At 49.6% G+C, this 141726-nt stretch overlaps 3 protein-coding genes across 6 annotated transcripts in view; 2 read left to right on the top strand and 1 right to left on the bottom strand.

The window, feature by feature from the left end:
- Positions 1 to 36197: 36197 nt before the first annotated feature.
- On the top strand, positions 36198 to 68690 carry ADRB2 (adrenoceptor beta 2). The gene is made up of 2 exons (XM_017822946.1): positions 36198 to 37383; positions 64958 to 68690. The coding sequence occupies exons 1-2, from the start codon at positions 36213 to 36215 to the stop codon at positions 64990 to 64992; spliced, it is 1206 nt and encodes a 401-aa protein (XP_017678435.1). The 5' UTR covers positions 36198 to 36212; the 3' UTR covers positions 64993 to 68690.
- Positions 68691 to 95242: 26552 nt separating this feature from the next.
- Positions 95243 to 114022, bottom strand: SH3TC2 (SH3 domain and tetratricopeptide repeats 2). Of its 3 annotated transcripts, XM_017822857.1 has the most exons (18): positions 113884 to 114022; positions 109012 to 109131; positions 107770 to 107874; positions 107432 to 107559; positions 106880 to 106985; positions 106399 to 106542; positions 106071 to 106272; positions 105387 to 105460; positions 104407 to 104602; positions 103262 to 103398; positions 102386 to 102427; positions 100382 to 102085; positions 100094 to 100274; positions 98491 to 98641; positions 98004 to 98126; positions 97332 to 97482; positions 96573 to 96769; positions 95243 to 96218 (listed from the first exon to the last, which is right to left on the bottom strand). In XM_017822857.1, exons 1-18 carry the CDS (start codon positions 113933 to 113935, stop codon positions 96027 to 96029), a joined length of 4005 nt encoding a protein of 1334 aa, XP_017678346.1. In that variant the 5' UTR covers positions 113936 to 114022; the 3' UTR covers positions 95243 to 96026. The 3 variants fall into 3 exon arrangements, with proteins under 3 accessions (XP_017678346.1, XP_017678347.1, XP_017678345.1); XM_017822858.1 differs by lacking the exon at positions 109012 to 109131; XM_017822856.1 differs by lacking the exon at positions 113884 to 114022 and having other exon boundaries at positions 109012 to 109310.
- Positions 114023 to 125587: 11565 nt separating this feature from the next.
- Positions 125588 to 141726, top strand: part of ABLIM3 (actin binding LIM protein family member 3) — a 53314-nt gene continuing 37175 nt past the window's right edge. For both annotated transcript variants that reach the window (XM_017822980.1, XM_017822979.1), the window contains exon 1: positions 125588 to 125804. In XM_017822980.1, coding sequence (XP_017678469.1) covers positions 125792 to 125804 — 13 coding nt within the window. In that variant the 5' untranslated portion in view covers positions 125588 to 125791. The remainder of the gene's footprint in view (positions 125805 to 141726) is intronic.

Below are 141726 nucleotides of genomic sequence, written 5' to 3'. Positions count from 1 at the left end.
ATTTTTAATTACTCTTGGCATTTCAGTGCCAGCAGCCAACCTGCTGGAAAATGACCTCACCAGTGATCAGAGCAGAATGTCAGTCTGTCAAACCAGTTTGCCAGCCTGTCACTGGGAGGAGTTTTCTATCTGTAAATTTATCTGTCTCTTCAACATGAAATTTTTGGACACCATTAGTCTTCTTTCAAAAAATAAATAGGCTCTAATTTTATGCCTGCAATCAACTATGAGCATAAATTTTCCCCAGCAGTGTTTAATTTTCCATACATCCAGTATTTTCCCTAGTAATTGAGAATCAAAATTTCTTCACCAACAGCGTTTTTATGAAAGAAGCCTGATTGATTCCTTTAATTAGTTGGCAATCACGCAGCACTGTATTTAAAAATGTACAAATATCAAAGATTTGAGGATTCATACTGAGACAGTGGCATCTTTGATGATTTCAAATGTGGAAGTTTGTTTTGCTCACAGGTGAACTGGCTCAGTCCGTAGGGACAGTCTAACCCTTGTACAGCACAAGAAAATCTCTCCCTTTTTATGGGGACATCCAGTCTGGACCTGCAGCGAGTGCTGGAAGTGCCACTGCACCTCACTCCTGCTGACCCACATTGCAGAGAGTTGTCAGGGCTGGGCAGCACAGAGATGGGCTGGAGAGCCTGAACATAATCAGGACTATCCCAAGCCAGGGCTAACACCCCTTCTGTTTCATGAGAACCAAAGCAAATATTTTAAAAGTTAGTTATTTTTCCCAAGAGATTAATTGCCAGCCAAAAAATAGATTTTAAAGCTGTTTCTATTGCCAATATGAAGAGCTCTGTTTGTGTAGATATTGTGATGACACCTTAATAGGCTGTTGCTCATCTCTATGATCTGTGGGACTCAGTACACTCTGCTCTTCACATCATGGGCAATTTAGGGGAATTAGTCCTTAATTTGCTTCCATAAATGATGTTTTTTCCTTTTGAGTTGCATAATTTTGGATGTGATCCTCCACAGCAGAGGAGGCAGAGACCTTCTTCAGCAGCTTCCCAGGAGAGGAAGAGAGCCCTGGATGCTGCCCTGCCTACACCAGGACCCAGGAAAGCCAAACAGGCTGCTGCTGCTCCCGGCAGTGCTGTGGGGACAAGTGCAATAGCAGAGTCACTCTTCTCCCCAGCAAGAGCTATTTCTTCTCTCTCCCATCCCAGTGGGAACAGCCAGCCCACCTCCTCCATATCTCTGCTGAGTTCTGTTCATTCATTTTCTCCCCTTTCTTAGGAAGAAAAGGCCCAATCCTGACCAGTTCTCAGCTCATTCTTGGGCAGCTGATATCCAGTCCTGCCCATGCTGCAGAGGAGCTGTAAGCTTGGCTCTTGCAGTGGGGGGGGGAAGGGTGTGTTAGTGTTGAAACTATTTCTATTCCTTCATCAGTATCCAATTTATTTAAAAAATAAATAAAAAGTCCTGTGAGCCATAATGTATTGTTTAATCAGCAGAGAGCTAGTTAGCAAATGGAAATGGGTGGCTGAGCCAGTTGCAAAATTCTTGGAAATAGTTCAGTGATTGCATTGAAAGGAAAATACCCCGGGACAGATCTTCCCAGAGGGGGAATGCAATTGAGATTCTGCTCAGTTCTTTTTGAATAAATGAGGACTCTCTGGATGGGTACCTCCAACAAATAGTCAGAGAGGAGCTATAAGTAAAGGTATTAAGCCACCTTTCATATTGGAAGCTGGTTTCTCTTGGAAGCAATTTGGAAGCATCTCTAGGAAGCTACACCACAGGGAAGCTCAGAGATAAGGGCTCTGTGTGTGTGTGTGTAAGGGTCTTGTTGTCAGAGAATAACTTACACTCACTCCAGCCTGTTACATCACTACTTAATGCTTTCATTCTTAGCTCTGTTTATAGTCCATGATAACAAAATCCCAAAGGATTCAGAGGCACATTTTCAGGCACAAGTTCTGGAAGGAAGGAGCCCAACCCCAGCCCTCCAGTGCATCTGTGGACAGTTGCTCCCTGGATGATGCTCCCCTTGTGTCTGCAGGCCCAGCCTCTGCACCTCTGGGCCCTGCGGTTTGGAGTTTGCTTGGCTTCAGGTTTTCCTGGAGGCAGCCCAGGGATGGGCATAGGAAACCTCTCACCAGCATTGAAGGCAACCCTAGACACTAATGCCAGTGTCAGGAGAGCCTGATGGTTTCCAGGGACCACTGGAAATTCAGGAAACTGTTGCCAAATTGACTTTTGTGCTTGTTGGTCATCATCATCCCTTCCACAAGCTTTGTCCTAGTGACTGCTGAAAGCTGCAGCCTGTGAAAAGAACAGAGGAAGTGTCCCAAGATCTGGGCAGAAGTGTCTGCTTCGGCCCTTCCCTCCTTCCATCCTTGAGGAGCTGACAGGTAGAAAGACAACAGAGAGGAAAATATAAGCGCACCCTGTCCTGGCCAATTCCCAGCATGGCCAGAAGCCAGAGAATCATGACACATACCAGAGCTGGCAGAGGAGGGTGCAGCTGGCTGCTCACCCTGTAACAGCAGGTTGTGTGCTGACCTGGCAGGTGTGAAGGGATCAAGGTAGCGGTGGGATGAGTCCTTTCCCCAGCCCTTCTCATGGGGCAGGAGGAGAGAATCTGACACGTTGTTTTGTGTCAGAGCAGACTCTGTCAGCCTGAGGCCTCTCTGTGCTCTCAGGGACAACTCAGCAGAGTCCTGAGCTGAGGGACGTCCATGAGGAGCAGAGGGGTCTGAAAGCATGGGCAGAGATGAGAGTCTGGGGCAGGAGACCAGGCTTGGGATGGTTTGGCAGAGCTCTGCAGGAGGATTTTGGATATTCTGCACTGCAGCCAGAATTCAGCTTGTTCAGCACTCCAATCTCTATGGTATTTTGCAAGAGCAAAGAGGTAGATGCCAAGCTCGTGGTGTCTCCTGTGGTTGCTCGGGGTGGGGGACAAGAGAAAGCAAACAGTCACTAAATTTCTTCATAAGGATCTATTTTCTAGGCTCGGAGTGGAGAAGTTTTGCCAGGTGTACTGTCAGATGGGGCTGCCAGAACAGACTGCATCACCATCTCCATTTTTCTAACTCTGTGGCTGGAAGAAGGGGCAGCTGTTATTTGTTTCTCCTCCATGAATAGGATCAGGGGAAGAGCCTGGAAACAGTGGGACAAAGTGACCCTGTACATGGTGATATACATAGAGATGGATGAGTTATGTGTGAAGCATTAGAGGTGTTCCAAACATGTTTTCATATTCTGTATCCTGCTTTTCATGTCTTCAGCAGTAGGAAAAATGTTTTCTTTACATTTCTGCCTGGAAAAACAATTATGAATGTTAATTGCACTGACCAGGAGGTGGAACAGGAGTTGGCCAGGAAGGGCTTTTCTCTGCTCGTAAACAGGAAGACTCAACCTTTCCCACCATTCTCCATGTTTTAGAGATGAAACTGTTATGAGGATTTCCAGGAGCTGAAAATGGGGCTTCGGTGGGAAAACCAGCATAACGAAGAAATGAAAAAAGATAATAACAGAGCAAAGGCCCCGGCACTGTCACTGTCCAGGAGCAAACTCTGCTCCCAGACTGCTGGGGGGAGAAGCGAAGGGTGCAGGCGCCTCATTGGCTCTTTGGAAATTCTCCAGGATTTTCCTCAAACCTAACAATCTCTGCTGAGAGGCGTGGAAGCACCCAATACCCTCTCCCATCTCTAAATTACAGAGATCACCTGGACAGAAGTCTGAGTTATACGCAGAGCTCTGTGCCCCACTCAGTGTTTCTGTTTTTCTCAGCACAAAATCACTCCCAGAGCTGCTGTCTGTTCCAGGAGCATGGCAAGTGCAGTGACAGGTGGCTGTGTCTGCTGGGCACGTAGCAGTCATCAGTCAGAGGTGTTCTCGTGTGCCATCTGAACACAAGAATGTGGTGCAGCCTGGGCATTGAACCACTTGGGTTGCCTGTGCAATGGTTAGAAATACACATATAAAATATGAGGTTACCTGTGTCCAAAAATAAAGGCAAAGTTGCAGATTTGAGTGTCCTTTTTGTTGCATTTCAGATCACTTACCCTTGGCTCTTCCCAGGACGCAGGGAACTAGGGCAGGGTAATTTGATAACCACGCAAGTAATTTCCCCTCATTTTGCTTCACTATTCTCATATGGAAAAGGGGAAACAGTAAAATTAACTTCTTCTTGAGGGGATTGTGAAAATGAGCTGGCTGCTGGCTGCAGAAAACTGCAGGATCCTGAGCTGGCAGTGGCTAGATCGACCATGTGTTATTATTTTATATTGGATAAACAAAGTAATTTCCCAAGGGTCTTTAAGATAACATTGCCTTTTAGTGAGTGTTAATTGACTTTGCTGTAAGGCACCCAATTTGTGCCTGTTTCCCTTAATTAAAACCCCTTAATATTTGTGCCTGTATCCCTTAATAACTACATGGCCCAAATGTTCTCAGGACAAGGCAAATATTTTGAAAATTAAGTTTCCTCTATGTTCTGTTTGCCAAAAGTGGCGCCTTGTCCCCTGTGCAGTGATTCACCATATCCATTCTCCTTTCTCCCTCAGCAAAGTGGCAGTGCCAGCCACCGGCCCCTCTGACGTCTGGGATGTTCTCAGAAGCAGTTCTGTCCTCCAGCCTCTGCCAAACAGGAATTGCTGTTGAGGTGTCCCAGGCGGGATGTGCCAGGGACCTGTATCTCGTCCGGTGATAAGGCATTTCAGCAGGGGACAAGTAGTGAATGCTGGGCCATAACAGAAGTTTATAAATCAAATCCAGAGGTGGTGGAAGCCTGGAGAAGCAGATGAATCAGCAGAGCCCAAGGGAACAGGGTGCCATCTCCCTCTTCTAATTTCCCGAGCCCGCAGACACCATGTTGGGTCAAGGCCAAACTACGATGGAAACAGGTTTCCTGTAGCTGAGGATATTTGGCTCTTTCTATGTTCCACCTCCTGCCTGTAGTAGTCCCAAGCTTTTGGAGGATGTCCTGGAGCACACACTGTGGAGATAGTATCCAACTGCAGGAGAAGTCCCATGGCAAAGGGTTGTTTATGCAGTAGCTGAGGACATGCCCTCATTTGTAACTTTTGAGCAAGTGCAGATGGCTCCAAGTCCTGGGACTCCAACCAGTACTTTCTGAATAGGGAACAGAAGTGTCCTGGCACCAAAGAGAGCTGCCTGCCTGCAACTGGCAAGGAGGATCACTATGGAGCAACTGAGACTCATTGTGTGCTCTTGGGAGCCCCGGCAGAGACCTTTTTACTTTTCATGGGGCTTTTTCTTCTCTTCCTGGTGTTCTGAATTTTCTTTCCTTGGGAAACTCTATGAAGAGCCTGGTGCCAGCAATGCTTCCGCCAGCTTTAAACAGAGCTTGGTTGCTCCCCAGGATTGCTGAGAGGAAAAATGCAAGCTCCTTGCCTGCAGAGTTCCCTGGCACAGGCTGTACCCTGTGCTGAGACCCCCTCCGGCCCAGGAGTTCATCGCCGGCAATAACTGCGGAGTAGCTGCCCTGTGCTTGCCCAAAATCTCTACTCTTGGTTTATATTTGAGGCACAGCAAACTAGATTCACAGAAACATTAAGGTTGGAAAAAACCTCCAAGATCATCAAGTCCAACATGTGACTAATCCCCACTTTGTCAACCAGACCAGAGCACTGAGTGTCACATCCAGTCATTCCTTGAACACCTCCAGGGATGGTGAATCCACCATCTTCTTGGGAAGCCCCTTCCAATGCCTGACAACCCTTTCCATGGAAAAATTCTTCCTGATCCCAACCTGAACCTTCTTGGGCACAGCTGGAGTCCATTTCCTCTTGTCCTGTCCCTTGTTCCCTGGGAGCAGAGCCCAACCCCCACCAGGCTCCACCCTCCTGTCAGGGAGTTGGAGAGAGTGGGAAGGTCCCTCCTGACCCTTCTTTTCTCCAGACTGAGCCTCCCCAGCTCCCTCAGCCTCTCCTCACATGACTTACTTATTGCTCAGCCTTTTACTTTATTCCTTCATCCTCCCTCCAAAATCTCCTGTTGACTTCAGTGTCTGAGCAGCCTCATGAATACTCTGGAAAGCACAAAACATGCTCCATAAGACAACCTGGGCAGCCCTGGGGCTGTAGAGCTCTCTATCACATGCCCAAGCTGAGGAGTTAAATCAGTCTCAGGTGATCTGCAATGAGATTATGGTCTGAATGCGTTTCTGTGACGTCCCTGATGGATATACAGGAGTCAGCAAGGACTTGGCTCTTCAGGAAATTTCTGGAACTAGCAGTGCACTTCCAAGGCTTTTGCTAAATTCTTGACAATTTTGAGGGAAGTTAATTCATTATTGGAGCTAAAACTGTCAAGAGAGACTCACAAGGCCATAAAATGCCTGTCTGAGTATTTAACTGGAGCTTACAGTTTGTGCATGTTTTATCAGCAGCTGGGGGAAGAGCAAGTAAGGATTTCAGACTGGAAATACTGAGCAGGTACTTGGAGGCTCAGTGTCAAAGCTATTTCAGCAGGATAATTTCCTTACTGCTTCCCCTCCTGGGTTTGCTTTCAGACATGTGGGCTCATATTATATTCTAATCCTCAGTCTTCATTTTTTTTTTCTGTCCCAGAATTGCAAAGGTACAAGATTTAAGAGTGTGAGACTCAGTGTGCTTAAAAGGACTTGAGCTTGCCTGGAGAGTCAGACACATATGCAAAATTTTAAGGACTCACTGTGAAATCCCTTCTAATAAGGCCTCCTGCTAAGTCTATCTAAACCAGCAGGAGCTTTTCTATTGACTCTAATGGGCTTTGGAAAATGCTCTGTAACACAGCAGGGAGCTCTTGTCTACCAAAACATGCTCTCCTAAAGCAAAATCCATGCTCCTTCTTGGAGATTAGATATGTGAGCAATCCAGGTGGCCCTTGGTGGCCCTTAATTCATGGTGCTCACTGTTTCCCTCCTCCAGAGGGAGAGCAGACAAGTTGTGCTGGTAAAAGGCTGCTAAAGGTACTGGATTAGGGTTGCTCAGGTAAGGAGGTGATGCCACATGGGAGGAGAGATGCTTGATGGAAAAGAGGAAAGGGAAGGAGGCTGCCCAATGTTTTCCTAATTTTTGCTACCACTTCATTTGGATGAAAACCATCAGCTATACAAGGATAAAATCAAGACATTTTATGCCTGGCTGGTGTTCATTTGGGAAATGGTGAGAACTGGGCAGAGCTGGTGACTCCCTGTGTAGGGCTGCAGGTCCAGTGCTGAGGCCACGTGGAATAGCAACAGGCTGCTACTGGGGCTGGAGGGTACTGGCAAAGTGCCACACACTCTGTGTGCCGTGGGCTGGGCTGGTTTGTATCTCCATAGTTATGATTCCGTCGTCTGCCACTTGCTGATGTCAAAGCATCGTTTCCACCAGCATTAAAGAGTGTGAACTGCTTATGAAACACCCCTCCTTCCCATTTCCCCAGGAATAAACATCAGCAGTCACATAACTCCTGTTCTTTTGTGCCTTCTCGTGGCTGAGCTAATTTAAGAGGTCAAGTTGAGCACAGTAACTGTAGACACCTTCCCTGAGATGTGGACATGAGTCCAGGAGCCAGGCATTCAAGGTTATTTATAGATCGTGCCTAGGGAGAGGAGAGGGCAAGAGGTTTGTCTTAAAGGAAAATAGGCAGGGACAATCAGAAATATTTGGGAGACCTCTGCTTCCTTCAAATTCCAACCAACGCCAGGATGATTTTTTCCACTGGAGAAAGAAGTTACCAAAGAGGAGGTCTTCTTTTTAAGGTCTTTATCACACATACATCCAAAAAACTGTGGGGAGGTGAAGCGGGGGAAATACATTCTGATAATTTGTTTGTGAAGTACCTTAGATTGACACAAACTTCTCCCTGGAGTCTAATGTTCCCAGAGCTTATTATACAGCTGCCTGGCTATAAAATAATCAGGAGAGGCAACAAGAAGAATTTTTGGCTTCTGGCATGAGCACAGATGACACAGTTCAGCATCCCACTTCATGGGAGGATGAGAGGAGCAATCTGTTTGACCAGACAGAAAGCAGGAATTGTGAAAACCCTCACAATAATGCAGAGGAATTTCCACTTCAGATTTTTGGTTTTTTTTCCCCATACAGAAATTGGCAGCAGAGGTAGTGACTGATGGGAGAACAGTTCATGTGGGAAGCTGCACAGAAAGGATTTGAAAAGGCAGGGGTGAGTTACAATTGGAGGGAGAGAGCTTGAGAGAGAACACGTTGGTGAGTAGGAGAGAGTATCATCCAGGAGCAGGACTATAAAGAGCAGTGGCAAAGAGGGGAAGGAGCAGAGCCAGGACCAGATGAAAAATGTTCTCAATAGAAGGGTGGAAGATCAAGAGCCAAGGAAGGGATAGCTTGGAGGAATGCAGAGGGAGAAAAAAGTCATCTGACCCTGAGTCCCCTTGGACACTGCCACAACCAACAAGGATTGACTGGGAGTGGCAGCATCCAAAAGATGCAAAACGCAGACTCCATTCAAGTGAGTTCGTTGCAGTAAAGAGCAGCCCAGGGATCCACCATATTCCCAGGACTGGAAGGGAGGGCATGCAGTGAGACCTGCAGGGGGAAGGGCACTGCACTCCCTTGCAGGAAGACGCCAGGCAACCCACTAACAGCAAAAAAGGAAACGAGCCTTTTGCAAAAACAAAGTCATTGGGATTCGGGACTTCAAAGCTCCGCGTTACACCCAGCCCGTTTGTTGCTGCTTGTGGCTGGGAGCCAGGTCTGAGAATTAAGAAGGGAAAAACTGCATTATCCTGTTCTGCTAAAAACCTGTGTCAGTGCTGCAAAGCGAGCACCTGAGAAACTGGAGTCTGGAGAGAGGAGAAAGACTCAGAGAGTTGTGTCTCCAAATGCAGCAACATCTCTTAGGAACGTGAGTCCACTTTAAAAGCACACCTACATGACACTTTGTTTTCTGCATCACTGTTCAGCAAGTAATGAAGTCACCTAGATATCAGCATTTAGCACCCAAATCCATTAAAATTCTAATCTGTGAGCTCCCAGACTGCTGATGCCTCTCAGAAAATGGTACCTCACAGCCATTCTGTAGCGTCACTGGAGCTGAACGCAGGGCAGGATAGTTTGGAGAACAGTTGAAAAGCTACAGTGACAGAATGTGTTCATTGGGAGAGAAACTGGGAGTCCAGAGTTGGTTAAATATTAAAAAAAAAAAGTCTGACTCATGTTCACAAATGAATAAAATTAAACTGCTGACACTTTCCCAGGAGTCCCAAAGGGAGTCACGTGGAAACTGTTATGATAAGTTTATTAATGATGGCATAAAATATTAATTTTCTCAAAATATGTCCCTACAGAACGGCACTCAGGAACTGCTGCCTGCGGTGTTTTAAGAAAGGCTTTGACCAGCTTGTTCTGGTGTAAGGTGTTCCTGCCCATGGCAGGGGGTTTGAACGAGACGATCTTTAAGGTCCATTCCAACCCAAACTATTCTGTGATTCTATAGTTCTGTGAATCAACCAGTAGAGAAGCAAAGCACAGGTGAAGCTGGGGTTGTTTGCCATGGCCGTGCAGTTTGCCACATGCTCTTTCACAGCGGGCTATCAACACCCAGTTGATGTGCAGCAACTTGTGGAGATGCTGCGACTTGTCCCCGCACCCCAGGGTTCCCAAATCCTCGGTATGGGCTGTGCATGTGGGAGTAGTTAGAGATGTAACTGTTCCCAGCTACCTGTCCACCCCTGCTTGGTCTGGGACTGTGGAACCTGCTCTTTCAGCCCTGATTCATCACCTGGGCAGCAAGTGCAGCTCATCCAGTCCAGGTACCATGGCAACTCAGGCAGTGTGGGGCTGGCTCTGCCTCCCCGCTGAGGGCAGTTTTTGGCACCACAATATAAAAAAAAGATATAAAGCTATTGAAGAGCATACAAAGGAGGGCTACAAGGATGGTGAAAACCCAAAAAGCCCAGCCTCGAGTGCAGCCAAGGCTGGCAGCCTTCTCTGCCCACCCTTGCCCAAGTGGGATGTCTAAGTGGGGCTCAGGGAAGTCTCAGCTGGGGGATCTGACTCTCAGCCCTGCCAGTTTTAGGTGAAGAGGTTTCAATGTCTCCACGAGGTGCTCACACCTGCGGGTTCTCCAGGGGAGGTGGCAACCACTGAAATCAGCACAGCTAATGCTTGGAGAGCTCATGAGTCAGAGGTGTGAGTAAATGTGAGAACACTCTGTGAGCACAGCTCCTCTAATGGAAACACTCCCTCTTTCACACGCTTAGGAGGTGATACTATTTTTAATAAAATCTAAATGAACGGAATATGGTATGAGCAACAGCCAAGGAATTTATTTGCCCATGTGCTTCCTACCTTTCTCTCACACCTCTACTCTTCTGCAGCTTTGCTCATGGTACAGATCCAGGTGGAGTGGAGTGAATATAAGTAATTTTCTAAATGGGAATATATGGTTTTTTGCATGGTGTGGCTGCATTTGCACACTTTTCTCAACAAGTGAGGGAGGAGGGAAGAGTTGTGGGGGGAGTTGCAAGGAGAAAAGTAGGTGAATGTTTCTGAAGTAATAATGGCACCATCTGCTTCAGAGGGAAAGACTGTACAGATCTTAAATAAATATTCAGGTTCAGCACCCAAATCTGTCCCCCAGTTCTTAGCTCTCCTCCTGGAGAAGGAAGAAGACTGGATGCTCAGAGCAGGCAGCTGTGCTGTCTGTGTCACCAGCCTGCAGCTGGCATCTGTCACTGTGTCACACTAGCCCCCGCATCACCTCTGGTCCTGGGTGGAGGGGGCATTTATTTACACCCTGGGAAAATGGGACAAGGACACATGTCTTTAAATGGTACTGGACTTTAGAGGCAGATTATTATGGGATTAAGAGAGAACACTGCAAAAGAGAAGTGGAGTGGGTGCAAGAGGCGATGCAGAGTGTGGTAAATGACCTCCCTGGAAAAACGCTGGCTGTGGCAATGCATTAGCCACAGGCTCTGGAACATCCCAGGTTAAAAGCCAGCTCCAAAAGTGTGTTTGGGTTCCTAATGTCCCTGGTAGACAGGCTGTGTGTGCCCAGGCTGACCTGGGGTTCATATTTATGCAGCAGTGCAAATCCCCACAGGATTTGCCAGCTTCTGCAGTGTAATTCTTATATTATGAACTGCTCGGATGTGAAACTTTTCAAAATCAAGACCAAGGACTCTCCACACTAAATCCAGCCTAACAGAAACCAGTCAATGGTGCGAGAGCAGAAAGAAAGACCATGCATTGGTATCTGGGTGTAGCTGGATTTAGGGATTAGCTGAGATCAGCTCCTGCAGCTGACTCCAGGGCATCAGGGAGCTGCTTCTGTGAATGGTACCTGTGAGAACTGCCTAGGAGTAACTCAGCCAGACAGATTCACCATCCCTTGTCCAAAGTCCTTCTCCATTCTCTTGCAGCCACTTTAGGTACTGGAAGGTGCTATAACGACTCCCTGAAGACCTTATAGACATCTGGTCATGTGAAAGCTTCAGAGCTTTTCTCCCTTTACCCTCAAGTGTTTAATGAGCAAATAAATTCCCTGCCTTTGTTTGCTGAAAGGCAGATGTCAGTGGCTCTGACATCTCTTGCCATCATGGAGAGAGCATCACAAGGGAAACAACATGAAAGTTATCAGCTGCCATGAGGTGGAAAATCTCCTTCAACTCAGGCCAGAGGTGTTGGGGATTCTTGCTCAGCTGTCTGCTGAGGCAGTGAGCTCCTCTGTGCAGGGAAGTGTCTGCTTTCTCCACTGAGAAGAAAGCCAAAGAAACATAATAAATGGAAATAAATGGAAAGCCTCAAGCTGTTGACATATGAAGGAAAATGGAAGTGTCACAAATTAACCAGTGACCAATAGGACAACCATCTGCAAACAGAAGAAAGTTGTACACACCAACAAGAAAAGGAAAGCAATAAGGGGTATAGTTAAGACAAATAAAATGACTAATTGAAGGAAAGTGTAAGCTGAATGTCATGAAATAATTCCTAACAGGGAGCTGTGCAGGGCCCTGGAACAAGCTCGTAAGAAGAATGGAAATGTGATTTCCTGAGCTGTTCTACACTGAATCAAACACTCAGACTCTGAACCCACCATTGTCCTGACAACAGACCAGCCCCTGAGCCGGTTTTGTCTGAGCCTCTAGTCTTGTCACAGTTGTTTTAAAAGCAAAAAATATGTTAATGTCCACAAAACACAGTTAAATTTCCTCTCAGCCTTCACCACAGGAATCCTTCATTTCTTGGAACTCCTGGTCAGACACAGACCTTTGGTTCCATAAAACAGCAACAGAAAGATCTCTAACACTGATTGAATGCATTTGCCTTGAACCCTTCCTTCTCTTGAAGTTCAACAAAAAGCTAAACATCCTCAAATCATGATTTTATCTTTATTGTCCACCTGGGAAGGCACATTCATTCTCTGATTCATTTACTCCTGTGACCAGTGCCAACTTGAGCTCTGAAATTGCCTCTCTAGGAAGCTTCTGCCTGTCCGGGAGGGGTGGGTTGGTGTTTTCCAGCTCTGACAGTGCTGACTTCCACTTGCTGTTCCTTTCTCGATGTTCCCTGTGATGTTGGCAGTCTCACCCACCCTCAGTGACCACAGTGTGCCATAGGAATAGAAAAGCAAAGGAGGTGGTCTCTCAACAAAACTTGCTCTTGTGAAATTCTAAGAGGAAGAAAATAACAGAATTGGTGATAAACAAAGGCAGTTCAGCATGTGGAGTTTGTGTTGACCTTGAATTTTCTCCAGCCTCTTGAGAAGGGCTAAACTTTAAAAATTAATAAAAAAAAAGAAGGATACAGCTCTCAGGAAAACAGTTTGAGGATAGTGATCACCCCTGCCCAGCTCTGTGCAGTGTCACTGTTAGGTAAAGGGATGGTGTGGAGAAGCACTGGGAGCTGGTTAAAGGAAAACACCAACTGGACAGGCAGCAGCTTCCTAGAGAGGCAATTTCAGAGCTCAAACTGCCACAATCACACAGATTCCATCATATATGTATCAAAAGGGCCAAGATCAGAAAAAAATGGAGGAAATATAATGATGCTTGTGGTGCCTGAATTCTTGATATCAAGAGATAAACAACACCTGCTAATCTTTCCTTCCATCCTCATATAAACACAGGACTGCTCTGCAAGTCTGGGCTGGTTTCTGAAGCTTGTCAATAGTTCCCACCATCTCCTCAGTCTTGCAGAGCACACTGGGAGGAAACTTCCCTGAAAATTCAGCCCATCCTGGTCCTTACTTTCCTTGCTGTGCAGTCTCTGTCCCACATCACAGCTCTGGTCTGGTTGACAAGGTGGTGATCGGTCAAAGGTTGGACTGGGTGATCTTCGAGGTCTTTTCCAACCTCAGTGATTCTGTGATTCTGAAAGCTTTCTTGCTTTGAGATCTTGGGATGGGAAGGAGAAGATGGACTGTTTCCCTGAATGGAAATTCCTTCCCAGCTTGCTGAACACAGCTGTCTGTGGGATGTTTGAACTTCTGTGACGACTTTGGAGCAGTGGTAAAGGTTGACTGAGAAGTGTCTGAGAGGCACATGCAGAAGTGTCACTGTTTGTAGGACTGATTTACACAACACTGTGAATTTCCCAATGCTGCCAAGGTGGAAATACAAATCAGCAGAGACGAGGGAGGCTCTCTGGGGAAGGTGTGTGTGAGCACAGACACACACATGAGCCTTCAACAATTACCCAGGGAGAATTCCCACCATGCTCTGGTGGACTTTGCTCTGTTCACCACATGTGATAGAAAGAGGCAATTAATATTACTTAACATTTGGCTGTTTTTTCCAAATTTGATGTTGTTGACTCATTTGGTAGCTGCATAACTGCTTTGGAAAGGTTAAAGGTTTCCAACCAGTCAGTGTAGAAACAGAAAAAGATCACTGGCCCAATGCTGGACATGAACCTTCCTATGACCTTGATCTGTAGTTCCTGTCAGGTCTCTCAAACTGTTTTGCTGTTATTATTCTCCTTTTTAATGCAGAGTTAGTTTTTTATAACCTCAGAGTTTAAATTCGTTGTTTCTGATGTCACTGATATATGGCATAATGTTGTAAAATTTTACTCTGGTTTTGAATAGAAAAGGCATAACTTGAGGGTGTAAATGAGTCAGAGATTTCGTAGGTTACAAATGAGATGTGTTACACTGATGGAGCAGGAGATCCCTGACTGAGACTGGGAGGATGGGACAATTACATCCCTTTTTGGATGCTACTAATGTGATAGCATGTGCAAGACAGCTACAAAGACTTCAGGTGAAAGCAATTCACATTAGTAGAAAGTAGAGGTGAGTGGCATGTGACAAATGTCTGTTCAACATTTTGTCTCCTGGGTGTTAAAATATTCTTGGCACTCAACACCAGCGCTCAGCAGTTGACCCACCTCTGCCTGTGTGTCAGTGCCATGTCACCTTCCATCTGGGCATGGTTTTTCACTGCAGTGGGTGAGGGCTACACTGAGCTCACCAAAGAGCTGAGCCCTTGATAAATGAGAGGCTGTTATGCTTAAGTGGCCTTGAACTTTCTGTCCTCTTGGAACCTGTAGTTTGTCCCATCTTGATAGCCCAGAATAAACATAAAGCCCTTCATAAACACACTCGAAGAGCAAACAGCCCTTCAGCAGGAAGCAGGTTATCTGTCCAACTGATCTTTCAACAGGCTCTTCTGCCTAAACCAGTCAATTCTTTGGGCTTCCTCTTGGGAGCTGCCACAGTGCCTTGGCCGAGGATAACCTGCCTTCTCTCCTGGTGTCACAGGAATAGCACTTCCAGACAGGGCTCCCAGGTGATGAACTGTGGCTTTCTCCTTGCTCTTGTCCTAAATTCAGCTGTTAGAGAAGTATAACCGTATCTGTTGATCCATGAGTGTAAGGGGATCTGGGGAGAAGGGCCGTGTGCCCTGCAACAGGTCCCTGGAGGATGAGGCCAAGGCTGTGGGACACCACTGACTCAGGAATTCTCTGAAGCTGTTGCTTCAGTTCTTACCTCAGCTGGAGCTTGGCATCCAAATTTCACCTGCAGCAGGAGAAGTTGCTCAGCAAGAGAACAACCCAAAATTGCTGCAGGTGCAGGCACAGAGCTGGGCTCTGCAGGGACCCATCTCTGGTCTCACCTCAGAAATCTTCACTTGCTCTCTCTGAAACACTGTGGTTATTTCAAATTCCTTCTCCCCTGCTTTATTCCCAAGCCTCAGCTTTCCTGGTATTGTATCTGTACCTGGAAGTACTGTTCCTGGAAAGGCCTTGCTGGAATCATCAAGGGACTGATTTCCAGGTGTCACGTGGGCACCAATATCCAAGAAACAGCTGGCTGAACTATCTGTCCAGCTGCTCTGTTACCATAATTGTGTGTATCTTTTCAAAAACCACAGGCCCTGATCTACTGGCACTCAGTCATGAAAAGAAAAATAAATGCTCAATTTTTGGTCTGCTATTTTTGCCTTCAAATGCTTTTAGGTTTAATTCTGTGTCCTCGGCAAGATGTCAGTTCTTGTCTTCCACAGCTGAGGATCAGTACAGCATGTACATGACCCTCAAGAAAACATGGAGAGGGATCCCTGGGAGTCTTGCCCTGGCAGCCCGTGGTGGTGTGATCATTACCCACTGCCTCAGCGCGATGCCGAGCTTGGAGCAGGACCAGGCTGTGTCCAAGTGTGCTGCTGCTGAACTGCCCAGAGCATAAAACACGGTGTGCCAGCTGAGGGAAAACTGATAGAGCAGAGAGTTCACCAGGATAAACATCTCCCCGTTTCTCAGGGCCAGGAACAAACTTAAGTTGGCAGCACAGACCTGTGATGGTTGCAGGGTCTGAAGTAGGAGGTTATAGGATCTGTAATCTCATCAAGCATCCTAAAACTGCATTTAGCTTTTGAAACTGCAGTGTCATTTTAGCTTGGCCTTACCTTATCCCATTGGGCTCTCACTGGTCTCTGACAGTATCTTGAGAAGTCTACAGGGACTCATCATGTCCCAGCTAAGCCACAATTACATGACACAGCAGCAACAAGAGCAGCTCAGGGTATCCCTGTTTCTGATCCTACAGCTCACAGAGACAAGGGTCAGAGTGCCTGATGGCCTCCAAATTCCTGAATGTTCCAGCATCCTGGACACGCGCTGGAGTTCAGGAGAAGACTGCAGCCTGTGTTGAGTTATGGTCTATCCCTCAGTTTTCACTTGTTTCTATCAAGAAAAGATAAAAGTGGTGGTAGCAACACTCATGCTACAGTTTGATGAGCTACTGCAGCCCATCCTGGGAACTACATAAACCTTTAGTTGCTTTGCCTCTCTTCCTTCCTCTAAAAATGAATTAAAGTCACAGTGATGAACCTACTTTACCAATTCTGGACTCTGGCCAGAGCTTGAATATGTGACTGCTCAGTTATTTTCAGCTTGGAATCCCCTATCGTTTTCTATCATGGTTCCCCAGCCAAAACACTGTGTTTCAGGAGCAAGAGAAACACAAACATGAACTGGAAAAGGTCTACCTAATCTTGTCATCATCTGTTAACAGAGTGATGTGAACGGCTTGACATATGATACTTGTACACAGTATTTTATCCAAACTGTGGATTCCCGTGCTCCCAGATGCAGTTTATCAACTTCCCCGGGGAGTCCCTTGTGAGTTCATGCACACTTTCTGCTCTGAGCCACACCAGGATGTGTCTGAAATACTTCAGTTGTCTGTAGTAGCATAACCGGATTTTTATCAATGTAACTGAGACGAGATCCTGTCCAAGATGTTCTAATAAAAACAAGAGCCTGCCCTGGGAACAAAGAGCCTTGGAGAGGTTTTTTGCAGCTCATTCAGCACTGAAGAGCTGAAAACAAGAGAGTGCTGCTTTCATGGAGATGCTGACATTCCTCATGCCTTTCACACTGTAGCTGCAGGGCTACATGAGGCTCCTGATGTCTTTAGGGATGAAGGTTTTGCTTGCAGAAAAACTTTGGTACTAATGGACTCAGAAACTGCCTATGAAATACGTAGCAGGGGCAGGAGGTCAGTGAATAGTAGGGAAATGTGGATTTGTGGTCTGTACTGACACTCATGGCACTGCAACAACCAAGCACCTGCACATCACATGCTGCAATTTCTAGCATGTTTCAGTGTTGGCCATGCCAATTGTACTTTCTTTTATGCCCCTGGGTTGAGAGAGGTCTAGTTATGCAAATACTGGCTACACAGTACTTTATGGCTGATGGTGAATACCTCGCTGGTGAGCTACTCATGCTCTGAATGAAGTCCTCTCCCTTGGCTTCCTGAGTTGCAGCGAGTCCAGAGAAGGTCACCAAGTTGATTAGAGGGAGGCTGTGAGGAAAGGCTGGGAGAATTGTGATTGTTCAGCCTGGAAAAGAGAAAGCTTCAGGGTGACATAATTGTGGCCTTCCAATACCTGAAGTGAGCCTGCAAGAAAGATGGAGAGAGTGTCTGTTTACAAGGACCTGGGGTGACAGGATTAGGGGCTTCCCACTGACAGAGAGTTGGTTTAGATTGGATATTAGGAAGAAATTCTTCCCTGTGAGGGTAGTGAGGCCCTGGTACAGGTTGCCCAGAGAAGCTGTGGCTGCCCTATCCCTGGAAGTGTTCAAGGCCAGGTTGGACAGGGCTTTGAGTAACCTTTTCTAGTGGAAGTTGTCCCTGCCCATGGCAGGGGGTAGAACAAGATGATCTTTAAGATCCTTTCCAATCCAAACCATTCTATAATTCTGTGATGGTATTTTGTAACCATGTGAGCAGTAATAACCAGTTCAACAAAAATGAAGCTTCAATAGCAAACGTGAATGATGCAAAACCCAAGTAAGATGAAATACAGAGCAAAACACCCAAAAGCACAGAGCCCTTATGAATGTGTTTCCTCCTTCTAGATAAAGATTATCAAGCAAGTGCCATGGCACATATAGGGAGACACCAAATGTCAGGGTCTCATGTCCAGGGTCTCTGGAGGGGCTGTCCAGAGACAATTTTGCTTCCTTCAATAACAGATAGTTCTTCTCTGCAATTATACTAAATTAAAAGTGAAGTTTGGAGATCTTGTTATTTCTGGTGTGTCTGTGATTTGGATGCTACCTCTGGCTCAGGAAGACCTTCAGCTGCTGATTGCCAGAACTGGGAGTGCCTCTCAGGGAAGGGTTCGTGCAAGTTTTGTTCTGCTGCTCCTATTATCTCTCCCTGATCATCCTCACTTGGTCACAGCTGGAGCCAGAACACTGGTCAAGCTGGGCTTTTTCTCTGAGCAGTTCAGTCATTCTTGTGTTTCCCTAAGGGATGTTGAATTTCCCACAGGAGAAAATTGCTTTCTTAGTGAGACCGTACGGAGGTTGTTGGACAAGGCAGAGCCTGGGATTTTTTTCTTTTGGGGCAGACTATGTGTTGGGGACTAGGAGACACCATGCAGTAAGCAGTGAGGAAGCAGAGGGGACCTCAAGGATGAAAGGTCCGTTTCTGAAAATGAGAAGCTTTTCAAAGGTCCAGTGGCTTGCCCAGCTATAACTATTTTATCAGCTAATGCTGAGCTTCCGTGAAGTTTTCCCCACTGACACACTTGTCCAGCTCTCTTGAATTTCTGCTCCAAGAGCTGGCAATTTTCCCCTTAGGGATGAAAAAGATCAAGAGGATCATGAAGTGGCTGCAGGAGCAACAGCTTGTTTGCAGAGGGTCTGTGGCCCAGCTGTCCTCCCACTGCTCAGTGCCCCCAGGGCAGGAAGGACAAAAACTTCTGGGATTTGTCATCCAGTGTGTCAACAATCAAGTATTCACTTCTGCTGGTGTCAAACCTACTCAGTGGAAATTATGTCCCCATATTATGGTGGTTACCATGACAACAGAGATGCTGAGACCTCTCTCACTTGGCAGGTTGTCTCTAGCCCTTCATTTGACGTGTTGCAAAGTGTTTGTTCAGTGGTGAGGTGGAGACACACTGAGAGCTCCCCTGTACAAATCCCTTGGGAGATTTTTAGACAAAGGGAAGCCAGCTGAGCTCGGAGGGAAGGAAAAAATGATCCAGCATTGCAGTTACTGAGCTCCAAGCATGACCTTTATCCTGCTGTACATTTCTGTAGACTTGGTGGTCAGCCCTTGGTAACTTCTGCTGTGGGAAGACTGTGAAGTGACAGCTGAATAGGATATCCCAAGGGGCAGTTTGGTGATGCTGACCTACTCCACAGGCTGAAATGGCCCATCTCTGATCTTTGTGACTGTCCTGCCACACCCACTGTTCTTCTGCTTCTTGGAAAGCAGGTACCTTGTTATGGGAGCAGGGCAGGGGAGATGACGGTTTTATTGCTTGTAATGCTGAATACTGCATCCTGCTTCACACAGTAAAACGAGTTTGCTGTTTTCCAGAGCTGCTCTGTATGCTTTTGGGTTCATGGCAGTTCAGCCTTGTCAGGTCAAAAGCAGCTGAGTGCTTACGTGCAAAACTGTTTCACAGTGACAACACCAGCAGAAATTCAAGGAAATGGACTGACAGCCAAGGGAGATCAATATGAACTGTGCTGCCCGAGTGGGGAAACTGCAAGGAGTGAGTTAATGTCGCATGGGGGGTGATGGACAGAGAGGCTAGAAGGCTCATGAGCTGGGGGAAATGGTGTTACAGTGTCAGGGAAGAGAGCAGGGGGATCACTTGTACTCCAGGCCTCCAGTTACAGGTGTGTTGCAATGCTGGTGATGCTGATCTTGTGGATATTGGCTGACTTGGGAAAACACCCAGCAAATGATCAGAACTTGCAGTTTGGGGCTAGGCTGGACTGTGAATCCAGATATTTCCGGTGAGACTGTCTAGGTGATATGGTCATGAATATGAACCTGAGCCCATGTATACCCACTGCAGACAGCACACACATGTTGGCATTGCCTTGGTACCGTTTAATGTGAACACACAAATACACCTCATATTCTGATTGTAATTAGTGAGTTCTAATTCAGATCTAAACCAAAAAACTCCCAGGACAAATTTTATTTGGATGGTCTTTCTGCTCATTTTCCTTTTAATGCCAAAACTCACTGAATACTGCCCAATCTAATCTGAAATAATAATAAAAAAATTTTTTTTAAAATTTCTGCTTCATCTGTGCATTATTTGGTCTCCAGGACCTACAGAAGTTTCTGCTTTAAAGATGTGAAAGAATGTCTTCCTAGCATTTCCAAAGTACTTCATCCACTGCTGCACCAGACATAAAAGTGGTAACGTGGCAATGAAGTGTTCTGGTTCTGTTCCCAGCAGTGACACTGTTCTTAAGCAATCTACTCAAAACTATTCTTCTGATGCAGTTCTCCCACCTGGACAATGTGTTGAGAAGGCAGGAGGCTGTGATGATGAACTGACTCTCTTCAGAGGTTTCCCTGTGGAACCGGATCATTACATGACAGATTCCTGACGTCAGGAGGGTGTGAAAAGGCCTGGAATATCATAAAACATGGCCAGCATCTCTGACAAATGGCCAGATCCCACTGTCCTGCGCTGACACCAGCAAACAAACACAAATGCACAGGCTAATGCCTGGAAGAGCGTGTTACCCTGGGTATGGAGCAGTGCTCTCACTCTCTTCCTGCTGGGACTGGAATGGTGCCGAGTTGGCAGGATTTTGCTGCCTGGTTCAGCAGCTTCAAAGCCTGCTGGTATTTCCTTTGAGTCATCTGGGTAAAGAGGCTGATAAGGCTGGGCCAAGGCTCAGAGCACTGTCAGAGCCTCTCTGTGTCTGCCTGGAAGTGCAGATCCCTCCAGGGCACTGCCACTGAAAGTCCACCTGGGCATGAGTCAGGGCTGGAGCTTCAGCTCTTCTTCCTGCTGGGTATAAACATTTGCCTATTTGTCATGGCTCCTGTTGGGAAAAGCTCTGTAGGAAAGGTCCTGCCAGCAGGAACCAGTTGAAGAACAGATCTCATACACTGGATGGGGGCAAGGATGTTCCAAACACCATATCTCAAAGTTTTGCAAACTTTTTCAAATCCCTCTGTGATGTTTCATGCATCAAGACCATATTTGATGAGCCTTTCTGACCCTCTGAAGATGTAGGAGCCCTTTAATGACTTTTAAAGACAATTTAGTTGTCCTTGTCTGAACAAGTCAATGTACATGTGCAAAACACATGGATAAAACTTTTCAGTTGCATCCCTGTGCCTAATTGTGCTCTGATTTTGGTGGAATTTCATCTTTTTTTCAGCAGGAAACATGCTTTGTGCTCTGATAAATGCAGCAAGAATGGAGCCAGGACTTTCTATTTTAGCAAAGGGTTAGTTAGAAGAGATACAGGAAAGCTGGAAGAGTGACAGTCTCCAAAGGGCTCATGTAAAAAGCTGGATGGGGTCATTTCCACCAGTCACTTCCAACTTTCCCTGTGATTCCCCAAAGTTCTCCCAAGACAAACAAAACCCTGAGCCTTTGCTGAGGCTTTCCCAATTCTCCCTCTGACACCAGAACTCTCTTTAGTGGAGACAAATTCCCCAAAGCTGTTTGCAGTAACTGCTGCCTAATGACTATCATGCTGCTGGTTCCTCACAGATTACTTCAAGATGCTGAGAGATCCTGCATGTCTAATCTAATTGGCTTCACTTTGGATGCCTGTGAGAGATGAAGTTGAACCAAATAAATGTAAATGAAAACAAACCTCTCATGTGCTGCTGAGGAGCCCTGCTTGTCATGTAAAGGTCAACTGCTGTCAGGCCACTGCTAAATTATAGCATTTTCTTTCTTCTCCAGTCTGGGAGAGATGCTGAACCAACAGGGCAGAGCTGCAGTTGGCAGAGGTGCAGATTAGACATGGGGCTGGAGTGGGATGTAACTTTCTCACTGCTCCAGGCCACATGGCAGTGGGAGAAAACCTTCCTTAAGGGCACACACAGAGCATCTGGGAAACGGGATTTGCTCTGCTACCGATTTCCTGCGTGTCGCTGAGCAACTCACTTAATCTTTCCCATATTTCATCTTCTCTTGGATTGAAAAAATAGTACTGGTACTGTTTCTCTGCTTCTGCAGGGAGCAGTAAGGACAAGGGCCTTGAGAGGTGGCTTGTATGCTTTGGCCCATAGGGTCTTCTGAGTCCTGTAGATAGAAATAAATTCAAATTCATGTGTCAAATGTTTAACATTGGTGCCAAGCAAAGAGATAGAGCTTGGAGAGGTCATGACAAAATTATGTATCACACTGAACTGTGCCAGAAATTCCCTTTAGTTTTATTTCCACAGTGAGAGGCTCTGTTTACGTCAGCATGTACAGACTCTAAAGAATCTTCCGACTTTCTGCACCAGGCTGGGAAGCCTGCAACAAAATCCTGGGATGAGGCTAATATTGTCCAGTGTCTTGGCCAAATGTACTGTACAAATCTCAGAGTTTTCTGCACGTTCAAAGCATCTCAGACTAGTTTAAAATGTCCAAAACTGAGGACATGTGGAAATGGGCACTATGCTACGGACAATCTCCTATAGTATCAGTGGAACCTCCATTCTCCACGAGGAGTTCATAATGTATTCCCAGATGTTGCCAACAAATAACAGAGGGGAAAACCTCCAGAAGCTCCTTGTTTGTGGTTTCAGTCTTAATAACCCTGTTGTAGCTGCTGTCATAAGCACTGATCCCTGTTCTCACCCTTCCTTAGTCTGGTAGAAGAAAAGCAGAAGTATGATATGTAAAGGTCCTTGACACTGAACTGACACTTTATTTTCTTATAATCTGAGTAGTTACAAAGTCTTATGTTGCTAATCTTCTGATCTTCCTTCAGTTGAAAAGAAACTTGTCAGCAGAAAGAATATTCTCTGGAGGCACATAAAGAAGGATGTCAAAGAGGCATTCATGTAGGTGAATAAACTTTTACCTCCACAGACAATATGTAAGTTTTTTCATGTGCACTGCACACCTGAAACAGGAGAAAACTATCTTTGTCCGTGCTTTGTTCACGAAGTTGCTTCCATCTCCTTTAAAATGGGCTTTGGGCAGAGGAGGTGAACACTAATAATCTTCATCCACTTGTTAGTCAGACATGGTCTTATCAGAACCAGGCATAAGTAAATGCTTCTTAATCTTGCCTTTACATGGAAAATAAACCTATTCTTGCCATCTAGAATAGACTTATTTTAGTGCTGCAGTTTTAACCTTTCTCTGGTTTGTGTTTAAAGTAGGAAGCATCCAGTTTTTATGGATTTACCTTTCAGATTATGAAATATTACTCCTGGCTCTTAGAAACCCATTCAGTTTTGCTTTTCCTACTGCAAACAAGAAGTGATATCATCCCTGCCATAATTGAGCGGTTTTTTCTTTTACATTAAGTGCTTCATCTTCTGGAAAAGTAAAGACATCTGAAAGGTCCTTCCCTTACATTTCTCAATGCACAGCTGTCCTCATTACCTATAACCACAGAGCCCAGTTAGCATTTCCATGTGATACTCCAAGTTATAACTCTCAAATATGGTAATATTTAAAATGCAAGGAGCAATTTCTCAGTACACTGCACAGCCACAAGCTCATTTCAGTGCTTACAAATGCACTTCACTGGATGCAGAATATAGATTTCATGTTGTTTTCTTATTAAAACAGTTTTGGACTCTCGACCTTAATACCCTATATGGTCAGATATGAAGACAATTCACTACTAGGAGCACTGCCAGCTGATGTCCTAATCATTCCTCTGTTGCAGTGTATTCCATCCCTTGAAGATGGAGTACAGTATGGAAATCCAAAAGGATGAGTTGAATTTCAGTACCTCTACCCTGAGGATTTTCAAAATCCAGCTCTGAATTATTCTGAGTGTAGAGCCAAGTAGAGCTCCACTGTGATGTGGGATTTTAAGAATATCCCTTGGAGACTAACTAGAAAGATATCTTTTCATGCTGTATGATAGGAATAATAATTTAGGTGCTCACTGGGCACTAAGATATTAAACTAATTATTAGACAACCCTGGCTTGTCAACAATGCAAAAATTTCCTCTAATTGCACATTTCTTCTTTCCTCTCATTCCACCTTTTCCTCTGTCTGCATCTATGGGGACATTTATTCCCCCAGTTCCATCCCTGTGTGCTCATGCTCCCTCCATTCCACTCCATCACAGTGTGCAGGAAAATGAACCTTTAATCTGAGAGGAAGAAACTCCTTCAAAAACAATAGGGAAAGAAGTGTTCCTATCGTGGGAGTAGGTGAAAATATTTCTTCAGCAGCCATTTAGTTTCTTTCCTCTTTCATTGTCTACTCCACTAGCATGTTTTAAAATTAACTACAATATTCAGTAGCCTGTTGACAGCATGTCAGCAAGACTCTAGAAGGGACTCAGTAGAGAGTCTCTGGTCCATGCTAAGGCCAGTTTTACAAGGGCTTCCCTTCTCTCCTGAAGCACTGCAGGGATAATAAAAGATCTTTCCTCCCTACCCTGTTACTACAGACAGTGCATTAAAATTTTACTTCACATCAGCAGTTCTGAGTCATCTCCACACACAGAGGCTTTCCTTGTTGTGTGGAGGAGGTTCATTAACACACACAGCAGCTACTCCTATGCAGCCACCCAGGCTGAGGTGCTTAACACCCTCAACCATTCCATTTGCCTCTTCAGATCAAATGACTGGAGCTCTACACTAATGTTCACCCTCAGGTGGATTCCTCATTTTCCTAAATCTTGTCTCTTTACGCTCCAGATCCTGGCTGCTCCAAAAGCCATTGCTTCCATGAAAGGCCCTTTATGGTACCTGACTGCCATTTTTAGTTCTTTGATGTCCTGAACTATAAGACCAAAATGGGTTTTAGTCAATATCTCACAGCATGGGGCAAAAAGAGGTGCAGAGACCAGATGCAAAGGGGTGACGTTAATTTGGGTTCAGGCAGATACATATTTGCTTACAATAAGGCATTAGATGTGAAGAAGTGGATGAGTGAACCAGGAAAGCCCAGAACATGCAGAGAATCCACTACCTAGAAGGCAGCTTTTGAGACCACTGGAATGGGATTCCACCCATTCCCCTGCTACATAAAGGATGGCAGAGGTTCCTTCCAGTCCTTTTCCTGCTCCTGCCCCATAGCTCTCCCAGCTCCCTGGCTGTGTTAGCCTGTGCATCCATATCATCTGTAAAGTAACCACTGGTGGCACAAGAGCAGGAAACTGGGGATTAATGGGAACATTTCCTGTAAAGGGGATAACCAAGTGCACATGGCACAGAGAACCCTCCTGCAGCCAGAGCTGCTAATGAGATGTTTCCCCTGTGGTTGTTGAAGGGCTCATAACCAAGTTCCTGTCCTATTCTGTTTCCCAGCACTGGTTATGATGTCTGTCTCACAGAGGGAATTGCTTACATTAAGCACTGAGATGTGAAGAAGTGTATGAGTAAACTGGAAAAGTCCAGAACATGCAGGGAACTCCCTGCTTACAAGGCAGCTTTTGAGACCACCAGGATTTTAACTGTTCCTCTGCTACATAAAGGATGGTAGAGATGCTTTATAATTATAACTGCTTTATATATATATATATAAGTCTGTACATCCTTTATACCAGGAATATTTTGTTTCTTGCCCTCCCCGGTGGCTGCCCTTTTCACACTGGGCACTGAGCATGTTGAGTCCTCCTCTCCAGACCCTGCACAAATTCTGAAGGATTTGATCTTCAGAGAAGCAGTGACCAGGCATGAAAGAGCCAGGAGCTGGGTCTCACAGGGCTGATCCAGATGCCTTCATTCCTCCCCACACATCAAAGCTCCTGTGAACTGGGGTCTCCCACATCTCCCACAAAAACTGCTGACTTCATTCAAAATGACAATAATAACATAGACTATGATGATTGTTTAATTAATGAGCTTTAAATCTCTGGGGGAAAAGAAAGGATCGGTGACTTGGCTGGTGACAGGAGTGATGGAGCCAGGGCCCATGACCTCCTGGTCCCACACTTGGTCTGAAGGAGGAGGTTGTTATCCTTGGCACCAGAGGCCAGTGAGACACAGCCACTCTGTGTGCTCTGAGCTGCTTTACCTGCTCCAGTAAACCATCCACATCCACCCTGGCTGGGAAATGCCACTGCTGAACCCAAGTTGCTAGCAGGTAAAGGACAGGAGTGCTGTTTGTTTTAGTTCAGCTTATTTAAAGCCTTATAATTGCTTTTCATATGGCTATATTCACTATTATTTATTTTGGACTTCAAGCAGGATTTTCCCTTTTAAAACTGCACCCACTTGAACTCAGCAGCTGCTTTAACTCATGCAATAGGAATGAACTGATATTTACAAGGAAAGGGAATGCATACCTTCCTATTAGATGTTTCTTTTTACTAGGGTCTATCAACCACAGTCTATCAACTGCCCTAAACCTCTAAATCTGGAAAGGAACACAGCTTTTTTTCCAGATGAAAAGTCTGGGATACGTTGCACAGCACAGTTAGAGCTGGTGCAGCGACATCAGACATGGCCAGACACCGGATCTCCTCCACATCTCTGCTGTGCCTGTAAAATCACCCATGATCTTTTAACCTTAGCCAATCTTTTGGAAGCTGTTAAAGTTGGTATGGAAACTAAAGGAGTGAATTAATCTCAAAAGGAAAGCTTCAGCTCAGTCACCTCTTGGTTTTTCGTGGGAGAAAGCCCAGTGCTACATTCAATTGCTGGTGGCAACATCTCCTGATCCATCTGAATCTGCAGCTGAGTGTCCAAGCCACCCACAAACACTGTGCCCCCAGCCCTAACGAGGACACTGTGCTTGGATCGCTGTGATCTCCTCAGTCTCTTTCTTTCAGCTGTGCAAGAGCAGTTCAGGAGATGAAACTAAGGATCTGCTGCAAATATCTGGTGAGAAACAAGGGGTTTGTAAACAGCTGACAGACAAAAATTCCTGCTTCTTGTTCCCTGAAGTGCACAGCCCTGTGTTGTCAGCTCTGGGATGGAGATGCTGCTGCTGTACCACACTTCAGACTTGAGAAGCTGAAGCAGCTGCTGCAAAGGCAGTAAAGGGATGCACACCTTCCCTGTGTGCTCTCAGTAGGCAGGGACTGCGCTCCCACAGAGAGCTGGGAAATCCCTGGGGTCATGCCCCACCACCCTCCTGGCTAATCCTTCGCGGAGGGAGCCTCTTGCTTCCACAGGGATGCGCACAGGTCTCTCCCTGTGAGTGCTGTACCCACAGAACTCATGCATCCCTCTGGTTTCCTGTGGTTACATCACAAATAAAACTGTGATGATTAATGAATTCATCACTGACAGGGACAACAGGGACAACGGGGACTATGGGGAGCTGAGGTGACTTACAGAGAGGTTAAAAACTGGAATGAAAGGCCCTTGTGCTCCTGCTGGGAAACAGATGGGTTCCTCCTAAGTGACGGAGATGGACAAGGCCAACACAGCACACCAGCTCTCTGCTGGCACTGGGGTATGCTGGAGGAAAGCACACAGGTCCTTTAGCTGCCATATCACCAAGACTGTTCTGTTTTAAGGATGAAGTTGATTTGTTTCCATCTGCATTTATAGAACCCAAAAAAATAATGTACCTTTCCATGAACTTCATGTGTGCTGCTCTTCTGTGGCTGGGCAGCAGAGCTGCCAGGCACAGGTAAGAGCCTTCAACTCCTGACTCAGAGGGATCTGGCAGTGTTGGGGAGAAGAGCTCAGAGTGATTTTCAGGATAACAAGCACCTCAGTAGAGGAGTCCAGGTGGGCTCCTAGAAACCCCATGGATGAAACTGAGGTGACCTAGAGTGAGGAATTCTGCCTCATGCCAATGGCATTTCTGTCTCTTCCCCTCCCTAATTCTCAACCTATGTTTACATCTATCTTTGCATTTTGGAAATGCAGGATGTCCTTTGTTGCCCCACCTACTCCTCCAGGTCTCTGGGACACCTTTCCCTACTTTCCACTTCCATCAGAAGGTTGGTTACACAAGTGATTATGAAACCAAATGGATTTGACCTTTGAAGTGGGAAATCAATGGCTGGGCAGGGCTCAGTTCACTGCAGAAATATTTATAGGCACACCAGGAACGTTGTATTAATTTCTTTCACTCTGGGCAGAAGGCAGGGAGCCAGCACATGTTATGCTCCACTCACACATTAAGATCTTCATTATGACTCTTGGTTTACCTGCCCTGGCCTTCTGCTGTGCCCTGAGGAGCAGCTCAGCTGCAGTATGGAAGTCAGAGATTTTTTTGGGAAAGAAGGTTCTAGAACTGGAAACCCAAGTGCAGAAAACTCCTCCCAGGGCCCTCTAGTGTCCCCAGGGACTCAAAGAGCTGGACACAGGTGACTGTGCAAGAGAAGTGCAGGCACAGGGATTGGTTTCCTGGAGAAATTCTCTGCTTTCTGTGCTGACTGCCAGGGCTAGATCATCTCTGTACCAGCATCTCCAGGGATGCAATCAAAAAGTCCTCACACATCAGGCTGGGTGTGTGTGCGTGTGTGTGCGTGTGTGTGTGTGTGTGTGAGGCAAAAAGCTGAGCCTTTGATACTTTGCTGGTGAACTGAGGGAGAACATTCCTGTTCTCTGGAGAACAGGGAAGAATTCTGGAGGATACGAGGTTCTCAAAATGTTGAGTCTGTGCCTCCATTGGAAAGATTACTAGCGAGAGCAGGATAGAAAAGCCTGGCTTGCAGGTTCTCTGTTTATCTGGTCAGACATGCAACCATTTTTTATCCCAAGTGTTCTGCCATGAGCTGGCGGAAGGGGTGAATTTGAGCTTGCCAAGGCTAATTTTAGTAAGAGACAGCCTTACACCGTTTCCCTCAGGGCTAGCAACACAAAAAAAATTTAAAAACAAAATCAGCCACAGATTAAAATCACCCAATTACCATCCTATAGCAAATAAAAATAGTAGCCAGAGATGTAATCGCATGTGCTATTAAAATGCAGTAACATACAAAGCATCATTCACAGATACCATCTCCGAGGTGAATGCCACATACAATAGCCCATCTAAAAGCAATTACTGACATTGTTTAAGGAGTTAAACACTGTTTGTCTGACATTCCAAAGCAGTCTAGGGTGGGTAAAGAGCCTGGATGATGAGGAAACACAGTGCCTTTCATTTTCATGGGTTTCTCTGCACTAAACCGTAGTTCTAAAGAGCAGAAGAAATGAGAATGGTATAGAGTTGGTGGGATACCCGATACGAACTGGAAATGTGCTGCACAGTTCTCCCCGAGGGGGCATTATTTAAACAGGGTTCACATCAAAATGTCGGGATCAGGCTGAGAGGGGGCAAAAGATGTGTGAACTATGGAGACTGAATTCTGCCTGTCGTACACCTCACCTCGATACCTTAGTGCTTACTATCCATCTTGAGACTAGGCACGGTCCTCCATTAGGAATATTGGCTGATGGTAACCAGTAAAATAAATATCTTTTTATGTTCTGGAGGTGTTTTTTGTCCAGGACTGTCAGTTTAATCATTTTCCTAAAACACATTTACTTCTAAACGATCTTTCTGCTCCCCAAAACCTCGCATAACACAACTACTGACTTTCTTTCAGGACATCACTTCACTTCAAGGCTAACAGCAAAATCTCTACGACAATTACCATTGCAAATGTCCATTTTCTGTGTAAAACAGGAAGACTGATGGCTACAGCCAGGCTGAAGCATTACGAAGAAATGAGACAAGCCTGACTTAACCTAAGCCACTTTCGAATTGTGATTGTCTTTTTCCAGCAATGTATTTAGGGTAAGGATGAGTGGCCCTATATGTTGTAACCACAGAGAACAACAACTATTTTAGCATTATCCTGTGAAGTTTGCTCCAAAAAAACTGACAGACATTACTGGATGTCCTCTTTAAGTATCTGGAGAAATAAGGATTAACTGATTCTGACTTAGTAAGGGAAAACAGAAAATTAAGGATACAAGGACTGCAAAGGTCCATGTGATCTAGGAAGCAAATGGCAAGCACTGGAGTATTTTCTCCATGTGCATATTGACACTCCAGCTCTGGAGCCACCAATGCACTCACTCAAGGGCTCAGACCTTGCTGCTTTGCAGGGATTGCACTGCACATGTTGGTGTAGCTGCTTTTCAACCATGCCAAGGGCCATGCCCAGTGGAAATGGTGATTGAAAAAAATTAACCCCACCCCTGGGTTTGGTCCAGATGAAGCACATCCCTGCAGCACCCACCACGGCCATGTCACCCTGCAGCAAATCCTCCTCCAGCTCTCAAACCATCTCTTGGAGCTGAGGGAAAACTCGCTCTGAGCAGCCGCCACACAAAGCTATTTTGGGTTTGATATGCGGCAGATTTGATAAGAAAGCTCTCAGGAAAAAACAAATTTCCTCTTGGACTCGGTAGAACTGGGCACATATTCCGGCACATAGAGTTCCTTTTCCTATAAGCTCATGAAGTAGCCTTCTAAAATTAGGAATGAGGTGGAGGACTGTCCCCATTGCAAATCGGGATCTGTATCCTCAAGAGCAGGTCAGTAGACCCTCATTGATGGAGAAGTGGAGAGTTCAAAACACTCTGTGCTTCTCATGTTCTTCCCTGGTGTGCCTCCTTTATCCATACCTATTATTTACACAAGTCAGAGCTTTACACTGGGTCTGTCACAAATTGCCTCCTGCCTAATAATACTGAGCATGATCTGAGGACCTCAGGACACCTTGCAAGAACAAAGGCAGGGAAGAGGTTACAAATTAAAAGGCACCTTTAGTTTGGCCACAACTCAGTGCATTTGTCTTTGAATCAGACTTTGCCTCACACTATGAGTATGCAGTTCAGTGTGACTCCAGCCCAGGGTCCCATGAAATCATGGCTACATTTGTGCCTTATCAGCTCTGTGGCCCCAGGTGCCCGTTGCACCTGACTAGTGTCCCCTCTGATCTGCTGGGTGGAGGTAATGGAGCAGAAGACACCTCGGTGCTGAAGCCTGGAGCACTCAAAAATCCTCCACCGTGTGGCAAATTCCCCTGCTTCAGCCTCACACCTCGGCTCTGCACCATGCGAGGAAACAAGATCCTGGGGAGAGGGCAAGAAAAGACTGCTGGGCTCAGAGGTCATTGCCAGGGATAAACCAACAGTGATCTCCTCTGCTTGCGAAAACAATGTTCCATTATGGGAAAAACAGTAATAAGAAGAAAAAGGTCTTGATAGGAATCTTTTTATCTCTGGCTGTTATTCCGATGCTCTCTTCTGTTTCCTCTGCTGCCCCCATGTTGTGTCATTTTGTAACCTGTATTCACCATCAGTGTTGATTTACAGGAGAGCAGTTCACTATTTGGCCCAGAGACAATGAATCTCTGGTGTTCAGCTGTTCCAGCCAGTGTCATGTTCCATATAAAGTGCCTCAGTTTTCACCGGGGTCATTGCTTATGTTCAGCAGTTTCCTTTTCCCTCGGTCTAGTCTGAAAAAAAACCTGCCTCCCTACAAGTGCTGGTACTCCAGAGGTTAATAGCTGTGATCTCCCACACTCAGCAGATGCTCTGGGAGATGTACAGAGAGGACCAGAGCATCCTCCTGCCTTGGTGCAGGGGGTTCTTCCTTGCTCACTTTCCCTTCCCACTTTCACAGCACCCTCACGAGGGATGATGGGGGGACGGTTGCATCTGTGGAAGCGTTAGGGATGCTCCTGACAGGTATTGTCTCAGGCATTTCACACCTACCTGCAGCTCTCAGAGTGGAGGAGATCCTCTTCACTGTCCCTTCCCCTGTGGGACACAGTATGGGCACAGTCTCTGGGGGTGGAGGGTAGAGGGTAGAGGTGGCAGCATCTCCCTCTTCAAAAGCATCAGGAGTGTTTCTGTCCCTTCTGCTGTCCCTCCTGATGCAGGTGAGTGTCAAAGAGAGACTACTCCTTACTGCTGCGGGCTCCTGGACTCCTCAGGACTCCTACCTGATCATGCAAAGAGCCCGAGGAGAGAAATAAGCAAAAAATCCCCCCCACTTTATCACTCAAACCCTGATTTCTCATTGCACCATTGCTCCAAACAAGCACAAAGGAGAGACTAACGAGGAGCTGTGAGTCAGAGGTGGCTCCCTCTCATGGCTTAGAGAGTAAAAGAGGAAAAGAAATCGGGAGCCAGGAGCTTGCACTCTGCTGCCACAGCTAAAATGCCCAGAGCCCCCTGACCCCTGCCAGGCTGCTCTGAAGCAGCATGAGGAAGCCAAAAGAATAATAGAATCACAGAATAGTTTGGAAGGGATAGTAAAGATCATCTCATTCCACTCCCCTGCCATGGGCAGGGACACCTTCTACTAGCCCAGGTTGCTCCAAGCCCTGTCCAACCTGGCCTTGAACACTCCCAGGGATAGTGCAGCCACAGGTTATCTAAGCAACTATGCTGGGACCTCACCACCCCCACAGGGAAGAATTTTTTCTGATATCTAATCTAAATCTACTCTTTCAGTTTAAAGCCATTCCCCCTTGTCCTGTCACTCCAGACCCGTGTAAATAGTCTCCATCTTCTTTGTGGGCTCCACTCAGGCACTGGAAGGCTGCAGTTAGGTCACCAGGGGAAGGCAGAGGTGATCCACAGAAAGTGTTCCCGTCCCTCCTCCTGCGGGCTGGTGAGCTGCCCCAGCACTGCTGAGTGCTGACAGCCACAGCTACACACAGGCAAAGGAATGCAGCAGTAAAAAGGGGGAAAATAGAGTGAATCCCTTCTGAGCAGGCAGTGCCAGGTTGTCTGAAGGGTGCCCAGCGTGGCTCAAGCCAGGGTGGGCAGCAGCCCACCTGCAGCAGGGGCTGGTGCGAGTCAGGCCACAGGACGAGGGACCTTTCCCTCCTTCAGGCTGCTGCTGACACCTTACGACCATCCCCACAGAGACACACCAGACAAACACTGTGAGTTATCAGTTCTCTGCAAGGAATTTTACGAATTCCCGTCCTGCCAAACACTGTGTTGGAGACTGTCACTTCCGAGCGCTTGCCAAGAGCCCGGTCTGGCCAGCTGCTTAATATCAGAGTGCTTTGTGCTTTCCAGCTTGTGATAAGCATCTGGGCAGGCGGGGTTAAGGGCAGCATCCTGCTAGTCACAGTCCTCGGCAAGGTCTTCCATGCCCAAAAGCCTGGCTGTTTTTTCCAATTATGTCAGCTGGGCTAATAAAAGTGATTACCTCCTTCTACCAACCCTGCTTTCTCATTGATCCCACAGGCTGTTCTTCAAATGTCACTCAGTGAGGAGGGAGCACACATCCAATTATGAAAAGTGAAAAGATCAGTGTGATGACAAAACAGCAGGGTCAGTGGTGCAGATGTGCTGAAAATGCTGAAAAGTTAAGAACTACTCAAGAGCACAGATAGTCATGCAAACCCCAAAAGAAACTCAGACTTCCGGTGATGAAATTTGTTTTCATGTGTGGCAAATTCCTGCCTTTATTTTGAATCTGTGACCACTTGTCCCACTTGTTGTGGGTAGAAATCAGCTCAAGACATGGGCCCACCCCAATACACCTCACATAGGTGAGAAAGAACTGCCAACACGTGCAAGAGCTTCAAAATCAAGGAAGAAAGATCAGCCTTTCTCCTCTTACTCCACCACAGCCTGTTAACCAGAGGTTGAGGTTTCTTTTGATACAGTACAACAAAGAAAATATATTTAGCTGTAAACTGGGCTGGCTGATTTCTGTACCCTGGGCCACAAAAACTGCCAGAGTCCTTCAGAGCTTCTGGAGAGAGATGCAGGACTGTTACCAGAGACCTGCAGGACACAGAGATGCCTTTGGTAAAGCACTTGTTATGAAGCAGAGAACTCAGTTTTGATTCTTCCAGAGCTGTTTTTTCCCACCAAGTCCCCAAACCTGCTTCTCCTCCTGTCAGAACTCAGGATGAATATATGTATGTCTGTTAGGATAGGGGACCTAATGCTTTCTGGATGCTTTGATTTAGTGTCTGAGTATTCCCATTTGTTAGGCTAACCCACAGAAACAGCACAGCAAACTCACTGGGTCACTACCAGACACTTACCTCGAGTTCTTTCTATAGCTTTCAGATCAGTTATTAAAATAGAAGGGGGAACAGGGAGCTGAGGATGATGCCTAATTCCCAAACCTTCTGCTTTTCCTTCCCCGTTCTGCTCCACACTCTCACTATGGCATCTCATCTGCACCTCTGCTTTTCCAGCAGCTTCTTGGTGTGCTACCCCTGAAAGGTGAATGCTGCTGGCCCTGAGCAGAGAGTGTGCAGAGACCTATGTTCATCAGAGCTGAGAATGGATATGACACCCAGCAAATGCTCTCGGAGCCTGTGTCTGCCTCTAGGCCACACACTCAGCTGGTGTGAGGTCTGTGAAAGTCAGTGGAGTTCTACAGATTAACACCAGTGGGTTACAGTTGTACCTTTGGTGTGTGGGGGAGAGGACAGCCCTATTTATCTCATTTATCCTTTGGGCAGAGAAAGCCCCTGGCAATAAGCTCAGGTCATTTGCACCAAACCAGTGGCTCCTCTCAGTGTTTTCCCAAAGGCTCTAGATGTTTGCAGTGGGAAGGGGTGCCCTGTGGATCCTCTGTTCAAGTCTCTGCCTTTTTAAAACCCCTGAAATGGTGGATGCAATACTAGTGTGTGGAAAGAGTGGGAAACCACTTGTTCAGGAAGGTCCCTGCCTAGATAGACACCTCATGCCACTGAAACTGCCTTTCATTTCCTGATTCCAGTACCTCATTTGCCCCTCTGTCTTAAAACACAAAACTTCCTCTCTGTACATGCAGCTCTTCTCTATAAATATCCCCAGTGCAGTTGGGGCTGGCAGGGTGAAGGCTGCTCCCCAGTGCAGCCCCACTGCCACAGCTGGCACCTGACCCTTGGCACCATGGTACCACCTTACCATGTGGGAAAAATGAGGTAGAATCATGAAAACCCATCAGACTCCAGCAGCTGATGTGTTTCAAATAGAATTCTACATTGGTAAGCGTTTAATTTGAAGGCAGGAGTCTGCCACTGCCTGTGCCGTGAGAGGGTCACAATTCTGTACCCAGCGAGGCATCGACCTGCAGCTGCTGCTGGTGCAGCTGGTGGCATTGGGGTAGATCTGGGCAAAAGCAACTCTTTCTTTACTACCTTTCCATGGCACAGGGCAATTCTAGAACCACAGGTTTCAGGCTTCGCTGTCTACTCCACAAGCACCCCAGGCCCAGCAGGCAGCATGATTTGTCTCTGGGAGGGCAGCACAAGGCTGGGCAGTGCCACTTCAGAGCCATGGGCAGAAATGAAACTCCAGTGGTGGTGTTATCTCCCATTAGGCTAAAAGGAAGTTTTAAGGATTCCTTAGTCCTTACTTAGCAAATTTGTTTGTTTTGGAGGGAAATACTTGTGATAGAGTCTGGGTCTGACCACATGCCTGGCTGCAGCAGTCACACAGCTCCCTGCCTTGTCAGTGCCCCCAGGACAATTGAGGGGTGTCTGTGCCTTTGATCAGCTCTGGGGTTTTGGGGGCTGGGTGGTGACTCCTGCACTTGGATGCACCCCACCATCCTGGGTGCCAGCTGGGGTGCTGAGCTGGGGGTGAAGCTGTAGTAACAGTGCTGTGCTGGGGGCTGTCAGGGATGGGGACACGGGCGACAACCTGGCATGAGGTGTCACCAGTGAAGATGGGGGTTTTCGGGAAAGCCAAACTCCAGTGCCCAGCCAGGGACAAAGCCTCCGTGAGCTTCAGCATCCTCAGGATTTTCCTGGTGCTGTGTGTCCTGGTGACACCACAGGAGCATGCAGAGTGTGTGGATGGGGTGAGAGGTGTGGGGACACTTTGGGGCAAGGAGTGTGGGGGCATCTGTGGTGCAGGGGGTGCAGGGACACTGCTGAGGAAGGGAGTGCTTGCTTGGCAGTGTAGGTGGGAGGCACGGGGACAGTGCACAGCAGGCTGCATGTGGGGGTGCCTGGGGGACACACGTGGCGGGGGAGAGCGTGAGGACACTGCGAGGGGAGGGATCACACCTGGAGCAGGGGGAGCCCACGGTGCGGGCATCACGCGAGAGGCGCGGTACACTGCAGGGATGCAGCACGCGTGGTCGAGGGGAGCGGCGACACGAGTGGGGCAGACGGAGGGGGAGCTCAGGGGGTGCGGGGGGGGCTCGGGGTGCGGGTGCCGGCTGCCATTGGCTGCGGCGGGCTGATGTCACGGGCGGGTGTCACTTTATAAGCTCCGCGGCGCCGAAAGGGCTGGGAGACGGGAGGGCGGGCGGTTGCCGCGCGCGGGACGGGACGGGACGGGACGGGACGGGACGGGACGAGACGAGACGAGGCAGACAGGACGGGACGGGAGCGGTCCCAGGTTCGCACGGCGGGAGCGTCCCCGCACCTGCTATCCCGTATGCCCGGCGCCCAGAGCAGCGCTGCCGCTGCGGAGCCCTAAGCAAAGCCGAGCCCCCCCCCGCCGCCCCCGGGGGGCTGCTGGCGGGCCATGGCGGTGGCAGGCACCGAGCTGCCCGGCGGCAACGTCAGCGCCAACCAGAGCGCCGCCGACCCCACGGTGTCGCGGGACGTGTGGATGGTGGGCATGGGGATCCTCATGTCGCTGATCGTGCTGGCCACCGTCTTCGGCAACGTGCTGGTAATCACTGCCATCGCCCGGTTCCAGCGCCTGCAGACTGTCACCAACTACTTCATCACCTCGCTGGCCTGCGCTGACCTGGTGATGGGGCTGGCCGTGGTGCCCTTCGGCGCCTGCCACATCATCATGGAGATGTGGCAGTTTGGGAACTTCTGGTGTGAGTTCTGGACTTCCTTGGATGTGCTCTGTGTCACGGCCAGCATTGAGACCCTCTGTGTCATTGCTGTGGACCGGTACTTCGCCATCACTTCCCCTTTCAAGTACCAGAGCCTGCTGACTAAGAGCAAGGCACGCATGGTCGTCCTCGTCGTGTGGGTGGTCTCAGCCCTCACCTCCTTCTTGCCCATCCAAATGCACTGGTACCGGGCAGACCATGCAGAGGCCATCCAGTGCTATGAGAAGGACACATGTTGTGACTTTTTCACCAACCAAGCCTATGCCATTGCCTCCTCCATCATCTCCTTCTACGTGCCACTCATCATCATGGTATTCGTGTATGCCAGGGTCTTCCAGGTGGCCAAGAAGCAGTTGCAGAAGATAGACAGGAGCGAGGGGAGGTTTCACACCCAGAACAAGGAGCAGGAGCAGAAAGGGGGAGCTGGGTACCGCCGTGCCTCCAAGTTCTTGAAGGAGCACAAGGCCCTCAAGACCTTGGGTATCATCATGGGCACCTTCACACTGTGCTGGTTGCCATTCTTCATTGTCAACATTGTGCACGTCATCCAGGACAACATCATTCCCAAGTACGTGTACATCCTCTTGAACTGGCTGGGCTATGTCAACTCTGCCTTCAACCCTTTGATCTACTGCCGGAGCCCAGACTTCAGGTACGCCTTCCAGGAGCTCCTGTGCTTCCGCAGGTCTGCCCTGAAGATGTATGCCAACGGCTACTCCAACAGCAACGGCAGGGGCGACTACAACGAGGAGGAAAACGGCTACCCCCTGGCACCGGATAAAACCTGTGACTTGCTCTGTGAAGAGGGTTCCTTCCCTCACCCCGAGGACTTTTTGCACTGCAAAGGTACTGTGCCTAGCGGGTAGGGTACTGTGGGCTCTGATGTGGCACACAGTGGTTGTACAAAGGAGTCTTTCTAAGGAAAATCAACTTCCTCCCTTAATAATAATAGTGATCCTCTTCTAGAGCTCCCCTAAAATCCAATGGCTGCGAGAAACCCCAAACTCAAGCCTTATGCAAGTGGGGGCTGGCTCCGGCTAGGGCAGGTGGGCTGCTGGCGGCCTCCCTGGTTAGGAGCACGACTGAGGGTCCCTTAAGTGGGGTCAGGGGGATTTGAGGCTGTGCAGAATGCGCGTTCTCGGAAGGAGTTTCTGGCCGCGGCCGGTGTTGAACTACCTCATGACCTTGCTGTGAGCAGCCGGTAGCTGCTGCGGGAGAGCCGTGCGGGGCGGCGGGAGCAGGGCTGGGGCTGGACCCCCCCTGCCCCGGCGGCAGCCCCGCTGAGGAGCCGGGCGCCTCGTGGGACTCCTCCTGATTCTCTTCTCTTAACCGAGTCGGTGGCCGTGGGAAGCATCCCCGGCCAGGTGGGCATCTCGGGCGGTGGTGCCAGTGCTGTCCAGCCCGGGGGACTGTGCGGAGGTGGCACTCTGCGGCAAAATAGCGGGGAAGGGATGCTGGGAGTGGGGCTGAGCGCGAGTCGCATGGGTGGGTCACGGCCGCGGCTGCGGTCGGCAGTGGGACAGTTTTATCAACGCCCAGAAACTGCGAATGCTTTTTTTGCCAAGCGCTATAGGACTTTCTGCTGAAATAATAATAGGAATAAATGGACTATTTGCCTAAAATGTGAGCCTGTGACTGTGGGACTCAGGAATGTTATACTGGGAAGTCGGGTGACATGCTGCTGCAACCACAGACCATCGTTCTGCATCCAACCAAAAGCTTTTAAAGCACCCAGTTTGTTTAACTACAAGTCTCACATGACAGTGAGCCCGAAGGGAGGGGAGGAGGGTTTTTATTTTCTATGGCATCCAGCTCAGCTCCGACCGTGGGACGGCTGCAGGTCTGTTGGGTTGGTTGTGGAGGTTTTTTTTCCCGTGTAACAGGCAGTGCCTTGGTGTCCCCGCGCTGCGGAGCTGGCGGCGGGCGGGCAGGGCTGGCGGGGCACGGCAGACACAGGCGGGCAGGTTTGGGCGGCAGGACAGGACCGCACTGCTATCGAGGTCTGGCTCTCTGGGAGTCCCTAGCTGGAGGGAAGCAGCATTTTGGGCTGGGGAAGGGGGGAATGGAGCTCCCCCCCATCTGCAATCGCGGTGCTGTGTGACAGGCTGGACCCGCGGGCCGGGAGGTTGTGCAAGCGCGGGATCCTTTTAGAAACACTCGGGAGAGGTGCGAGGAAACGGTGCCCACGGGTCCTGCCGGCGCTCCGTGGGACCGTGGTGTCCCGCGGGGGAACGCTCGGGCACCCCCCGTGTGTGGATCCCCCGCATTTCCACGCGCTTTCCCCGCACTACGGGGGTGTTCGTTGCGTTGCTACTTGAGCCGTGCCGTGGTCAGTGGGTGGGTCTGGGTGTCGCTGGGTCCGTGGCAGAACTAGCTTTGCAAAAGGAGCGGGGTGACCAGCCCGGAGCTGAGAGCCCCCAGGCTGGTACCCCCCGGTGCAGAAGGCAGAGGGGCTTTGGAGCAGCGCTGTGCGCTGTCCTGGGGAGGTTGGAGGCTGGGAGGGGGGTGGAGCAGGGTTTCTGGTTACCGACACCTTTTTGCAGTCCCCGTGTGGCCTTGGCTCTCTTGGCTGCTCTGAGAAGGACTTGCCCCAAGCACTGGTGCTGTCAGGGGCGACCCCAGGGAATGCTGGAGGGGAATCCCACCCCCCGTCCCCGAACGGCAGGGAGCAGGAAGGGGAGTCATTACTGATGGTCTCTGATGCTGCTGCAAGGTGTGGGGACAAGCTCCATGAGCTCTCACATCCCTCATGGTAAAACCCCACCTGGCTTGTACGGGGCTGGGGTCTGGAATCTCCTAGCGCTCCCTTCTTTTTTTTCCAAGAGTGGTACTGATCCTGCTTGAAAAGGGTGTTAGGAAGGAGGAACAGTTGTAAAAGCCCTCTTCTCCTCTGATTCAGCTCCACTTGCTGCCTTTGCAGCTCAGCACTACAGCAGAGGCAGGGAATTTGGCTGAGTCCTTCCCTCCTGCCTCTCTGCTTTGTTGCCTGCACCTGTCTGTGCCCTCACCTGCTGCCTTGGGAGGTATGTCAGCAGTGCCCCAAGCCCTCTGAGTGTGAGCCGCCAGTCAGGCAAAGGAAGGGTGTGATCTAGGTGTGGTGTGTGAGGCCCCAGGTCAGCTCCTCAGATAAACATTAACAGGCTGCCCGAGCAGGGGAGACCCAGCACAGGACCAGGACTGCCAGTCAGGTGCTGTTTGCTTCGTACTGCACAAGGACTGAAAGGTGACAGGCTGGTGTGATGTGGAGTCGGTGTAGGTACACACAGTGTAGGTACTCACACTGGAACTGGAGATGCACTTTACAACAGTGCAGGCCATGATTATTATGTAGCATTGAGGGGAAGTGACAATTAACCTCTTGATTGTAGAGATCAATATGTCCGTTCTGTCTCCTGCATTTTGAATCTTGCCAGTCACTTTTATTTTGCAATATCTGGGGGCAGTGTGGGTTGGCAAGTAGCAAGGGCACACAGGGAGGATGTGCCCCACAGTACTGAGGGGTTAGCCAGCCTCCAACAGGCTCAGTGGTCAAACTCTCACCAGCTTTGGGACAGGACCCTCTGGCACAAAGAAATCCCCTGTCCACATCTTGGGGTCTGTATTTTCACTGTTATTAATTATTGGCACTTCAGTAACACATGTTGTGGACCAGGACTTTGTTGTCCAAATAATCTCTCTATTTGTTTGGCTGCCTCTGTTTATACTTAAGATGTTGTGGCTCTGTGTAGCCAAAACTGAGAGATGAGCAAGTAACTGAATGTAAATCCACTCCAGCATCCAGAGCACCTGGATGTGTAAGGGATAGGGGATGTTGGGCTGTTTGCACTGGGCAGTTGACCTTGGTACTGCAAAGCTCAGCTACAGTGTTAGGAAACCTCAGGCTTGCAGTGGAGTCTGAGTGTTGAAGAACTGATTTCTCTCCTCTAAGGTAACATCATTAAAATATAAACTGTGCAGTTCTGGGGGCAGCTGGAACTGAAAGAGAGAAATATTGGAGGAAAAAATATTATGGCATAACCAAAACCAAACCTGACAAATCTTTCCTGTTTCATGGTTGGAAAAGGAAAGCTTTGGCCTGTTGAAATATTTTACACTACAAAGATAGTTTTATAGATACATGCTAGGCATTAAAAAATGGAGCACTGAAGTCAGAAGTGGCTGTTAAATTGGATTTTAGGGTACTTAGGATTTAAACTAGCAGAGAGTTGGCTCAGGTTAAATACATCTAATAAAACACACAGTGATAAACACCAAATTGTTATTGCAAACAGAGCAGGCTACCTGCTGTGCTGCTGGCTTGTACCTTGTTCCACTGCCACAAAGGTGGGTAGAGGATGAGAGGGATATTGCCCACCCATGTCAGTGGGGAAATGGGTGGGATATGACCCCCAGGTGTCTGTGCGTGCAGCTGACTCGAGTTTGGCATTATGTTCACTGCCTTTAGCCACTTTGGCCAAAGAGATTGTAATTGTTTTTAAAGTCTTAGTTGAGATGGAGATCACAAACACAGCTTTTGTGTTGTTACAAAATACTGCCCTCGCTGTAGGTCCTGCTTGTGATCTGGGCAGCTGCAGCTTTCACATCAGGAGCTGCCTTTGCTTCATCCTCCAAAACAGCCAGAGCATTGAAAGCTCCTGAGTTATGCTAGTCCTTTGCCTCTTGGGAGCATTCCTGGAGAGCTTTTGGTTTCTGGGTAGCCAGGCTTGGAAATATAACCTTCAGCTTGCTCTGGCACTAGGGAGATGTGGAAGTGCATGGGGAGCTGGCAGAGGGAACGGGGTCTGGGTGCAGATCTCCACCTGGAAATGAGACTCAAGCATCTTTTGAGGACTGGTTGTTCCCAAAGCGCCTCATGTTCTGAGTTGTTCAGCAATTCCCACTGGGCAGCATCACCTATGGGTGCATATCACATTGCTGTGGGGTGTCAGGGCTGTGCCTGCCTCAGCCTTGCCTCTGAAACTGTGTCCAGACTGTGCAACCTCCCCTGGGGTCAAGGTGAGGCCCCTGCTGAAGGATAGTGGTACAGCAGAGAGAGAGGGAAGAGACTTAAGTTACAAAATGCACCAAAATGTTTGAAAATAGGCCAAGGATTAATAGAGTAGAAAGGAGAGCCCTGCTTCTCCAGAGAGGGAGCAGATGTGTGAGCAGTCGTGCTCTTCAGCTCTCCCACGTCACAGCTGCTGGGCTTTGCAAAGGGCCCATTTAAGAGTTTATTTACTATAAGGGACATGCTTTTGTCATCGAGGGGAAGGTATTGTCAGAGCTGGCTGGCAGTAAACAGCAGGCTGCAGTCTATCTCCCAGCATCTCTTGCCCTTCCGGTATAGAATCGTGGAATCTTTTAGATTGGAAAAGACCTTTAAGGTCAAGTACAACTGTTAACCTGGCACTGCCATCGATCCAGCCTGTCCAGATCCATCTGCAGAGCCTTCCTACCCTCCAGCAAATCAACACTTCTCCCAAATTAGCATCATCTGTAACCTTACTGGGGGTGCATTTGATCCTCTTGTGCAGATCATCAATAAAGATATTAAACAGCACTGGCCCAAAACTGAGCCCTGGGAAACACCACTGGTTACTGGCCCCTAGCTGGATTCAGCTCTATTCCCCACCACCCTCTAGGCCCAGCCATCCAGTCATTAAAACAGTTTCTTCAGGAGAATGATGTGGGAAGTAGGTGTTAAAGGCTTAACTAAAGTCCAGGTAGACATCATTCACAGTCTTTCCCTCATCTACTAAGTAGGTCACCTTGATACAGGACATCAGGTCCCTGTCTTCCAGGTCAAGGTGTTGGGTGCTTGGAGCACAACTGGTCTGATTAATAAAGACTGAGACCAAGAAGGCATTAAGTACCTCAGCCTTTTCCTCATCCTTTGTCACTGTGTTTTCCAAATAAAGTATGGAAATTCTCCTTAGCCCTCCTTCTATTGCTTATATAAAAATATTTTTAATTATCTTTTATGGCAGCAGCCAGATTAAGCTCTAGTTGTGCTCTAGTCCTTCTAACTTTTCTCCCTGCATCACCTCACAACATCCTTGTTGTTGCCTGAGTTGCCTGCCCTTTTTCCAGAGGTCCCAAACTCTCCCTTTTCCCCTGAGTTTCAGCCAAAACTCTCGGTTCTGCCAGGCTCGTTCTCTTCCCTGACGGCTCGTCCGGCACATGGGGACAGTCTGCTCCTGCACCTTTAATTACAGCTCCTGCTGCCAGGAGTCTCAAACACCCACACTGTCTGAGGGAAGGGCTTTGTCCCTCCCTTTGCCAGTCCTCTGCCTCCGAGTGTTTATTTTCACTGTATGATGAATCCATTTCCCAAGGAGATGGGTTTATGAGCACATTCATTCCTCTGGCAGGAGGGAGGATGGCCTGTCTTGCATGTTCCCTTCTCTGCTCTCTGTCAGTGGATACAAAGTGCCATCCTCAAAGTAGCAGGGAAACAAAGGTTTCCTGACCTACTGTGGCACTGCCTGGCTGTGTCCCTGGGCTGTGAGGATTGAAGGGGAAGCTGGGGAAGGTGTACACTGGTCTTCTCATCAGCATTACCCCAGTCTTCCCCTCCCCAGATGCCTTTGCAGGGGCATCCAGCCCTGGTGAAGCACCTCATACCTTGGCTGACCCACACTGTTTGCTAACTTGTGCCTGCACTTCAGGTGTGCAATGCGTGTGGTACCCAGAGCGGTTCTGCAGGTTCAGGTGAGCAAGAGCTGTTGTGAAAAGCTGTCCTGGCCTTGGTTGTTGTTCTCAGCAGAGAAGCAGTGTGACTCCAGGCTCCCTGAGATCAGTGTTTTGCAAGATTATGGTTCCTTTCATCACTGTTTTTACACTTTGCTTGGTTTCTCAGTTCCACAGTAGGACCACAGCCACTTTGGCATCTCCTCCCTGTGCAGCGGTCTCTTCCAGTGTGAAAGCTTGGCTTTCTCTGAGCAGCCCCAGCATTTCTTCCCCTTGTTATACTTTTATTGGAGCTATTTTGAAAGCAAACATTAGTACTAATCTTTCTTCCTGGGGGCAAAGAGAACATTTTGCAATGAACACACACCCTGGGCTGTGAGGATGCTGCCATTTGGCAGCTGAGGTAGATACACCCTCTTGCATTTCTGTGGGTCACCAGCGACATGGGGCACCCAGGGGAACCTGTAGATGCTTTTTGTCACATTCCAGAGTAGGGCAGCAATGTTCCACCCAGCACTGACTCTTGGGAGATGCACTACAGCTGTTCCTCAAGGGCTCCAGCTGCAGCTGGTGGCACGGGCAGGTCCTGTGGCACCACCGCTCCCTCTAGCAGCCTCGGCCAGAGGACTGAAGCTTGTATTTGCCTGGCACAGAACAAAGTACAGCCAGCTGGGCTGGGAGCACAGTCACTTCTCCAGTGGCACAGCCTGGGTCTAGACAGAGCAGTGCATGCTGGAAACTGGGGTTTACACAACTCAAAAGTAAAGTGGTAAGTGGTAAGCTTTGTAAGAGCAGAACACAACCCTGATTCCCCTGGATCTGGCAGTGGGTGTTCGCTGGAATTGCTTTGTGTAAAGGTGATGAATCAAGCAGAGTATTTTAGTGGGTACCGGGCTTTTATAAACTTTCTTCATCATGAAAAAAGTGGATTTGCTACTTCTCTGTGCATGCAATTTCAGTTTTTTCCCATTTTCTCACCCTCCCAATGGCAGGAGCATACAATTGAATTTCTGTGCAATATTGCCAGTGCCAGTGAGAGTGGACTGGGAAATATTTAATTGTTTACTGTCGTTGGTAAGGTCATTTTTGCACAAGTTCATTATAGACAGATGTATATGTGTGTATATATATCTCCATTATCTATATACAGCAATATATAGATCTGTATATAAACAAGGAAATGTAAAGGTGTTTTGCTGTGCTAGATACATACATAGATGAAGATCTGTATGTTTAAAACTTGGAGTATTTATTGCACGTCCTATCGATGTTGTGTTTAAATAAAGAGTAATTATGGTATGCTTGTAGTCAAGTGTCCTTGCTTAAAGCTGTTTTGCTGGCTCCATTTCCCCCATACTCTCCAAGACTCTTCCAGTGAATCATTCAGGGCTCATTAAAAAAAAACAGCACCTCAAGATGTGGGTGCTGGCAGGGAGGCAAACAGTGTGGACAAGAATTTCGTTAATTTATTCAGTGCTTTGAGCACTGGAAATGGTGAAGGACCTGTGGGTGCTCAAAACCTCGCTGTAAAAGGGCTTATCTGGTTTTCACATCTTATGCCGGGATCTGCAAACAGAGTTTTAGAAGTCCACCTGCTTTCCTGTCTGTTTGGATTGGAAACAATGGCAGTCTTGGATGGCTCCTGCACTGCCATGGCAGCACTTCCCATGCTGCTGCAGAAACATGGACCAGTACAGCTGGGGGCTTTAATCCTCTGTTGCTGGTCACCAGTGCCAGCGTTCCCTGGGACTGGGAGGAAACACAGATGTCCAGTGCTGAGACTGCTGGGATGGGAAACATGAAACACTGCAAAATGTAGTTGGCACTGATCTGTAGAGCCCAATGCTGTCCCTGCTCTGCTCCACCCCAGAGCCCCCATGCTGGCACACAGCAGGAGGGAATGGTGGCTCTGCTCCTTCTCGGCTGTCTGAGCAAGGTCTTACACCTCACAGGGCTTCTGAGTGTTGACTCAGCACCAAACATTGTGCTGCAGCTTCTTCAGCTGGGCTGGTTTGGAGCTTGGGCTGGAAGCGGGTGATGGAATGAATTGCCCTGCAGGAATGGGGTGACAGAAACATGGTGTGGTGGTAGGACACTGCTGTCTGTCCCAGGTTGTTTTATCTCCTAGATAGGATTGGAAAAGCTCATGGGAGTGTGTCTTTGGGAAAGTCTTCTGGCCTGTTCTCTGTTACCTGTTGTCCTGACGTTCCTGTTGCTTCAGGTGAGGGTGAAGAAAGAGCATGGGTAATGTAAAGTAGGATCCCAGCCCAGCATGTTGCAGTGACAAGTATTTTGCATTCTTTATGCCACTTAAGACCATGGTGAAAGTCTTGGCAGCAGAGGCCAGTGTGCCTGGAACATTTTGAGGCTTATTCCTTCCAGAAACAACAGCAGGGAGCTGTTGTGCAGCTTGGACAGGGAGGGATTGCACTAGGCAATTCCAAAGCACGGCAGATGCCCAAATTATAATAATTTGTGGCTTTGTGCTTTCAAGAGATAGAGAGCCACAGCTATAAGTACAAGCCATTGCTGACTGCAGGGGTCCTGATGAAAGAATCAGTCAGACCTTCAGCCTCTGTGGTAGGAGCCTCAGCTGCCATCCAGCTCCCCCCCAACCTGTTAAAACAGGACATTCCAATTGGAGAATATTTCTCATCCCATCCTGGAAAGGTTTGTTGGTATTAAGAGATTCTTAGAGCCCAGTTCCTGCTTCCCAGCACATGTGATGTTACCCTGAGGCTTCCGACAGCTTCTCTTGGCTCTGGTCCCTCAGGGATGACAAAGGAAAGGCATTAGGAAACCACAGCAGCCACTGTCAGAGCTGCCTGTGGTCTCACAGACACAACTTCTCTGCATGTGGAGGCACAGTAGGAACACTGAGAGGATCTCCCCAGCCCTAAAGACAGTCCCCTCAGCTGCTCAGGGAGGTTCAGGCGCCACCACCAAGCTCTGTGGCCTCAGCCCAGTCCTGAGAAATGCATAAACAGCAAATGGCCTCTTGGAAGCCCCTGCCAAGTCCTTTTTCCCTCATGTAAATATTTTTTCCTCTTAAGTGTATGCAAGTGTGAAAAACCTCTCCCTAATCTTTTTTTTTTTTTCCCCTCTGGCTGAAGGAAATTCTTGTTCACCCCTGTGTGAGAACTGCCCTCATCTTGATACTTTGCAGCTGAAGCAAGAACCACATGGCTGAAAATATTTCTTATCATCCCCAAAGCCATAATGCTCTTCCTGCCTCCCAAGCCCGCTGGAATCAGATTAAATGGTGCCTCCCATGATGGCGCCTGTCAGGACATGACACTCCTTAGTGTCTGTTGGATGGAGGTCCCATGGGCTGCAGCATGTGGACAGCAAATTGGTGAGGCAGCGTTGAAGATGACTTCAAAAGCAGTGCAAAATACCCCTGGGGTTACAGGGTCCCTGCTCCAAAGGCTGAAAGTCCTATTCTGTTGTATTGGACTCGTGGCTGGAAATGCAGGGCAGTTTCTCCTGAGAGAAACTAGAGCCCTAGATAAGTTTCTTGCTGCCTGTCCCCAAAAGCAAATGGCTCAGTGGTAGATATGCTGATTTTCCGATACACTCTTGGTAGAAAAAGGAAGTGTGTCTGCACATGGTAAAGATTGTGGGAGCCCCAAAATATCTCTGTTCAGGGGAGCAGGGTGGGGGAGCTGGGTTGGTACCTGTTGGTACCTGGGTTGGTACTGGGGAATCTTTTCTCCCTGTTCAGATGTTTTCACAATCTCCACTGACCTCACCTGGCAGTCCTGCTTGGGAATGGGTAGGATCAGGTGTAGGCTGTCACCATTTCTTTCCAGTCCTTTGTTAGGGTCACAGCTCAGGTCTGTATCTCGTGAGAATAAGATGCTGTTGCTGCTCGTGGTTTCTGAGAGGAAGTGTAATTATAACTGTGGGCAGCAAGAGAATGATGCTGAGATACATCTGTATCAGCCTTGACTGATGGTGAGACCTCTCTGTAACCCAAATACTACTGTGATACTCTGCCTTGACATGAATCTGGCTGAGCACAGGACCTTCTTTAGATGAGTCAGGCTGAACAGCTCTAGTGCAGAGCTACTGGGTATGAAGTTGGGTCAGAATCAGAATGACAGAATATTCTAAGTTGGAAGGGACTCACAAGAATCATCGAGTCCAAGTCTTAAGGGAATGGCCCATATGGGGATCAAACCCACAGAAGGGATGCACCAGAAGCTTTGTAGACAAAATCACTTTGGCTCAGCAGCTGAGGCAAAGGGGTGCTGTAGAGGTGAGACCTGTGGGAGGATAAAGGGAGAGCAGAATCACAGAAAGACATTTTGTGACTCAGAACAAGAAGGCCATTCCTCAGTAACTGCATAGCATGCTTTGTACAGCTCATTTAAAGCTGACTGTGTGGTTCCCTGTCCCTCCGGGGCTCCCTGCTGCAGAGAAAGACCCTTCTTAAAAGGGGATCCTCGAGGTACCTATTTATAGCATGTAAACTGCTCCAGGAGAGTCATCCAGCCTTGAATGAACACCTCCCCATCCCCAGCAGCAGAGTGATGTACAGGCTGTTCTCCTGCAGTCCCAGCCCCTCCCTCTGACATTTGCTATCAGACTGTAAGGGACAGTTGCCGGCATCTCTCCCTGGTGCCGGAGGTGATGACACATTGGCTGCTGCCACATTGGGCTGGCAGAGGCAGGAGGAGGCAGGGAGAGGGGCAGGGTACTCCTGCTGGGCTGCCCCTTCCTTGGAAGTGATGGGAGGCGAGCAGTGCATGCTATTCCCAGAAAGGAAAGGTCAGGGTGCAGAGCTGTGTGTGATGAGCCTCCAAGGCAGAGCCAGTGGCAGTAGGAGGGGCCCTGGGGGTGAAGTTGTGGTTTCTAGGCATGACTTGTGGATGTTGGCCAGGAGAGACAGAAATGAACTGGGGAGAAGGGAAAGGATTGTTGGTTTGGAGTGAAGCATGGGGCGCTGCAGAATTGGTGACCTGGGGCATGATGAGTGATCCCTACCAGACTGCAAAGCCCCCCTGCATCTTAGAGAGACCCAGGATGGGGCCTGGCATTGTATTTGCTCGGGCTTGGCCTCAGGCTGGGCTGGCCCCAACCCTCCATTCCAGGGGCAAACCACTGCTGAAAACCACGCTTGGATTCACTTATCTGGCTGCAGGGTAGGATTTCAGATTACTACAGCTACAGGACAGAGCTTTGGGGATTTTCCTTTCCGATATGATTTGCAAAGCCAAAGGCTTGTAGCAAAGTCAGAGTGAATTCACAGATGTTTTCTTTCTCTGCCTAAGAATCCTCTTTAACACTCAAAACTCAGGAGGGAAAACATAATGATAAAACTGGACAGGGCCAACTCTTTTAGCATAAGTTTGAACAACTGCAGCTTACTGACGGCCTGTGTCTAAGGAGGCTCCTGTCAGCTCTGCCATTAAAGTCATAAATACAGCAAACACCAGTGATGGAAAGAGGACTCTAATGGTTGAAGGGATAGATGGAGGCAACCAAATAAGAGAGGCTATATGCCCAAGAAGAGTGTAAAAAGATTAAATGACTGGAGATGAAAAATTGGTCCTAAGAGGGACAATGAGTCAAGCATCAGCAGGAAACTCAGGTTGGACAGCAAGAGGCTGGATTCCATGGAAAAGGAGGGAGAAGGTACAAATGGGCTGGAAAATGCCATGAAAGTAGGATCTGCATTTCCGTGCAGGCAGCCCCAGTGGTGCCTCTTCCCTCCTACATTAGTAGTTCCCCTGTCTGCTCTCAGGCAGTGTGAGATTGATGCAGCAGATGTGGCAGGGGAATGTGGCAGAACACAGGGAGAGTGGGCAGGACAGTCTCTTGGTGACACAGAATTGCTGGGGACCCGTGGGTGAGCAGGGATGGCCATTAGAGAGGCAATGCAGGCACAGTTTGTTCCCAGTGTCAAGAAGGCTGTCCAAGACAAGTGGCCAGCCTAATTTACACTCCGAGAGCAAGGAAGGTGAATGTTGTCTTATTTTTAATAACGGTATCCTCTGCCTTGTGCCATGTGACCTCCTGCAGTAGGGTTCCAGTTCTGAGAAAAGCAGGGAAAAAGCAACTCCAACCAAATGAAAACATTCTGAGATGTCCCTACTGCTGAGCTGTTCACTCCAACATCACCCACAGGATCAGACTGTCCTGTGCCTTAGTTTTGGATGGAGATATCCCTTCTCTGTACTGATATTACAGCCTTGATTCCAACATTTCTCTCTCCTGTTTCCCCTTCCAGTCAGTGTAAATGCAATGACAGTAATGAGGTGGCCTAAAGCTGACCTTGGGTCATCCAACCCTGCTAAAGCGCTGGTGTGGGGGTGTGTGATGGAGAAAGAGGGAGATGACTGTATAAGACAAATAGCTGCAGATAAATTTGGGACCTCACTCTTATTTTAACTGCAACTGGAGCGGGGTTGGGGCAGTTGCCAGCAAAGCACCTTGGCTGGGGAGTGATGGAGGGAAGAAGAAGGGTTTCACTGGGCAGGCTGGGGGGCTGGGGAGGGCTGTGCCACACCAGCACACAGGGCAATTAGAGTTTCCCAGTAGAATCCAGAGGAGTTAGGGGAACAAACGTGACGTTTGTTAAAGACACAGCTCCTATGAATGGGACGCAGCGCTTGAGAGTCTCCCTCAAAGTGCCACAGATCAAATGGCCAAGCAGAGCCTTTGCCAAATTTATTGTTTCTTGAATAAAAGCCGCAGCTGGGGAGAGCAGTGCCGAGATATGGAAACTGGGACAGACATGCTTGCATAGTGCCTGCTTGTTCTCTGGCTGGCATTAGCTGGTGTTCCTAACTTCCGATGCCCATGAGGGCTGAAAGAATTAGGAGGTGGCTTAAAAAGGCATTTTTAAATGTGTTTTCTATTAGGAGCCTTCACATGTAGATAGAGGTGCCCAGAGAAAACCAGTAGTGGACAACAGATGAAAAAAGCCTGGTATCCATTTCCAAAAATGTAGTCTACCTTATTATACCACCTTTCTTTCCCTTAGCCCCTTCTGGAGCTGGGTTATTTGAGTCATACAACCTGGTTCTCTTCTGGAGCATCTTCTTCCTCCTCTTCCTTGCAGAAGCCACGAAGACAAGCCAATGCGTTTGGGAAATCCCCTCCCAATCTTTGGCACAGGACAAGATTATATAAAGCAATAATTCATGGTTTCCTCTGAGCCCTTCCAGTTTCCTTCCCTTTCTGTAGAGGATGACTACTTCTGGAATGAGCAGCAAGCTCTCTTCCTTCTCGAAGGCCGCTCTGCTGCCTGCCAAGGCACAACTTGGAGGGTGTGGAGCAGGCGTTCCTGTCATTCTTGAGGCATGAATGCCTTTGCAGTGAGTGTCTGACAGGTATGGAGACAAATCAGGACAGCCGTCCCCCTGGAGAGGCGATGGCCTTGGTGATAAGGAGGTGTGAGTGCAGAATCACTGAATCAAAGAACCATTTAGGTTGGAAAAGACCTCTAAGATCATCAAGTCCAACTAATCACCACTTTGTCAACTAGAAAAGTTGAAGGGGAGATGGGGTTTTCCCTGGAGAAGAGCCATGGGAAGAGGCTGGGTACTTGGTGACACCAGGGATGCTGTTTGGGCTTTGGCATCAGCATTGCTCCCAGAAGTTTTTGCTGCTCTTAGTTTGCTCTTTGTTTATAATCTTGGGGTGTCTCCACAATGTGGGCCATGCCAACCAGCAGCTGTGGTTTGTTTGGAAGGGACAGGTCAGCATAGCTCACCGCTCCTGGTCTGTCCATCGTGCACACTTGTCCCTGTGGTGAACGGGGCTGCGGGCCTGTGGCCGTGCTATTTCCAGTGCCTGTGGGAATATGAGTGCCTGGTACGTGTCTGGTGTTAGTTCTGCTTTGCTGAGGTGGTTTTGCCCTGAGCAGCCCCAGAGGATATGCAGAGTGACCTGCAGCTGCACTGTGCTCCAAGAAAAGCAGGAAGGTGGGAGGCCACAGGATGGGGACCTGGGCAGGACCTTGGCTGTATTAGGGATGTAAAACTACCCATGGTCCAAATCTAGACAGGAATCGTCTTGCTGTGAAAGGTGCCCTTGCAGTAACATGGAAATACTCCTTGTCACCAGTGTTCGTAGCCATCCCTGAAAAGCAGCAGCCTGGGTCTGTAGTCACTGGGTAGAGATTGTGCTGTTACAGAAACACATGGGACTTGGTACAGCCTGAAATGTTCATTCAGGCTTTGTAAGTAATTCCTGGAGACCTCAATCCTCTGTGAAGCACAAAGGTTTTATTATGAGGTGCTCGTTGAGTTGCAGGAAGAAAGAAATACAGCGTGAAGATATCACCCTGTGCTGCAGTGACAAACATCCACGATGCAGGGCCCGGATTAGAAACAGAGCGCGCTGAGTCTGCGCTCCACTGAGGTGACTCATCTCACATCTCGGTGCCGCCTGTTACATGGAGCCTGCCAGGCACATGGTGCCTGGAAGGGCAGTGTCCCTGCACTCTGTGTCCAGGAATTTGGAGAGAAGATGCTTCACAACTACCAGATATTGTCCTTTCTTGGCTTCCGCAGCAGGAATCTGAACTCTGCCTGGTGCAGATTCACCTAATGATGAAACCCTTTTATTACTTTGCCAGAGCTGTGAGGATGGCTGTAAGACAACTATCATTCAGCCTCATGACAGAGGAGATGAGACACCAGGGCTAGACCACTGAAGGATAAGATGCAACCCTTTGCACCAAAAGGACAACCTTACCTAGTAGTAGTAAAAAGCCATTTTGTGTTATATTTGTTAGCTTTGAGTAATCCTGACTGTTCTAAAAGTGACTGCCTCCCTGCAAGCTTCCCATTTTCATTAACCTAAGTACCCGTTAATTTCCTTTCCTTCAGCTGCTGATAAAAAAGGTTGAGTTTGAAGAACTTTCTTCCTTCCCCTTCCCATCTTGTGTGATTCATCCACAGATACCTCATTTCTCAGTGGAGTGATATGAGAAGCCAGGCTAAGGAGGCAATTTCATCATGAATATCAGTGCAAATCGGGCCAGAGAAGTCGCAGGATGATAATGGTACTTTTATATACACATGCTAATTATAGCAACAGCAGAGCCAGGTCCATGCTGTAGCTTTGCATGAGGAAATCCCCTGTGGTTTCAGCCAGGAGTTCCAATTACTGTTTGTTAAAATTACTAAGAGAAACTAGACCTGTTAGGTCATGTGCATTTGTGAAAGATTTCTCTGCTGCAGTGCAAATGTAGGAATGGGTATACCCTGCTCAGAAGTTGCCTGAAAGTTTTTCAGGCTGTGTTTGCCATTTGCAGAATTACAAGATGCTCACCCTTTCCCTGGATAGAAGAGTCTCACCATCTCCTTCGTCCCTGTTTTGCCCCTTGGCTCACAGCTGCTCTGTCCTGATCACTCCTCCTGAGCTGGCACACCGCGGCCTTGCCCGCGCTGCTCATCCCATGTCTGTGCTGTGCCGCGTTTCTCACCACAGGCATCCTCACCCCCATCCCTGGCTTCTTCAAAGGATGGCCATGGAAATAACAAGCACTTTGTTGTTAATAATAGAGACAACTTAGAGATGAGCTGCTGAGTGATTAAAGGGCTGCTGGACTGGTTTTTGAGGCGAGAATAATGGAGCTGAATATATGTATGCATTCCACCCGCTCCGCCTTTCATCTTCCTTACATGGAAATTGTTAACGTTTGACTTCCAGTAATTTATGAGAAGTTCAGTTATAATTTCCACACCCCTCTGGATGGATTTCTTTGTCACAGAAAGCACTCTTTAATTGCACATCAGAGGTTCTTTATTGGCCATTTCAGCTGGCAGCTGGAAACTTCTGTGGTCCTGAGCCCTACTCTGTCCTCCTGTCACTGTAGTGAGCCCTTGTATGACAGGGCCAAATGTGGAGGAATCAGACAATGTCCCATAGCTGCTGGTCACTCTCTATAAGAAGTTCAGGTCCTTCAGATTTCAGTGCTGTCTTAACAATGAAACTGATTTAAAATATAACACACCTGAAAGCCTTCCATATCAAACCATCAGAGGGCTGCAGACGAGTTACTTGAACCCCTCATGAATACCAGGGCTCTCATTCCTGCAGAAGTCTTAGGACCACCTATTTTTAAATGGGGTTTAAGGTTACAGTTGGGCTTCCCAGCAGGGTCAGGATGCTGTTAGGTAAGATTTGGATCTTCCTAAACAGGAGGGAAATTACAGTAAATAAGTGACTGAAATTAGAACCTTGTGTCCTTTTAACATTTTACCTCTGCCATTTCTGCAAGTTCCTGGGCTTTTTCTTCTGCAAGGATTGTCTCACTTTGAGCCCAGAGCGGGTCAGGAGGACAGGGTTTGCTGTTGTGTCCTGTGCAACTGAGATTTGCCCTGGAAAGGGTGGGTAAGGTGATTCCAGCCTCCTTGGCTGAAAACTCAGCTGAAGACAGAAGTAGCTGCTGCTGAAGAAGGGCAAGGGCAGGGGCACTGGAGGAAGGGATGCATCCATCCAGGGTGCAGCAGGTCACCGTGACTGAAACCATGAGATCATCAACATATTGAGCTCCACCCCGCAGGGAAATCTTTTTATACCTCCATGGCAGATGCCAACCATTTGCTCACTCACTGAAGAAGGTGCTTGCCAGAGAGTGAAGCAGAAAAGCCCCTGAGGGCTGAGCTGCCCGTGGTGCAGTAACCAGCTTGAAGTTGGGCTCTGGGAAAATGGGTTGTGTTTACCCAGGTGTGATGCCTGCTCCACCCATGGATTCCTGGCCCTGCCTTCACGCTGTGCCCACTGCAGGGCTGTGTTGTGTCTGCCAGTGATACCATCAGCATCACTTCGTGCCAGCCCCTGCTCGGGCGGCTTCACTTCGCCTTGATGAAGGGAACCAAAGCATAGTGTGAACTCGGCCGTGGCGAGGCTGAGTGTTTTCCACACAGGTTTGGCTCTGTAAACCCTGGGAGTATTTATCGTCTTTGGCACAAACCACTGTGCCTCACCCTTTGATGTGGGTGAGCAGGATGAGGGAAAAAGAATTGGACTTACTCTCATCAAGTAGCAGCTACTCCTGAGTGAACAATTACCCAAGGCAATTTTGGAAATGAGACTTAAGCTCCTGAGCTGCTTTTGAAACTGTTGGTGATGTGTTGCACAAGGACAGCTAAGGCTCTGTCTCTCTCCCTGACTCTTGCAATTATGCATTGCTAATACAGTTGTCACTGATTTAATGGGATGATGGATCCATAGGACTCCTCAAGAGCAGTGTCCTCCAAACATACATGGATATAACCATGAGTGGGGGTAATTGCCACTTAGACTCTCCTTCAGGTTGTTTGTGTGACTCCAGCACACACAGTGAGAAATGAATGTGTTTGCTATTAGGTTATTAAAGGGTGGGCTCAGTTCAGCGCAAGCTGTGTCTCACCTAAAAAAATCCACTGCGCAGGCTCGAAGGGTTAATGACCTTTCCCAAATCTTCGCTCGCGAAGACTGGCCATTATTCCTGTGTGAGGTGAAAAATAGGTTCATTTTTAATAAATGAAGTACTGTGAGGAGGGGGTGGGAAGGAGTGCTGATAGACACTCCACATGTATGTGGGTAGAGAATGTCTGAGGGGCATAATACGTTGCTCAGTCTTCAAAAGATTTTCCTCTTGTCCTTAGATGGGAGACAGCATCATGTGGGGACACACCACCCCAGGTCTGACCTCAGTGCTGTGCACTGCAGCCCTGCATGGCTCTGCTACATTCACAACCTTATCTGATGCCTCATTGCACTCTGGCTGTTTGAGAGGAGGCCACTGGCATTGCAGCTCAGGATTCTCCAGGCTTTTTTAGTCTTAGAAAGCAGAGGTGAGAAACTTCTGCTGAGAGCCCCTATAAAGGGGGGGGGAGCTGCTTTTTGTTATGCCATATACAGGTTAGGATTGTCTGCAGGGGTGTTCACAGAATCACAGAATGTTAAGGGATTGGAATGAACCTTAAAGATCATCTAGTCCCAACCCCCCTGCCATGCTAAGAAAGGGTTAATGCCACACCCACCTCCCCAGAGCCACGTGTGTCCTGCAGGACAGTCTCATTGTGCAGCCTGGCTGTGGAGAAAGGGCTGTCACGGGGATGGCCATGCTGTTTATACTCCTTTTGTGTTATTTCTGTAACTAGTCAGAGTTGCTGCTGCCACCGGAGGGGAAGGACTCGAAGTCTCCGGATGGTTCCTTTGTGCTGAATCACTTAAGCAACTGCCTTTCCCCAAACATTAGCAAACTGTATGGGATCCCAAAGTCTGTCTTAAGAAAACTTCAAAAACCTGTGGCTTTCCTTTCTTCTCTCTTTTTCCTTTGTTTCCCTTGTTCTCTGCCTGCTCCCTTCTGAACCGTTAACGTTTGTGGCAGTGACAAGTTTTCGAGCTTCCCTCAACTATCCCAAGGGGCACCAGCGTATCTCTTACTTCCCAGTGGCAGCAGCAATACCTTAACAGGTCAAACTTTGTCAGAATTTAAGGCTCTAAAAAAGACCTTTATGAGCCTTAGCCCCTCCTGAGAAGAGAGAGCGTTTCCTACCCTGCTCGAGCATTAACATTTCACCAGTTTCTCTTTCTGCTTCGATTCTCGTTCACCAAAGCAACTTTCCTTTCACCCCAAGCACCTGCTGTAGTCTGTCTGAAAGGCACCTGAGGCCCTGAACGAACCAGTCTGCCCAGGGCAGCCTCTGAGATCTTTCACCTCTCTGGGTGCAGACCTCTGCAGCAGCAGGATGGTAGTGGAACCGAAACTGGTGATTTCCTCCTTCCTTCCCAAGCTGTGATGCTTAAAAAACATCACCAAAGTTACATTTGGGAACAGCTGTTTTTGAGCTGTCCCATGGCCTGAATTGTCCTGTCAAATATGAAACTGCGATGGAGTGATTGGAAATTACAAGAACTGAATTTCTCTCATAATCACCCCTCATGGGCAGCTGCTGCCCTGTCCCTTGTCCTCTTTTCCACATCCCAAGAAGTCAAGCAGGTGGATAATGCACAGTTTTGGAGAGCAAGTTCTTCTAGGGGTAAGAAAGGAATTTATTAGAATAAAGATTTATATTTTTTTTTGTGAGTAAAATGGCATCTGAGATGTCTCTGAGTCTAAATTAGTATTCACATTACCTCATTAGACTTGTTAGTCATAAACTTAGCCCCAGTGTTAGCTCACACGTTCATCAGGAGATGTTAGAGCTGTGCAGAGCTGGCTGAGGACTGGAGATTTGGAAACCAGATTCATGTCACTAGTGGTGCTGGCTAGCTAATTGCCCTGGATCAGATCCTAACCCCTTATCTGCTGGGTGGGAGAGACAATGCTTCTTTCCCGAGTGCTTCGAGATCAGCAGATGAAATGCACCATTTTGAAAATGAGGGAAATGCTTTTGTGCTGATGTAAACAGGCCAATGCCTTTCCTTCCTCCTTCCTCCGAGCCACCAGTGGGACCACGCTCCAACACCAGCCACCAGCCACACACCACAATGGTGAGGCTGCAGGCAGGAGAACCTCCTTCCTTCTCAAGGAGGGTCACAGGAGCCATTTCCTCTGTCTGGCCTCGCTTCAGATCCTTTCTGGCACCACGTGGGGCCAGTGCTGCTGCACGTCACACTCTGGCTGTAACAGAGGAAGGAGGAGAGCAGTGCAGAGACGGGCTGGGCAGCAGGAGTGTCTGAGGTGGATGGACACAAACCATCCGTGTCCTTCCCTGGAAAGGCTCCGTTCCTTTCCAGTAGGAAAGGAAAACCCAGCAGCCACCAGCTCGGGGTGTGTGGAGCAGGCTCAGCAGGGCACAGCAACTAGTGACTGTGGTGGAAGCAGCTTGTTCAGCCTCCCTGGGCTCTGTGTGGGGTTCTTAGGCTGCCTGAGGATAAGGGACTCAGTCACAAGCCATTTCCCACATCCACTGCAGTTGCACTGGTGCCCTTGGGATCAGAGATCATCCTCACTGGAGCCTTGCATGGGAATATTGCCTGTGAGGAGAGGCAGCCACAGAGCTGCATGTGAGAGATGGAGTGAGGGTGTTCTCTGCACTCTTGCTGCCTGTCCTCCAAGGAAGAGTCTCAAGGGAACCACAGCAGCATCACAAAAGCTCACAGCAAAGCACAAACAGGGATGTTAAGTCTCTGTGTTTCCAAAGGGAGGGATGACAGTCCTTGGTTTCTCCTGGCCTGAATTCAACCTGTGTCCCTGTCCCTTGTTCAAGGTGACAGCCATGCTGGAAGTGCTCAGTTCAGTAGGCAGAATTTAGATTAGAACAGTGTGGGGAGCTGTGACTGCCAGTTATGGGTGTATGAATGTAGGAAATGCACCATATTCCTCTAAAAAGAGAGATTCTGTGCTCTGGTCAGCCACGGGACAGCTGGTTTGGATGCATGCCAGTGGACTGGAAGCAGAGATCTGTATTCTCCAGATTTCTTCCCCATTCCCTTATCTCCAGCTGGCTCACTGGTTTTGTATTGGATCTCTGGCTCAGTTCCTCTTTACTAGCAATGATATGCTGGGCATGAGAAAAGCTCATTCCTCCCACTTTATTCAGTAAAAAGGAAGGCATTTACAGGGAAAAGGAGTAGATTTGCTTTTGCTTGTTACCTGTGGGATCCTTGCACCAGTAGAGCATGGACATAGCCTTGAGGGACCCTGTGATGGGACATATAGCTTTGAGGGACTCTGTGATGGCTTCATGATGGTTTCTGTTAAACCTTGACAGCTTTACTCCAAATTTTCTGTGTTTGGTCTTTCAAATCAGACCTTTAAGAACAATTTCTCACTGGAGTGTTGTGGTGGCTGCTGCCAGCTCATGGAGTCCCTCAACTGAGCTGAGAGGGATCCTCTCAAGTAGGCATCTCCCCATGCCACAGGATATCCCTGTTTTTTGTGGTAGGAAACAAAATCCTAGCTGAGCTCTCACTGTGTTACCAGGCAGCTGTCCCGTGACATTACTGGACTTTCTAAAATAGAAATTCATTTAGCATTTTCCCCTGACCCCAAGTTATTTTGCATAAAACAATTAAACAGACCACCCAAAATCAATTTACAAGTTGTCCAAGAAATCCTTGGAACAACTGTAGGAAATCAGAGTTCAGACCTGAATTCCACATGTGATGGCGCTAAATCTGGGGAAGGATTTTCATTGCTTGAAGCCAAATGTCCACAAATATTTCTTTCTTGAAATGTGGGAGCCTTTTAGTGTGAATCCCCTCCAGGCATTCACAGGCACCTGCTGATATTCCAATTCTGTCAGATCCCTGGCCCTTCCTCATCCAAAGGACCATTGTTTGCTATTTTCGTATGAGGATTTGCATCTAAAAGCAGGGCAGGGAAGGTACCTGGGCATAATCTCTGTCATAGTGGCCCTTAAATTTGCTTCAAAGTAACTGTCTTCCATTACGGCTTCCATTAAGTATCTTCCCTTCCTACAGTCCTCCCACTTGCCCTGATATTCACAGTTGCTACATTTGAGTGAATTCTATCAACTCCAAAGAGTTGAGTGTGTAATAGCAGCACATGACCTAATGCATTGCACTATTGACAGGAAAACACAGTGAGGAAAATCACTATTTGCCAAAAAAACCCCAAACATAAAACCCCAGAAAAGCATTTCACAAGTCTCCCAATACTCCAACAATCAAGAGCTCCTGCTGGAGATTGCAGGATTTTACAGTTTTAACAGTTTCAAAGAGAGCTGTTGCTCTGTTGGGAACAATGTTCAATCTGTTCAATGATTGAAAAAACCCCAAAGCAAACAATGTCCTTCCCACTTCCCCAAAATTCAACAAAATAAACAAACAATCCCCTTAGAAAAGCTGGGGCAAGAGAAATAGGATAACATAGCCTGTTGCTTTGCAGCTGTTCACATTCTGGCTGCTTTCCAGAGTTACTTTGGTGAGCCTCTGCCAGGAAAAAAAAAAGTAGTCCTTCAAACCTAGAATTTGATGAGGACATTATTTCTTAGCAAAGTAAGTGAAGATGCAGGTTTGGGATTCAGCAATGGAACTGACATCTGCACCAATGTAGGAGCCAGTGATCTTCACCAAGAGCCTGGCAGAGCTGAGGAATACCCTAATCTTGGGAGATCTGTGTTCTTCGAGTGGTCATAAAGGACACAGAGAACCTGGATCTTCAGATGGGTTTGATACCAGATCCAACAAGTGGAGAAGTTGAGTTAATTTAGTGCTTGCGTGGTGGGGAGCAAGCTGGGCATGTGCTAAGAACTGACACTAACTGGAAAGTTGTGTCCAAGTTTGGCTTTGTGGCACTGGCTGCTGGATCCTCTCGCATAGGAGAGCTCATGGGGAAGGAGCTGATGGATAGATTATAAAATGTCCACAGGCACTTCCAGCCATTCCTGAGGCTGTGACCTAGGAGTCGTGGATGAACTCTGTGGAGGAAAGATGCTGTGTCAGAGCCCTGTAATAAAATAAGGGGCATCACCATGTGTCACTTGGAACATCACATCAGAGAGACAAGTACAGAGATGCTCTAAAACACAGGTTTGGGTTCCAGAAAACTGAAAAGGATGAGATGGAATTTTTTTCCTCTCCTAAGTAAATGTGATCACAAATAAGCCTAAGTCTGGGATTGGTACCCGCTGGGGTTCCTTGTGCCCTTATGTTACACTTTGGCTTCTTATCATGCATTAACAGGTTCTTCTTTTACCTTGATCTGTGAAGAAGCAACTGATGCTTCATTTCCTGTTGCTGTGCCCTAGGATTCTTTTCACACCCTGCACTTTTAACATATGCTGTTTAAAGGTTATAGGAGGAATTGTTGGCAAATGGTAGATAACAGGTTGCTGACACATGATAAAATAGCAAGAGTTTCCAAGGAGAAATTAAAGAGACAGGAAAGGAAAGAGGGGAGAGTCTGTAGACAATCTGTGCCAGTCTTGACTAGGCTGTGAGACCTGTTTAGATGCAGAGACTGTGCATTGCAAAGCTGACAGACTGTTCTGTTTTCTAGAGTACTGGAGGACTATAGAGTGAAATTCCATCTTCCTCTGCCTCACTCCACCCTGAATCTGATGGATGCTTAGAGAAGAGCTATTCACCTGCCTTGCAGGCACCTACATTGGTCTGAGGACTGGGCTCCATTGCTCTGGAAATCCAGCTCTCAATGGAGATTTCCACAGTGTACATTTCAAATGGAGTGAAACAAATCTAAGATTTAGGGAATCACAGAATAACAGAATGGTTTGGGTTGGAACAGACCTTACAGATCATCTATTTCCAACTCCCTCCCATAGGCAGGGACACCTTCCACTAGACCAGCTTTCTCCAAGCCACATCCAACCTGGCCTTGAACACTTCCAGGGATGGGGCAGCCACAGGTTCTCTGGGCAACCTGTGCCAGGGCCTCACCACCCTCACAGGAGAGAATTTCTTCCTAATATCCAATCAAAACCTACTGTCTTTCAGTTTGAGTTCACTCTCCTCCTATCACTCAAGTTCCTGATTTGCAAAACCACTTAGCAAAGCACTAAGACAATCTACTGCTGATCTACAGCCTAGGGTCAGAGTGGGAATTTATTCCCTCTTCATCCTTTCCTTGACCCTTGGGAAATGCCCCATGGGAGGCATTTCAAACTCCCACTGTGACTATGTGGGCACTAGTCCATTCCCATTGACTGAAAAGGTCATTTTTACTTTCTCATCAGATCTTCACCCTTCAGAGTAGCTGTCCTTGAGCCTGGGATATCTTGTGAGTAATGACCAAAAACGATTTCATCATCAGACTTCCACATCTTCTAAGGCTGTAATGAAACAAAAGAAGGGAATGTAAATTAGTGATATCCTGCTGGGTAAGTAGTTAACAAGATGGAAGCATGTGGCCTGACCCTGTGGGATGCGGGTGGTCCATCCGTCCCGTTGTGCTTCTCTGGTGAGCAAATCTGAAATTCCCACAGGTGAACAGGCACAGGTCAAGAACAGAGGCTGCAAGGTTTCTTCAGCCAACTTCTGTTTTGAATATTATGCTTTCACTTGTGAACCCTGAGGAATTCAGATCTCAAGGCAGAGGAAATGTTGGAAGAGGTCAAGCGAGCTGTGCTCTCTTCGTGTCACTTGGAGCAGCAAACAGCCTGCATTCCACGGCAACATCTGATTTTCTGCTTTTACAAGGCAGATGTTTAGGAGAAGTGATCTGCTGTTTATTTTAATTGCCATCTTCCAAACCTCTTTCCTACGTGCGCGCACACATTCAGAGACCATAAATAAGGATTCCTCAGATTATGCCGCTATTTGGGTAGCTGGCCCTGTCTTCCATCAGTGCCTGGACAGGGCTGTGTGCTGCAAACCCTGTTCCCCCTGCACATCAGTTTTACTGTAGCATAAATTAATTAGGTCTAAATCCTTTCTCAATGACACGAGCATAAATCTGAAATTGCTCCGCTGACGTCAGCTGATGGCAGTGTAAAGGAGAGTTAGACTCCTTGACTTCAGAATGTTGCTGATTTACACCAAGACAAGTGCAAAAGAACTTGGGCTCAGCATGTTCTAGCACTGTGTTACTGAACAGCAGGCCAGAATTTGCTCTGGGGTACAGTGATGATAACAGAGATCAGTTCCATGGATTTTGCTGGCATTAAATTGATGAAAATGAGTCATAACTTCACCACAGTTTGGGTCTCAAAGAGCTCCATGTAGTAGGTCATTAATGAAAAGAAAGGATAAAACAATGCTCCTGTGTAAAGTGATTAGTCCCACTGTCTGACACCATTCCAGGAGTGTCATACAGGGATGAATCCAACCATTTGGCTTGTGATGTGATGATGGAGAGCAATGCAGCAGTACCCTCATATCTTGATGAAAACCAGGCAGAAGTTCATGGAGGAACTGCTGGTCCCAGCTGAAGGCAGAGGGGCATGTGTGTGGAGGAACTGCCCTTGCAACTAGTGCCAAGAGCTGGTCTGTAAGAGTGGGAATGCCGGCTGCACTTTTCTCCTCCAAGAGGACACAAAGAGTTGTAGGCACCCTGTGCTGGCAGCATTCAGGGTGTTAATCCTTACTCACTTATTTCTCTAGATTTTCCTACACTTTGTTTCTAATGGTTAGAAGTGAGAGTCTATAAAAGAGATGCCAGTCCCTCTCTCTGCAGTGGCTTCACCTTTCAGACTCTGGGTTTAAGCAGAAGGAGACACAAACTAGATATTTCTTCTTGAAGCTGTAGGGCTTCCCAAACAACCTTGCTGCTTAAAGAGACTTTGGCAAAGAGTACCTGGATTTCTGGTGGCTGCTCTATAGAAGTTAGAGAGCCCAGTTGTCACCCCAAAGTCCACCAGCCTTGCTCCACGAATGCCACTGGAGAAAAGCTGATTTACACTCCTCTTCTGTTGGCATCTGGCCAATCTCTTAATTGTTCATAAGTGACTTTTTTAATAGCACACATTTGCTCTCAGTGGCTTTGTTTGCCCACAATGAAGTGCAGTCATGTGTGGCGTAGCTGCTTTAAAGCAGCAGATTGAAACAAGGTCCGTGTGAACCACCAGGTAACCTGGGGCTGCCACAGAGTAGGACACGGGTTTCAGGAGCCCAGCCTGATTCTGTGACCCCATTGACAGTGACCTCCCTGTCCCACACTCAGAAGGTGACCCCATGGAGATGGAGTGAGAGCTAACAGAGCACAGCTCCAGTTTTACCACCCATTTTGTTCTCACTAGAGGTGGACAACTTGACTGATGCCTTCGCTGGTAGGGAGTGGTGGAGTTTACCAGAAGTGAAACAAAACTGTGATTATTGTCATGGAAACCAGAGCCTGAATGTGAAGCTCATCCAATGGGGCAACAGGAAGAGGACATTGGACTTCATCTCCTATCAAACTGTGTGTGCCTTGGATTTCGAACACCAGACAGTCACTATTATAATAACCTTGTCATGAGATATCAAGAAGCATTGGCTTCCTTTGTATTCCTGGGAAGAACTAAACCAGGCTCTTGGGGACTGGCCTGTGAAGGATGGGGTTTCTTAGCAGCACCACTCTAAAGAGCAAAACTCTTTCCAGTTATGACAGGCAGCAATTAAACCACAGGGGCTGAGGGATGCAGAGTTGGAAACATAATCTCGCTGTGCTTTGTGGTTCTACTTCCTGAATGCAAACATGCAATTATTTTAGAGTATTCCCTCTTCCTTCTCATTCGAACTTTACAAGTGGCTTTGCCCTGGGAGCTCATGGCATGGTTCTTGTTTTCTTGCAAGCTTACAAGCTCCATCTGTAGGATTGTTGAAGAAGAGCTCTCTGGCTTCAAGCTGATGAAAAAGGGCAGAGAAGCTTCACTCTGAGTTTCCAGATTTGTTCTGGAAAAACTCCAGCATGCTTAGCATACCACACTGCAGAAAGACACTTGATTTCATCATCTGTCCTTCATATTTGGGGAGAGCTTTCCACCCTGGTTAAACTGCTGGTCCTTGGTCCTGTGCTGCATGAATGTGGGGCTGAGGCTGTTGCCTCTGGAATGGTAGAGCTGGTATTATTTCACAAAGGAAATCTCAGCAATATTCTAAATAGATCATGAGCTGAAAGACTTTTGGGTAACAGCTGTCATAAAGAATTGTAGTGACAGGACAAGGTGGAATGGCTTCAGGCTGTAAGAGAGTAGGGTTAGACTGGATATTAGGAAGAAATTCTTTACTGTGAGGATGGTGAGGCACTGACAGAGGTTGCCCAGAGAAGCTGTGGATGCCCCTTCCCTGAAAGTGTTCAAGGCCAGGTTGGATAGGGCTTGGAGCAATTTGGTCTAGTGGGAGGCATCCCTGCCCATAGTAGGGGTTGGAATGAGATGATCTTAAAACATTCCGTGTTTCTGTGATAGAGTTGTGATCCCTTTAGGTTCTGATAGCCCACAGTGCCCCATGTAGAAAACTAAACAGCAGTGATTGACATGTTCAGATCATCTAAATCCAGTTGATTTAGCAAATCAGTTTCTCCTCAGCCTGGCATTTAACACTTGTCAGCCCCAGCCCACACTTCCCTGCACAGGCTGCACCTACAGAGCTAATTGCAGTCCATGGGGGCTGCTTTTAGGAGGAGAAAACACAAAAGGTGAAAGACTTTTCTTCCTTCTGTGCACAGTACAATCCTTGCCAGTAAGGTGAGGTACAGACTGGGGTTGTGAATGTTTGAAAAAGGATGGATGGAAGGAAGGAAGGAAGGAAGGATATACTTTGCAAGGCAGATGGAGTGTGAGTAGTCCTTTTAAAGAGATGCTGGCAACTAACACTGTTGTGAATTATCTCTGTCATGTTGGAACTTCATCTTCTATTTGCACAAGAAATATAACTTCATGTTAGATACCAAGAATTTTTCTGAGAGAGGCATTGTGTTCCCAAAGAACAGATATGTTTTTTTCCTTTGTGCAGATCCATTCTGGCTTTAAACCTGCTTTCTTCTCACATGCACAGATGATAATCTTTTACATGTACTTATTAAAAAATATCACTTTCAAAAATTAAAAACACAGGCATATTTTGTACTTGTTCCTTTCTTTACCTCATGATTAATTTCCCATTTTCCCATCTGACAAGTCTGTCATTTGAGTATCTCCACAATCAAGAAAAAGCCCATTTTTTTCCCTTTTGTAGATTCACTGATATTAAAAGCAGAAAGAAATGTGTTCTCATCTCCTGGGCAGCTGACCTGTTTGTAGAGATGTATCTATTTATCTTTAGTGTGAGGGTGGTGAGGCCCTGGCACAGGTTGCCCAGAGAAGCTGTGGCTGCCTTATCCATGAAAGTGTTTAAACCCCAGTCTCTTCTGTGCTAAACTAATGGGTTTTTTTCTTTCTTCTCTATCCTACAGAGATCCCTGAGTGTCCAGGAACGGTCAAGAGCTGAATGGACCAACCTCTCTTCCTCACCATCCTGAGCTCATGAGGGCTCTGAAGAGATTGAGTGGGAGCACAGCCTTGCTTCCCTGAGCCTGGGGATGCTGTGGGAAGTGATTGCCTTGGCAAATGTCTTCATCCTAACCCATAGCCCATCGTGCATCACCTGAAGAAGAAGCTGGTGAAAGATAACCAGGGGACCAGGAAAGGCTCTGCTAGCCTTGGAGGACACCACCGGGAGACTGGCACTATGAGAGGCACTTTGCAGGAGTCACTGCTTGTGGAACCAGCTCTGGAAAGAGGCTACAGGAGCCCTGTGAACTGAAGGAGAGGGATGTCTAAATCATGATAAAAGGTAGAGAGGTTTCCTGGGCACAGCGACCTTGGAAAGCACTTTCAAAAGGGGAGTACCAGGACCACATGGTCATCTCCAGCGTCTGATTTGGAAGAGGCACAGCAAGGTCACTGCCTTATGGTCAGGTCAGGAGACCAGCAGGATGCCTGTTCGTGTGCTGGTTGGGGATCCAGATGAAACAGGAATCTGTCCAAGACCAAGAGAGAAGAAGTGTGGAAGATTGCTTTGACTTACTCTGTGCTTGTTTCTCCTTCTGGTGTCTTCTCTGTCTACCTCTTCTTCTCTGTAGGCCCATATACATCATGTGGGGCCCAGACTCTCACAAACAAGCAGAAGGATTGGCACAGGGCAAATCCTGCCCAGTGCAGATGCAATGTGGCCTTTGTTTGCTCCTTGTGCCAACAAATGTGCAACTGTCATGCCTGGACTTCAGACAGGAGAAAGGCTGGAACCTGACAGTCGTTTCACTTGCAAGCAGTCACATTCTAGCATGACCAGCCACCCTTGGGAGCCAAGTTGTAACACCTGAGCCTCAAAACATCATAGAGCATCTGTCCCTCTCCTGCAGCTGTGGGAAGGAGCATATGGACAGGCTGCATGCTCAGCTCCTGCTTCTTGGATTGGGAAAAACTCATTAAGCAGTGAAAGAGACAGATGTGGAGGGAGTGACGGATCTCAGGCAGAAAACAGTAGGAAAAACTGACTAAAAACCATAGGAAAATGTGCACCTTTGACTTGCAGATGGTGGCCCAGCTGTGGACTGTCATGCCCAGCTGGGCAGCGGCAGATGTCTGGTCACTGAGCTGCTCCCAGAGGCCTGGGCAAAACATGCTGGTACCAAACTGTGCCGGGAGCCCCATCTCAGACCTTCTCTCCTGGGCTTCCAGCTGCAAACCTCTTCCCTCATGTGCAATTGTATTTATTTATTTATTTTCTTGCTGCTTGATGTGAAGCTGCTAAATGAGCCACCTCCCCACAAACACCCTCAGCCAAGAGAGGATGGAGGGAGGGGGCGTGTGGTGTGTCTGTGCAAGGGGACTGGGCAGAGGAGCAGGAGAGAGGGACACCTTCCAGGAGTAACCTTCTAGTGGAAGCTGTCCTTGCCCATGGTGGAGAGGTTGGACTAGATGATCTTTGAGGTCCCTTCAAACCCAAACCATTCTGTGATTCTATGATAAGCCTTGAACGAGATGCCTCATCCCTGAAGGTGTTCAAGGCCAGGTTGAATGGAACTCTGAACAACCTGGTGTAGCAGAAGGTGTCCATTCTATGATTCTATGATGTGGACATGCCTACAGAGGGAGCATACAAGGCAGGAGGAAAAGGCTGCAGTGAAACCCCAGTCTCCCTGGGGTGAGGGTGCAATTTTGCTCTGTCAAGAACTAAGGACAAGCTGGGTAGAGCTTTGTTGGGAAGGACAGCAGGACAGCTGCAGCCTGCATAAGCTTGGGAATGTCCCTGTAGCCAAATGTCCTCCATGCATCTGTGCTTGTGCAGGACATTGTGCGAGTTGCTCACCCAGGTTGTGCCCTCCCAGCACTCCCTGAAGCAAACTTACAGTTTCTGCACTTGCAGGAGGACATATCCCCAGCCATGCAAGTTCCCACCAGTGTGTTCACTGAGGTTATTAAACCAGGTATTAACCTGGCAGCTTTTTCTGCTCTGGACATCCATCACAGACCCATTTGACACAGGCAGTTTGAGACCAGCCTCTTGAGGCAGGGCTGTAGCTGTGCTGTAGTGGTTCATGCTCAGCCTTGGCTGTTCCTACCCTTCTACCCCTTTTGCCTAAAAACTGGCACACCAGCAGCATCCACTCATGGTCAGATATCCCATTTTATGGAAAGTCTGTCTGTCCCACTGCAGAGGGGAAAAATTTCTCTGGGAGAGGGTGGCTGTCCAGTGCCCTGCTACTCTCCCACAGCTCCCACGCTCAGGAGGGACCAGGCTACACTGACATCCCTTGGTGCATCTCCCAGCTGCTCCAGGAAAGCCTGGCTTCTCCCATACCCTTCCCTCTGAGACGCCCCAGCAAGGCTTTGTCCAAACCTGTGTGGCTGCTGACTGGAAATATTTCCCAACAAAACCTGTTCCTCCTAAGATTCTTGGCTGGTTCTAGTCACTTATTATGTACTGGAAACACTATCTGTGGGATTAGTTTTCAGGTTAGAGACATGCATGTAGTTCTTTTTCTCACAAATCCCCTGATGTGCAAGAGCAGGTTGCAGCAAGTGGAATGGATGCACTTGCTCTGATCATTTGCCAGCATGGCCCAAAAGCAGTGACCTGCTCATTGCTGATCACTGCCTTGCAGAGCTGTACGAGTTGGAGACAGAAGAGGTGTATTACAAATCCAACTGCCTCTGGCCCTTCAGGCTTGTTCCATATATTACTTACTGGTGGTGTGCTGGGTCTATTTTTAAATGCCCTGACACCAGGGTTATTGTGCTGTCCTTTGGGAGACTGCTCTGTGCTCCAAGTGAGGAGCTGTTGTTAGTTTTCCACCTGCATTTTCTCTTGAAAACTTCATTCCATTATTCCTAGTGATGCTCTTCAAATACCTGCTGTTCATTATGTTCTGCCACTTGACCTGCACTCTTCTTTCTCTTCCAAGAACATCTCTGGCTCCCTGATCACTGCTGCTCCCTGTCCTTCCCATGGCTCGGCACATGATGAGCCTGTTCATTAATTCAGCCATGCTGAGTTTGTCAGGGATATGTACCCACCACTGGAGCAGCCCGGAGTTCTGGCAACACCCAGTCTCCCAAGCAGCTGTGGTGCTTCTCTCTCCCTCATTGAGAAGCTTTGTGGGGTGCAAGGAAGGGGCAGACACAGAGATGTGTCCAAAAGCCGATCAGTGTTGGCAGTGAGCACCTGTTTCCCAAGATATACGGAAGAAATTCTTCCCTGTGAGGGTGGTGAGGCCCTAGAACGGGTAGCCCAGAGAAGCTGTGGCTGCCCCATCCCTGGAAGTGTTCAAGGCCAGTTTGGACAGGGATCTAAGCAACCTGGTCTAGTGAAGGCGTCCCTGCCCATGGCAGGGGGTGGAATGAAATGATCTTTAAGGTCCCTTCCTAGCCAAACCATTCTGTGACTCTATGATCCCACGGGAAGTGACCCCTGTTAGGGACAGCGCACAGCCAAGCCCCCATCTCAACAACAGCTCTCTGCAAGGAGGGAGCCCCACGCCCTGTGAGCGTGGGGGGGATTGGCAGGCTCAATGCACATGGAGAGCTTGTGTGGGGATCCTGTGTGTGCAGAACTCAGCTGGAGCACCATCGTCATTGTAAGAGCTCTGTTCTTCTCACTGAACAAATTGTTCTGACAAATAAAGAATGAAAAATCCTGCTCTTCCCACTCTTCTTTTTTTTTTTACCCTATTCATCAGTTGGTGCCAGAGGAGGGGACTGTACCTCGATGGTGGGAATGGAAAGATGCCAGGGCAGCTCAGGAGGTGCTGGGGCTGACAAGGAGGAGAGGTTGGGTGCAGTCAGGATAGCCAGGGGAATCCAAAACACAAAATGCACCAGAGCAGGTGGCAGGGCTTTTCCTTTAAGCTTCCTGGTGCTGTTGAGTGATGGGTTGCAATATCTCCAGGTGCTGTGGGAATGGGCTGTGGGACCAGCCTAGGGAGGAGCTGAGCAACAGCAAGGCAGTGGGTGTGGGGCTGCAGGTGCTGGGGGGCTGAGCAGGAGGAGGTTTGGTCAAAGAAACCAAGGAGAAGGAAAAAAGACATGAAAGAGAGTGCTGAGTCTCCCAAGGGTTTCACAGAATGACAACAGAGGAATCTGAAGTCTCCCACACGGCAGTGTGTCACCCCATGGGCTGGTTCCTTACGCACACTTCAGATCAGTGGTGGAGCAGAAAGCTCCTTAACTCCTCCTCTCAATCCCCAGCTGTTCTCCCCAGTGACCCAGGGTAGGGTGGCAGTGACAGTGTTACAGCTTTTCAGAAGCATTTGTCAGGGGAAATTTTGGTCCCCAAACAACGAAAGAATCAAAACCGACACATTTCCAACAGAATTCATGATGAGACAATTAATCATCCCTATTTAAAACAGTGGAGATCCTGGAGTGCCCTAATACATAAAGATGCTTCAGGCAGTGGTTGTGCTAAGTGTTTGCAGCCCATTCTCTGGCTGCCAGCAGGCACAGGGCTTCAGGCAGCAGCACTCTCTGGGTCCACAGTGTTCCAGTGGGACCTGTATGCAGCACTGCCAGGGTAATTTGAGATTTTGATGTGCCTTCTATCACAGAACAGCATAACTGTGCACAGATCCCTGTGGTGCCATACCTCTGCTTTTTAGTGTGACTGGGAACAACAAAAACTCAGCAGCTCCCCAAGAACATTTCCAAAGTCACATTTGACTTAGACACTTCAGTGCCAGCCGCGAGTACCCATCCATCCACACTAGAGAGGCTTATCTAACTAACAGGACGAATCCCCTCCATCTCCCAGGTTTTGTATCTGGATTTACAGAGCTCTGGGGTCAGCCCTGGGTTTTGAGACTGGATAAACTGTGAGCCTTATTTGCCAAGAGCACACACCACCCCAGTGCCTCCAGACATCCCAGGATGTGTCCAAATATCTTTCCAAAGTTCCTAAAGCTTTAAAGCAATCCAGAGAAAAGAGCTGTGAGAATATTATTGCAGCACATAACTGCAATAAACCTTTTCTTCATCCTTTCATGGTTAGAGGTATGAACATGAATTATGGCAACTTAAACCTCTTGAGAGCAGCATGTAAAATTGCTTTCTCAAATGTCTGGTAAAGAGCATTGTTAACCCAAGATGTCAGTACTCACAAATGCTTCTGCCTGAATGAGGCTATTTTACAAGTCAGTTTAATCCTTCCAGGAATTAAACAACCCCTTTCCACCCTCACCAAGCAGCAGATTCACTCTTTGCCCTTGTTTTCTGACCCGTTTGTTCATTTGAGGCTCTGGCACCATCACCTCTTGCAGCAGATGAGACACATCATAACTCCCAAATGTAAACAGGCTAATAAAACCCCCACATTTGGCCAGATTTTAGGCTACCTGGCACATAGCAGAGGCAGCAGAGAAGTCAGGGTCTTCTCACATGCAGCCAGCAGTGACTGCTGCAGCTTTTAGGGTAATTTTGTCAGCTGTCATGCAAGCAAGGCTGCCAGTCCCCAGCAAGTAGGACATCTTCCTGCGGTGCCCTGTTGATTCTGGGCATAGATTTTCCTGAAGGATGGAGGATGATAGAGGGGACTGTGCCCTCAAGACCCAATCCAAGAGCAACAGTTCCCCCAGCCACAGCCACATCCCCTCATTTAATGATCCTCCTTCTCTCAGTATCCTTTTAAGAACTGCACAGCTGGGCATAAGCAGCAAGTACTTTCCCTGCTTTCCTTGTATGCCTTCTGGTGGATGTGTCCCTTTCCCTGGCCTGACACCACCCCAAAGAGTCCTGCTGCTACCACGGCACTTATATTATTCCTGATCCTCTTCCCCCAGCCCAAGCTGGCGCCTTCCTGGGACACAGGCAGATTTCTGGGTCTCACACACACATTTACTTTCAATCCTATAGGCACAAATCTCAATAAATGTTGGATTAAAAAATTCCAAGATGGTAATTTACCATTATTTTGATTACTATGGTAGAATTTTTAGTTCCCAGGTGCTCTGTTTTGGTCTCAGTGGAAATTGGTAGAAGGGGTCACCTTTGGATTGCAGAATCCTGATGCTGAAGGGATGGTTTTGCCTCATCAACTGAGGAAGTGATGAGGGCTGGGTTATTTGCCTGCCTTTTTTTTGTACATGTCAGTGAAACTCATAATGAAATGTGGATCTGCCCAGACCAGGTCGTCATCTGAAAGGATGAAAGGAAAAAGAGGAAGAAGAGGTGTTAAAAAAATTGAAATTATGGTTATTAAAGCACAAAAAAATAACATAAAAATATATACAAATGCCAGGCTGGTTTATCCATGCTGCTTCTCTAAAGCTTGTTGTGACTGGAAACTGGAAAAGAAGAGAAATAACTAATGCTGTTGTTAACGATTAACTATTTTGCTGCAAGTCTTTACCACAGCCTGCATGGGGAGCCCACATTTTTAAGAGCTAATCTTCGCTGAAAGCCCATCCAGGCCAATGGAAAGGCTGTCTGGGTGTCCAGGGATGCAGATGACTATTAGCTGTGTTTGCAATGGCAATAGCAACCGGGCAACCGAAGCAGGGAGCTCCACGGCTCCAGGTGTCACACCAGCCGTGTGGGAAAGGGTCTAGTCCTGCAAAGCTCAGAATCTAAACAGGTGAGAGGGGTTAAACAGGAGAATAAAGACAGGCAGGGGAGATATCCCAGGGGCAGCAAACAGGATCCAAGTGAACTCCCTGGTTAAGCTGAGGTTGGCAAAACATCAGGAAATGATGATCAAAGGAAATGATAACTTATCAGGAACTGTGGTGATAGACAAGGAGTAATGGGCTCAAACTGGAAGAGGGGAAATATAAGTCAAGTATTGGGAAAAAATTCTTTACTGTGAGGGTGGTGAGCCCCTGGCACAGGTTGCCCAGAGAAGCTGTGGCTGCCCCACCTCTAGAAGTGTTCAAGGCCAGGTTGGACAGGGCTCGGAGCAAGCTGGTCTAGTGGAAGGTGTCCCTGCCCCTGGGAGGGGTTGGAACAAGGTGATCTTTAAGGTCCCTTCCAACTCAATCCGTTCCATGATTCAATGACTGTCCTATGGTAGGATACACTACTTCTCTAGACGAGCTATTGTCCTGCAATGTTACAAAATTGCTGTGGAGTAGCTCAGCTGGAGACATCTGCATTCAGCCAGGAAAATCCTGGCCACTCGCTCTACTCTCTGCAGCCTTTTCCATGGCCCTGCCTTGGTACAGACACAGGGACCTGGCTCTCTGGCAGAAGTGTGTTTTGCCCCTGCTGCCAGCCTTCCCAGGGCGGGGAATACAGCAGTGCCCTGCACTGGGGAGCAGCACATTCCTGTTTCTATCCCTGCACATGCCTGATAGCTGCACGAGCCCAGCAGGAGCATCAGATGCTGCTTCTTGAAAGAAACCTGTGCAAAAACTGTAGCACCAGAAAACAATTGCATAACAAGCACTAAACATACAAAGGCAGATTTTGGGAAAGGTTCTGTGTTTGTTTAAAGGCAATAATTTTCATCTTTGAAAAATAATTTCAGATGTTTCTTTCTAGAAAACAAATAAGTCACATCTTCATCACCACATTGTTCCCCTTTCTAATGCTGAGTGGAGTGCACTGACCCAGGGACTGTTCCACTTCCTTCTACACTCCTTCAGCTGGAGAAGGTTTGTGATTTTTATGTTTTTTAAACAACAAAGGAGGGGGATGGGAAAATATGCGAACACCCTGAACAAGTGCATTCGGGGACAAAGCAAACAAGGAGGAAATTAAATTTTTCAGTTTTCTTTTATTGTCAAAACCAAAGTAAAATGAATGCGTCAGTCCAAAATGAAGTTTGCCATTTCAGAGACCCCCACAATGAAAGTGCAATCACAAAGAATAACTTTTTTGAGGAAAATATGGTTTTGATTGATGGAATCTGACTTCTTGACCCCCAAACTGTGGCTAAGCAGAGTTGAATGGCGCTTCCAGCTCTCCATCCTGTGGCTGTAGCTGAGTACTTCCACCTGATCCTTGTACAAACTCAGGATGGTTTTGGTAAACAGCCTGAGAATCCAACTTGGCAATCGAGCCCTTGTGCCTCACAGACATCCCACGCCCCATGGGAAGGTGGGCACAGCATGAATTTTGTCAGGACAGGTGGAAGAGGGGGAGCCCCTGCTTGATCCCCCATCCTGCCACCTGTACCCCAGCCTCAGGTGCATTCCAGGTGCTCCTGGCAGTGAGTCACAGAATAATGGCACGAGAAATTACGTGGTATTTGCCAGCGACTCAGTGGGCTCCGAGCAGCCGAGCTGTGACAGCTCCAGGATGGCACCTGTTGCTGTTGAGGCTGCACTTGGAGAGGGCTTGGTGCTATTTTTGGAGTGTGCTTGAGGGCAGGAAGGATTAGCATGCCCCAAATGCAGCAGAGAGGGCTCTGATTTGCTCAGCAACAAGCTCTGCCCCAGATGGAGAAAGGAAGGGCTAACCCGGACTCCTTGGGTGTGAATGGAACAGGTCCAGAGCAAGACACTCAGAACTCACCACTGACAGCAATGGGGACAACGAGGGGAAGTTTGCAGCAATCTTGGGTTGCAGCTGGAAGCTGCTGGTCAGAAGCCAAAGCTTCTCTACCCACATGATGCTGAGCAAAGCGTTCTGTGTCTACACTGGGTGGGATACAAGAGAGAAAATAGCCCCTAGAAAGGGGCTTAGAGGAGGGAAGCAGGAGGAAAAGATGCTTTTTCTGGGATCAGAGGACAGTCTAGGAAAAGGGACAGCCATTGCATAGATCAGAATAAACAACAGAGGAACTTCACAGGGGAGGATTTTCTTGCTGATAGGAGTCAGATCATGTGGTGGCACCCATGGATGCCAGAGGAGTTCCAAAGCTGACACCCTACATAAAGATACACCAGCAGGGCAAGTCCCTGGAAAGCTTTCAAAGGTGTTGTTTTCATCCTTCTGCAAACAAACATCCAACTTCTTCTGCCACCTGGAGCCTTGACTCTTTGCCTGCAGCCTCCCCTGCAGGGAGAGACCTTTAGCCCACAGGATGTTCTTGCCAAGTCATGAAGCCTCATCAGTGCTTCTTTCCATGTGGACAGAGCAATCTCCACCTCTTGGTCCTGCAGCAGCTGAGGTGTTTCCCTCCCAGTCAAAACAGTCAGAAAAAGATGTGGTGACTCCACGATCTCTCCTACCCAGGGAGATGGCGGAATCACCATCCCTGGAGGTGTTTGAAGAATGACTGGACGTGGCACTCAGTTCTCTGGTCTGGTTGATAAGGTGGGGATTGGTCACAGGTTGGACTTGATGATCTTGGAGGTTTTTTCCAAACTAAATGATTCTTTGATTCTGTAAAAAGAATTGCTTAAAAAGCAATGTTTATCTGCCAGATGACATTGCAAATATGTCACAGGGAAGATTCCAGCAGATGCAGAGCTGAGGAGTCACAACTACCGCGCTTCAACGTCAGCACATGGAGAAATGCAGGATATTTTTCAGCAACAAGGGAACAAGCTTGTCCCCAGAATAGAAATGAACTCCCAGTTCATTAGCTAAGACTTCCCTGTGCTTATTTAGGCATCGATTCCTGGGGTGGTTGTGCGCTGTGAAGCGCTGATTAGCAATTACAGAACGTACTGGAGCGGCACAGCTGGGAACTGCGCAGCCGAGGGGGCGATGCTGTGTCAACCTGGCAGCTGCATCTCCAAGGGTACTTTTAACAGGGAACCGCTTGCTGGATAACTTTGAAGGAAGGAAACACATTTTTAAAGTCTTTTTTTTTTTTCTTTGCTGTGAATTCCCCTTAGCTCAGCGCTCTGTACCTGCCTGATGGAACAAAGCCCTGAGCGGTCCCTCCCTTTCTAAGACTGTTTTGTCTGCTTGATCTTCTCCTTCTGGTGGGGGATATATTTCCTCAAAGCCCACCCACACCTCTATTTCTGTGCCACAGGCTGCAGGAGGAGCCTTCCAGCTCAGTGCTTATCCCTGCAGCCCTCTACATGGCTGATGAGAAGGAATAGAATCTCCATCTATCCATGGGCACGTCTTCCAGAACATTTCATGTCCTCTCCTGCCCATCAAACAACAGCTTAGGCACTCCTGGTCCCAAACTCCACATATTTGCCCTAAAAGCTGATGAGGACCAATTTGGGGTTGGTTTGTCCTGGCCATTGGGAGGTTGAGCTTTCAGGTTCAGTTTTCCTCCACTTGCACAGCCTTTCTGCAGCTTTCCCACCTTCCCTTGGCCAGAGAACCAGCCTGTTTGTGCAGCCTAAGGGCTCTCCAGAATGAACTGGGATCAGTTTAAAACACAACATGCCTCTCTGGGTTTGAATCCCGCTCTGTTTGACCAGGGCTTTCTTGCTTTATGTGTTCCTCATCTTCCTCTGAGACATCACAATCTTGGCCTCAATGTAGTACCACAGCAGGAAACCAGGGTGGTTTCCTACTTCCCATTGCACAGGGATTCAGACTGTAGGAGCCTTTATCCACAGAGGCTGGATGCTCAGAGATCCCAGCATCCCACTGAGTTCTCCTGACCTTCCTGCAGCAGCGCTGCTGGCTATGCTAATACTGCCTGGGGAATGTTGGCACTTCCAGAAACTCCAACAAAACAATGGCCTCATCACTATTCCTTCTTTCAGTGCCCAGATGAATCCTAATATGCTGATAGGGCATTAATGTGGGTGCCCTGGGGGTCCCTGTGGAGGTGGCACTGCTGCAATGTTAACAGCTCATCTTCATTTCCACCGAGAAGTTATTCCATGTGGTGTCTCCTGACTTCACCCCACTCTGAACAAGAAATTCTTCCAGGCTGCTTTCTTCCTGCCGATGGTTGGGGTTGGCTGCTGCAGTCCCACAGGGAGCCTGGCATGGAGGGGACCATGGGCACGCTGGAACCACTCACTCCTGGAGCAGCAGATGCCTGACTGAGATAACAGAATCATTTAGGTTGGAAAAGACCTCCAAGATCGAGTCCAACCTGTGACCAATCACTACCTTGTCAACTAGACTGAGTGCCACACCTAATGGTTTCTTGAACACCTCCAGGGATGGTGATCCCACCACTTCCCTGGGCAGCCCAGCCCGTTCCAGTGTTTGACAATTCTTTCCACGAAGAAATTCCTCCTGATGTCCAATGTTAACCTCCTCTGGCACAGCTTGAGGCCATTTCCTCTTGTCCTGTCACTTGTTGCCTGGGAGAAGAGGCTGGCCCCCACCTGGCTCCAACCTCCTGTCAGGTAGTTGTAGAGAGCAATGAAGTCTCCCCCGAGCCCCCTTTTCCCCAATTAGACGGGGAAGAGATCTCGCAGGTGGTGTTTGTACAGCCCCCCGCACACATCCAACAACACTCCCCCATCTCTTCCCAGGTTCCCCAGTGCTAATCCCCTGCTTTGCTTAAATCAACCCATGGTGTATTTTGTGCAGTCAGGCAAAACTCTGTTCTCCCACCTGCAAAGCACAGCCAGCAGCATGGATTCCAATTCCCAGGCCGAGGAAGGGAAGTTCACCCCCTGGTTGCTCAGGTCAATGCCCTGTCTATGGCCTGAAACCCAGGGTCTGGGCCTCTCCCACAACCCAACATATGGAGCTTCCTCACTCCGAGTTGGGCAGGAGCTGCAATTGGAAAATGAGGTATTTTTAATTAAACTCCCAAAAAGAGACAGACAGTATCTCTGGGAAAAGAGTGAAAAGAGAGAATTTGCACTCTTGGTTACAAAATGTCTCCTACCAGCTGAGGGATGTTTATGACAGTAGGGAGACAAGAAGAAACACTTGAGAAGAAAGACTTCCAGAGACCTGGACTCGGAGATGAAACACTGAGGAGTGTGTATTTTATACATAAAATGCTGCAGGAAGCCAGGCTGTTAATTGGATTGACAATCCCTTTGATCTTAGATACGTGTCTCTTGGCTGATTCATCCTGAGACGTCCTTCTGACCTTTTGAATATTCAGCTTCTTGGGGAGAAGCAAATGGGGAGCAGGTTTCTTTTGAGCCTGAGCAATAAGGCAGTCACTGGAGCAGTCCTTCTCATTTTCTCCAGCGTGATGTGTCAATATCTGACTAATGAATGTAGTCAATAGCTGAGTAACTTCACCTGCCAAGAGCATGACCCTGCCACAGAAACACAGTCTCCCATGAACAGAAGTGCTCAGAGGGCAAGGGAGCAGGACCAGCCTGATGGGACAAGTGACAGCTGCTGTTCCAGCTCTTCACCCAAGGTGACTCCATAAAGCGGGTGTTGAGATTAGCTGAACTCAGAGCTGGGGGCTGTCCACAAGGGGAGTAATAAGGTGAGGACGAGGCAATGCACCAGCATCAGCCCAAAGCTGTGCTGCTCCTGTGCATGCAGAGCACAGATGGAGCCCTGGGAGCACGGCTGCCATCTCCAGCCCTCTTCCTGAGACAAGGAGGTGGGTGGCAAGCCCATGGCATCTCAGGGGAGAAGGCCTTGTCTTCACAGCAGCTCTGCTGTACAGCTCCTACGCAGACAGGTCTCTCATGGCACTGTCAGTGTCCCCTGGCATGGCATTTCCAGCATGAAGCATCCCCTCGGGTCTCTAGGAGGGGACCTAGGACCTCAAAGATTTACCTGTCCTGTTGGCATGTGACAAAGGTTTGTTTGTCATGGAAGCTCCCCACAAGCTCTGTTAATGTTCCCCTGGGAGAGACTGAGACTAAAGTCTTTGGGAGATAAATAGAGCTTCTGCCAGGCAAGAGGGATTTCTTTTTGCAGCAGCAATTTGTCCTTCATGGGTTTTCTCAGTATTTATTGCTTGGCTTGTCTTCTTCTGGAACAGAAAAACTCTGATGTGGGATTTCTACAGGAGCTCTGTGGGCTGGTAAAGTGCCCCTTCCAGGGAGGCTGTACCCGTATGTATGTATGGGCCTGGGGTTTGGGGTGGTGTTTCTTGATAAGCCACATCCAAACTTAACCTCACCTCTCATTTAGACAGTTGTAAATCCAACATCACTCCAGCCCTTGCAGGACTCTAACACAGCCAGGCCCTCCAGAGCTACTAAAGCTCTGCTTTTTCCTGGAAACCTCCCCCATGACCTCATATAACCCAGCTCCCAGGGACCCTTCTTGGTGTGGTATTATTAGAGGGGAGAAAAAAGAGCCTGACTCACCGTGTCCTGCACCTGCAGCTGAATTTCCCTCCAGACTCGCTCTCGGGGAATGCAGGTTCATGTCAGGGCTGTTTTTCCATCCCCTTTTTGGGGTTAATCTCTCCAGGGCAGTGCCTGCTGGAGGAGGCTCCCTGACTCCTACTGTGGGCAGGTGTCTGTCTGATGACAGAAGTGCCCTTCACCATGGCCTGTAACCTTCATCTGCTGCTACCTGCTCCCTCCTGCACCTGGGGCAGGTAGCAGGGAGTTCCAGGAGTTTCACCTGTATAGATGTCTCTGTTTTCTTCCATTTCCCTCCATCCTCAACAGCTTTGAAGCAAAAGCGAGGAAAATCAACAGGAGTTGGGAAATTTCCTTCTATCCCAGGGTGCAGAGGGTTAAGTTGTATTTGTATTCCCTGCTCAAGTGCAGGGATAAATCCCAGTGGAAGATGTATTTCTGTCTTTTAGTGATTAGTGCAGTCTTCAGCAACATAAAATGCTTCTGCTGACGCAAGAGAATTTACAAGCAAGAGGTTCATTTGCTACATTAGGTCTTTCACAAGTCTTTCAACTCTCCCCAGAATTAAATTAAATCAATGTAAGTGGTCATTCTCCCCATGTCAGGGACTCCCCGAGGGTTTCTCCACAGCACCAGGGATGGGGACAGACATCTTAAAGCAGAAATTTCAGGAGAGATTAATTCCTGAAGCAACATCACCCACAATTATACTCCAGTGATTAGGTTGGCATATGAAAGGCAGGAGAAGAGTCAGAAGAGAGCCATTGAATGCCCAGAGTAGGGGATGTTATGGGAATGTACCTACTGCTGGTGTTTGTAGGGCTCATACTGGCTGTGATGGTTGTTTTAGTCCTTCAGAGAAAGTGTGCTTGGAGAGGGGAAAGAAAGAAGGGTGGAAGAAACAGGGAGGATTTCCAAGCAGTCAACTCTTGTATTGGCAGCAGTGAAGAAAAATGAGATTTATTTTCTTTTCCCCTGGGAATATGATGCTGAGTGGTGGGGCAGAGGGCTGGAGCCTCACAATAAGAGGCATCTTGTCAGGGGCCAGAAGTGGTTTCTGGGTGCCTTTGTTGCCTTCTCATCTCCAAGTGCCTTTAGAGAGCCCGAAAACCAGGCTGAGTGACACCATGAGGGGTGGCTGGAGATGCACTTGCTGGCAGGCCGGGCTCTGTGGGAGCTCTTGTCCATTAAGCCATCTCTGGGAGTAGCTTTGTCGGAGAATCATCAGTGTGTGACTGACTGTGGGCTTGAACTTCCTATCCAAAACCACCAGAGGTTTCAAAATATCCCACTCCTTGGCACACAAAGCTCGCTGGAACATCTTCCCTGTATCTAGTGTGAGCAAAGGAGAAAAAGCCTGAATTTGCAATGACAGTGAAGGAGGCTGAAAGCAAATGATGGATAATATATCCAAACCCAGCTCTTGGAATGGCTGCAACAGCATTTGGGGTTAACTGAGCTGGTCAGGCATCTCCTTAATGAAGCACAAACTTCTTCCTTTGCCCATTTCTTACTTTGCCCCAGTTTATTTCCTTCTCACCTTTGGATTTTAAGGCTAATAAGTGAAATACATTTGGTGTTCTGAGGGCCAGAAGAAGCCCTTGCCTCTGTAACTTGTTGCTGGGGTAGCTGGCATTGTGGTGGTGGCTTCCCTTGTGCCAGAAAGCAGGATTTCAAACTGCTTTAGGTCAGATATCAGGAGAAAATTCTTCCCTGTGAGGGTGGTGAGGCCCTGGGACAGGTTGCCCAGAGAAGTGTTCAAGGCCAGGTTGAATGGGGCTGCACATGGCAGGGAGTTGGAATGAGGTGATCTTTAAGGTCCCTTCTGAACCAAACCATCCTATGATTCTATGATTTGTAAAGAGAAAGTTTGAGTCTGATGAAGCCTTGGGGAGAGATAGTGGGATAAGAACAAAAAAGAGGCTCTGATATTAAATCATATTAATTGCAACATAATCTTGAAAATGTGTCCTTGGCTGCCAGACTTACTCATTTGATGAGCAACTGCACACCCACAGTCCCTTCACCAGGAGCTCATTTCACATGCAAATCACAGCAGGGTCTTCCTTCAGCTGGAAGATTCCTCTTGCCTTTGCATACAGACCACTTCACATGTTTGCATTGTAGTCTGTTTTAAAACAGGCTCTGTCCCTCTGTTACGTGTCTTTTCCCCACGTTATCCTGGATCAAGCAAAGCACACTACGTCTGTGCTGCTCCCAGCCATCTCTGGCTCTGCATGGAGCCAAAGCCCAACTGCCCGTGTAAAGGCACCTGTGGTCAGTTTTGGTCATGCCACTCAAAAACAGGGGAATTGGCAACCCATGGCAGTAATTAAGGAGATAAAAAGTGAGGTGGTTCCAGAAATAGCTCTTGTGGAAGAGCAAACCCAGCCATCTGAGTTTAAAAACCAACCTTTACCCTGGTGCAATGGGGCAGAGCCAGGCTGGACCCCCAGGCCATGAAGGCTGATGGGTTTCAGCCTCTCTGTGAGTTTGATGTTCAAGATCTGCAACTCAAACCATTGCATTTTGGCAGGTCAGAACCCAGCTTTGCCCATTTGTATGTGACCAGCACATGAACTGTTTCAGTGCGTGAAGAGAAGTGTCCATGTGCAGATGCTGAACTCATTTCCCTTCTCACCCTGGCTGGCTCTTCTCATGGGAGGAGACACCAGATCAGCTTCACAAGGTAGATCTCTGGGAGAAGTCCCAATCCCTTTCCTGCCCCTGGGAATGGGCAAAGTTCGAGATGTGGTGCCAGGGCCAAAACCTGCAGGTGGAAATTTCACAGAAGATGCCAAAACCAAATGCAGAGTCCAGGTAGAATCTGTGTGTGACAAGGGAGCTCAGACAGCCACTTTCTCATCCAGTCTTTCCACTAAAACCACAACTTTCTGTGAGCCTTGCTCCAGCAGACCTCATCTGACATGGAGCTCAGTGCAGAGAAGAGGGGGGCACCAGGCAGGAAGCCTCTGTTTCCTAAAATAGCCCTGACAGGTGCCCTTAATATCCTGGCACCAGTGTGACACCACTGAGCAAAGGCCATTGGAGATCCCAAAATGGATTTCACCTCATTCAGTCTAACCAGGTGTAACCCTGGACCTCTGAGTCACTTTTATTTGTCCATCTTATCTCAAGCACAGAGATGTGAAGGCAGAAACACGTCCATGCTCACGCACACACAGCAATCATCTGGTTGCTCATGCACATAGCTCGGGGCTGGTCAAGCTGTGGCCCCATCCTGACCCATCACAGTGCCAGTCCCTGCCCCAGGAAATGCCAGTCTGTGCTGCTGCCTGCGATGGATCCGACTTTCTGAGTTGCACTCAGTCTTCCCTCTGCTCCTTCTCACGGGGCTTCTGTGCTTTCTCAGGTCAGGGTTTTTTCCTGAATCTTTGATTTCACATCTTCTTTTTAAACTGTCACTAATTCATAGCAACTCAGTAGTTTCACTGTGGTGTTCTGCCCTTGTTTTACTTTCCTAACTTGCGTGGTTGAGCCCTCGTGTGCCACCTCACTTAAAGGCAAGATGAGAAACAAATACAATGTCAGCTCTCAGTAAAACTCTGCCCCAGTTCACCTACAGCTACTGCCCCAGATACGTGCAGGGATTTTTTATATCCTGCTGGTCCTACCTGCAAACATGTTCCTCCTTCAGACTGAAGTCTGGACATTTCCTTTGGAGGCCAGGACTCCGTGATGGATGGACAGCATTTGGATGGACAGATTCCTGAAGAGTTATTGGCAGGCAAAGCTACACAGTGCATTGCACTGGGGTTTGGGGGATTTCTTCCCATTGCTGCCAAGAGGAAATCTGGAACATCAACTAAATCACCTCCTGCATTTTGTCTTCTGATTTTTTTTCTGTAAAGGCTCAAAGTTCTCTCCAGGACAAGTGCCAGGTTTTGCAATTGTTATACTCTCTATCCAGGGGAGCCCTAGGGATGCCTAGAGATGGGGACTTTGCCATCATCTGCCTTCTCTGGGACCTGTTCTGCCCCCTCTCCTTCAGCCTGTGGCTCCTGGGCAGGGTCAGCTCAGGCTGCTGGACCTGCAGGAGCAGCTCTGCCTGTGATGGCTGTGGGGGCCCCAGAGATGACAGTGGGACATGCAGTGTTTCAGTTGTCTGATTACATGGGAAGATGTGAATCCTTCAGAGATGGAAGTTTTTATTAAAAGGTGAGAGGTTAATTGTTCATTTGTAAAATGACATGATGTTCCACAAGGAAAAAAGAAAAAAGACCAGCAATGTAACTGAAAACAACCCAATCTCAAACAGCAAATCCAATCAAGCTTTCCTGTTAAACACAGGCTTTGGAGAACATTGTATTTAATCATTAACGGTGCTGAATCAATATGAATAAACTGAAGTGACTCTGAGCAGCAGGGACAGTATATGTTTACAAAGAGATGAATATTGATGCAGCCATTGCAGGTCCAGCTGGATGCTGCAACACCCACTCCTGCCATAGTCCCCACATGGGGGTGGTGACAGAGGACATGGGCCACTGGGGAAGGGTCCCCACAGTGTGCCAGCTGAAAGCAGGTTGGAAAAGTGCACTGAAATTATGTGGGAGGCTGTTCACTGCCAGATGTAGAGCCAGGATGCTCTGCTGCGTCATAGAACCCAACATACAGGTTTTCCATGTCTTCTCCTGCTGCTGCTCTGGCTGATAACAATCACAGCACCAGAGAATCATAGAATGGTTTGGGTTGGAAAGGACCTTAAAGATCATGTAGTTCCAACCCCCTATCATGGACAGGGACACCTTCCACTAGACCAGGTTGCTCCAAGACCCATCCAACCCGGCCCTGAACACTTCCAGAGATGGGGCAGCCACAGCTTCTCTGGGCAACCTGTGCCAGGGCCTCACCACTCTCACAGTAAAGATTTTTTTCCTCATATCCAATCTAAATGTACTCTCTGTCAGTCTGAAGCCATTCCCCCTTGTCCTGTCACTCCAAACCCTTGTACAAAGTCTCTCTCTATCTTTCTTGCAGGCTCCACTCAGGTATTGGAAGGTCACAAGCAGGTGACCCTCAGCCTTCTCTTCTCCAGGCTGAACAATCCCAATTCTCTCAGCATTTTTTTGTAAGAGAGGAAACTATCCCTCTAATCATCTTGGTGGCCCTCCTCATCCAGGACCAAGTGATGTTCTCCCCATCCTTCTGCAGTCTCAGCTCCAGGATCAGGCAGTGACCTCCTCTGGACCTGCTCTGCACCCCACAGTGGCAGAGAGATAACTCCAGCAGACTTTGACCTGTGACTAGTCCTGGTGGGACTGTGCAATGAGCATGATGACAAGTTCCATCTCACAATTTGTGTTTGTAGGTTCAGAGTAACCCAACTGTCTTCAGCCCTTTCTTTCCACCGCCAAAAGGAAAGTCCCAGGGAATTAGTGATGCAATCAGCCTTGAATCATTCTGTAGAGAGCAGTGGTGGGCGAGTGTTGGAGTATGAATCACAGAACTCCTAATTGCAGCCCCCACTTCGCAGGCAAATGCTGAAGTTTTTGTCTAGTTTTGTTTGCTGTCCTATTTTTCCATTTTGCTGGGCCATTTGACAGTGGTTATTTATTACAGTTTTTTTTTATTTGGACATTTTGAGAGGTTTGTTGCCTTTTGCTCTGGGGTGCCAATAATTTTTTAATGAATTCTCATGAATTTCCTCCTGATGGAAATGAACAAAAGAGCTGGAGGAGAGGGTATGATTTCCAACTTCTGGGAGTGCTTTGCAAACAACTCTGATGATTAAAAAGACAAGAGTGCTCTTTTAATAACAGGTTTTGTCAGGATTCAGCTAATTAATTTCAAAGAAAAATGAACCATTTTGTTAAAGCAGCCACTTGAGCTTCCTTCTCTGTTCAGCTTCTCTTCAGCTTCACAGTACCTTACGTTTTCAGTGTCTCATTTGAAGGTGTTTGGAACTAGATGATGGTTAAGGTCCCTTCCAAGCCAGGCCATTCTATGATTTTATGATTATATCAATTTAACACATTAAAAAGCAGCTTTTAGAGGTGGTTTCCATTGCCTGCAGCCACCTGGCTGAGCCTCAACCTGCATGTCCCTGTGGGAAATGTGAGCAGGGTGAGAATGACGAGCCCTCCGTGCTGTGGCCTTGGCATTGTGCAGGTTGACACAGAGGAAAAGTTGCTGGCACAAAAGAAATTAAAATTAACCACAAATGTCCTCTCCTGCCACACTGGAAGTAGTATCTGGGGTGTCCTTACACAGCCATGAGGCTGGTAAGAAATCAGGCATGAGAAGGGAATGGAGAGAATGAGCACAGAGAATAGGGATTCATGTGATGGGGAGAAGAAGCAGGGACCTCCCAGAGATGAGGGACCAAGCACCTCCCCAGTTTTGCCTTGGTTTCTCTAGATTCCTGATCAAGCACCCACTCTCAATCATTCCACTGTGTTGCACACCCAGAGCAGTGTCAGGGCTGGGGGAAACCAGGACATCTCAGGCAATGCATGCAGTGCATGCCCTGGGAGCTCAAGGTGATGGGCTGGGGGAGCTCAGCAGGGCCCAGAGCTTCTCATCTGTGCACAGCAGACAGCAAACAAACAGGATATTGCTTTCAATAGGTCCTGTCTGAGGATAAAACCATTCATTTGCACTGCAACCTGCACCTAGTTTAGAGACTATCAGCAGGCTGCCAGCCAGTTCCTGTTGCCCTCCCCTTGTTATACTCGTTGGTTAAATAAATGTCTATTTTTGTGCTCAGCTTCTGCTTGTTCACCACGTACTCACAGGAAAATGAAGAGCTGTGTTTATGGCTTTATTGAAGTATCAGAAAGCACAAATCAATTTAAAAACCAAGTTATATGGTACCCCAGGAATCAAAACTGACAAACACAGAGATTTGCTGTTAAATTAATAGCAAGCCAAGACAAAAGGTAACGCAGACCATAAAATTAGTCAGGTACAATATACTCCCTAAAATTTAGAGCTCAAAGGTACACTGCTCAATTTCAAAGGTAAATAACCAGCAGAGTGGGTTTAAAAATCAACGTTGCAGGCCACATGGAAAAGCAAATTCCAGGAAGCACTGTAAATTTGGCCATGGAGGGCTTACTCCTGCCTTCCCTTGCTCCCTGCGAGCCTGGAACAGCACCACGTACACACTGCCCATGGCACGGGCTGCAGAAGGAGAGCACTGGTGGAACATCTAAAGCAAGTTCTTTCACTTTTCAAATTGGTTTGTGTAGAGGCAAATTCAGTGCTGCCTGCTCTTGTCCCTTGGGAAGAGGGCAGATCTTCTCAAGTCTTCCTCCAGCGCCAGTGGGACCGAGAGTTGGTGCATCCCTGACTGGTTGTGGTACAGGGCTGAGTGTGTGCATCAGTGCAGAGCTTGGGAAATGCCATTTACTGGGCAAAATAAATTAATGGAAGAGATCAGACTGGCAGAGAGTGCCCTCAGCAAAAGAGGAGCAGAGCAGTCATCCCCCACTGCATGACTAACAGGCACCTCGCCTTCCCCAGGGAAGCACAACCCAGATCCGGTGGTGTAAAAATGATGCAATGCTGGAAATCACCCTGGAATGCTGGAGGACAGCCCCAGGCAGCCAGGGTGTGCCAGCAGGGACACTCTGGGGATGTTCTCTTCGCCCTGCTCTGCAGTGAGGGGGTCCCTGCTGAGGGCTGGGGCTGTGCACGATGCTGACAGTCACAGAATCACAGAATCTCCTGGGCTGGAAGGGTTGGAAGGGACTCACAGGGATCATCGTGTCCAACTCCTGAGTCCAAAGCCCTATTTCACTACCCTTTGTACGGTATTACAGTTTGCTTTATCCTGCCACACTCCGCAAACATGATTTTGAGGCCTGGCAGATGTTTATTTCATTCACTTAGATGATCAAATTTACTCATTTATTAGCCACAAATTAGTAATAACGACACCAGAATTATCTTTCTGACACCTTTGCTAGCTTACACCAAGTATAAGTCTCCCAGTGTAGTAAGTGTATACTCAAGTACACAAAGATTTTTGCATTCCCGTGTTTAGTGTGTCAAGAATGTGGGTACAGTATTTCTATAATGTAAAATAAAAACACCCAAACCACACTAAAAAGTCACCAGATGAACTTAAGGACATTAGTAAAATTCTAATACTGCAAAATATACTCTTAGTAGTAACTGATATTGCATTAATCTTCCATTTGCTGGAAAATGTTATTTTATTCATGTAAAATTATTTTTACATGATCTTGCTCATGTTTTGAGATATGTCTCTCTTTTGAGATATGACAGTACAAAAGTGCAGCCAAACAGTTGTAACCCTTATTTGATTTTTCTGCTAATAGTTTCAGGAGAAAGAAGTTCAGAAAAAAGCCAAACAGGTCACCCTTGTGCAGGAGGTGACCTCTGGGCACAGTGCAGCAGTGAGGAGCCACCCTAAGCGCGATTTTCCACTAATAGAGCTGTCCTGACGTGGCACAAGCATCCGCCAGTGCACCCTGTTCATCCTCAATGACAGGAACAAGATGCCCAAAGTGTGGCTTCCACAAAGGGCAGCACCTTGGGCTTTGCTTTCTAAGCTCGTTTAACATTTTCACACATTTTGTAGGGCTGCTCCGATTTCTGCCACTTGCTCTTCTGTCCTCTAATTAACTAACGAGACATGATGAAGCCGTGACATGCACAAGAAATGACAGGGCCACCAAGTGTTCCAGTGTGGCATTCCCCTCGGGCGCCCTGTGGAGCAGCAGGCATGTAACAGGCTTTCAGAGAGGATGTACTAATAAACACTGAAATATGAGCACTTTTAAAGTGAGAATAAACCACACTTTGAGAGACTCGAAGGTTCTTTAATCCTGGGGCACCCCTGACTCTCCAGTGCTGCAAGACATAGGCAGGAAGGGTGGGAGAAGGTCCTGGCTTCTCTGGGAGTCTGTGCCTCCTCAAAGCAGTGTGATACTTTTTCAAAGCCACTGTACAGTTGTGAGCACTCACATCTTGAGGATCTTGGCTAAAACTCTCCTGGAATGTTCCAGGCTTTGAGTTAATAAAGCTATTATACGTAAATTAAGTTATAGGTATCTCATGTTAATCTCTTTGGGTTTCATTGCCTTTAGTTTATGAAGCTAAGTACTATGATGTATAATAATAATAATAATAATAATAATAATAATAATAATAATAATAATAATAATAATTAGAGATTAGCTGACGAGCAGGAAATCAATCCTTGTCTCCTGGGCAGTCACTGAATATTAATAATAAAAAAAAATCTGTTGTTTTTTATAAACATGCAATTATTATCTTACTAAAACCGAATTAACAAATTCAGCTGATGTGTGCCTGTATGTGAAGCAGCTCTGGCTGGTGACAGTGATTTCTGTGGGCCGCAGCTTGGGTTGGAAGAGGTCCAGGGCTTCGGAGCAGCCAGTGCTCCTTGCCATGGTAACCCCTTTCCACCTGCCAGCCCTGGCTTGTGTTTTTCTCAGGCAGGCTCTGTGTTTTACATGCTGTCCCTCACAAACCCATCCTCTGGGCCAACCTGCTGGGTACAGCCCCAGCCTTCCCATGAAAGCCTGCCTGGACCCTGAGAACATGGAGAAAATGCAGAATAGCCTCTTTAGAGCAAAGCTTTTGGTATTGATCTGGTGGAAGGCAAGTAATTAAATTAGACATTAGGAAAAAATTTTATACTGTGAGGATGGTGAGGCCCTGGCACAGGTTGCCCAGAGAACTTGTGGCTGCCCCATCCCTGGAAGTGTTTAAGATCAGGTTGGAAGGGTCTTGGAGCAACCTGGTCTAGTGGAAGGTGTCCCTGCCCCTGGGAGGAGTTGGAATAAGATGATCTTTAAGGTCCTTTCCAACACAAGCCATTCTATGATTCTATGATAGTAGCACATACATGTGCATAAATTACAGAACACATCCCCACACACATTACAGTCCATCAAGGTTGGCCCTTGCTTGCTCACAGGGTGAGTTGATGGGCTGGGTAAGTCCTCCAAGGTTCAGAGCCCCTCCACCAGCCTCCTGCCATCAGGAGTTGCCAGCCACTCTCTAGGAGCAAGAACAGAAGTGTCTGGGCTTGGTGGGAGCAGAGATGCTCCCTGAGCCTCACTGGATGACCTCTTTGAGGTCCAGGAGGGTAATATAGGTGTTTGCACAATCTCAGTGTCAGAACCTGAAAATGTAACTTACTGCAGTCTAATTGTACAAGAAGCAATGCATAATTACCCAGGACATGTTTTGACTCAAGGTGCCCCTTAGCTGAGTAAATCCAGCTTAACTAATGCTTCTTAGAAGAGCAAGAGGCAAGGCTGGCTGCATGCCACATTCCCAAGTGAGTGCTCGCTCATCTCTGCATCCACAGGCCACTGTGAACTGAGATCAGACGACCTATCTCATCATGAGAGGCCCAGGGTGATGAGCTGGTCACCTACAGCTCTGGCCCCTGTCATTCATCTTGCTGCCCCTCTTAGGCAGCCACCAACACTCAGACATAGAGTGACACTGAGGGCAGCTCCCAGCAGCCTTCTGGACGTGACTCATGCTGCATCTTTTCCCCACTGGAGCACCACTGGAGAGTAACCAAGGTATCCTCCACACTAAAAGACAGCTGAAAAGCATCTCTTCACTAAGGATTTTTCATCTTGCTTGTGCTTGATTCCAGGCCAGGATCAGTCTCCAAGTACAATCTCTTCCTCCTCTTCTGCTGCTTGGGAGCAAGATGGGACAGAGCAGGAACACAAGTGTGAATGGGCTTGCACTGAGCAGCTCAGTGCACATCTCCCAGGCAGCTCCCTGTGTTGACAGGTGGGAGACAGATGAGTTGCTGCTGGGATGCCCAGGAAGGGTTGGAGTGGCAGGTGGATGCCAGAGCAATGCTGCACATCCCTGCAGCTCCCAGGACTCAGGAGTGACTCCAGTCCCCCTTCTCTGCTGCCTCCAATGTCTTCTCACACATATACTGGACAGCACTGCTCTGCTCCCAGCTGTGAGATTTCTGAAAAGTGACACCCAAAACAAGGCAGGAAGTCAGATGTTGGGAGAAGAGCCGGTTTGCCAGGGGATAGAGACGACCTCCAGGGAAGCCTGGTGCTTCAGGAGGGGAGGAAAGGCACGGTTCACAATAGCAGTTGGCCCAGCAACTTGCCTTTGTCCTGATCATGGTTTGTGTTTATTTCTTGTATCAGCCAAGGCCTCTCGCCCTTGTTTGAAGGTAAGGAAAAGGAAAGGGCTCATTTCCCTAAATCCCACAGGAATGGCAGCTGTGGTTTGGCAGAGATAAGTTCAGAATGCCTGTAAGAGTGGAGCTGTCTGTGAGGCTGCTCAAGGTAATGACCTGTAGCCTGGAGAGCAGGAAATATTAATGAGCTGTTAATTATTCCTGAGTTCTCTCTCTCCCACATGCACACCCTGCATGCACTAACACGGGTTTGGGCAAGGGGGTGTTGGCAACATCTCAGTCACCCAAAAAGGTGCAACAGGAGGTAGGAGTAGGTTTCATCATGGACAGAACTTGCTGAAATTTCCAGCCACTGTGACACTACCGAAGGGACATCTGCTGAATTCCACAGGCAACAGCCTTCCTTCCAAAAGACGAATCACCAGATGTCTGCTAGGATTTGCAAAGTATCTAATAGACACTCTTTCCTAAGTGTCCCTTTAGCCATTGTATCCTTCCACATGAAAATACAGCAGATTTCCAATCTGAGATGAATACGAAGAGTGCAGAGGACACATCATCACAAAAGTAGTTATGTGCCACGGCAGGCTTAGAAAGAACAAACCATGCTCATGCCTGCTAGTTTATCAAGGCAGCATCAAGATGATTTAAGAAGAAAATATGTCAATCCCAGACAAAGGTACCTGAAGGAGGAGTTCAGCAAACACAAGAGGAAAGGACTGGCAGAAGCCAGAACAGGTACAAAGCAGTTTCTGTCATCCCCAAATACTGGAGCTTCTGGGGCATCAAATAGCTCCCAAAATAGACACGATACAGACGTAGAAGACAGAGAGATGACTCAGGAGGTGATGACACTCCTGCCAAGTTTGGCTTCCCAGGTATATGTCCCTACAGGTGCCTTGCAGCTCAGGTGCTCTGCTGCAAGTGTAGACATCACCAGAGCACTCAGTGTATTATTCTGTCAGATCATGAGAGACAAGATGGGAAAGCCCAGCTGATGGGTTAGGGAAGTCTGGGAGAGACTTCAGAACACAAGCCTGATGCTCTGAATTCATATAGGAACTAACAAAAATCCTTCCCAAAGCACTGGAGCAAGGGGGGGTTTTTTAACCTGATTAATATTGTACTAATACTTTGGGATCAAGCATGGCTTAAATCTTGGACAGTGGTAAGAAAAAGTCATGATGCAATTAAACAACCAGCTGCAAGGAACTGAAGGTGTTCCAGGGAGAACTAAATCTTAGAACCAGGACATAAATGCTGCAGTTGTTGCTCCCTACACACCAATGCATGTTTACGTCCTTGTGTGGCCCAAATGCCACTGTCAGAGCAGGTGTAAAAGAAAGAAAAAGCCAAATGAAAATAGCAAAATAAAACAACCACCCCATAACCAGTGTGCAAAGGGAATTTGGTTATGTAAGGATTTATTCTTCCTTTCTCAAAAACCATCTGGTGTTCAGGAGCTCATTTCTTTGTATTCAACCTGATTCCTGAACTGTATTCCAACAGCCTTCATGGCAGCCAAATGCAGAGTCTTTTTAATTTTTCTCCCCTCTCCTGCAGTGTGACAGGAATTGCTGGCACTTGTGCTGTTTGTGTTTCCTACACTTGTCTCCAGTGCTGCAGAAAGAGGAGCCTCTTGCTGCCAGGTTTCCTGCCTCTGTTTCCCTCTGCAAGGAGCTGTTGCTGCTGGCACAGCATGTGGGAGCTGGGGAGCTCTAAGCAGCTTATCTGGACCCTTAGTGCACCCTGGTACCATTGTGTTGTCTGCAGAGCAGGGACAAGACAGGAACATGGAGCTCCTCTCCCATCAACTGGTACCCAGGAGAGCCAGTTGCTCTTCCACGGTGTCCCTGTCACTGACACACATAGTTTCTATCAGCTGTATGCTTGGAAGGGATTATATTTTCTCTACCATGTTTACCATTTCACCCTCTCTGCCCCCTCCAATCCCAAAGAGATGTTTTCCCTGGAAATACTGAGCACAGACCTGTCTTCCACCAGTCCTGCTGAATAAGTGCCCATGAGAGCAGCAAGTGGCTCTGGATTCCATGCTGGGAAGTCCCAGGGACACTCAGATGTCCTGTGGGCAGTGACAGCAGAGGTGATAGCTCCAGGACTGATGCCATCTCAGCACAAGAAGCATTAAATCCCCACTGGGAAGTATTTTTACATCTGGCCTCACTATTCCCTTACCAGCTTCGCTCTCCTTCCTCTTCACCCCTCGTGCAGGGACATGGCAGGTTCTCAAGGCAGGGACACCAGCAGTGCAGACATTCCAGGCCCATTCCAGGTATCCCCATCTCAGCACACCCAGACACACACTGTGCTCCTGCCTCACTGCAGTGCAGGGCAGGGAAAGTTTATTTAAGCACATGCAGTCACAGTTAGTGACTCTTGGCTTTGGCTCAGCCTCCCGGCATCAACCCCCATACGCCTCCTGGCATACATATTTATGATCCCAATTATCACTGAACAACAACCCAGGTTGCTGTGAAAATAAATTATTTTTAATCTAAATTACTCAGTTTACATACTTCACCCACCTCTGCTTAGCAGAACAGCTGGTGTTTACCAACTCTTCGTTACTGTTCCAAGCAACACAAGAAGATGATGCCCAGAGAGGAGCAGCCACCTCCGAAATAAGATGAGCTCAAGGTTTACCTCTGCCTCAGACCCTCTGCTCCTCCACATCAGGTCTCTCCATCCAGCTCAGCCTCCATCCACCTCAGCCCAGTGGACATTTGCACCACTGTACCATGAAGGAATGATGAAAAATGTCTGCTGATAATAATTATTATTGTAGGGTGCTGTATTTCTGCAGGAAGTGGTTTTACATGGTTTCCATGTAAACCCAAATAAATCCAGCTATCTCTACCCTTCTGCCTGTATCTGTATTTACAGTTATCAGCACTTCCTTTCTCTTAACACCACGGGAGACTCACACCAGCGCTAAGAGGATCCAAGAATTATTCTTGTCATGGTATTTCCACTGTCCAAGAATGACCATATGTTAGAGAAACCTAGTCCCTCTTTATTCCAGGCCTTAAATGGCCCCCTGAGGCATTAAACAAATGTGACATAAGAGGGGCAGTATTGGCTCTTAGGTGGGTTTACGTCAGGACTGGGAAAGCTGGTGCCCAGATGGCCACACTGATGAAAGATTGGAGCAAGACGGGTCAGCATCGGCTCAGACACTGGGATGCAGAAGCTCCAAAGCCAAAGCCAGGAGGTTCCTAGAGCACCTTCACCCTCTGGAAGTATGAGAAAGGAAGATGCTGCTTTTAGCAGCTGTGTGAAAGCGTGTGCTGCTGCACGTGGTCCCCACCAGTCCTATTTCCAGCACTGTTGGCTGAGGACCGGAGAAAGGAAAACTCCTGTACTGGGCATGGAACAGACAGTCACATGCAGCCCAGAAAAAGTCACAAGCCACAGCAAGATAATGACCCCTGGTGTCAGAGGAGACTTGATCCATCCTTTCCCTTTCCCCTATTTCTTCCTCCTCCTCTGTAGCAAAAGAAGGCTGGACACTGGTGCTCAATGCCTTCTGCAGGATAACTCCGGCTCTTCCACATTCCTTCTCTTCCAACCTTCTCTTGGAGCAACATCACAAGTATGGCCAGGCTCTGCACCCCACAGCACCTTGAGGGCATCCCTGTGCTCTCTCCCTCCATACACACATGGATGCTCCCTGCTGTGTCTAAAATACCGACAGCTCCCAGACATGCCCTGGGAATGATGGACATGATCCTCCTATTCTGGACAGGGTGGAGGATGACAACCCCCAGCCTGGCTGCCCCAGGTCCCGAGCCATCCCATGGTGACCTCCTCTGGCACAAAGTCCCCAGAGTTTCTCTGCCCACAAAACTCTGCTGGTGTCTGGAGGGATGGACTATCCTCATCCTCCTTTGGACACAGGCCCAGGAGCCCAGGAACACCAACCACGCTAAGATTCACTTTATTTCAAAGTATTATTATGGAGTTTAATTAGCCCTGGACACCCTGAGCTCTCATCCCACTAGGAAAACAGCCCAGCTTTGTCACAGCATGTGGGAGCAGGCAGGCAGATGAGGGAGAGGGGAAATGATGTTTTATGGGATGTTCTCAAGGAGCAAGACTTTTTTGTCCCACAGGCACCACAAATTTGTTTGCTGCCATTTAAGGAGGACACATTTGATTTCAAACCATGGGCCAGCTCCACAGTCCCTGCAAATCAGAACATCTCTGTTTGACTCATGGAGCTTTGCTGATTTAGACCAGCTGAGACACTGACCCTCTATGTTTAAACAAAGATCATTTTTTCTCACTAGTGCCAGGCAGAACCGCCTCAGCTTTGGCTCTGGAAAGGATATTTCAGCAGGGATGCTCTCTACATGATTCATCCTTCACTAGGCTGAACTTTGACAAGAACTGCAACAGCCACTGGTCACTGTGGTGGGTCTGTGGGCCACAGGTAGAGGCACAGTCACCTGGATCCCAGCCCCAAAGTGCAGAGCCTGGCCAGTGGCACAGCACCAGCTGCTGCAACCACTGCTTAGAAAAGCCCCTCTGGGATGTCTTGGGCCCCATCTGCTGGGGTGCAGACAGTCTGAGTGCAGGGATGCTTCTATGGGGCCATACAGCATCCCTAAGTGAGGTGCTGTGTATGGCCAGAGAAATGGGTGGAGATCTTGGTGCTCAATTCTGCACCAGGCAGACCCTCAGGTCTTCCAGAGCCATCAGAGCTTCCCTCCCTTGGATAGCCTGGTGTCCACTTGACAATCTGCCTTCTGGTACAAAAAGGTGAGACTGTGCTTTTCCTCATGTATGAAAAGAATCATAGAATCATAGAATGTTAAGGGGTTGGAACGGACCTTAAAGATCATCTAGATCAAAAAAAAAAAAAGGGGGGGGGTATTGACCTGAAAAACTGCTGAAAAGATCCTTCCCTGGCACAGTGAGCACCAGCCACGTGTACTGAGAACAGGCAGCCCCACGGAGTGGGCAGAAAGGTTTTGGGGACCGGTTCTCCCCGGAGTTTGCAGTATTTCAAACAGGATGAAGATTTACCTCCTCTGAACTCGGGGCTGAGGCTCCCCAGGAGCATTGCAGGAATGCTCGGTAAACAAGCAGTAAACTATTCATTGCCCCGGTGATGGATGCCTCGAAGGGATTAGAAGAGGAAGATGAGCTCAGCATTTGCAAAGAGCAGGGAGGAAATAAATGTTCTGCATTTAGCAATCCCGTGCAGGGGAGCATGGTCAGGGAAGGGGAAGAACTTGGAACAGGGTCTGTCTGCAAAGACCCAGATGGGTGTCTGGCCACTGGTTGTCAAAGCAAAGAGATCACTTGGAAAAACTGCTCCTACTTCCCTGTGTACCAGCCCAGACTGAGAGCTGAGCTCAGTGTTGGCCAGGAAGCAGCTCTCACTGCAAAAATGGGCATTTATTGCTCTCTGGTGGCGAGATGGGCTGTGGAGGAGAGCTGTGTGCTGCGCCGGGGTGCCCAAGAGAAGCCTCCTTGGAGCCTTCTACTGCCTCTGGTCACTCCACAGAGTTTTGTTTCTCTTCCAGCCACGTAGCTCAGGGCACTTGAAGGCAACTTGCTGCCTGCTGGGCAGTGGGGTCTCCTTGGGCTGCCAACAGCCCAGGCAAGAGCAGTACAGCTGCCTCTCCTCACCAAAAGCCCCCCTGTGCCCCATCAGCACCCCTGCCCAGGGGCTGGATGTGCCACAGTGCAGGCCAGCGTGTCCAGCCTCACCATCTGCTCCTCGGTGCTCCTGCATCCCGAGGAGCTCTGCAGCCAGGAGAAGGGAGACTGAGGAGGGTACAGGGCTGCAAAGCCTGGGCCAGGTCAGGACTGACAGCTCTGAGAATCAGTGTCATTTAGGTTGGAAGAGACCTTTAAGATCATCGAGTCCAACCATTAACCCAGCTCACCACCCAAGGCCACCACTAAACCATGTCCCTTAAGTGACACATCTACATATCTTTTAAACACCTCCAGGGATGGTGATTCCACCACTTGCCTGGGTAGCCTGTTCCAGTGCTCTTTTCCTGTGCTCCTGCTTTAGAGATTGAAAATGCAGATGGGCTGTGAGGTAGAAGAGGCCACCTGGCTGCTCCAGTGCCAGAGCTGAGGCTCAGTGACAGGCCTGGGGCGTGGGAGGGCTCTGCCTCCCCCAGAGCAGCTGTTTGTCTGTATATGGGTGTGGTCCCCATGCAAGGTTTGAGCAGCCACTCCTCATTTCCCTAATTCTGTCTCTCACTGACAAAAAACTTTGGTGGTGCTTCTTACAAAACAGGGGTTTGGCAGAGGTATAGGTCACAGACCTCTGTGGAGAACACAGGACAGAAACCAGACAGGAATAAATACAGGAGGTGCTATTCAAGTTAAAACACATTTGGGCCGAGCTGAGCTGCCCCACAGGACCTGAGGTGTGTGGGGCAGTTAAGGGCACAGGCAAGCACATGGTAGCACTCTCCTGTCCACGTCCTTGACAGGGCACTTCTGAAACACCATCAGTAGCTCAGTCCTACTGCACCACATGCTCCAGCACCACTGCTGGGGCCTCATCCTGCCCAGATGCCCAGCCTTGATGTACCACCTCGACTATGGTGCACAGCCCTGCTCCTGAAAAATAAGGTCAGCGTCCCAAGTGCCTGTTGGGGACAAGGAGGCCAAACGCTGCCAGCTCCTTAGGATGTGGTGCAGGACCTCTTCTGGGCCAGTGGTCCTGGAGAGCACAGGACCTGTGCAGGATGCTCCTTAACGGCTCGCACCGGAGTCCCCGAGGTGGGAGATGGGTCAGACGACGTGGCCTCCTTCACTCAGCCACCTGGGCCGGTATGTGGCACAGCCTGGTGTGCCCTCAGGCCCCTGTGGGGCACTGGGGATGGCTCCCAGCTTGGCACGGATGAGGGCCTGCAGGTCCTGGTCTCCCAGCTCGGTCGCTGCGGCGAGGGCCAGGAGGAAGTAGGCTGCTGCATCCTGTTCATCCTAACCATAAAGGACGGGGAAGGTGTTAGGAAATGGTTTGATTGAAGGTCACAAGGCTGAAGGGAATTGGAGCAGAGCCCAGTGGTTCCAGGCAGAACCCAGTGACACCTGATTTCATTGAAATGGGCTCTCTATAATCGCAGCTAAGTGCCAGCACTTCTTTCCAAATTGCCTTTTCCCCTTAAAAACCTGGTTGTGCCAGCACTGGGAGCATTTATTCTAAATTTGCAGATAGGAGGGAGAGTCACAGGTTGCAGCCATGTCTGCTCTGCCAGGAGATGTGACACTTCACCTTCAGCTCTCCGTCAAGGCCAGAGTGCTCAACACAGCACCATGGAAAACATCATTTCTTACCTTCAGCTTGTGCAGGGTCAGGTTGCCAAGGTGGCAATACACCTTGCAGTAGTACAGGGCCTCTCCTGAGCACTGCAGCATGGGGGGACGCATGGCAAGTGTCTTCAGGTAGCAATCTTCTGCCATCTCATACATGTGCAGAAAATAGTAGACTGTAGCCAGGCGGTGGAATGCAACCAGCTCCTGCAACTGATCTCCTGGAAAAGAGTTGCTGATACAGTCAGCCTGCAGCACTCTTAGTCCATCCCCCCAGGCTGGCCTGCTGAGACACTTTGGATGCATTTTCTCAACAGTCTGGGGGCATGGATACCTTTATAAGGAGCCAGTGAGGTGGAGAAAACTGAGCTGTGGGTGGGGTTGCTGATACCACAGCTGGACAGATTGACCTGGGAGTATATCATGATTTCTTGGGTGCTGGATGGGGCTATTACAAGAGTGGTTTCATATCAGACATTCATGCTGGCTTTTTGCCCATTCAAACTATTTCTGTAATGAGAAGGGGTGAATTTATTAGAAGAGCCAGGGCAGAGAGGAACTGCTCAGTCCTGTGCTTTCATCAGACTTCCCATGCTCCAGTGTAGCAACAACCCTACGTTGTCACACAGCTTGAGGGGAAGTGGCCTTAAAAAGATGTTACCACGTAGGGTAAGAATGGGTCCAGCAGTGTTATGGAAGAAGGAGATGCCCCTTTTACAGGCACACTGTTCCCATCCAAGGGAGCCAGTGACTTACAGTACCCCGTGGATGTGCAGCACTCACCAACCCTGAGGCTCAGCCTGGCTGCCAGGGTAGCAAACTCCAGTGCCTTCTCGTAGCCCTGCAGCCTGATCTGCAGCTCTGCCAGCTTGTTGAACAGCCGTAGCTCTGTCTTAGTGGCCTTTAGTTTCCTGGCCAAGGGCACAGCACCTCCCTAAGGAGAGAGAACAGTGAGTCCAGGGTGTTCCTGAAGGTATCATCAATGCCTGCAGAGGGGTGACAGAGCAGCAGGACAGGGACCAAGTACTTGGCATGGCAGGAAGAGGATGGGACAGTTGAGCACTGCAGGTTTAGGTTGTAGTCCCTTCTTTCCCCTGAAAATGAGATTCATATCCCAGAGCGTGGTTCTCAAAACCTGAGCCTCACATCTCTGCCCTTCCTTAGGTGCTTGAAAGTCCACAGGAGTGAACAGCTCACACTTAACACCACCAGGATTTGTAATGTAAGGACCCTGTTCTCACCCCCCAGACAATCTCTGGGGAGAGCTGCAGCCATTGCAAAACCTGTCTGTGCTCCAGGCTTCCCACTATGGCACACTCAGGACCACGCCATCCCTCTCCACCCTCCATCCCTCCTGCCTGGCCACACAGTGCTTCAGTCAGCCTCGGGGCAAAGCCCCCCACAGCCATCACCTTGTGGGGACACAAGCACAGAAATGCTCTGGGGGATCAGTACCCTGTAAAATTCCACTGCTTGATCTCTGTTCCGGTTGCCATTAAAAAAGGTATCGCCTGCTTTCTCATAAAGATCCATGGCCAAGGAGAAGTTCTCCTGCTTCAGAGCAGTCTGAATGGCTGCCTAGAAGGAAAAGGAACTGGAGTGAGAGCTGGAAAGAGACATCTGCACATAGACATTAATATGATTAAATAAAAGCAATATTTTATGAGCTGCTCTTCCACTTTGCAGCTCAGCTGATAAAATAATGCTAGAGATGGAGAGAAGCCAGTAGTCTTCTACTTCAAGAAGTCTCCAATGACTTCCCTGGCACTTACCCCTTATCTATGTATATTTCAATGGGAACTGGTCACTTGGCACCTCCAGCTTCCTTTGGCACTCCTACATTGCTTTCTTACTCAATGAATTCACTTACTTTCCAGCCTCAAAAGTCTCTGACCCAGAACAAGTGATGGGAATGGGACTGCTCCAGCCACCCCATCCATACCTGAAAGTACATTTCCACCAGCTCATCCTCCTGCATAAGATAGTAGAGCCTTCCTGCCTGCAACCAGGCCTCTGCTGCTTTCACAGTCTCTTCAAGGTCAATGAAGATCCTTAGACTTTGTTTGGTGCAATCCAGGGACTGTCTCAAAGCCCTGTGATGGTAACAAGCAAAAAGCCATTACAGAGGAATCACAGGACACTTCCAGCCATTGGCTGCAAAGCTCCCACCACCTCCTCATGGCAAACCTGTCCTCTCCTCCTATAGTTGTCAAAGTTTAGAGACAAATGGGGAGCCACAGCTCTGAGCAATGTGTCCTGGTAAGGTCATGGAGGTCTCTATGCTTTAATGCATGTGTGTGTGTATCATCTGGCAACCTTAGAGCAGTCCAGGACCCCAGTGTTTCCACAGGGGATCCCCTGCATGGTTCCCCTGATAAATAGGGGTTTGTCCAGGTCACCTGCAAACACTATTTGCCCCCCTACACTAATCCCCAAAGTCACCCCCAGCTCCACATGGGAGTACAGGCAGGGAGTTCTTGTACCTTTATCTCCCAGACAGAACCTGGCACCCAAACCCACAAGGTTTGTTCATCCCTTGCATAGTCAAAGAGACAGATCTGTATGTACCTATGCAAGACTTTACAGCTCCTTTTCAAGCCCATGGTCACTGGAGGACATAGGGATAAGCAGCAGGATGAGCCAGAGGGTTGGACATGAAGTCAGCTGTGGGGAAGGGAGAGCCAGGCAGTGCCTAGGGCATTTTGTTTGCTTGGTGTCTCTCCTGCTGGCAACCAGGCTCCAGCTGTCCTTTGAGTCCAGGGAATGGGGTGCTTTGTGGTCTTAAATAGCACCATCCACATGACAGGCATCTGCTTCCTAAATACCTTCCCTCTGAACTCACTGTGACCTGATAGGGGACATGAACATCCCAGTTAGGGATAGCCCTTGCCCATTTGTCTGGGACATGGCAACCAGCTCTCCGCTGTTTGACACATTTGTCTTCTAGGACTGAAGTCTGTGGTCTGTCCAAGTCTCTCTCTCTTCTCTTCTGCCTAATCTAATCAGTCACCTGCAGGTGTCAAGCAGGAGATTGAAAGGTGAGCTGATATGGAGTCTTAAGTACCTCCTACGGGACCTTAAGCACCTCCCTGGGGAAAATATCCCAGTAGATATAGGAAGGGCAGACTCAGCAGCTGGAGGCTGAAACCAGACTTATTCAAATAACAGATAAGGAGCCTATTATTACTGGTGAATGGTGATTAATCACTGGAATAAGCCTCTAAAGGAAGTAATGAATTCCCTGTCACTGGGTCCTCTCCCATGAAGGCTGGATGTTGCTCTGGAAAACTGTGTTTGGCCAGACCCCAGTTCTGTCTGGGACAACTTTTGCCTGGCCGTCGTGACACTCTGGTTGACACTGAACTGTTCCCTCTTCACGGCACAGTGACAGCTCATAAATCTCAGAACCAGAGTCTGCAGGGCAGCTGGAGCCACCACACACCTTCCCACCTCACTTGAGGGATGCCCCAAGAAAGCCACTGCTCTTGCTCTGGGTGAGCAGGGACCCCGCTCTAACAGCCTCAACAGGCACAGACAGGACTTACTCAGGTGTGCCCAAAGCCTGGTAGAGCTGACTGAGAGCCTGTCGGGCATTGCCTTCCAGCTCTCTGTCCTGCAGCTGTTGTGCCAAGGACACCCAGTGCTCGTGGTAGGTGATGCAGGCCTGGAGATCGGGGGACACTTTGCTGTAGAAATGGCAGAGAGACTCAGTGATGTGGAGCTGACCTGCATGGTACAGGGAAAGGGAAAAGGACAGGTCAAGGGGTTGTTTTAGGGAGCTGGCAGGGTGCTGCTCAGAAGGTGAATGCTACCCTGGTCCCCACTGTACTCACTCCTCACGTTATGCCACTTCAGGGCAAAAACCAATGCCAGTTCATAACAGAGTTTGCCATCTTCCATCCTCTGCCTGTCCACCATGGCCTGCGCCAGCCCCAGCAGCACCTGCACCAGCTCCATCTCCAGGTCTTGGCTGCCCTGGAGCTCAGCGTAGAGCTGGACTGACTGGAGCAGGTAGAGCTCGGCCAGCTGGCTGGCCCCACACCCCAAGCTCAGCTGCCCCAGGTTAGCCAGGGCAATGGCCTGATTCCTCTTGTTCCCGGTCTCCTTGGCCTTGTGCAGGGCCCAGAGGAAGTTCTCTGCAGCCGCCTGCACCCGCCCTTCTCCCTTGAGGGCAATGGCCAGGAGGTTGTGCACGGCTCCACCCTGAGTCACACTGTCCGTCCCACTCAGGGACGGCAGGAGCTGCCACAGGATGTCTGCAGCTGGACTTGGCTGGCCCTGCAGGAGGTACATCCACCCCAAAGAGAGGGAAGACTCAAATGCCTCCTCCTCGCCCATCAGTCTGCTGAGGGCTACAGCCCTGGCTGCAAAACAAACCGCCCCGTCCAACACCCCGTGCTGGAGGTACATCCTGGACAAGATGGCACACAGCGTCCTCTGGGTGGGCACAGCTCTGCTCTCACAGCAGAACCGCAGTGCTTGCTTGAGATAGAAGCAAGCCAGTGCTGGGATGCTGCTTCTCTCCAGTTGGCTTCCCAGTAGTTTGGAAGTATTTTGGAGGATGAAGCCAGCTCTCCAAATGGGTGTCGGTGCTCCCTTGGTGCCACTGGGGACAAACAACCTGGCGGAGGCCAGTGCAATATTTGGCAAGTACTTCTTGTCGTACAGGTAGCTCAAGATGGCAGAGGCATCCAGTGGCCCAGAACTAGTGTCTGGGCCGAGCAAAGTGGTGGTGAGACACTGAAGATGCTCCATAAAGGGCAGCACTTCATCAGTTTTGCCCAGTTGTAGGAAGAGCTTGACAATGAGGAAGCAGACCCGTGCCTCCAAGGGAGCATTGCCCACAGCAATGGCTTCCCTCAAGACGTACATCATGACTTCCAGCTCATTTTCAGAGCTGAAAGAGCGGCCAGGCAAGCAGACAAGCAAGGTCACCATTTTCCCCAGCAGGGAGGAGAACTTGTGCTTCATGTTCTGTTTCAAGTAGATGGAGGCAAGGGTCACATGCAATGCTGCCAACAGAGGCAGGTCCTGAAATCCCCTGTCCAGGACACTCATGGCTTCTTCAAAGTAGACTCGAGCCTGGGAGAATTTGACCTTTTTGATGCAGAGCTTACCCAAGAGGAAACAGAGCCTCACATGAGCCCAAACTGAACGAGTCCTCTTGGCCCAATTCCTGGACGTCTCAAGGTACAGGACCAGTTCATCCTCATCGGAGAAACCATAAAAAGTGGAGTGGAGAAAGGAAAAGCTGAGATCATAGAGGCTTTGAAAACTGGATACATAACTATCTTGGTTAAGGAAGGTCAATATGGGGTCAAAGACATCAGCATCATCCATGTGTCCAGCATTCAGGTCAATAAAGAACTTGGGATAATCAAAGTCGTCCATCTTCTCCAGGAGAACATCTTCTAACATAGAAGGGGCTGATTCACTCCCTGGGCTGGACAGCTCGGAGGTGCTAGTTGTAGCCAATTCATTTATTTCCTCCCAAGACTGGAGCAGTTGGATATCTTTACTGGCATGGAGAACAGCCTCTGGAAGGGACAGGAAAACCACAGCAAGGTTAGGAAGAAATTCCTTACTGTGAGGGTGGTTGAGGCCCTGCCACAGGTTGCCCAGAGAAGCTGTGGCTGCCCCATCCCTGGAAGCGTTCAGGGCCAGGTTGGACAGGGCTTGGAGCAACCTGGTCTAGTGGAAGATGTCCCTGCCCATGGTAGGAGGGTGGAGCGAGATGATCTTTAAGGTCCCTTCCAACCCAAACCACTCCTCATGTCAAAATTCACCCTCAGAACTCAACACAAAAGCATCCCATTCTGTCCCCTCCTCATACTCACCTGATGGCACTTTTGGGAACATGGCTGCAGGTTCAAAACCGTCTATACAAAAAGACAAACAGAAAACAAAAAGTCCAAAGCCTTAGTCAGTGTTAATGTGCAGACACAGTCCCCCAAACCTTATAGACATCTCCTGCTGCTCTGCTAAACTCCAGACCCTTGTGTGGCTTCCAGCTGCAGACACCACAGGCAGCTGCAGTTCAAATCCCTGGGATCTGCTGGGGTTTGGTGCTGTGTAAGACCACGGAGAACAGCTTTTAGCTGGTGGTGAGGTGAGGTAATGTGATAGTTACCTGGGAACAAGCAAGTAGGGTTTTATCAGCTCTCTCTTATAGAGCCTTGTGGTGTCTATTCAGAGGTTTTCATGTATGAGTGCGTCTGTACCTCAGGCTCATTGCCCCTCATCTGGTTCCTCTGAGAGAGTTCCCCTGAATCCCAGGAGACTCAGGCTTAGCCCTGCATGGCCACATTGTGCTTCCAGGTAGTGAGAAAGCAAGAAATAGAGACACAGAAACCAGCTGAAGTCCAAAAGCCACACTGGAAGCACAGAGAAACTGAGCACCCAGGAGCCCTGACTCATGTAGGCAGGGACTTAAAGCCAGAATCAGTGGAGAGCAGAACCTGCCAGGGTTCCCCACAGCTGAAAAGCTGCCCTGGGAGCAGAGAAGACCCCTACAAACTGCAGTGTGGCAGGGGTCACCTCTTGAGGATATCTACAGCCTCCATGACCAGGCTGAGCAGAGGCTTTGGAGGTTGGCTCTGCCACAGCAGTCCTCTCCACTGCAAAGCCCAAGCAAGGAGCTCTCTAGGCACTGTCCAGCATCATTCTCCGTGGGGATCCACAGGTCTGGGCATGTAAGGAGAGGGGACACTCACCCAGGCGGTACACAGAGGTGATGTCAGTGCGTGCCAGGTCCCCCAGGAGGGTGGTGAAGTGCCGCTCGTCACCATTGCACGGGATATGCAGGAGGGGGGACTTTTCTTCTTCGCTCAGAAACACCAAGCCCTTTCCCCTGGGGTGAGGCAGATGTCAGGAGAAGACAGTCAGTGTCTCCCTGGTGCTACAGCTGTCCTGTAGGATGGGATTTTCCATCCCTCCTCTTCCTCCCACCATAAAAGTTCTGCTGCAGATGAACACAGGATTTTGGACACCTTCCCCATCCAGGTTCTCCATGAAGGAACCAATGGATACCAGAGGAAAGGAGCTATTGGTATTTTTATTTAATCCAGAATCCCCTTCTGAGGCCAGGACAACATCTGACCTCCTCTTTATTCTCTGGAGTGTCAGAGAAAAGTGCTTGCAACTTAACCTTGGGTAAGTGACTGAGTAAGGAAAGCCCAACAGACCTAGCAACAGGTTAAGACCTTGTCCTCCCACACACACTCTTAGAGGAGAAGCCTTTTTGGATGGGCACTGAACTGGAGCTATATCTTTAAGCCACCCATAGAGACAACTGCCCGAGTTGTCAGAATGGGGTTGTGTCACCCTTCTTCCCTGCATAACTCTTGCTTTGTCCTTGAGAGTATTGAATTCTGCTCAGGGAGAAACTGTGTCAGTGGTCATTCTGCCTTGACAGCAATCCTACAGAAAGTAAAGAGGCAGAAGGAAGCCAAGCATGACTTGGTTTTCTCGTCAGGGATTGCTCATCCCACCCTTGCCAGACTCACAGCGCCTCAGACAAAGCTACAAAGTGAAGACATTTCTAGGTGGAGTGAAGCCAGTTTGTCTGGTACACAGATGTCCTGGGCTGCCTTAGCATGGAGCCAGGTTAGCCTAGGGCCAGATCTGTTCCTCTCCAAGAACCACCTGAGGCAAGTGAAATATGATTGCTTTGTCTGGGCAGAGACTGCTGCAGCCTGTTGGCAGCAGAGCCTGGCCAAGGCTTCTGGTCAGACCTCAAATGGATTCTCTGTGGTCTTGCGAAGCAAATTACCTGCCCTAGACTCTCATACAGCCTTGAGTTGGGACTTGGAATCTTCCCTCCATTTTCTCCTGAATTTAATGTGATAAGTAAACTTACAGAGGTTCACAAGCCTCGGGACTTATGTAGCGGGTTGGAACAAAGCCAGTGCTCCCACTGCTGAGGGATTTGCCCACAAACCACGGGAGTCCTGGAATGAAGAAGCCTATGACTTCTATGCTGTCTCCTTTGGAGAAACTCAGCTCATCCCATGCTGCTCCTCTGTGGTCCTCGGTGGCGGTGCACCTGCCTTTGACTGGGAAACCAAAGCAAACAAGGGCATTTTAGTGTGAGGCCACTGCTAAAACTTTCATGCTGGAAAAGACTTGGGCAAGGAGAGACCACGATTTCAGTTTGAGAAGGCTGCCTCTCTCTCCCCTAAGATTTATTATGCTCTTTGATTCAGACCTCTGCCATTTCTTCTTGAGAAATGGATTATAATAAAATATACGGGAGGGAGGGATAAACTCCACACAGCTGAAGGCTGAAGCCTCTGAGAGCTGCAGTCTGGAAGGTGACTGGAAACATGGAGCTTCACAGAAGCTGCACTGTCTCAGCTCTCTGCCAGGAGTGAAATCTTGAACAGCACAAATGTCCATCACACTACATGCCAAATTCACACCTGCAGGGATCTCTCATGTCCAGCATACTCTGAACAGGACTGGCCTGGGGCTAACTGGTGAATGGTGGGCACAGGTTTCATGTGCACACTTGTGGGACCCTCATTATTTAAAACTTCAATCCTGAATGGATGAAAGGAGACATAAAATTGTAGTGGAATAGGAAAACCCAGTGGCAGAAGGATGCCACCAGCAGCCTGCTGTACCCTACATTCTTTGTATCATCCTTTGAAGTACACACGGTTTGCAAGCTCTGTTCTCCATTCCAGAGGGTCCAGAGATGCCGTATTCCCTTAGAGCACCCAGAAATGGTGTGCCATTGCCAGAACAAGAGATGAACTCTTTGCATTTGTGGCCAAAACCAGGCTTGCGAGAGCCATGCCCTTCCCTGGGATGCTGCCTTACACAGGTATCACTCACCAATTGGCTGAGAGGTTGTCCCACTGATCTCCTGGGAGATGCCAAAACTCACAGCATAATTCTTCAGGAACCACCTGCAAGGCAAAAGGAAATCGCACTGGTCCTCTCTGAGCAGTCCTGTCCTCAGGCCAGCACCAGGGATGGTGTCACACAAGCAGGACACATGTTCTGTTCCCTGGGAGTGCCAGCATGGCCAGCACAGCCAGCCCAGTAATTCCTTGTAATGGTTTTACTGGGCACAGAGGGCAGTTTGCACCACACCATGGTAAGAGCAGGATAAATTTGCTAGGCTGTAAGGAGGATTTCACCATGTAAGAGGCGCTGCAGGTGTCTTTGAGGTTCAGCCAGGTGACAACGTGAAGCCCCACTTTGGCTGGCATTGCCTAAATTTTTTCTCCACTTATTCATCTGTAAATGACAGATAATCTCATGTATGACCTAAATGAGTATCATACAGGAATGATATCTAAGTACAAGTATGTCCGTGCTCTGTCTCATTAACAGGACCTGAATTGGTTCCAGTAGTTGTCTTTATGCATAATCTACATCCTCATGAAATTGTGAGGCTCTTTCCCATTGCCAGAGGCAAGAGCAGTTTCCCATACCAGGCTTTGGTGCCAGCTCATGCATCAGGATCAGGAAAGCATCTTGGCTTGAGCCCTATTAATTCACCAGTTTACTTACTGGTAAAAAGGGTGAGGTATTGGCTCTAGAGCTGTCATGGGCACCACGCCTCGTTGACCCGTCAGTAAGGACATCCCTTCCCATTTTGAGTCCTCTCCAACATTCTTCACATGGATCAGCTCATTCTTGCAGAGCTGCAGGCCTTCTTCTCCCTCCTGCTCTGCCTTCCAGGCACCTGGCATTGCTCTGGAGAAAAAGTTACCTGCAGATAGAAAGAGTCATGCTGGGGTCAATGGCACCAGTGCAAGGCATGGCCCAGCACAGAGCTGCAACTCAGCCCTGCTGGGACAATTTTGAGGAACTCCCCACATGTGAACTCCCCTCACACCTTCCTGGAGGAGTAGATCCATATATATGGTGGCCAAATGATCCTCATCCACAGTGACTTTGATCTCCGTGTCCTCCATCAGGGCACAGTTTAGCCAGTACTCCTGGTCAAACAGAAGCTGCTCCAGGCAGCTGCCCACGTATCCTAAGGAATCAAGAGGGAAATCAGTGTTACCGTTGTCCTTCATTGGGAAGCATGAAGGGCTCTTTGGATATTTCCTAGTCTGCCATCTGCAACCATGCTGTGAGGCAAAAGCCTTTAATTTTGTCTCCATACCCAAAATGCAATAGAAGGATTATCCAGAAGGCATCCTCCTGGGTCTCCTTCACTGATCCAGACAGTAGTTTCATAAACAGTCAAAAGACTGCAAGGTTTTCTAATTCATATTCTTCACCTGTCCACCCTGTTACATTACAGTACCTTCTTCAAAAATGCTTCTCACACTGTCTGTTTAGACCTCCCAACACCTTGAAAACATTACCTAAAGTCAGATACGTGGAAAACTTCCAGACTTCTTCCAAGGTTTTGAAGGTGAGGAGGAACCGATCCTCCTGTGCTTGCATACAGACCAGCCTGGCTGACAGCTCCTACACAGGGGAGACAAAGCAGGATTCAGGGACAGTCTGGGACTCTGACAGGGGGTCTAATGATATTAGACCCTGGAATGAGACTAGCACTCATGTATCAGCATAGTTGAGACTGAAGCTGTGTGAGTTGTTTGCCAGGGGTTAAGGTTGTTCTAACCACTGAGTCCTTCCTAGCTCACTCCAGGGCTGTCTGCATGATCCCTCAGGCAGCTCAGAGCCCCCAGTACAAGGCTCCTACCATGAGGCTCAGATTTGCCTCTCACCTGTTACCAGTTCATTTCCCCCATCCTTCCAGTCCCCTCCAGAGTCCCTGTGTGCAGGCACACACCCTGCAGTGGCCTTGGAGAAACTTCTCTTTCTCAGCTAGGTTTGGTATCCCATCACATATCCCATCCTGCCAGGAGCATCCCAGGACATGCTCTGCTCTGCCAGGCTGGGGCTTCTACCTTGAACAGGGCACAGACACCTCTGTCATCACTCTCCAGGGCCCACAGCTTCTTTCTGGCTGCTTCCTGGAGCTGGGAATTGAGGCAGCCGGAGGAGCGACTCTCAACGGAGAAGAAGAGTGATATCTCTTGAAACAAAAAAGTTAAGGGGGTTAAGGGGTAGAAGGAGCTCTGTGGCACCCAGAGCTGCCTGTGCCAGGCCCAGCAGTGCCTCCAGCCCGGCTGTGATGCTCAAAGAACACAAACCCAGCTCGTCCTCCCCCTTCAGCCACCCAGATAAGAGACTCAAGGGATGGCAGGGGCTCTGCTACATCTGGGAGATTCCACAGGCATCTTACCTGGTGGAAAGCCCTCTCTGACAGCCAGCAGCACCAAGGAGGTGTCCGGGGAGCCATCTCCTGCCTCAGTAGTGGGGTTGCTTGGCTCTGATGCCCCAGCCTTACCTGGCGAGGAGGGAACACACAGAATAGCTGCTGACAAATGTTGTGGCAGAGGTTTAGGATAACCTGCCTAACCTGAGAGCACCTGAGGGCTCAGCCCAGGGGTTGCACTGCAGATCTGGCTGGGATTAGGTGAATCTGGTACCACTCTACAATCATGCTCAAGGCTGGAGGCAAGATCCGTGGGATTGATGTGTCTTAAGTACACGATATCCTTGATGATGGGCTTCTTTCCAGCGCTGGAGGGGCTTTGGAATGTCCAAGAGCTTTCCCTCCTTGCTCTTGGACAGACCCTCACTGAGCAGATCTGTTAGAAGGATGTTTTAGAGGAGACCTCAGAGCAAGAGCAATTCCCCAGCAGAGGAGAGTCAAGGCCTTGCAAAATTCTTTACTCATCAATTTTGACAGTCAAAATGAGATTTTCTCCCCTGCCTGGTTGGTAACTGATATCCAAGATGCATTCTCTCTGCTTCACACATTGTCAACCATTGCCATAAAGGATTCAGGAACTGAAACTTTAGCTGGTAATTATGTTAATGAAAGCTGAGGCACACAAAAATCCAGCTTGCTCTTCCACAGCTGTATTGGCTGTGGAGGGATAATGAGATTAAAACCCAATTTTTGTCAGTAATCAGATTGGACTTGTAAGACAAACAAGGACCCAGAGATCTGGAGCTGGAACATGCAGCAACTTCTCTAAGTCACTTCTGTGACCATAACTATACTCTACAGTTCTTTTAATTCAGCCAGCTTTGCAAGCTAGTCAAATAAACTGTTATTTGCATGCAGAATTATAATCCTTATTTATAGTTAGCAAGTAAAAAAGAATGGCCCAAGGCTGCACATGTCATGAATGAGCTTTTCTTTGAAAGAAAAGGCTCTACATTTCTCAGCAGTTGATTTGAACACTCTTAACAAAGGACCTCATCTAGCAGCTCCATCCTCTTCCACACGTGGGGGAAACAGAGAAGGGGAAGTGAAAGGAGACACTGGCAGAACTAAATCCAAACTGGCTCCGGCCAGGCTGGGCTCGCCTACCCGTTGCCACTCCTCCCTCTCCTCCTCCCCTCCCTGCATCCCAGCAGACCCTGCCAGGCTCCACTGGGCAGGGCTGGGTCCCAGTTCCCTGGTCATGGGTACCTGATGCCATGGTCCTCTCCTGACACCATTTTCCCTGGTGTTCAGCTGCTGTTTGGTGCAGATGGTCCCAGCGGGGCAGGAGCACAGGCAAGTGGGGACAGCAGGAGTCACACTCTTCGCCTGGGGAAGATGGAGGGTGGGCAGAGACGTTCGGATCCCCAGCAAGATGCTCCCTGCCTGAGAGGTCTCCGTAGGATGTGCCAGTGGAGGTGGCAGATTGGACACTGCTCTTGCCACCTCCATCAGTGGCAGGACAGAACATGACTGTGGGTCTCCAGAGCCAAGCAGGGATGAGGACTTACTCGGGTGAGCAGAGAAATGGGTTTGCTCTCACGGATTCAGTGTTTATTTTTGTTTGGGCCAGGCTCAGAAAAGGAACTGGGAACTGTTTTCAAGAGACCAATTGAAACTGCTGGTGAGGAGTCCTTCCCAGTCGTGCCAATGAGTCATTTACCTCCCTGGTGCTGAAATATTTTGTAACAGTGGGCAGGAAACAGCCGCAGCCCAGAGCTGAGTGCAGGTCCCAGCACTTGGGGCTGCACTCCTGGCAGCCACGGCTGAGTGCTCATGGCACCCTCTGGCACTGGCTCTCCTGGGGGACACGTGGCCACAGAAGCTGGCCCTGAGCCACCTCCCTCCTCCAGCCCTTTAGCACAGCCCCATGACCTCATTTGGACACACTGGTACAGGAATCGTGTCTTGGGGGCTGGCAGCACCCCTTGGGCTCTGCAAACCTTGCAGTGCTTGGGGGACTCCTGGGCAGCAGTGGCAGCCAGACAGGGGTGGCAAGGGGCTCCAGAAAAGCCAACAGCGTGGGAACCTCCTCAGTTGTTCTCTCCCCTCCCCAGCCAAAATGTCCTGCCTCATTCCCTGCGCACCCTAATCCAGTGGGCAAGAGGAGGTGGCACCAGAAGCCGCCTCAGGAAAGGCAGGCAAACAGCCAAAGGGGCCCGTGCTCAGCACTGGTGAGCCCAGAGGCCCCGTCCAGCAGGACGAGCTCCGCAGCCACAGGTCTTGCAGCCCAGCTCAGACAGAGCAGGGCTGTGGCATCCCCACGGACAGCTTACCTGTGCATCCCAGGGACAGGTCCTGGTGCCAGGGGGTCCCCAGGCAGCAGCCCATGTGTCCAGTGGCACCGCCAGCCCCGGGGCAGTGGGCTGTTGCTGCTGCTGCTGCTCTTGCCTGGCCAGCACCGCGGCCCGGCCACAATGCACAATGCGCCTTTTGACCGGGCACCGGCTGCCAGCACGGCGGGGGCGACGGGCACGGAGTCAGGGAATGGTTTGGGTTGGAGTCATAGAGTCAGAGCATCATTTAGGGTAGAAAAGGCCTTTAAAATCATCCAGTCTGACCCTAAGCCTAACAGTGCCAAGTTCACCACCAAATCATGTCCCTACGTGCCACATGTACACGTCTTTTAAATCCTTCCAGGGATGGTGACTCCACCACTCTCCTGGGCAGCCTGTTTCAATGCTTGACAACCCTTTCCATGAAGAAATTTTTCTTAGTATCCAATCTAAACCTCCCGTGGTACAACTTGAGGCCATTTCCTCTCGTTCTCTTGTTCCCTGGGAGCAGAGCCTGACCCCCACCAGGCTCCCTCCTCCTGTCAGGGAGTTGTAGAGAGCAAGAAGATCCCCCCTTGAGCCTCCTTTTCTCCAGGCTGAGACCCCCCAGCTCTCTCAACTCTCCTTATAGGACTGACTCTCCAGACCCTTCCCCAGCTCCGTTCCCATCTCTGGACACACTCCATCCTCTCAATGTCATTCTTGCTATGAGGGGCCCAAAACGGGCAGAACTGGGCCCAGAACTTGAGGTGCTTCACCAGTGCCCAATACAGAGGGACAATCACTGCCCTGGTCACAATACTGCTGCTACAAGCCAGGATGACATTAATCTTCTTGCCCGCCTGGGCACACTGCTTCATCCTTCTTATTAGCCCCCTTTAGCTATTAAAAGGCTGCAATAAGGTCTCCCCAGAGCCTTATTAGCCTTTCTTCCTAGGAGAGAGGTTCCAGCCCTCCAGTCATTTTCACAGCTCTGGTCTGGATCCCCTCTGACAGGTCCATGTCTTTCTTGTGCTGGGGGCCACAGAGCTGGATGCAGCACTCTGTGGGGCTCTTACCCCATCCATTGGCACTGCTGCCCTGTCCTGGCCCCCAGTTACCCTGGGCTCCACTCTGGCCCTTGCCTTTGGGATCCCATTGCCCAGCCCACATGGCACATTCCTCTCATTCCTTCCACGAGCTGCAGCATTGAGAGCCCCTCAGTCTGCCAAGCCTGATCGAGCTTCCAGCTGGTGCCAACTTCCAAAGGAAATCTTATTCCTCACACCACTGGAAGCACCTGCCTCACCTGCATGGATGCCCCACTGAAGCCCACCCAGCATCCTCCATCCAGAGCTGGCCGTGTTCCTGGGCCACCTTCCTGCCCTTCCTGCCCGATGCTTTCCCTGTTTCACTGTGGGGGCAGCTGGCAGCACTGCCCACTCCTCACCAACCCCAGCAGAGCAGAGCTACATCCAGGCAAGCCACAGGTGGGTTCTCTGCAAGCCCAGACGCTGTGAGCTCCGGTGGGGCTGGCAGGGCTCACCTCATCTCCGAGATCAGGGCTGTCTGAACCCCGGATCCAAACACCAGGAGGGACTGGTTTGGCTGCTGTGCAGGATCCCCTGGGCTACACAGGATGAGTCTCATTCCCTCCTCGCTCACATGCTTTGACCTTCCCCCTTTCCAGGACCAGGACTCAGTGCTGGCTGTGCTGTCTCACTGTGCTGTGGGTGGCAGATGTCTGCAGAGCATCTCTGGGGAAGAGCAACACAGCTCCTGCAAAATAAAACCCGAAAAGTCTAGGAAGAGAAGTTGCAGGTGGGGAGGTCTTTTACTGATGGACCTTTACGTCAGCAACCAGCCAGTGCCACCACAGCAGTGATTTGTTTTCCATCCTTCCCCAGGAGCATGGATGGCTTTCCCAGATTGCCAGGCTGCATCCCAATGCATGACAATGCCTTGAATTTATCCAGAGTAGTGATTAATTACTCCAGTGAGTAATTTAGGCCAGATTGGATGCATCTATGAGCAACCTGGTCTAGTGGAAGGTGTCCCTGCCCATGGCAGAGGGGTGGAACGAGATGAGATTTAATGTCCCTTCCCCTAAACCATTCTGTGATTTTATAATCCAGAGAGGGTATTTCTCACCACATTTCCGTGCTGTGACAGGGGCTGCCTGGCACCACTGTGATATCCCTTTAGGGTGTGCAAAGCATGAGGAGTACCCAGCTGTGGGACAGCTGTGGCAGGATGGAGTCCATCTTCATGGAGCTGGCTGGGAAATTTCAAACAGAAGTGAAGTCAAACCAAAAGGCTCTGCAGGGAAGGTTGCACTGAGTGATGCTTCTGTGCAGCCCTGGCCACCATACGCCTGCCCAGGAGAAGACTGAAAGAGTGGGGGTTCCTAGTCCTTAACAGGAGAAACTAGATGTCAAAATATTGGGGTTGCCTGGAGAAGGGACCGTCCTCTTGACCCTCCTCCTGAGCCCCAGGTGTCAGGGAGCTGCAGTGCTCTTCTGGCTCTCCTGCAAAGATGTGCAGCTGCTGGGACCTGCACGAAGGTGAGTGCTGGGACGGGCCAGCTCTGCTCTCCCTGTGGCAAAGACACTGTCTGTTCCCATTGCTCACTGGCCCTGGAAAGCTCCACATTTAGAAAACTCCCCCAACTGACCTAGGCATGCTCTGAATGTGCAGAACTGGAGGGGGAATTCAGATCCAGATGCAGGTGTCAGCCTGCTTGTGCTCAGAGCACAGAGTTGGAGTTTTGTGACGGAGTCAGTCGCAACTTAACACAAAAGATGTTGCAGTTCTGGGCCCAGGTTGTCAAAGTGGTCAGTGCCTGAGTAGGGCAGCATGCTCTCAAACAAAGCTTTTTCCTTCCTTCAGAAGGCTCTTGGTTTTAGCAATACCTACTCACCAATTAGCAGCAAATTCTCCTACACAGGAGAAAATATTATTTTACATAACCAGAATTTTTTTTTTCATTTTCTAAACAAAAATGTCTTCCTTTGTGGTTTTGAAATTTCTTTTTGCTTTAAAGTTTACCTTAATAACCTAGCAACCAAACCCATCCTTATACAAGCAAAGGTATCACCTCCTGTTTGACTTGAACTGGAATTTGCCTTTTGGCCAGTAACCTGAAAACCTCCTGTTCTGCTTCCTACCTCTCACCACACCAATCCTGGATCTACCCTGGAGAGCCCCCACTACTGCTGCTGAAACCTGTCATCCTGGCCTCCTTGGAAATACTTCCTGATAAGTATGGAAGCAGTTTCCTGGGGTCTCAGCCTGTTCCAGCTGGGGGTCTCTGCCTGTGTCAGCTCTCCAGGGTCTCTGCTCCCTTTGTAAACCTGGGCAGGCTCTGCAGGCAGAGTGCCAGCAGGCCACATTTCCCTACCCATGGCATGAAACAGGAGGAGTGTGGCTGTCCAGGCACCCTTTGGCTGGGGGACAGAGCTGCCACAGACACAGAAGGTCTCCAGGCCTGTCACACAGCACCACCCATCCCTGGGACCAAATCCACGTTCCTAAATCCAGCATGTCTGCTCTGATTTCTCCTGTCAGTTCCTGGGTACAAAGGACCCAAACCAAACCTGTCCTTCCCCAGTGTGCTCATCACCGTTGCACCTGAGCCTCAAATTCATCCGGGACAAAAACACAAACTCTCTGCCCCAACCTGGATTTCCACAGCCATGTCCCTGCACTGGATCTCTCTGGACATCTGCAACCTCCACGTCCCGGCTGTGTTTGCTCAGCTGGGGACGAAGGGTTCGGGCAGGCAACCAGCACCCAGCGAGAGACCCGGCACGGCGGCTGTACTGACCTGCTCCTGCACACACGCCCCTTGCTCTGCTTCCCAGCACCGCTTCCCTCATGGAGAACTCTTGGCCACGAAACTCCAGCCTCTCCAAGGCGGTTTCCCCAGGGGAATGCTGCCGGTGCCGGGACGCAGCGCGCACCCGTGCGAGCGCACAGGGCTGTGTACGTGTTTGCGAGGCGGGCGAGCGTGCCCTGCACGGCCACTCCCTCACACGAGGAAAGGAATTTCTTCCAAGAGCGGCTTATCATCTTGGGAACCTCCGCTTCCCAGCAGAGCTGCCGGCGCGGAGGTCAATGAGTTACCCAGAGTTATGCTATAAACAGCCCGGCGCTCCGGCAGACTGCCGGCTCCCGAAGGGAAGCACGAACGCCAAGGCACCACCTTCGCCCTGGCTCTGCAGTAAACAAGGGCTGGCGAGGGGGATGCCCGTGGGCACAGCGTCAGGGCACGGTGTCAGGGCTTGGCTCAGCCCCGGCGTGACCACCTCGGACACAGCTCTCTCCCACTCTCAGCGGCTGCTTTGCATGAGCAGCCTCTCCTGGACTCACCTGTCCCCTGCTCCCGGCCCCGGCGCCGCGTCCTTGGGGCTGGTGACCTTCCGTCCTCGCTGTGCTCCGACTGCCTCTGCGACAGCAAAGTCCGGGGAGAGGCATTCCCGGGTGATCCTGGCGAGGTGGCAGAGGCGCCCAGCTCTGAACCCCCCTTCTTCTCTGACAGAATGCAAATACAGGCACACTGAACAAGGGATCTGTGGACCCAGCAGTATTTGTGCTTCCTGGCTAAACTCCCCAACAGAGGAAAATACAGGGATTTTTTTTTTCTGTTGGAAACAATTAGTTAATATCAAGCTTTCCCAATATTTCTGTTTCTTTCTGGGAATGCTCAGAAGCTGGCCGTTCCTTGGCAGGTTCAAAACGAAGCCTCATTGCTTTTCAGCTTGTTATTTAAAAATGAACCTGAAAGAAAAGGAAGTCAGCCTAAACTCAACTTCACTCAAGGAAAAAAGCAAACAAACAAGATGAAACATTTTGTTTCAGGCCAAATCCCCTCCTGTTTCATGGGTTTGATTCTCTGGTATGGGTGGGGGGACCCATTTTGGTGTGAAATGGAGCGGAGCTTACCTTCCCTCCACATCTGAAAGCCCACCCACAGCCCAGCACCCACTGCAGTGGGGGGGTTGGTGGGGGGCACTGGGACAGTAGTAGGAATAGGAGGGCCGGTGGGGACATTTCCTTGGGGACATTTCCTCGGGGACATTTCCTCATTCCTGCACTCTCTGCTTTTACTTTCACCCTCTGCAAAAGGACAGAGCAGTGATAAGCACCTGCCTACCTCATACTTCCAACTCTCTGGCAATCCAGGACCCCTCAGGCTGGGGTCATACCTTGGGGACAGAAGCATGGGGGACAGAGACCTGTCCCATGTACCTCCACTCACATCTTTGCATACCCAAGGGTAGCCTTGGGACAGCATCTTCCCTGCTGTGCTGGCAGCTGGGGGCAGCTGTAGAAGGGGAGTTCACTCATGGCTGCAGGACACGGGAAGCTCAAGGGTTTTGCAGTCAAACTGGTGTGGTGAGTCCCTGAATGCAGCCAGACTGGCCTGGCTTTAAGATATTTCTTTGCATTGATGGCCCTTACTCAGGAATTTTCTCCCACCTCCAAGACTTCTGTTGCTTTCCTCCACACATGGCAATCCAAAGCTGCAGCTGCAACGGGAAATTTGGTCCATCCTGCAACTAAAGGGTTAAAAGGGCTCCGGGGCTGAACTAAGCTGAACTCAGCGCTTCATTTTCAGAAATGCTGAGGCCTGCTCCTCTTGCATTGTTTTCAGCCAGAGCTGGAGGAAGTAAGCGCTCTTGGAAAACTGGAAAACTGGCCGCATGTGTCAGCCATGCCCGGGTGGGTCAGGAGGCTGAGACCACCCTTCGGCACACCAGGAGCTGTGCAGGAGCACCCAGGCTGGTGCTGTGAGGTCTCCTCCCTGGCACTTCAGTGTGAACCCCGAGCATCCTCCCCGCTCCTGCCTCCAACCTGCCTTCAAAGAGAGCAGCACAGTGTCACCACCCAGGGGAGCCTCCAGACTGTATGGAGACAGAGCCAGGGAAGTGGAGGCCACAGATAAGGCATGGGAAGGAAGAAGGAAGGACCAGAGCCAGTCAGCTGAGCTCCAGGGTTGGAAGATCGCTGCAGCCCCTGCCTGGAACTGTATTGCTGAAAGGAGCCTTCTAGTTCACTCCTGGTTTTTTTCCAGTTCAGCTTGCAGGAAGGTTTGAAGGTGTCAGGGAAAGCCCCACTGTGATACTCCATGTACAGCTGTCTCAGAGGCACTGATTTCACTGTAGAGAGCTTACTGATCATAGAATCGTGAAATGGTTTGGGTTGGAAGGGACCTTAAGGATCATCTATTTCCAACCCCCTGCCATGGGCAGGGACACCTCCCACTAGTTCAGGTTGCTCCAAGCCCCATCCAACCCGGCCTTTAACACTCACAGGGATGGGACAGCCACAGCTTCTCCAGGCAACCTGTACCAGTGCCTTACCACCCTCACAAGGGAGAATTTCTTCCCAATATCCAATCTAAACTTACTCTCTTTCACTTTTAAGCCATTCCCCCTTGTCCTGTTACTACATGTTCATGATAAGGTGTAGGAGAACAGCAAGAAATAGCAGTCACAAGCCTCTTACAGGCTTTTTGAACTCTCCTGATCATTGTATAGTCACTGCTTCAGCACTGCTGCCTTCCTTGGATACCCTCACCCAGGCACAGGCAGCGCTACAACCCCATCCAGCACCACCACTGCTTTGGCAATGGTTGCAGGGGGAACAGCCACAGCATCACATGTCACAGCAGGTTTTAGGAGCAGGACTACCAGTGAAAATCTTTCTGCCTCTAGAACAGCTTCTTCCAAGGTCGCAGAGCTACCTTGGACCTCGTGTCCTCTGCAAGATCTGAGCTAACAGCTCATGAAACTGCTGTGCACCCTCAGGATACTCCTTCCAGCTCCCTCTGATTCCTGTCAGCTCTCTCCTGCCTGCACTATGACAAGGTTGCAGGGATGAGGGGTGGGCTGCCAGGCTCTCTGCCCCACAGCAACTCCATCCTGCTCAAGGATGCCTGAGCCCTGGCAGAAGGCACGAAGGGACACAAGAAGATGTGTCATGAGCTTCTGATGCTCACAGCTTGTCTAAGAACATCACACATCCCCAGGCAGCCCAGTCTCAGCCCCTGACTCTCCTGGGATGGAGCAGTGGCTGCTTTCTACATCACCTGAAGAAGAGGAGCCCTTTCCATCATCCCTCTAACCAATGCCTTCCCTTTTACCCCCAACACCACTTTCTCAGCTCTCCCACTGCCATGGAGCCTGGCCCTGTTGTGCACCCTGAGTAGATGCCCACCCATCCTAGGAAGCCCCACATGAGTGGACTCACAGCTGACAGCCAGCTCCACTCGGTCTTCAAAGCAGAGGAGGGTCCCCTGGTGATGAAAGGTGTCTCCTGGCCACCTGATCTCTCTTGGCTGATGGAAGAGCTGATGTAAAAAGGCCCCTCAGCTCCACCGTTCCTGCTTCCCTATCCAGTCATGGCTTCTCTCCTTGACCTCTCATCCTTGCTTTTCTCCCAGGCTGGAAGTATTGCTGCCCAGCCCTGGCCAGAACACTGAATGTCCTTAAGTATATCAATAATGCAGGAGAATTGATGGCAGGCAGCTTGTAGGCAGCTACCAGCCTCTAAGGGCACTGAATGTGGCCAGGCAGGAGACTCCCACTGCATCCCCCAAGGTGAGTTTGGGATGCAGACCTTCATGCAAATTCTGCTGCTTCCGTAGACAGCATGATGCAGCATGAAGGGCAGGGTTAGGCTGGATATGAGGAAAAGGTTCTTCCCCCAGAGGGTGGTCAGGCTCTGAACAGGTTCCCCAGGGCAGTGGTCACGGCCCCAAGGCTGACAGAGCTCAAGGAGTGTTTGGACAATGCTCTTGGGTACATGGTGGGATTGTTGGGGTGTCCTGTGCAGGGCCATGAGTTGGACTGGATGATCCCTGTAGTCCCTTCCAACTCAGGATATTCTCTGATTCATGGGTTTGCAGGGTGTGATGGTGCATTCATCCTCCACCAGGAAGGGCAGAGCTGCTGGGACCAGCAAACATCACCTCTGAGGAGCTTGTCCTAAGCTTTGCAATAGGAATGCCTGACTCCTGCTCTCCCCTCTATGGCCAGTGTCACCATAGGGACGTCATGCTGTGTTTTGGGCTCCGTGTTCCCTCCAGCAGCCCTGGGGAGAGCTCATGGGCTGACACTACCCTGCCGGGAGTGCACAGCGCAGCCGGACTCTCCCTCCTGGATATTAACTGTCAGAGCCATTAGATGGCAGCAGGAACCGTGCCACCAGCATCCCAACATCGCAAAAACGGGTTTGGAGCCAGTTCCCAGCCCTGCTGCCCCCAACCCTCCGCACCAGCAGCTGCACCTGCTCCGCAGGCTGGACCATGGGGTGGGAAAACAACCCCAAGCGCTGTGGGGCTGCCGAGCTGGGCTTGCCAGGAAAAACGAGGGCAGGCTCCGAAATAGGGGACCAGCATCTGAAGCAGCAACGGGAACCCAAGAGCCCAGTCAGGAGGACATCTCCAGTGAAGATGACTTTGTGGAGCCCATCTGCAAAGGACTGCTGGGAGCTGCCAGTTGCTGACTCGGTAGTGAGCAGTCAGTGAGGCCACGCGCAATTCCAGAGGTGATTTTATTGTTCCTGTATTAATGACACCCTGGGTCAGGTAACACGTCAGGCAAAGCCTGCCAGGAACATGCAGCCAAGGTTCATTCAGGTGCTGCCTCGGATAGAGCTGATTGAAAATCAGAAGGAAAAACTGCTCAAAACATCAAAGTTGTTCTCCTCAGAGAGGTTTCCAAAGGAAATGTGTTTCGCTTGGAAATGTCTCTAGAAAATGAGACTTTCAAAGTATTTCATTTTAATTTTCGATTTCCCTGTATTTCTCCCTTCTAGTCTCTCTTTGCCTTTATTATCCTCCCCTGACTCTGCTTTTACCCTGTTCCCATTTTGCCATTGAAACAGAAATAAACAGGACAAGGAAGGAGAATGAAACACGACAAAGTGAATTCACATGAACCACTACATCTAATTCCCACAGCTCAAGCTCAAGCTTAACCATACAGTGAGGAGATCATATTTAAAGAAATCTTTTGATAAATTGGAAAAAAAATCAATATTTTTAGACTTCCCTCTGGAAGAAAATGAGAAAAACTAATTAAGAAATTAATTGCTTATGCTGATCTAGGGGTTTTTCTGAAGCTCTTAATGATCCAAGCTGCTTGTAAAGGTGTTGGTCTTGATGCCATTTCCTTTCAGAAAGCAACAAAGCAGCTCAGTAAGGCTAAGTATCTTGTTTTGATATTTTCAGAGTGGAACATTTTGATTTTTCAACTTTCAAAGCTTTGCTGCTTTAATTTTTTGTTCATAAAGCCGAGGCTGAAATCAGAATGAAAGCTTTCAGTTTAAGCTAATTAATCCAAACACTTTGATTCAAAGCCTGTTGTGTTTGCTCAGTGGTGTTCTCCGGGAATTTATTTTAAGTGTCTGCATTCCATTTTTAGGCTGTGGAGAGAAAAAAAAAAGAGATATTTCCTAGAAAAGAGATAACCTGCTGCTTACCTGGGGCAAGCCATTCTGCAGCTTAGAATTGCAAAAAGAAATTATCTCTCCTTAATTACATCGTTTGGTCTCCTCCAAGGTCTGGAGACCTGGCCAGTCCCTAGAGCAAGGAGTACCATGTTCCAGGCTGAAGGTCCCCTAAATTCTTCTGGAATCAACCCAACTGTTAGTTTTCCCATGAAAAAGATATGAGGAACAAAAGGAAAACCAAACTATTGTGATAATGCTACTCCAGCAATAAGAAAGAAACAGCATTTGCCAATGTGAATTGCTACTTCTGAGCTCCCCAGGGAGCTCTGGGAAGATGGGAGGTGTGCCAGGAAGCTTCCATGAGTGCCAAGGTCCCAGGGCTGGGCTTCTCACAGGTGGCTCATGATGGGCAAGGCTGTCCATTAACAACATCTCGTGATCCTGACCAAACTGCTGACTGAAGGGAGGAAATTTCTTCTTCCATCAGTTCTTGCTGCTTCAGGGCAACTTAAAAGGGAAAACTAAAAATAACCCCAACTTCCCATGACCTTTAATGGGTTGAAACATAGTTGGCAATGGGAAAGCAGGTCAGGTACCTCGGGGCCAGAGCTGCAGCTGGTATAGAACTCCCTTTGCATTGCTTTGCTGATGCTGCTTGGCAGGAGCTGCCAGCTGGGCTTTACAGGGTGGCCGTCCCTGGTGTGTCCCCTCAGTGCACACAGACTCAGCTTCCCATGCAAAAGGGAAAACAACCCATGCAGAGTGTGAAAGGGAACCAAAGCAGCCCTGAGATGCCCAGCCTCAGGCAATAAGCTCAGATATTGCCTAGGAGCCCCAGCCTTGCTGCATGCCACAACAGCCTGCTCCTTGACTTTTCCTGTGCAGGAACATGAGCTCTTCAAAGGGCTGGAGGGTGAAAGACTTGCAGGTTTTAGGACAGACACCAACTTTCAATGCCCTAAGGCCTTTGCCATCACTCAGTTAGTCTAGGTCATGCAGCACCTCCTCTCTCCCGCTGTCCTGATTTCCAGGAGGGGAGGAGAACACTCCTAACATGCAGGAAGAGTCACTCTAGAGCTTCTTCAGCACTTGTTTTCAGTCATCTGTTGTTGGTTTGGGAAATTTGTTGCATTTGACCTAGAGACGCAGCCTTTGTGATGATAAGATGGATAATGCCAGAGGGCCTGTAGGCCCTCATGTGCAGGAAGATGTAGCCAAAGGATGTGGCCATCCCTTCCTGCTTTGCAGGATTGCTACAGGTTACAGATGGGCTGTGGTGCATCAGCGTTGCCTGGACCAGATCCAGATCCCAACCATTCTCCACTGTCTGGGTATTTATTTTTTTTGCTGAAACTATTTGCACAGCACTAAAATTAATGACTGAAAATGTGAGTTTGCTTGAAAATAATCTATCATTTGATTATCACTTTAATGCAGGCAGCCTGGGGAACATCTGCCTCTGCCAGTCTGTGTCTCCTCCTGCCGACGCAGGGAATTGCTGGGAAGGGCTGTTTTGCTGCTTTGTAAACTGGAAAAAAGCCAAACTACTGGCAAATGACTTGGTGGTTGTTGTGACTGAGAAGGAGGAGTGGGGTCCTGTACTGGATGAGGCATCAGGGTCCCCTCTTAAAACACTCACTGCCTAGTTCACTGCCTCTGGTCCCAGTTACTATGTGGTCCAGGGACTCACAAAGTAAAATGCTCATCTTCATCATGTGGAAAGTAATTCTGTCATCACCAGAAGAGTGAGGCTGGCTTTGCACTGGGGCACTGGGCAGCAGCATCTGACCACTCCTGACTTTACCTCTGCCAGATCTCACCTCATGGGGGATGCAGGAGAGAAGAGAAATATGGATGGGGAACTGCCCAGCGAGGCAGAATTGCCTCCATCCCTTGACACAGACCATACCCATTATGCTGTGCTATAATGGGGTCTCCAGTCCCCTTAGGCTTCTCTGCTGCCTTCTGGGAACATTACAGCCCTGGACTTAAAGGCTGTTTTTGGAAAATGTCACCAGCTTGTGATGAGTCAGAGTCCTTCTTCTCTGCAGCCTGCCCACTGCTTCGTGCGAGGCGTTGGGCTGTGCCTCGCCGGGGTCCCCACGGGCATCTCACTGCTGTTGTTTGGACTTAAATCTTCTTGCTGAGAAAGGAGAGCCTTTTGCTGCCAGTGCACATGCAGGAGGTCTGCCGGGGGCTCAGGCTGGCAGGGATGCGTTTGGCCAGCTGGTGCTTCAGGGACAGACAGACACATTTGTGCTACAGCACCCCGGGGCAAGGGCTGCAGCTGGGATCTCTGGCCAAGGCATTTCCACTCCTCCAGTGATTCTCAGTGCCCAGCAGCAAAGATTGTGCACCAAAATGACTTCCAGTTGAAGGGGAAAGTGGGTGGAAAGCCTGGGGCTCCTATAGGTAGACCTCTGAAAGCTGGTCTATGTGACTGCATGTTTGCAAACATGTATGTGAGTGTGTCTGTACCCGGGTGTGCTGGAAGGGATGCTACGGCTTCAAATGAACCAGAAAAGCCAGAGCTAAGGCTGCTGATGGACCATCCTCCCGTGCACCTTGAGGACAGAGATTTTATGTGATTTTTTAACACTCTGACTTCTCCTAACCCTGTCTCTCCTGGCCTTGGGACCTGCTATCCGATATTTCCCTTGTAGCCTCACCATTCCTCACCTGGTCCCCAAGTCACACAGGAGTGAGGAGAGAGCCCCTTCTCTGGGGGTTTTCTTCAGACACCTTGATCTGAGGGGGCAGAATGGGGGCTGCCCTCCAGCCCTGGGGACCAACATCCCTTCACAGGGACGGTGGCTGAGCACAGCCTCACATGGGAACACACAGCTGGTGGCTTCCCAAGACTCCAGCAGGACAGGCGGTGAGTCTGATTTCTCAGAATTCCTACTGCTGGTGTAGCAAAAGATACATTTTGAGCCCAACTCCTGGTGATTCCACACGCAGTCAGATACTTCCACCTCTTCCAGCGATCAGCCAGCTGGTGTTCCAGTCAGGCATCAGGGAAAGAAGGAACAGAGTTCCCCCCCGTGGGGGGGGAAGGTTTGGTTCAGGTGACTCTCAGTATCTCACAAGAGCACAGAGGCACGGATAAGAAACCCAGTGCCCAGGGAAGCCATCAGCAAAATGAAATTAAATTAGCACTTTTTTTCCTTCTGTCCTCTTACTCTCATCACTACTGTATCTGTTTTCACTGAATGATGTGGGGTCCTGCAGGCAGCACCTTCCACTTCCCAGCCTGAGCTCTGTGGGACATGCCAGGTGCTGAATGAAGAAGGCGCTTTGTGGGAAAAATACGCATCTAATAATTGCTGTGGAAAAGTGTGTTGCAGTGCACAGACACAAAGGGATGAAAGGAGGCTGCGTTAACATCCTGACATTTCCTCACTTCTGAATTCTTGTCTCAGGCATCCCTAACATCCTTTTATGGCAGCTTTTGCAGCCAGTTTCCTCAAACAAAGAAAAGGAAATGGGATTTCCAAAACACCCTGGGACAGTGCTGGTGGTGAGGGGCTCCGGCCACTGCCCCACAACATGGACAGGGCCAACTCCCTCCTCAGGAGCTGCTGGCTGAGGTGGGGAGGTGATGAGGATTAGAGCTCCTTGTTGCCATCTCACCAGTACCAAAACTCAAAGATCCCACCACGGGAAGCACCTGAGACCCTGCCCACTGGCCCCGCTGGCAGTGCCCACTCCCCCTTCCCCATGGTGCAGCTCTGCAGAGCCAGGACCACCCAGCTGGGGGGGACAAAGGAGAAGAGGTTCTGCACTGCCCCCCGAGCTCCACCAAAGCACCCTGTCCTCCTCTGAAGGTCTCTGCAATCCCAACGTGTCTGTGCTTGAAATTTCAAGTTGTTCTGAAGGCAGCAAGTTAACAAGATTTTGAAACCAGGTCAGTGGAAGAAGCTCAATTAGTTTGCTGAACCGTGGGGACCAGCTCACATCGTGTCTGCTTAATTGACTCCTCGAATGGGCGTTATTGATATGAGACACATGAGCAGGGGGTCCTGAGCTCTCCCCTCGAGAAGGGGACACCTGGACAGTCCTCAGGCACAGGGAAACTGCACAAAGGGCTCCAAATCAGCACTGTGGGACAGCTCAAGCCATCCCACTGGACTGTATCATAGAACCATCATAGAATTATAGACTGGCATGGGTTGGAAGGGACTTAGAGATCATCTCATTCCAACCCCTCTGCCATGGGCAAGGACATCTTTCACTATCCAAGGTTGGTCCAAGCCCCATCCAAGCCAGTCTTGCACACTAACAGGGATGGGGCAGCCACAGCTTCTCTGGGCAACCTGTGCCAGTGCCTCACCACCCTCACAGGGAAGAATTTCTTCCCAATATCTAATCTAAAACTACTCTTTCAGTTTGAAGCCATTCCCCCTTGTCCTGTCACTACGTGCTCCACCCTTCTTGTATCAGCAGCTCTGTTCCCCCCAGCCCTACAGGAACTTCCAGGCTCCCACCCCCACTGTTAGTCCTGCTCTTCTCAGCCACCTGACACCGCTGGGGAGGGGACAGCCAAAGGGGACAGGCAGCAAGGCTTGCAGAGAGCAGGCTGTATCACTGGCAGCACAGGCGTAGCTCACACGACCAGCTACCTGTCTTGTCACGTCACCGCGAACATCTGCTGCCGCAAATAAAACAGCAAGAGAAAGGGAAAGCAAAAGGCCCTCTCTGAGCGGCATTCCAGCCCCAGGAGCGGGAGAGATGCGGCGCCTGTCATGCTGCATGAAAAACCTCTTTCATTAGCTCACATCTTGGAATCACAGCACAGCTTCTCGGGGGCTCCACAGGCAGGCGGGCACAGCCCCATCTCCGCAGGCGCCTGGGGAGCAGCCTGGGTATGGCTTTATACTGATAGAGAGCCGTCTCACCGACGAAACAAGGAGCTGAGGGCTTTGAAGCTCTTCCAGGAATCCTGATGCCAGCAGAGAAGGCTGCTTGCTGATATCGAGAGGAAAGCCCCCTCTCCATCCTGCAGCCATGCAGACACCCACAGCTCCCTCTCTGGTCCTGGCGTGGGACAGACACTCAGGCTGCCAGGAGAGCCATGAGTGCCAGCCTGGACAGCTGCGGGAGGGAACCCTTGCACTAGAGGAAATTCAGTTTTCTTCATAAACTGTATCCCTCCGCCTCCCCCCGTCTCTATCCTGGAACGGAATTTCTTGGATGCTGAGGCACTGCAGGACCAAGAGGGAGAGTGAGCAGTGTGGGGCCGGCAGCAGGTGTCACCCAGGGCTGGGTGGGAGCCCTGTGACATGGAGGGACCAGCCGAGGGGCTTAAGAGCTACAGGCAGAGGCACAGGCAGAACTACAGGCAGCGCTGATGGCAGGATTGAAAACAGGGCAACTGGAAGGGCAGGGAAGCAGGCAGGGCTGGACTGTGGGCCGAACAGAGCAGGGCAGGGCAGGGCAACGGGCAGAACTGCAGGCAGGACTGCGGGCAGGGCAGTGGGCAAGACTGCAGGAAGGGCAAGGCAGCAGGCAGGGCATCAGGCAGGGCATGGCAGAGCATAGCAGTGGGCAGGACTGCAGGTAGGGCAGCAAGCAGGGCAACAGGCAGGATTGCAGGCAGGGTAGCGGGCAGGGCATGGCAGAGCAAGGCAAAACACGGCAGTGGGCAGGACTGCAGGCAGGACAGAGCAGGACATTGGGCAGGGCAGCGGGCAAGACTGCAGGCAGGACAGGCAGTGCGACCCCGGGTCCGCGCTCGGCTCCATGTCCCGGTCCGTGTCCCGGTCCGTGTCCCGGTCCGTGTCCCGGCAGCCGCCGCCCCCGCAGTGCCCCGGCCCCCGGCCCGGTCGCGGCCGCGGGCGGTGCCGCCGGGGCGGGGCGGGGCGGGGCGGTGCCGGCGCTGCGCGGCCCCGCCGCCGCTCCACACCCGCTATAAGCGGAGCGGCCGCGGCCGCGCTCCGCAGTGCATGGCCGAGCCTCGCCCGGCACCCGCGGCTCCGCCGGGGCTCCCGCCCGGGCCGGTCCCGGGCGCCCCCCTCCCTCCCCGCCGCGCCCCCGCCCTGCCGCCGGCAGCCGTGACCTTGGCATCCCGCAGCCTTGGGGACAGCCCTGGGGACAGCCGCGCTGGATCGGGGAGCCGCCGTGGGATGTGATAGCCGGCGGATCGCACGGAAATATTTCTTCTGGGAAAGGAGAGAGGCAGCCTCCTCCCGCGGTCGGGGGCCGTCAAGAAAAGCGGATTTAAAGAGCATCTTTGCCCCTTTGTTGGATGAGAAGGACAGGGGAGGACCGGCAGGATGAGCACTAGCAGTGAGTACGGCTTCCTCTCGCCTTCGCTGTTGGAATGGGGCTGATACCGCGCCGATCTGGCTGGGAGGAATTGGAAAGAAAATGTCATAACAGCGTTGACAAGCCTAGTGGGATGGAATTTTGGTTTATTTTCCTGCCTGCGTTTTGCTTTCTGACAGGGTCTGGCTTTCCTGGCCTGTCTTTCATGTGGGCTGAGCCGTGGTGCTTATCTCCACTGAGTACTTTTCTTGGCTTGTATTTCTGGGGTTTGGAGGGCAGATCATCGACTAAAATGTCGATACGCAACATGGTGAGAGGGAGCCAGGAGCGCTCTGACAGGCAGCAGGCTCACTTGCTGCTGCCAGTGCCTGTGGACAAACGGGCATGCAGGAAGGAGCCGATGGGGAGGAGGAGCAGGGTAAGGAGGGACCCAGAAACCAGGGACCTGAGCAAAGCACAGGTGCAATACTGAAAAACATGAACCTTCTGCAGCTGGGGATGTGGGTGTTTCTGTTGTGCGTGTGAGACAGGGACAGTGGCACTCATGCGCTATGTATGAATTTCTAAAGAAGCAGAGCCTGGAAATGTGCTGCATAAGATGAGACCTGGCACCTGGTACTAGTCTGGTCACTTCTGGTTTTGTGTCCTTGTTGCAAAGTCTGGAAGGATTGATCAGGTTTGATCAAGTCACAGTCAATTTCTCTTTCCTCACTGATGTGATGTGTGACAGCTGTACCCACCTCACTGGCACAGCTTTGATCCCTTCCTTTAAAAGCAGTGAGCCTACAGGCAAAGCAGTTGATGTTGATGGCCACCTGAGGGGCTTCATCCCGGGATAACCTATCCAGGGAAGCCCCCCCACCCTCTCCCGTGGGTCCTGGAGGCTGTGTGAAGAGAGGAGCACTCCCCCAGGCAGAAAGCAGCAGAGCAGCAACTTCTCCATTGCACTGGCGTGTTGAGGTTTCTCAATCCGAGGGCTTGGGGTGGTTCCCAAGCAAAACACCGTGAAAAATGCCTTGGCACGCTGCAAGGCAACAGAACAGGTGATTCCAGCTCTGTTGGGCTGTGTCAGAGGCAAGAAAACTTTCCAGGTGCCCTTTGCACAAGCCACACCTGGGACAGGAGCAAGCCCCCTTCCCGGGGGACCAGGGCTAGCGCTGCCCAGGTAGGAAACAATAGGGACTGATTCTTTCTGAGCCTGTAGGATGCCTGATAACAAAGGGTCCTCCCTCTGCTCCTCTGGGTGATGAGCTCTGGTCCGGTGCTGAGAGGGCTGTGGTGTCAGTGTCGTGACCACTGTGGTCAGGTGGGACTGTTAAGCTTCCTCTAAGCCAATTTTGACAAATGCGTGTTGGTTCCTTTTGGGATTCCTTTCCAGCTCTTAATAGCTGGCTTAGCTGCTGATGGAGATAAGGGCTGTTTATGGCACTGGTGTGTTATAACTATCTGATTGTGCTGCAAAACTCCTTCAGCTGGGTCCTCCCACACACAGCAAGATGCCAGGGAACTAAACGTGCTGCCTGCCCGTTGCTCTGACGTGACTCACGGGAGGAGGCCACTGGGCAGGCAGTGAGCACAGAGCTGGGAGTCCCTTGGGAGCTGCTCCTCCTTCTGCTGCTGCCTTGCTCTGTGGCCTTGGGCGCCTCACTCAGCTGTGCCTCAGCTTCTGGATTTACCAGCAGCAGGCTGCTCCCATGGCTGTTGCCCAGCCCTTTGGATGGCTTTGCAGTCTTTACTTAAATATTGCCATTACCTCGGTCTAAGTAGGCATGTATTTTAGTAAAGGTTTGGCAACTCTGTGACATCTGATCACTTACTGTGCCATGGGCTGATTATTTATGGATTACTCCATGTCCCTTTGGGACCACACTAGGTAGAAGGGGTGTGCAAACCCTGCAAGGCAGTGGACATTGCCCTGTTAGGCTTCCAGACATTTTCCCAGTAGCTGAGGTTCTCAAAGCAGGGCTTGCCATACCCAAATGCTGGCTCATCTCTTCTTAGCAATGGCACGATCTTCTCCCAGCTGGTTCTGTGAGCAGGGGTGTGGGGCCACCTCTTCCCGTCAGCATGTTCTGTGGCTGGTGTGAACATTGCTAAAAGCTGTCTCTCCCCTCTTGATGCTGCCTCGCTGAGCTCTGCACATCCCTTCCCAGCCTGCATCCCTCAAATCTGTCTCTCCATGAGTAAAAAAAAACAAAGCCCAGGATCCTTGTGTCAGTGTTCTCTGTGCCATCTCTGTTCCTCCACTGATGCTCCCTGGCTGTGACCTGCCATGCCTTTTGTACCCCTTTGGTACAAAAAGTGTCCAGTAGCTCAGGTGAGCTTGGTGCCACTTGTTGTTGGAGGCTTGCCAGCCCTCCCAGGCATTGCCAGCTCTGCTGCTCTGTTCTTTGACTTTTTATATGTTTTTCCCCCCATCCCCTGTGGTGACTGAGGGCTCAGATGTGGTGGGATCCACCAGCGGGCTCAGGGACACTCCAACCTCCCCAGTCTGGTCTCCCTCTGGTGCACAGGACCCTGCCTGTGCAGATGGGAGGAGAGAGGGAGGCACTGGAAGAGGAGGAGGATAGATGATGAAGCCAGACTGTGCAAGGCCTGATGATGTACAGATGTACCTGTGGCTGCAGCACTAAAATTTTGGGGCTGGCAAGTTGATGAGATGCTGCAGCTGAGGATAAAATGCCACCATCTGATCTGTGAATTCCCACCACTCCTTTCCATTTTGCTTGGTGCATTTTGTTAACACTTCTCTCCTGTCTGAGGTTGATGTGAGGCAGGAAACCTGTGGCTGTGGGCCATGGCTGGCCTTAAGCCATGCTCTTGAGCAAAGCTATCTGTGAAGCCTCCAGGAGCCCTGGGCAGGATTTGCTGGGCTACAGATGTATCTCTGGAGATGCTCCATGCACAGCACACTTGCTGAGTGGACAGAGGTTTGCTTTTCACCTTGGTATGGGGCCCAGGGTTGGAGGCCCCATGTCATCATCTCTCCCGTAATGAAGGCTAAGCCATATAGAAATCTTGCTTTTAAGATGAAGAGGAAAAAGCCCTTGATCTCAGGCATAAACTCATATCCCAAGGCTGCAGAGCAGATCAGATGGCCCTGAGGGTGCAGGGGGTGCTGGCTGGGTGTGCAGTGAGCATTTGGAGGGCACAGTGCTGGTATGTACATTAGCTATGCTACCACTGCCTCTCACTCTGGTTAGCACTACTAATTGTTTGCAAATTAATTCATATGTTAGTAAACAGTCCTATCAGTGCTGCTTGGCATTTCCAGTGAAGCTGGACTTGTAGTACAAACCCTTGCCCAAGAGAACATCCCTTAAAATCACCCCCTAAAATCTCCTATGTCTGCATTCAACACCTCCCTTGGAATCTGTGCAGAGAGTTTAACAGGACTGATGCTGTGTTTGTGCTCATTAAAAGGCAAAGGGTTGAAGCTGTCATTGCCCAGAGGATTTAAGACTCTCTGAAGTGAGTGTGAATAATCCCTTTTGCTGTTTTGGAGGGAGCCATCAGTTTTGGGTGCTGCAGGTCCACAAAGTGACTGGTGTCTGTGAGAAGGGGTCATCCTGGTGGGCCTCATGGGATTTACACATCATCTCTTCTTTTGCTCCAACTCTGTTGGGGTAGGAGAGGGGCTGCTGAAAGTCTTGGCACTGATCTTGTCAGGAGCAAGGTGCCCCTTGTTCTGGGCCACACTGGTCTGAGCAACGGCATCACAACTCCTGGGGACATGAAACCCCGGAGAGCTCCTGGGTCGAACCAGGTTTGGCAGGATCTAAATCAGTGTGGCAGTGGGTGACTGGGACTGGCTCACAAACCAGAGATCTTCCAGATTCCTTTTTGTGTCCAGCATGCACCCTTGGAAAGGAAGGCCAGAATCTGTCTCTGTGGCAAACTAAGTCAGGGTGGGGTGAGCCAATACCGTTTATCCTCCATCCTTCTTCCTCTGAGCAGCTGACAGCCTGTCAGAGCATGGAGAGCTCTTGCAGGGGATTTGGAATGCCAAGTGGAAAGTTTCCCCAGACCATCCCAATCCCTGGCACCTCTCAAATTCCTGCCGAGGGGCTCCCCTACTCTCAGAAAGGCAGGGAAGGAGACATGAGGAAAGGCTAGACAGCTAAGCATTGGGGCAGGAAGGCTGCATGACAGCTACTGACGAATGTAGCGTGTTTGCCTGGTTATTTCTGTCTTTCCTAAATCATGCTCCCTGTTACATCGTGATCCACTAAGCATAATTACCCGGTAATCTCCAGGCACATGTGGTTACAAGGTGTTTACCAGCAAACTCTATTAAGTCCCTGTGTAATTAAAGAGGAATCACGTGGTGCTGCACATCTCTGGGAGCTCCAGCTCTGCTCGGCAGGTGGGTGATTCATCAGGTCTCCCCACCCTGTGGGGCAGGACCTGCTGAGGAGGACACGGAGGTTTATTTCTGTGCTCAGAAGTGCAGTGAATCCAGAGGGATCAGCCTGTTGATGTGATGAGCAGTGTATTTTGCAGAATTTGGGCACCAAGGGAAACTCCCAAATTCTCTGCCCACATTTTGGTCCTCTCAATTAATACCCAAGCCTGACTCTGCCACCACAAACAATCAAATACAAATTGTCCCCTTGGTTCTCTTAGGCAGCCTAGCAAAGGGACAATCATCCATTGCATTTGCTTAGGTGCCAGAAAATTCAGATCCCAGGCAGCATCTCTTTGTCCTCGGGCTGGTGGATGGACTCTGTTCTCTCCCCAAGCTTCGTTCAGGCTCTCCTGCAAACCCTTTTTCTTGGCAGCTTGCCCTTTGAAGAGCAGAAGCCATGGAAAGTGGCCCTGCAGGCCAGTGGAGTGCGTGCTGTAAGATCAGTTGAAGCAATTGAATTATTTCAAGGGCCTACCATGCTCTTATAAAATAAACAGCACATTTTCTAGTGATAAAGTGATGATTGGTTTAGTCAGATAATGGTATTTGTGATGCCAGCAGGCTGGACTAATGACAGGCTGTCCTGGTATCAGCAAGGAGTCCGTGTGGTGCTGCCTTTGCTCTCTGCAAAGCTGAGAAGGAGGGAAGGCAAACCCGCCAAGTTGCTGCCAGTCCCTGCAGTCCTGTCATAATGGTGCCATAAGGAAGTGGTTGGAATGTATAATTAGATATTTTTAGTCTAAATACATCAGTGCCTCAGTTGTGAGCACTGCAGGACCTCCAGAAAGTATCCTGGGGATAAACTGGTGATGGCAAGAACTTGGGTGGAGAGTATGGGAGAAGGACATCTTTGAAAGATGAAAGGGAATGAGGAGTGACCACAGTGGGTATAGGGAAGGCAGAGCCCAAGTCCAGATGCCTCAGGCTCAGGAAGTTTGGTTGTGAGCCATTCAGGGCAAGGCTGGCAGGGTGACTGGCAGCCTGCAGCAGGGAAGGTGGTTCTTGCTTGGAGGACAGACTGTCCCAAGTTCTCCTGTGCCCAGCTCCTCTGCTTCTGGAGTCTGTGGGCTCAGTACATCACTGGGGAAGTAGAAGAGCTGGAGTGCACTGCTGCACAGCCCCAGTGGACATGTCCTGCTTTCTAGGAAAGGGCTGTCTTGAAGATTAACAGGACCAAGCTGATCTATGCACAGTTCCCGTTTATTTGGTGGTGGCTCAGGTGTTTGATAGGCCACAGTTTATATGTGCATTTTTCAGCTCAGGTATAGTTTTCTGAATGCTTTATCAGTATCAGCCATAAGCCCTGGCCTGGGAATTGATGTGCTTTCTCCATTGCCTGAGGCAGAGCTTGTGGTAAAAAAAAGGAGCTGGTACTCTGGTTTCCTTACACAGCCTGTCTGACCTTCCTTTCTTCTTGCCCTTTCTGTCCTGGCAAGGTCCTCTGAGCCCCAGGCATCATTTGCTTTTCTGTTCATGGACATTTTACTCCATTTCGATTTTGAATCATCTTCTTTCTGAGACTTGTCCAGTTGTTCAACTTGGACGAGGACAATTCCTTGGGGAAATGTTTCTCTAAGGAACAGGACAGTGTAAGAGGGGAGCAGGTGCTTGAGGCTTTGAAGCCATCCCATTGGCTTCTATTCTTTCTTGGCAACAAATGGCACATCTTGGAGAGCACTACAGTCCTCTGGGGCAAGAAGGGCTTTGCTGGTGCAATGCCAGTCCCAGAGCCATTCCTCAGCCCAGCTTGAGTCCGTTGCAATCAAAGTTTAAGTTTCAGGGTTCGACCTGTTCTCACAGCAGTGAGTTATGTGACTGTTTCTCAGGCACACATGGCCAGGCTGCAGAGATCAGACAGGCATAATGTAAACCAGGACTCAGTGTGAGCTTCCAAAGTCCACGTGCCAGGCCCTGTGGTACAGCCCCCTTCAGAAACACTTTTGTAGCATCTTGCTTGTGAAAGGCACGTTGCAAGGCTCTGCCTGTCCTTCCCAGCACCCCAATTGTACTACCAACCCCAGAGATCATAAATCACAGAATGGTTTGGGTTGGAAAGGACCTTAAAGATCATCCTATTCCAAGCCCCTGCCATGGGCAGGGACACCTTCCACGAGACCAGGTTGCTCCAAGCCCCATCCAACCTGGCCTTAAATACTTCCAGGGATGGGACAGCCACAGTTTCTCTGGGCAACCGGGGCCAGGGCCTTAACAGTGTCACAGGGAGGAATTTCTTCCTAATACCTAACTTAAACCTACTGTCTTTCAGTTTGAAACCATCCCCCTTGTCCTGTCACTACATGCTCTTGTAAATCATCTCTCTCCAAGATCTTGCCGCTTCTCTGCTGACATCCACCCCCTGCACCCTGGGGACCCTGTTGTGCAGAGGTGTCCCAGGGAGCCCTGCCCAGCCCAGATGCACTTGGTGGTGAAGGGGAGCTGTTTTTAAAGTTAGTAGAAGACTGGGTGGGTCACTCTCTGGCTCAGCAGCAGCTGCTGGGACTTGCTGAGCGCTGTGGTGGGAATCTCCCAGTCACAGCTGCTCCCCAGCCTGGATTCTCAGTGAAGGCAGAGAGGGTCCCCAGCAGGGTGGATGGCCCAAGGCTGTACTTCACCTCCTGCCAAGGACCTTTCCCTGCTAAAACCATTAGAAAAGGAGGAGGGAAGGAAGCTGCCTGTGAAATTGTTGCTGTTGTGCTTTGGGAGATGCAGCCCATCCGTGCCCCAGAGCTGCATGAGAGGCAGCTGCCTCCCACCAGCAACCCCTCTCTGAAAAAAGGGGCTTCCTTACCTTGACCAAGAGGGAGAGCTGGATCAGGGCTCGTCTGGCAGCTGCTGCTGCCCTGCCTGTCTCCTGCTGCACTGGATCACTGGGGGCTCTTCCTGGTAAAATAACCTCTGGCTGCAGCAGTGCTTGGCTGGGGCAGTGAGTGACTTTCTCAGCAGGCTTTGGTGGCTGCAAGGTCTGCACCATCCAGGATGCTTGTGTGTGACTACAGGAGCAAAGAGATCTCTGGGCTCCCAGAAGGACCTACAGCAGGTCCCCATGGTGAACCAGAGATCAGTGGTCAGGTGCTGAGTACAGCTAAGGCATGGGAAGGCTCTCCTTGAAGCCAAAGCCCACAGAAGTGGGGGCTGGAGCAAGCAGAGGTCCCAAAGCCACTCCAGGGGTGGTGCAGACCCCACTTGCTCTCATCACCCAGCCCAAATGCAGCCCACGTGGGGCAGAAACCTGTGCAGGGCCACGGGAGACAGGTCATGGCTATGCAGCTCGGCACCGGCTTCTGCTGCCTCCTGAGCAGGAGCTCTGCTCCGGATTTTCTCTTTCTCTGCTCGTATCGCAGCAGCCCTCGAGTGTGATAGAGTACAGGCTTCCCTGGCGCTCCTCTGCACTCGGATCACGGCTCAGCGCTGGTCCCTGCAGACCCTCCTTCCCTGTGCTGTGCCCTGGGGTGTCCCTCCCCATCTCCCGCTTTCCCCCTCTGCCTCGGCACCTTCCGCATCAGCTCCCGCTGCTCAGAGGATGAAGAAGGTGGAGCAAGGTAAGATGAGCTCCATCTAACCTCCCTTGTGCTATAAATAGCCACGTCACCCGAGCATCGTCTGGGAGGGATGTGACCAAGTTCAGGCTCCTGGGGACCCGGTGCCTCCGTCGCAGGCACACCCAGCCCGTGCTGAGAAGTGCTCCCGCGGGTCCCGCCGGTGACACCGAGCGTGTCATCGCATTAGCGCGCCGCGGGACGCCTCTCAGGTTATGCACAGCCTAATCCCAGCTGGCAGTCGCCGAGGCTGTGTCCTGAGGCTGGGTCAGTGTGCCCACACCTCGCTGGCAGTGGCAGTGTGACAGCTTGCACCGGGGAGCCTTCCTTCCTCTGCGGCAGAGACGCAGCAACCTGCTTTTGGCTCCTACCAGGCTGCACTGGGGTGCAGGTGGTGTGGATGGGGCAGGGTAAGGAGGTGTCTTTGGTATGTGTGTCAAGTTTCTGGCCAGACTTTTAGGACAGAAGGGGAAGGCAGCTATTCTGCAGGGAATAACCAGATGAAGGAGAGAAAAGAGGGGTTTGTGGTGTTGGTATGGTACCTGTATGGATCAGGAAAACCTTGGTCCTCCCTATCTGTCCAGACTGTGGCCAGAGACTTGGTACTTGAGGCAGGCTGTGCCTTTGGAGACAGTTTTGCTGATATTTCCCTCAGCTCTTGACCATGAACCAAGCAGTAGAGCAGCTTCCAGGAATGTGGGCATACAGGGAGAACCACAGCCATCATTTCAGCAAGGAGGCTCTCCTTCATCTGGTGGCAGATGCTGAGGCATGAAGCTGGATGATCCCCAGCTTGGAGCCTCTTACCAGTGAGCAAAACCATCCCTTCATACACTCAGGTGCTACTTGAGAGAACTTGCACTGTTGCCCCACCATCTGGCCCAGCTGCCACCTTGGGAGTGGAGTGAGCTGGACCTGATCCTTTCCTTCTGGAACAGGAGGTGCCTGGCAGAGCTGCTCTGGGTGAGCTGGCCAGGGAGAGCTGAGGAACTGAGTGGGGCTGTTCTCCCCTCCCCTGCTTTTGAAAAAAGAAAAGTCACTGCCTGCACGGTGAGTTATGTGGTGATGGCTCCTTGTGATGGGCTACATATAAAATCCCTTTCATCCCTGAGGATGCTACTCGTTGAAAGCTTTTATGGCATCTTAAAAATAGCCATGGAGGGGGAGAGAATGAGAAGATGGATAGGTAGGTGGATCCCTAATAAGGAGAGAAGAGGAAACAGCTAGAGAGGGAATGGAAAGACTTTAGTGAACGGCATGTGAGTGATTACTGAGGGAGGGGGTGGTGTGGTCATACCGAGCCGCTGAGCTGCGTGCCCAGCGGGAGCAGGAAACCCTATAAAAAGCCTGGCTGTGAGATATGTGCCTTGCACGTGCTGGGGAGAGGGATGGGGTGAGCATCAGCTTGGGCTGTCTCTCCTGCAGGCACTCACTACATTCTACAAGTAGCTGTTAAAAATAATCCGTGACTCTTGAATGGCTGGCCAGGGCTGGCTGCAGCTGCTGCTCCTGCGTGATTCCCCAAACAGCTCCAGGCTCATCTGTGCTCCTTTCTTGCCTCGAGGCTCAGGCTGAGCGCCTTGCCTGGGAGCTGATGGATGAGGTCGGTCCTGGCCCTGGATTTCCCTGCAGTGGCCTTTCCCACCTGGGCTGTGCTCCAGGAAAGATGCTGAGAGCTGCCTCTCTGCTCTGTCTCCTGGCTTTCTGCTGCCTGACAGCTTGCAGGGCCCAGAGGTGAGATCTGATGGTGGTGGGACTGGGGCTGGAGCTCAGTGAGGGCACAGTTCCCCAGTGCCTGGCTGGAGCAGCAGTCCCAGAGCCGCTGGCAGGAGTCCCCTGGAGTGGGACAGCCCAGCTCTGCTGTGCGTCACTGCCAGCACAGCGTCTCCCAGGTCCTGGGAAGTGGCTCCAGGCCCTTTGCTGTGCTTGTGGCAGCTCTACCCATCACTCAGGGAAGATTACACAGAGTGTCTCCAAGAAATGCTAATTGTTTTGGCTTGCAGTTGGTACAGCAGAGCCACTGGGCACTCAGAGCTCTTAGTCAGCTTAGAGATCTGCCAGATCCTTCCTCCCCTTCCCCTGGAGAGCTGGTGGAGGTCTGAGGTGGCCCTTGCTGATCCCCATATCCCTGGCCCCCTTCTTGTCCCCTGGCTGGCCCAGACCTGTGTCTGAATATCCAGTGGCACAAGGCTCTGTGAACTCTCTTCAGGATGCTGCAGCCTCAGGATGAAACACCCCAAGCTCAGCCTTTGGCAGGCACAGTGTGGAGTCAGATGCACCCCTTGTGCTGCAGGAAAGGTATCTGGAGAGATAACAAGAGCTTCCCATCCTGGGGGATGAGGATGGAGCTTGTCCTGTGGCAGGAGCCATCAGCACTGCTCCATCTGTCCTCCTGGACCCCTGGAGTGCTGCTGCCCACCCCTGTTCTGCCACTGGCAATAAAAGAGCCCTGTGCAAATGGACTCATTGGTGGAGGCTCCTGGGAAGCATTCCTTGGCTTTGCCACTGCTTGAACTGCAGGGAAAAATGCTGCTAACAAGACTCCTCTGTCAGACTCGCCAGTCTGTCGTATCCAGGCTGTCTCCCTCTTGCTTTCTTGTCTTTTTTATTTTTTCCCCTTCCTCATCAGCTAGGCAAGAACCCAGGGAAGCAGAGGCTGGGTTGGGTTGGCCCTGCCTGGCTCCAGTCTGGGCGATGGTGAAGCTGGAGATTGTGTGCTGCCTGATCCTTGCACTGGCCTCTTGCAAAGGGTGGATCAGCATGCTCCTGTGTGTGCTCATCTTGCTGTGTTTCTCAAGCCCACAGCTTTTTTAACACTGTGGCATGGGAGCTGAAGTCCAAGTCCAGCCCCCCTCTGTGGATGCTGAGGTCTCTTCCTATCTCCTTTGCCAAACCCTGGGGCAGCCTCCTCCTTGGGAAGGGTGCAAAGGTGTCTCTTGCCCTGGTTGGCTTCTGTGGACTCTGAGGAGCTTTTCACCTGGTCTGAAATAACTTCTAGGGGAGCAGTGGGTGGTTTTGAACCAGCAGCACAGTCCTTGCTGGCGAGTGCCTGTCACCCTCCCCACCATGAGTGCTGTGCCCAGCTCTGGAGTCCTCAGCACAGGGAGGACCTGGTGCAGTGAGTCCAGAGGAGGCCACCAAGATGATTAGAGGGATGAAGCAACTGTGCTGTGAGGAAAGGATGGAGAATTGAGGTTATTCAGCCTGGAGAAGAGAAGCTTTGGGGAGACCTAATTGTGGCCTTCTAGTACCTGTAGGACCCTTCAGGAAAGATGGAGAGAGACTATTTACAAAGGCCTGGAGTGACAGGACAAGGGGGAATGGTTTCAAACTGACAGAGACTAGGTTTAGATTAGATATCAGGAAGAAATTCTTGGCTGTGAGGGTGGTGAGCCCCTGGCACAGGTTGCCCAGAGAAGCTGTGGCTGTCCCATCCCTGGAAGTGTTCAAGGCCAGGTTGGATGGGGCTTGGAGCAACCTGGTCTAGTGGAAGGTCTTCTCCATGGCAGGGAGATTGGAATGAGATGTTCTTTAAGGTCCCTTTCAACCTAAACCATTCTATGTCTACCCCTGGTCCCTGCTCCCACCTCGCCTGCCCTTTACTGGGCTGCTGAGAGCATCCTGCAGGTCTCCAGAGTGAGGGGACTGGCCAGGAGAGGAAACCTGCAGCTGTCCCAGCCCTCACTGCCCGCTTGGCTGGTCAGGTGGCATAAAGGGTCCAGTTTGGGAAATAATTCTGTTCCTTGGCAGGCAGGTTTTGGCTCATTTAACCAAAAGCGTGCACAACAGAGCACGTGTTCATTTTCCCCTGTTGAAAAGAGACTTGTTCCCTGGAAAGTGCCAGCTCTGCTGGGCCCATTGATTGCCTGTTAATTGTCGCTAATGAGGAGCTGGGAGAAGTGGCTTCCAGAGGCTGTTGGGGACAGACTGTCGCTTCGGCTTGGGAGGGACATCTCAGCAGGGAAGGGAGCCGTGACCTCGGTGTGGGTGAGTTGAGCTGCATGAATGGGTTTGTTAACGAGGAATGCTCCAATTCCTGTGCCTACAGCACGGGAGGACAGCGCTTAGCCCTGACTCCGGAACGGAGAGTGTGGAGGGTTAAGAGGATCTCTGGTGCTTACTGTACACAGATGGATTTATTTATGCTTGTAGAGCAGGGAGGTGGGATGGGGAAGGCTAAACCCACCCTGTCCAGGAGGGAGGGTTAAATCTCTTGTCCGTGTCGGGGGCAAAGGGCTGCTGGGCAGCTGGACCTGATGCCAGGGCTTGGCCGCTTGCCTCCGGCCTGACGGCTGAAGGCTGGTTTTTCCCCCAGCCCTGATGAAAGGCACCAAAGGCTTTTAGCAGGAGACAGCCGTGTCTGCCTGCCTGATGCTTCCCGCGCTGGCAGCCCCCCCTCCTTTTGAAGTCGGGTTTCTGGGCGTGTGCAGGAGCCAAGGAGAGCACGAGTGCGGGAAGGAGGAGGGGAGAGGATTACGTGTGCCAAACCCCTTGCGCGCTCATGGGAGTTTATTGTTCTGGGTGTACCTTGTCCTGCCACATCACTCACTGCCCCCAGACTGGTTTTTCCTTGCCCAGCACCAAGACCTGACTGGCATCTCTTGGCCCTGTTGCTACTCAACCCCATGTTCCACCAGCTGAGGCTCAGAATGTGGCTGAGTGGGATATTAAGCCCTCTTGGGAGTGTCACTGGTGCAGAGGTGTGCTTTTACCTGTGGAGATATCCCCATGATACAGCAGGGATAGGGCCTCCTCTCCCACAGCACCAGCTTTCTGGGTGCCCATCACCTGCACCAGCAGCTCCTGTGGCATCTGTGTCAATCACTTCAGTGGTTCCTCTCATTTTCCCATCGCTAAAATGGCTGAGCTGTTTTACCCAGTGCTTTTCCTGAGAGTTTTATCAGTCTTTCTCCTATTCCTGCCGGGTTTCCATGTACAGCAAAGCCCACTGACCACTTCCTGCTCCCTGGGTACCCACTCTTGTCCCCATGACTGGTGGGCTGAGGCACCACCTCAGCAATTGCTCTCTGCCTGCAAGTGGCTGTGTTTACCATTCAGGGTGGCTCAGCAGAGGGGGAGCTTCCCTCTGAGATTTGTTATTTCATTAGAATAAACATCCAAGTGGGATGTTATTTTCCGTTCCAGCTGAGAGAGGTTGTAGTTGCTGCTTTTGGACCCAAACCCTGATGTCTGCTTTTTAATTCTCTGCTTTTGAAGTGGGGCAGAGAAAGGAGAGCGGAGCATGTGGATGCAGCTCGTGTTCTTGCAGCTCAAGGGCCAGTGTCTTTGTGGTTGCACCCCTACCTCCTACTCTGACCTTGGGTTAGGGGATCAGGTGAGTCCCAAGCCATGCAATTAAGTGTCCTGTACTTTGCCCTCCAGCACCTCCAGGCTCCTTTCACAACCAGCCATGGAGATGGCCCACTGTTGTAGGCTTGGAACTGGCTATTAATCTGAAGGGTCTTGGTATTCTGACACCTAAAATGCCTTCTTGGGGGCTCAGGAGATGCAGGCAGCCCTGCTCCAGTTGGAAGGTAGCAGGACAAAGAGCTGGCACAGCTGGGCTGAGAAATGTGCCTGGACCTTAAAACCAGGGCAGAGTGGGAGAGCCCTGAACTAGCATGATGTATGTGGTGTGCTGTGGCCCAAAAGCTGAGCCAATCCATCTGTGCTGATGGAAGAAGAAAGGTGCTGAATAACCTGGCCCTGGCATCCACCCATCCATCACCTTAAGAATCTCTTCAGTTTGAGGCTTGGGAGTTGCCTCAGGGTGTGGAAGGGCTCCTGACAGCCTCCTGGGTCTCTAGCAGGTGCCACCTCCTGCACTGTAGCAGGATATCCACAGCATAGCCTCAGAACTGGGAACTGATTCCTGGGACAGTGGGGCCAACAGAAAATGTCTCAGTGGTGCACTCAGTGCACCTGGGTCACTTGGCTGGAGGTCACCCCAAGGTGAGCAGCCTGAAGGCATGTCTCCATCTTCCACAACAGTTGTTTTCCCACTCCATCACTCCCTCCTGCCCCAGCCTTTGCTCCATGACTTTAGACTATTTGCTTTTCTTCCTTTTTTTTTCCCCCTCCACCCCACCTTCCTTTTCTCTTCCCTTTCTCTGTTTCTCTGCTGTCAGCTTTGTTCGCCTGGCTGTGTACTGTGGTTGCCATGGTGACTGCCAGAGCATCTCTGCATCCCGGAGCAGTGGTCCTGCGCTAGCCCTGGCCATGGGGAGCGGCAAGGCACCTTCCTGCCCCTCAGAGGGGCTGTCTTGCAGCCTCCTTCCTGGGATGGAAGTCCTTAGGGACATCGCTGTGACATGTCCTCGTGAAGAGGAAAGCATAGGGCATAGGGTGGCCCCCAGCAGCTCAGAATGGGGCTGTGCAGCACCTTGTGCAGGGGTTGGGGGAGGAACTAGCAGGGCTGGCTCCATGGCACAGCTTTATTAGCCCCTTTCTGCCAGAGATGTTTCAATAAAATGAGTGATAAATATTTTTTAATGAACAAACACTACTTAAGGAAAATAGAGGAGCTGCTGCAGCACAGAGAGTCCCTTTGGGTTGAACAGGGCACTACCACTTCTAGCAGTGAGTTTAAAACTGTAGGAATCATAGAATCACAGAATGGATTGGGTTGGAAGGGACCTTAAAGATCATTTCATTCCAATCCCCAGCCATGGGCAGGGACACCTTCCACTAGACCAGGTTGCTCTAAGCTCTGTCCAACCTGGCCTTGAACACTTCCAGGGGTGGGGCAGCCACAGCTTCTCTGGGCAACCTGTGCCAGGGCCTCACCACCCTCACACCCAAGAATTTCTTCCCAATACCCAATCTAAACCTGCTCTCTTTCAGTTTGAAGCCATCCCTCTTGTCCTGTCACTACGTGCTCATGTAAACAATCTCTCTCCAAATACAAATACAGAGCTGTATGTTGTTGTATGATATGTACATGTTTCCTTTTGGGAATAAGCTTCCTCTTCCATCCTAGGAGCTGTGCTGTTTCTGCTCTTGAGATCCTCACCTGTCATCATGCAAGTGACTGTGGTGACTTGGCTGGGCTCAGGCCCCTGGGGTGAAAACCTCCCTGTGCCTTTGGGCAAAGTCTGGATCCTGGATCTTGTCTTTGCCTATGACATGTAGAGGTCTAAGGCTATATCCCCTGCCCATGGTCTGGTGTGGGAAGACACCAGTGGAGCTGTGGTTTGGAGGCAGAGTGCAGCTTGTGGCCTTCTGGTGCCAGTTTGCAGATGACAATGTATCTTTTCAGTATTTGTCAGAATTTCTGTGTCCCTTTCATGAGATAATTAGGATGACGTGTTATTAGCTGATTACTGGGGAAACATACATTTACTGAGGATTTATTCTGGAAACAACATTAATCTCCTGTATAGCTGCTAAACCCCCATAAATAATCTGATTTTGATAATCAATTGCTATTGCAACCCCCACTATAAATCTCAATTAAATGCACATTTAATTCACATAAACTTGCCAAATTTGCTTGTTCATTTCTGTCCTGCTGTTTGCCTCAGGCAGATGTCTGTGTATGTGCAAGCTCAAGTCTGTTTATCAGACAGCCTGAAACCAGAATATGGTTTGCCAAGGCAGAGCAGTTACAGGAACAGCGACGTTCCCATCCTGTGGTCCCATGTGGACAACCCGGCACATCGTGGCTTCCTGCTGCCAGTGCTGCTCAGACACAAGTGCTTCAGAAACAGTGCTGTGCCTGGCCATTCCCAGCCCTTGTCTTTGTGCTGGGGGTGGCAATGAGGGCAGCAGGAGCAGCTACAGGAGGCTGTGCCTCTGGAGCATCCTGGGCTTGCCCAAGGCACAGGGCTGTGGGTGTGCAAAGAGGAGAGAAGCAGTTGCCAAAAACCCATGTGGGGGCTTTAACAGTGTGTGCCTGGGATTGAAACCAAGGTTGTCTTGGGCTTGATTGAGTCTTGACCACCCCTGGGCCAGCTGCCCTGACTTTCCAAGCCTTAGTGTTAGTGGAAGGGGAAAGGGA

This window comes from Lepidothrix coronata, unplaced genomic scaffold (assembly GCF_001604755.1).
Source record: "Lepidothrix coronata isolate B3197 unplaced genomic scaffold, Lepidothrix_coronata-1.0 Scaffold100, whole genome shotgun sequence".
Taxonomy (NCBI): domain Eukaryota; kingdom Metazoa; phylum Chordata; class Aves; order Passeriformes; family Pipridae; genus Lepidothrix; species Lepidothrix coronata.
The sequence above is the reverse complement of the archived record's forward strand: the minus strand, read 5'-3'. Positions and strand labels throughout refer to the sequence as shown.

Coding starts and splice junctions, on each gene's coding strand:
- ADRB2 (XM_017822946.1), top strand. CDS start 36,213: ATGGCGGTGGCAGGCACCGAGCTGCCCGGCGGCAACGTCAGCGCCAAC. Junction 37,384..64,957: donor GGACTTTTTGCACTGCAAAG/GTACTGTGCCTA, acceptor TCTATCCTACAG/AGATCCCTGAGTGTCCAGGA.
- SH3TC2 (XM_017822856.1), bottom strand. CDS start 109,273: ATGTTCTGTCCTGCCACTGATGGAGGTGGCAAGAGCAGTGTCCAATCT. Junction 104,603..105,386: donor GACAACCTCTCAGCCAATTG/GTGAGTGATACC, acceptor TTGGTTTCCCAG/TCAAAGGCAGGTGCACCGCC. Junction 96,219..96,572: donor TGACCCTGCACAAGCTGAAG/GTAAGAAATGAT, acceptor CTTTATGGTTAG/GATGAACAGGATGCAGCAGC.